Source organism: Cladophialophora bantiana (genome assembly GCF_000835475.1).
Source record: "Cladophialophora bantiana CBS 173.52 unplaced genomic scaffold supercont1.24, whole genome shotgun sequence".
NCBI classification, from domain to species: Eukaryota; Fungi; Ascomycota; class Eurotiomycetes; order Chaetothyriales; family Herpotrichiellaceae; genus Cladophialophora; species Cladophialophora bantiana.
Genome location: NW_015971598.1, coordinates 1 through 119,262, shown reverse-complemented (window position 1 = coordinate 119,262; position 119,262 = coordinate 1). Strand labels below are relative to the sequence as shown.

Sequence of the window (119,262 nt, the reverse complement as noted above, 5' to 3'; positions counted from 1 at the left end):
CGGACTCCATCGGATGTTGCTTCGGATGATACTGTTCCACGGTTCCATCTCGGGCCCTTTCAGCCTCTTGCTTGTCCTCCCTCAATTCATCGACACGAGGCTGTCCGTCTCACACCGAAGGGTGGTCACGTTGGTTATTCCTGCATTCAGCCACGAATCACCCCCAGCGTGCACTTTGCCGCAGTAAGCTATTGTCGTGATGATTGATCTATGGAGTATCTGACGATCTAATGATTTGATGGGATATGCCAACTACTGCTTAGCTGACACCTCTTCCTTCAGACCATTTCCGATTATATCTGCCGGACTTGCTACTCTGCGAACCAGTGCGGTTGGGTTTGGCGGAGTGCCCATCCTTGTCGCTCTTTCATGCGTCCGTCCTGCCCGTCTCGAACCCCCAATACTCCTCGCATCTTCGACAGCGTTCTTCTGGGTACTTGGATGTGGCCAAATATTTCCCCGATTGTTTCAAGGTCTTTGTCACCTTCCTTTCTTGCCGAGAGCAGAAGCAGATGCGTTGATGTTGAGCTTAAAGGCATCATGTTTGAATGGCGCTCATCGGTGCAATGCCCAATGTCTGCAGCCATGCGTTCATCACGTTGGCAGTAACCACGACATCGTGAACTTACTGTACCCAGATCTACATCATATCAGTTTCGGCTACGGATCGAGGTTGAAGACATCACTTACTTCGAGGAAGACCCGCACTGTCTGAGGCCGAATGTAAAGATTTTACTGCTGAACAGATGAGCATCGGATGAGGAAACAGGAAATAGGCAGGACGATCGAGATGTCGGTGAGTTTGTTGGCAATCACTGGTTTTATTTCATCTTGGTTTGATTCGAGGTGAAAACACAATGAGAGAGAGCTCTCCAATTGAGCCGATGGAGAGCAGCGATCGCGGCTTTGGATGTTTTTGTCTGTTATGTAGTCTGCGCAACTCTGCTCTCCCTGACGATGTTCGTCGCGTCTGATTCCCATACTCATCAGGATGGCCAACGGGAAGTACTATCAAGGCTCTCCCTGAGCGCACCTCCAAGGCTGTTGCCATTCTGTACCTAGCCCGTTCTGTCTTCGCTCTTGCAATTTTGAAGATTACTTGTCACGGCAAGACTTTGCACTCGCTAACCTGCTCCCTCTCAAGGCTTTTTTCGCAAGCACGAAATCATTCTTCGCGATGCCTGCTTTTGGCTCCCCTCTTGATCTATATCCAGGATTCCCTAACCCCATCGGCTCGAACGCCACGGTTAATGGCGGCTTATATTCAGCTGATCAGGGGAGCGAGCTACAGGGCGCAAATGAAACAACCCATCGCTCAGAGAAGCGTCTATCTGTGTGTTTCCTCTGCCAAGCCTACGTTAGGCTTTCTTGCCTTCGAACTAAGATTGAGATTCGCTTCGTCTGGACGGGAGGTGGTGTGCGTGTAGGATCTGTACGTAGCCTTCAGAGACCGCCCGCCTCGGAAAGCACCGTCATCGAGAACAATTCTTGACAGGTTAACGCCATGGAGCAGGCTCGTCAGCAAGCTGCTGCGACATTTGCGGAGGCTATGCATAGCGTACGTCGAGCTGCTTCATCCCGGCTCGAGTCAGCCATCATCTAGCAATAGAGATTCGAGCCCGTAGACTAGATCCTGCAAAGACCATGGAGCCCGTGCCAGGATCCATTTGTTTGCTGTAATGCTGCTCGTCTGCACTCAAACTGGGTATGGCGCTGCGCGCTGCGTACCGCCGTGGGCCGTCTCCGGACCCAGCCCTTCGATTGCTCTGTCGTCCGAAGAGACATGACGGGGGTGCTCGTATATACAAAAGCGGAGTCTTCCTAGAGCAGCGCCCTCGCGTAAGGCCATTGCTGCTTTAGCAACAGTGCGGCATGACTCGTGCATCGATAAAAGCGGCAAATTATTCTAGCCCAAAGAGTTCCTTCGAGCCGCTCATTTGTGTACTTGTTAATTGTCGCCTGGAGGAGGCACCCTTCAATCAATCATCCTTGGGGACTCTGAGCGCAAGACTCGGCTCATTTCACAGTGTACAAGTTTCCTATTATTGTCAGGAGGGACAATTCTCTATTGAGCTGTCCTCGAACCAGATATCAGCCGCACTTCCCCCGCCATGGCCAACGCACCCGACACAGTCCCGTTCCATACCCCCAGAGAATGGAGGCTTTCCTTACCACGATGTGTATTCACCCCTGAACATGCAAGACAATACAGATACACTTAATCTCCCTCGCACTTGGAGTTGACGATCACCCGGTCTGCTGCGAGGTTGTCCATGTTCATTTCCAATTCGCCACAATATGAGGCACAAGGAGCTCCCAGGCACTTCTCGGCGTCAGCTTTCACAGCGCCTCCAGGCATCAAAAACTCGCAAGGCAAAACTGTCCAAGATCCATCTATCGATATCTCTACTTTCGCAACTCTCTTCGCTCAGCTGTCTGCCATCCCTCGTGCTCGGCTCAGAATGTCTTATTGGCCTGCCTGTATCATATATATCTCGATCACCGGAAAAAGCCTACAAACTCCCTGATGAACGATTTAGCCCTGACCGAAAATCTCGACCGCTCGAGTGCTTCATTCTTCACCTGTGCAATCTCAATCTGTTTCTGCAACTCGGCCAGTCGGCGCTGGTGTTCGGCATCTGTTTTGGCCTTGGCTGCTTGCAGTTGCATCTCCAGATATTGCTTCTGCATAGTCTCCAGACGCCTCATGTGCTCCTGCCGCTCCTTCTCCCGCTCCGCCTCGCGTTGATCCCAGAGGGCATCTGCTTGCGCTTGCATCTTCTTCCTCTCTTCGAGTTCTCTCCTGATAAACTCTTCGCGCTCCTTCCTTTCGGCCTCGAGCGCCTGCCGGGCAGCCTCGTCACGGTTCTTGAGGTGTTCCTGCATCTCCTGCTTGATGTCGATAATCATCTGCTCATACTTCCGACGCATCTTGTCCATTTCGGCCTGCACTTCAGACCCGGCTGCAGTCTCTTCAAGGGTCTTTTTCTTGTTGACCATCTCATCTTGAATGGCATACACTGGTTTATCTCGACGGTCCAGGAGATACTGGATAATGGAGCTGCCCGACTGCTCCTCGAAATCATGTCGGAAAACCTGACTGCCACGGTTGACCATGTTGCCCCAGAAAGCAGGCGTTGTCTTGAGTTGATCTTCTCGTTCTCGTCCTGTTTTCTCATCTACTTTGGCCCAGAAAGTGGTGGCGAGCACGACCGAGGCCAGGTTGCCATCGCCACAGAGCTTTTTGAACATGGATAGGTTGCGCATCGCAGCGCCGCTGAACCTTACATCTATGATTCTGTGCAAGTAGATGATTCCGGAAAGTCGGATATTTTCCGAATATGTCTTGGTAAGCCAGCTTGAAAGCTCGCGAAGTATCTCTTGGTCTGGCCGATTGCTATCATCAAACCCGGGCGTGTCGACGAGGTAGAATGACTCATCGCTGTTCGGCATCTTGCATGGGAAGATGGCCACTTGAGTGGTGACTTTGGGAGGTCAGTGAGGCCGGGTATAAGTCTTGCTCTTCAAACTTGCTTACATGATTCTAGGTCATCACCGACTCCAACCGTGTCGGGTGTGAACAACTGAATGAAAGAGCTCTTTCCAACTCCAGTCATTCCCATCAGGGCGATGACTTTGTCATCGGGGCTTGCGTATACGGTCAGCCGCTGCGCATTGGAGCCACCTAGAGTGCGCACTTACGTTAGGGTCACAGCCATCTTCGCAAGTACTGGTTTACTCGACGGCGATGAGATGGTCAGGACTGAAGAAGTTGTGTCGCAAAACCCCGGGTACGGTCGAATCTTTCTTTGGAATCAGGCTTTGGAAATCAGGCTTCGACGATGGGCGGGCCATATTACCCTCCACCGCGGCTGCCGAGAGCCTCACTCACCCGACTTTCCTCGCGTGTTCTCAACAATGGCTTGACAAAGACGGGACATGCATGGCTGCGTTTGCCTTTTTCGAGGCTCTGGACTGGGGGCCGTGCATGATGTTTGTCTCGTTTATGCACTGCCACCGGCCTTCTGAGTTCGAGCGAGCCAAAACCTGGGTAGGAGACGGAGCCAAGTCGTGGAGCAGCTGGGGGTACCTCGTGAATGTGGGCCCTAAAGCGGCAATGACTGACCAGACCCTGTCCGAGCAGGCGCCAGCTTCCGATCTCGACCCTCTCCCAACCTGAGTGTCCAAGATGCCCGGAAAACGTGGGCACTGGGACACGACTTAGCACTGCGAGAATCCACCTTCGCGCCTGGCCCTGGTGTCGCTGTTGGCTCCCGCGCCGAAGTTTTCCACCACGGCGGACGAGTTCCCTCTCTTTTACTCCCAACCCCAGGATGCTGTCGGCAATCGAGTACATTGCGATCTGTGCCTTGCTCTTGGTTGCATGCTTTCGATCATCGGGTGTTGTAACGTCGACCGTTATTTTTTGTGAAGTAGCGTTGTGCGTGTTCTTTCTCTGCGCGCTATGCTTGGCACTCAAAGCGATTGCACAACATCTCGCGAGACTAATTTGGAAATCTGCAATGAAGACTCTGAGATGCAGCGATGAGTTCTCACTAGGCGACGGGATCGGCCTGCCTCCGCCACTACCTCTGCGAAAGAACAATGTTGTTATTGCAGTCATGGGACCAACGGGAGTTGGTAAGAGCTCGTTCATCAAAGCTCTTACTGGCGCCGAAGATATTGTCATTGGCCATGGATTGACATCAGGTGAATGGTTTCGCTGACTGGCCTGCGGACCCTGCCTGCTAATGATATAGCTACTTCCAAGGTCCAATGCTACAACCTCGCCCACGAAGGGACAAACTTTCTTCTCGTCGACACTCCAGGATTTGACGACAGCAGCGGACTGGACAACGATGTTGTGCAGGAGATTCTGTCATGGTTGAAGTCATCCATGGGGGAAGGCTTGCTCTTGAATGGATTGATCTATCTACACCGCATTATTGACCCAAGGATAACTGGGACAGCGCGTTCTAATATGCGTCTATTCAGAGAACTTTGCGGAAGCGACAACTTGCACAAAGTCGTCCTGGCCACAACTTTCTGGGCGGCTGTCGACGGTGAGCTGGGCCAGCGGCGTGAGGCGCAGCTTCTTGAGGACCCAAAATTCTGGAAGCCAATGGCCGAGAAAGGATCCAGGGCTTTCCGACTGAGGCAAGACCGCACGGCATACCTACAGATTTTGTCACACATCGCTCGAAAGAACGACAAGTTTTTGGTCCAGGCTCAGCAAGAAATGCGCCGTGGCCAGGAAGCACATGAGACAAGCGCCGGCAGGGCTATGAATCTTGGCCTTGAGCGTCTCAAACAAGAGTACGAAGCCAAAGTGGTCGATGAGAGGCGAAAGCAGCAGGGCATGCTTGATGAGGCCGACCGTCGACGTCGTGCAGAGCACCGGAAAGAGCAACGTCGACTTGAACAGCAGCGTCGTCGCGAAATGGAAAGACTTGAACGAGAAGCGAGAGAAAAGGACGAAGCGAGACGGGAGAGTGAAGCTAGACAAGATCTCCTTCAGAAGATGCAGCGGGAGGCGGAAGAGCGAGAAATGCGTCAAAGATTAGAGACGGCCGCTCAAGTTCTCCGACAGCGCCAGGAGGAGGCGGCCCGGCTCCGACAGCTCTCTTCCTATGTTTGCAAGAACTTTGACACAAAAAGAGTTCGCTGTAGCAACTGCAACACGCGTCTTGATCTCGTTGAAGGTGGTAAATGGTGTTATCGTGAGCACATCCCACCCGACCCCTTTGGACTGAGCTAATATCATCTAGACTGTTGCCACTGCGATAATGACAGGCGATATCACTGCATCAGGTGTGGAAATCGGTGTCCGTGGAGCCACTTACATCCCCCTATGAAAACTCGTGCTGTAACTCAAACGTTCATTGGGATTCTGCTGAGTTGATATATTAGAGACAACCATCGGAATCGCTGCTTCTTGATAGATCTATCCCATCAATATATCAAAGAGGCTAGGACCACGCCTTCTCTTTAACTGTTTGTTCTTCTTTTTCAGACGATGTAGCTCGCCCCTCAGCTCGTGACTTTCGTCTTCGTAACGGTTTATCATTTGTTGGATGGCCCGCCGGCTCTCAGCACGCTGTTGCTGATTCTGTTGTACCATGATTTCCTGCAATCTTGCCATCTCGACTTGGTGCTTTCGTTCGGCTTTGACGAGTTTCTCTTCCAAATGAGTCCGTTCAGAATGCAACAGCTGATTCTCAGATCTCAGCGCCACAGAGCTCTCGTCGCCTGAAGAAGACCTAGCGCCACCTCGGAGATTCCGCTCATGGACCTGGTCATGGAGACGTTCAAGATTGACATTGAGCTGCGATTTCGCAATGAGCATGGTTTCTTTTCGGCGCTGATATTCCATTTCCTCGGCGGCCAAGGCTTCAGCCAGTTCGTGGTCTTTGTCCAGTAAGGCTTGTTGGCGCTCTCTCTGCAACTTCTCGACCTCGTTTTCGTAGTGCTTTCGGAGTTTATCATGGTCATCAGCGATAAAGCGCCCCGCTGCAGTGTCGAGCAATGATCGCTTCTCATCCAAAATCTCCATCACGATCGCAAGCCTGGGAGGTGGGTCCTGCCTCGCGAGCAAGGACGAGATCACTTCCTGCGCCGAATCCCGACTCCCAAAATGGCGATGTGTGATCGCACCGTTGCGGATCAGCGTCGCCCAAAACTTATCCGTCGTCCGCAACTGGTCTTCGAGTCGGTAGGCCTTGTCCAAGTCTGGGCCGATCATATCGAACTCATTCCAGCGAGTCGTCACAAGACGAACAATGGGCATCGCCGAGGCGCCTGTCAAGAGCTTGAAGATCTCCAGAGTCTTCAACGCTGAACCCCCCATCCTCGGATCTGTGATACGGTGCAGATATATCATCCCCGAGACCTTACCGCCACGTTCGTAAAGCTTGGTCAAAGACACGATGAATTCTTCCAGGATCTCAATGTTCTGTCGCCCGGTGTCGTCGAATCCTGGCGTGTCGACGAGCCATGCCTTACGCCCGTCGGCGCACCGAAACCTGTGGGCCGTGACATTTTTGGTCTCTTGGTACATTGCATTAGCAAGCGGTCCGTATAATCGAAATGGAAACCGTCTTACTCGACTGAAGCCCATGTCCAACTTCAACGTCATCCTCTGACAAGAGAGAGAGAAAAGTGCTCTTCCCAGCTCCAGTAACCCCCATGATAACAAACAGCGGGTCAGCTGGGTTGAAGGCATCCTCGTCAGGGAGGCTCTCGGGCTTATCGTCATCTTCAACCACCACAAAAGATTCCGGTCGGGCATTTGTCTCTGGCTTTGACGATCTGGACGGCACCGGCGGCGGCTCAGGTTTGCGCTGGGCACTTGGTATCATCTGCCTGTCCGCCGTGGCCGTTGGTTGTCGCATCATTGCTGCATCGCTCCAGACTTCGGCGCCATACTTAGGTTGCTCCAGGCTGCTCGGCCGGTTTGCTACATATACCCTCGCAGAATCAACCCAAATACCATGACTCGAGGCTGGTCTTTGACCATCTCGGGGTCGATCTTCGCGAGGCCTGGCTTGCTGTGCAGAGCCCGAGTCCCGATATGCAGTGGTAGCTGCTTGACGTGCTATTGACTTGTTATCCATGAGCCCGTTTGAGCAGAGTCACGGTTCTGTGCAGCTGCTCGAAACTGTAAAGCTTGATTCAATCTCACTACGGATGTCCCAGATGTCCCCAGCATGGCCACGACAGTCAACTTCAGAATGAACGATTTCACTCCATAGTGCTCCCTCTGGCCCTCGCTGCTTTAGGGACACGAAAACGTGGCTGCAGTAAAGGACGCGCACTCTGCACGCCTTCCTGCAGCTCGGCACGCAACAGTGCCGCTGAGCCATGCAAGCCAGGTCAACCAGGTGCGGCTGAACGACGCAGGGCCGGGCGCAGCGGGAGCCTGAGACTTGCAGATCAGGCATCAAATAATTTCTTAGCGGGCGCCTCGGGGGGCCGCAAAGGGGCGCTCGTGGCCCGGTCGAGACCTCAGGCCTGCCCTAGGAAACCTCAGTCCCGTCCTTCTCGCATGCGCAGAGCCTCACAAAGGTGTGGGGCAAATTTTATGTGATAGGTCCCCATGATGAGAGCATAGAGGGCCGGGAAGTCAAGAACCGGTCAAGTGCAGGTTCCATCGATCAAGCCTTAGGCAGACCGGGCAGCCTCAAGCGAGCCCGTTCGACAGAAACGTGCACTAGGCTTTCCAAGCTCCTCTTACAATGAGTGGAATGGCGACCTCTCTTTACGTAAAATAATGAGGCTGGATGCAGAGCCATACAAACATCTTGGTAGGTACCTTTTGTTATCCGACAATTAGTCCGTAGAGCGCCGTAGAAAAGAGTCCAACTAATCAGGCCTCGACAAATGCCGTATCGCAGCCCACATCCAAGATCTCCGGAATTGGGGGCCAGCCTTATGCTTTGATTTCTATCTGCCACGCACTCTGCACCTTGTTTGCTTGGTGATCAAATTGGCCATCTCGTCCCAGCGAGTATTGTCACCGACCGGACTTGTTCACGCTACGCCAGATTGCAGAAGCGGACTGCACACACGAGACGTTCTCCAACAATAACTTGGCTCGAGCGAACACCAGTACAACGATTCCCAGGATGGACACAGAACCAGCATTGGTAGACTCGGCCCAAATTTTGAAGTAAGTAGAAGCAGGCTGGAGATGGCCGATTGGAATGCTCTGACAATCACACTCAGTCCCCAAGATGTTTTCATCGCGGTCATGGGCCTTACAGGTGTGGGTAAATCTACCTTCGTGACCCTGTGCACTCAAAAGGAGATCCAGATTGGCCACAAACTTGAATCTTGTGAGACGCCCTTCAATGCGTCAAACGTCCGGCTCGCTAAATGTAATGCCCAGGCACGTCCTCGGTATCGATCTTCTCATTTCGTCACAAGTCCAAGACTGTCCATCTCATCGACACACCCGGCTTCAACGACACCACGCGCTCCGAATCGGAGGTGCTTCAAGAAGTTGCGTACTGGCTGTCGACAGCATATGGCAAGGCCGACGCAAAACTGGAAGACAGGTTCCGCCTCAACGGCATCGTCTACCTCCACTCCATCGCGGACGTTCGATGGAGTGGTTCCACGCGCCGAAGCTTGAATATGCTTCGTACCATCTGCGGCCCCGAAAACTATGATGCCATTGTCCTGACCACCACATTCTGGGACCAAGTGGACCGAGAGGCAGGCAAGGTCCGCGAGGCCCAGCTCATCGGAGACATGAACAAATGGGGCCAGCTTGTCCATACATCCCCCAAAAGCTCTGTCCGAAGACACGACCAGGGGTATAAGACTGCCATCAATATCATCGACGGCATCATAGATCGAGGGGTCAAGTACGAATTGCTCATCCAGAAGGAGCTCGCGAAGCCCGGTGCCACGCTGCATGATACCACCGCCGGTCGCGAGGCCCAGCTGCTCTGGGAGAAGGACATTGATCGCTTTCAACAGGAGCTCGGCTATGCCAAGGAAGCAATGAAGGAGAGCCAGCAGCAATCCGATGCAACCCTCGTCGCTGAGATGGCGAGGCTCAAATCCTCCATCAGCCAGGGCCGGGCCGCGCTCAGCGAGCTGCACCTTCCCAAAAAAGAGCTCGAGAACCGCTGGGTGTCGAGGAACACTCGTGACGTGGAACTGCTCCAGCAACAGATCGTCAAGTGTCAGAAGACCATCGAAGACTTATTCAAGCGGTCTTCCAGCACTTTGTCCCCGTCTTCAACTGGCACTCCGCCACCGGCCTACTCGCGGCGGACGAGCGACGAGTCTACGGGGTCGTCGGCGAACAGTCTTCTCGAGCAGGAACGCCGGTGGAAGAAGGACCTCATGGCGCAGCAGATGGCGAAGCTGGCTGCCAGGAGCATGCATGTCAATGTTGCGTCGGCGTTGTTTGGCGGCGTGTCTGCCGGAGTCGCCATCCTGCCTCTTTTGCCTTACTTGGCAGCCTGTTGCGTTATGTAAACTGTTCGGAATGACGTGTGTACATAGGTAGGCTAGCCGGCGAGGATTCTAGCTCCGTGCCTGGCGGAATTTCTCCCGATTTGGACTCCTTGCACAGGTACGGCTGATTTGAGTAGAACTTGGCTGCGAGCATGACTTTTGAACTACCGGTTACCGTGTGCTTCCTACGCTGAGCGGGGGTGGCCGTGGGAGGCATCAGAGCAGAGAGCTCGGTCCACGAGCTCAACGAGAAGTCCTTCTTAGTAATTCAAGCGATTTTGATCAACCGAGCGCATGGAGGCTGTTCCCCTTTGTCACAAGGATCGTGCCGAATGGGTGGATTGAAACTAAACAAAAAATGCACGGCATTGGGATCTTTGGCCGTCATTGATGCTGTGATAACATAATTTTGCACATGGACCTGAGAGTTGTTGGGTCACTCAAGTCACGATGCGGAGGACATGCTTTGCGAGTGCCGGAAAATGTGAAGCTGGAGCTGGAGCACGTTGTCGTGAGACGTGCAGAAATGGCTCGCAGAAGCCCCTCTTCACCGACTGGTATCATATCAAACATACGGACGGGTCAAAGAGGCGGGGTGAGACGAGTAGGGTATGTTGAGCCGCGATAAAGTAGGAAAGTATTACATACTTGCAGAACGGTCATCCCGATCGACTGACATCGGAGAGAGCCTTTCCAAGGGAGAATAAATAACGATGGCGGTCTTGTTGCTCAGTATGAGAAAATTCTGCGTTGAGCTCGCACTAACCGGGATCATTCAGCCGTTCTGATTCGACGCACCGATTTACTCTGCGAACTTGTACTCCGAAACAGAGCAAAAACAGAGATATTACTATCTGTCCCTGTGCCCGTCGAGCCGTCCTGTGGCCTAACTTTAAGGTTGGCGAAGTGGAGCACAGGTTATTGTTAAGCTTAAATTGAGCCAATTAGATCGTGCTGTGAGTAGTTAAATTTACGGTTAATGAATCTGCCCACATCATCGTCAGTTTTATGAAATAATTCAGTATGCTTTACACCGATAGAATCGCCTCCGAGGAGAATTTACAAGTTTGAAGCATATTCCTAAGATCACAAGTAGATATTATCCATATACGGCTTGAGGGAGTTTGGCTGCGAATTTCCGAGTTCCTTACTTCCCCGCATGCGGAGAAGCAAAAGCTTAGTTTAGTTCAGGGCGAGAGGGCAAGGAGAGTTGGAGAGAGCCACTCGCACAGGGTCGCACTTGGGATATATTTAAATAGCGAGTATGCAATCCAGAATTACATCAAGTGCACCAGAGCCAGGTCTTGATAATGATGCGGCCTTTGACCTTTTTGGATGAGATCTATGCCACTACAAAAGGTCGAATTTTTGAAAGTGTTTGGCAATATAAGGCGGACCAAGATCGCCTAGGCAGAGTGACCAGACGACATAGATTTCGTTGTTCGTTCCATAAATGACACGGTTTTAGAGTCTCAGTGGTGGTGTTGACAGGGTCGCACGATAACCCACTTGAGACGAGAGCTGTCTCATAAACTGCGCCTTCTACCTCAACCCCGTTGTTCTCGCCGTTCTGCAATGGCATGACGACGGAATAGGAGGTTTCAGGAATGGCCTTCAAATCACAGGCCAAAGTGTATATAAACAGGCAGAGTCTCTCTGATTAGGCAGAGGGACAAGACACAATCAGTCAGATAGATCCACTCTCATTCTGTGTACAACAGGTAGATACTGCCACTGACTGTCGTATGCAGGAGGCCTCGGCGATTTCGATATAATACCCTCTCTGGAACGAGCGCTTGACTGGATGGACACTTCATCCTAGAGACACTTCTCAGGAGATTTCTTGGAGAGCCCCTTTCCCGTCGGCCGTGGTACGGACGCTGTTGGGTTGTGCAAGAAGTCGCTGTCTGACCACATCATGTCCTCAATAGCAGGACTAGATTTCTCAGTTAGAACAGCCTCTTGCTATTAAGACGATGTTTATACATTCTAGAGGCTCATGCGCGCCACCTTGGTCGAACGCCTAACGAGTCTTTGTCTGAGGTCCTTAGTTCTCTGTCTAGGCTGAATCTTCTTGAGGCGATCCGTGGTCAGAATTTCCATGCCCAGAATAACCTACACAACTTGCTCCACTTGACGATGACCTTCTCAGCTTCTGATCATCCCGGCAAGGTCTATGCCTTGCTGGGGTTATGTAATGAGCGAAAGGCAGGACAAGGCATAACTGTCGATTATGGCCAGTCTACGGTGCTAAAGCATGTCTTTATAACGGGGGTCAAAGTGATAGGTCCAGTCTATCGAAATCCGCCTTTCGATCTTCTTTGGCATTGATCAGCCTCACTGGAACATGTCTTCCTGGGTTCCAAATTTCTTTAACCTCCGCTGCACAATTTTAAGCAATGATTAGATGTCGGCGCCGGGCAAGGGAGGCGGGACGGTATTTAGCAACCCATGTTTCTCGACAATGGTACATTTATGAGACTCCCTGGCCTAAAACTGAAAACCCTGGATGGAGGTCGTGCAGCGAGATACGACTACGGAAAAGGGTAGTGCAGGGAATGAGACACTGCGAACCTGGGTCAACATAATACTAGCATATGTTTGCGAGTACTCTGAAGTCTCAAGCCATTTAAGATTTCCTAGAGGCCATCCTACTCTCCAATCCGCCCTTACAAAGGTCGCTGAAGCAACTCGATGGACAGCGGGATCTCGCCGAGGCCTTGATCGATATTGTGACAGCCATTCCGTTCAGTACTTCAGAGCATCTGCGCAAGTTCGATTCTTCCTTCTCCAAAACGGAACCATGGGCCTATTGGCGGGACATTCAGGGCCAGGAGATCTGATCTTCGTCCCGTGCAGCGCAAAATTCCCGATCATGGTTCGAGAAACCGAGACAAAGGGAGGCTTCAAGTTCATTGGCGTATGTGATGTGCAGGGCATCATGCGCGGAGAGCTCTCGAAGGAAATCCTGAGGAGAAGCGTGAGATAACGACGATCAACGTGGTCTAAGCTCTGTCAATTCGGTCGCCTTCTCGCACGACTCGGGGCGAGGCTCGCGTCGACGTCAAGCGACAAGACGGGCAAGATCTGGAATGCCGACAGCAGTGAGTGCCTGCAGTCGCTCGAGGGCTATAGTACTATGTCCGGTCGGTCGCCTTCTCGCACGACTCGGCGCGGCTTGCGTTGGCACCAGATCTCAAGAAGATCAGGATCTAGGGTGCCGGCAGCGGTAAGTGCCTCTAGACACTGAATATTCGCACGGTACCCTACAATTGATCATTCGACACCATTGGCTCGTATGTCCTTACCGACATTGGTGCTATCATTCTTGAAGCTCCTTCGGATCAAGATGTAACGCCGGACAGAAGAGAACGTCGAGATCGGCAATATGAAGGGGTGGCTGTGTGTTCGGACAGAGAGTGGATAGCATACGATTCCGAGAACCTGATGTGGTCACTACAGAGAGCAGTTCTTCAAAGAGGATGCCTGGCACCTTATTCTTGCCCTGTCAAGGAGGTTGATGGCACATTCCAAGCCACTGGTGTACTGTTGGGCCGCCGTAGGGCTGGATCAGAACCTGCATTGAGTTTGCGACATGTTTCCTGCAAACACCAATCCACAAACCCGCTCGGCACGGCCGTCCATTGTCATTGTCTTTCGTCGCGTGAGCGAAATCCACTTCTGCAAACAAAGAGTCATGAGAGCGGTTTGTTGTTGCTGTGATCAGCGCATTCTTCCAAGGTAATCAATGGATAGAGTCTGGACCTTGGGACAGGCTGAGGAGCTCGAATGCCTGGAACACCAGCGGGACGAGGACAAGGTCCAAGATCTGCGTATGCATTCTTTGTTTGGACAACACGTGAGAATAAAATGATCATCCGCAAAAGGAACATGTACCAGCGGCACCTTTAAAAGGCGATTCTAGCCTGCGACTGGACAGTGCGGGGTCCCACACGATCGTATGACTCGTGCAAATGTTCGAGGCATCCTTGGATGTGCCGCGCCACTACATTGCAGGCCAGCTCCGGTACAGCTGAAAGATGATCCTTGTGATCCTGTTGGTTGATCTTCCATGATGGTTGTTTGGGCTGTATGAACATCCGTGCGATGTTCGGCCGATCTTCGCGGTATCTTTGTCTCTGTTACCACGGGCCATCTTTGGGATCAGAAATCAGGTTTTTCCGCTCGGAATAGAGCCAGGAAACTCATCGTCAAGGCGACATACACCCGATGCCGCCGCCATCGACGATGAAATGAGACAATGTGCAGAACTGTTCCGTTGCGGAGAATGAATCCCCAACTGGGCGAAGCAAATCCTGGCCTGCCTGCTGTTGGTGAATTGTCGGGGTTGCGAGCCCGATTGGGGCCGTTGACGGCTGAAGGTCTGGAGAAGCGGGGAGTCGACATTCCTTTGCCCCCCATCGATCTCGCAGGCACCTCCGCATCTGAAGAGAATAATCCGGAGAGAAGAATAGGCGCGCAAATGGAAGTGTTTGTCTTGCTACGCACGAAGGCAAGAATGTAAGCCCCGTAAAGGCACCTTTGTCGTGCGGGCAATGACCGTCAGAGCCGATTTTCTGACCCCGAAAACCAACAAGAGAAGGGCCAATATTACTGTTGATGACTGTTCGCCTTGTCTTGCCTGTCGAGACATGTGGTTGATGCCTGAAGCGACATGTGTTCAATCCTGCTGCAAGTCAGAGTCGTATACGGTCACATGCTGATGTGCCAGCACACGGACACGACACGCCTCCAAACGAGGCTCAGCTCGTGCCAATGTCAGCTGCATTTCGCAGGGCTGTGGTGTCAAGTCACGTTGGATATGTTGTGAGATGGGCTGGAAGACCCTGCATGTCTTACAACCATGGCTGCATGCGCATCATGTGTCACCCACGCATTTGCTATCTTGGGCGCAAAGGTGTTACACGAGGCCGGGGTAATGATCAACACTGGTATGTTGGTGCCGCGCCGCCGGGCGAGCGAGCTGACTCTCAGGCAAGCGAAGGGTCTTTTGTTGACAGGACCGTCAGATTCAGGGCCGAGGTAGAGGATAGGATGCAGCAATAGGTTGTTCTCTATTGGATCGTCTTTCGTTTCGAACTGAGTTTAACTGACCCGTATTTTGTGCGCCAAGAATCGAGATGCGTCCAGCGGTCCAGTGCCGCGACAACGGCCCCAGCTTGTGGACTTGGTGGTTATGCTGCTCGAAAAGGAGGACAATAACGCGAAAGTCAAAGTCTTTGGCGTCTAAACCTAACTATTGATCGTCTGGTCAACACCGACAACGGAGCAGGCTGTTTGTTAATCATTGGGGTAAGAGCTGGGCCTGGGGCGCTCAAGAAACTATCCATCGGTACCTCGGTTTGAAGAAATTGCCCCGAAGTCGAATGTCGGAAACCTCAGCCATGAGAATTCGAAAGGCAAACCTTGTTTTGTCGGAATGAAGAAAAATCGGAACAGCCTTTCGACACGAAGTATTATGAGGACTTATCCGCTGGAAATGAGAGGTGTTGATTGGATCACAAGCGAGATTCGATACTGTGCCTACGGTACAGGGTACAAGGAATCCGTCTCTCCCAGAGAGCTGGGCTTGCTGGGGACCAGCAGCGGGTAATATCTGACGGGGGTTTGAGATGGCACAGAGGGTCTGATGGCGGGATTGAGAGGTGGCGCTCTCGGGCACTTTAGCACCTCCGGCTTATGGGTCTTTTGGCTGATTTAGTGCATGGGGACTTTACCCAGGAGGCTGAATGGAGTCCTAGTCGGTTTGAAGGAGTGGGAATATTGCCTGCGCCGCTGATCCACCATATTGTTCCCCGTCGTAGCAATGCCCTTGGGAAATGTTCCATAATCCTTCTGGAAAATTGGTACTTGCCACTGTACTCGGTACTGGGCACGGAGCCAAGTACTTGGAGAACGGCCCTTGCAATGTACCCATCATACGGGGGATCCGAAGATAGGAGAATATTACAATCCACCTTGGAGTGGACTCCGTCGAAGTCACAGTGAAGGAAAAGAACGCCCTCCAAGGGAAAAAGAGGAAGGCAAAGACGACAAGAAATTTGTATCGGTTGGTTGGAGTTCGCCGAGGTATCTCCAGATGCGGTGAAGGTATCTCCCCAGCCAAATTTTGGCGGGAAGATACTTGGGGCTAGTTTCGGGGAACCTCGAGGTTCCCCAATGGTTTGAATAACGCAAAACTCGACTTGTCGATCTGGCGGGCGCGGATGGAGGTACCCTGGACTCCGCAACTCGTCGCGTAGGTACTCTATCCTAGGTAGGCGTCCTGTAGGTAGTGCATGGAGCTTTGTGCGTGTACTCCTCCTGAATACTTCGGCAGATTGCGTGTAAACTTCGGCTCCCCTCTCCTGGTTGCTGGAGTAGGTAATTCGTCCCCATAGTTCCACAACATGGTGACGAAGCAAACGAGGCGCGGCCAGGCGACGCAAGGCGAAGAAATCACGGCAGTTGTTCGGTTCCGTGATTGACTATTGACTTTTTCCTTTTGCCTGGTGTTGAGACCCTGGGACCAGGCAGTGACAATTGCGAATGTGTTTATGAAATCGAGTTATCAAACGTGGGACGCATATATTCCTAAGGCACCCATCCGGGTGCTATCCACGATGCGTCGGGGTTGCGAATAACCGGCAGTTTTGTCGCCTTGGACTGCCCACGGGAAGAGCCCCGCGAAGGGTGGTTTTAACTATTAGTTAAAGTGAAGTTTCATTTTCTGGCGCCCGGAAACGACCGACAAGGGAGTGTTGGAGGCGCCGGTGAGTGGCCGCCTTTAAGCTTTTGTTTTGGGCAGCAACTTTTGGACGCGCCCCAGATTTGGAGAAGCAGCTCCAGCACCGGTACCGTCTTGAGTCCTGACTCACATTGCCTTGATGTGCTGTCCATGAGGAGGGCCCCCAAAGACGGTGAGGGAGGTGATGTGGCATGGTACTGGTCAAGTGAAGAAACAATGATTCCAAGGTTTCTCGTAACAGCAAAGGACAACAAACAAACGCACCAAAATCAAGGAAAACTTCTGTTTAACCGCGTGGGATGAAGCAAAAGCCCTGGGCATGACGTCTGGTGGTTGTTGATGGTGTACCCAGTACTCGGCAGGCAGTCGTATACCCAGTACCAACCAACCATCCACTGGCAGAATAATCAACCTTGGTCATACTTCCAAGGCTCGTACTATTAACGGCCGGCATACAAGGCGAGATTAGGCGACGAAGTCGGCCACCGTCTTGGCCTTTTGTTTGAGTTAGCATTATTATGTAGATGTCGAGGTCCTTCCCAATGCGGCAATCCCACAGCTTGGGGCCGCTTCTCGCCAGTCTGCCGCCAGCTGAAGTAATCGTTTCCGGCGAGTGCCAGCGAACGGTTGTACCTGGTGTGGTGGTGTCTGTGATGGCTAATGCCCTCTTACTCAGGGTCTAGAGGAGATGACAGACAGCAACAATAATGTCATGATGATGGCGAACATGGTCATGACCATGATAATACCGAGTAATAATAACAACAATGAGACATGAACTCTGTTGAGGGGGGTAATTTTGGGAGTTGGGTGGGGTGTTACAGATTTCAGGGAATAGTTATTGCGCCTTGCACATCCTTCGCTGTGAGATGAGTACGGCGTACCTTGTATGTCCCGCATCGTCCTGTCGGCAATGTCGAAGCAATAAAGATGACCCGATCCCTGCTCGCAATAGCCTGCAATAATGCCAAACGGGATGAGTATGACGAGCATTCCTCGTATTCGTCGGATCCATTAATGGTAAATGGTAAAGGGTAAATGGTAAATGATGGATGCATACCGAGTAGTGAATGCTGGAATACTACACTAATTAACTGTGTGCCTGAGTCATCGCATCGCACACTTGTTTGACTTTGGTCTTTCTTTGGCCGCGCACGGCTTTTGATTATTGTGCCTTCGTTTTGGCTAAATCGGGAACTTAGCAGCAGGGCAGTGGTAACAAAGTCCGTCTCACAACCAACACGCACTCTCCCTATGATTCCTTTCTCCGGTCGTCACCCATCACCGTCCTTCGCAAATTGACTCCTGAATTAGCAGTTCTGTGTGATGATAGGAGGGAGGGACGAGGCCCCAGCCAGGCTTTATCGCACGAATCTGGCCCTGACCCTACATCCGTCGCGTGGTACTGGCCCGAGGTCGATTTTAGCCGGGGGTAGCTGTGACCCCGAGCCCCCTTTTGACTTCTTTGTTGGCGAGTCAGACAGGCTCCAGCGGGCGTGGGGGAGCCTATAGAGCCTGGAGAGCCTAGGTAGTGGGTGTCTACTTGTCCGTAGCTAGGGAGTCCCAAGGGGCAGTCTAGGCATTTCATCGGGACAGATCTCGGCTCCTCTAGGCTTCGGAACACTGACCTGCACGGCCACCAACCAGCCAGTTCCAATGCTACCAGTGCGAGCCCAGGCTCAGACTCTCAGGCTCCATCCCTCAGCTCCGGCCTTCTCTCTCTGGTCGCATCCCTTCTCCCCATTCTCCATTCTCCCTTCTCCCCTTCTCCCTTCCTCCCACCCTGGTCACCGACTAATCCACCGCCAAATCCTTTTGCAGGAAATTCCCCCGTTTTCAGCTACTCTCATTTTCGTGCAACCCACGTTGGTGGCTTGTCTGGGATTCTCCCATTCGACCCCTTACCCTGCTTCTCGTCTAACCCCCGTGGCTTGCGCCTCGAGCCTAACTTGTCGCTCACTCGCCCTCACCCGCGCTCGGTTGCCTGGCTGAAGGGTGAAGGGGCTCGAATCAGTGTCACATTCACCCTTCACACACAATCAGAATCATCCCTTTTTCAGGCGGTCTACTGACCGACAGTCAGCGCCGCCGGACTGTGACAACAAATCATCCTGTTTGGGGGTTTGCCTTCTTCAGAGAGTCAGTGTGTGTTATAATCTGAGCTGCCTGCCCTGCTCAGCCTGCGTGCCTCGACAACTTCGACACAACTCTACCTCCTCTTCGTCCTCCTCCTCCACCTCCACTCCTCGAACCATTCTCGCATCTTCATCCAACGACTACCTACGAACCGGTAGCAGATCACACACTATCGACATCGACATCGCTATCCAACAAGCCACCCACAACCCCTGCGTCCCCATCACCTCAACGGTCCGCCAATCCCGACGTGTTCTGAAACCAGCCACTCAGACGCGGAACCGCTAGCCTCTCGCGGAACCCGTCGATACGGTGCCAAAAGCGACAAACCTTTTACCGTGGCTCTCCCACCCCCCACAACCCGAAGCGTCGACGCTACAGCGCTACAACGTACGACCCATACGACACAAGGGGGACAAGCTCCGAACCCCGTTTGTGTCTTTTCCCGTCCTAGGCCCGAGGTCGCACCGCTCCATCGGGTTTTCGCCATTCTCCATCTGCCCAAAAAGAAAAGAAAAAAGCACGGAGAAGGGGCAAAACACTGACACGACTAATTTGCTTCTACCACCCTCGCGCCTTCGACTGCATTAATAACTGGGATATCCCCCCCTTTGGGCCTTGATCTTGGTCACTCTCATACACCACCAACCCCTTTCACTGGACTCTCAGCACAGCCGCCCTGACGAGGCATATATTGACCACTGGGATTCCATTGGCACACGCTGACCGAACCCGGGCCAACCACCGAGGCGAGCAGCAGCGGCAAGTCAACCGATCACAGTCTCCATCACGCCGAGTCACCGTTCTCCGGCCTTCTCCTGAACTCCAGGTCGTTTAGCCGACCCTCATCCGTCCGCCGTGGCCGTTGACTCGACGCAAACCATAATACTCGCGCGGATTGCATCACCACCCGCAGCCAGCCCAGTCGTCTTGCCACACTCCCGCAACTGGGAATCCGAAATCCCGGATCTGGCTGCCAAACAACACCCCCATCATAATAACATCACGGGCCCCCCAAACTCTGTGCTTGTATATCAGACTCGACATCCCCGTCGCGTCGTGCACAACCATCCACCGTCCTTGCACCCTCAAACACAGCACAATAAAATGTTCTTCTCGTCGCCCACCTCCAACATTACCCCGGCCATGACATCGGTGGCTATGTCGCGTTCAGACTCTCGCGACTCCACCTCGTCCAACGCCAACTACTACACCTCTTACGCGCCGACCTCTGCCTACACGGCACTGGTGAGCGCGTCACCCACCTCGGCCTGGCCTACCTCTCAAGCTCTTGCTCGCACAGACAGCAATGCATCATCCAACTCTACCTCGACTTCATCACAGTGTCAATCCATTGCCATGCGCCGCGACAGCAGCAACTCGACGTGGATGCCTAGTCCTTACAGGTCATGCATGTCGTCCTTTGGCACAGAGCCCAACTCTTACCTGTCCGACGACGACCTTCTCTGCTCCGCCGAGGAGCTCAATCTTCCGGTGGAGAACATTCCGGCCTTGGCTCCCAAGAAGGAACTCACCACCGAAGAGCAAATCGCCTTCGTGCGTGAACTACAAGAGAAAGAGGCCGCCGCCAACTTCCCCCAGGCAGCAGCCCACTACTCGCGAGACGCGGACGCCAGACGCAGAGTCGTTCGCTTCGCCAACCAGGATGCCACCAACGGCTCTAGCAAGTCGCGTCGACCTAGTGCCGTCAAGGGACGTCAGCCTGTCCAGCGACGTGGCACGCGCTGCCTGAACGGTCCTCAATGAGGAAGTGAGTCTGGGGCTGGCCCTGGCCACATGATCTGTTTTGTGTTTTGTCTAGCAAGCGATGTCTTTTCCAGCGAGCGGCTTCCCACTTGCTCCATTTCGAGCAGTCTTTTGCATATTTTGCGAGCATTGGGACACGGTCTACGATACCCCCGCCTACATGGCTGATTGGATACGATATGAACATGGTTGAGTCCATTGTGACTCCCTCTTCACCTCACAACAGAGGATATTCAGAGCTCCAGAGCGCTGTAGCTAGTATTATTAGTTTAATAAATACCGACTGTGAAAAAAGAGACATTGCTGTCTTGTTCCTTTGGTGATTGAAATGGCTGCTGGCTTAGGATGACTCACGCTCTGGCCTTAGTGTAACGGACACTGAGCTGAACGGGGGTGAAGCTTCTGCTTGCATTTCTCAGTTTCTTGACACGTTCTCCGCCTCCTTTGTGTGAACAACCCCAGAGATCTCGATGCCACTGCCGATCTCCCATTTGGCCGGTTGATCTCTAGGGGCGCCGTAGTGGGCAAAGACGGTATGTGCGCTGGTGTCAACGCACTGTTGACACCCTCGAGCTACCGCCCTTGCACCTGGCAAACGTCCCAAACCAAGGCCTTCTACCCAGATTGCCGGTAACTCCAACCTCTCTACACAGGAACACCGACATGACGCTGTGGCCATCAATACGAGTTTCTCCCTCAAAAAGGTGCGACCCCCGGGGGAAAAGAATCCGCCGATCGTTTCCTGGGGAAAAGAAATCCGCCGACGGATGGACGAGTGGACGAGTGGGTCGAAAACCGAAGCTCGCCAATTCCGCACCACTTTCACATGATGATTCTCGAGACTCTCACGGCATCTGGCTGTCTTCGATTCTTACTTGTTAGTAATGATGATGGTGATAGTGTCGAGACAGTGAATAAGAAGTAACAAGTACTTGTTAGTGGAAGTGAATCCGTGTGTTGAAACGGGTGTGCGGTTCCCAGTAAAAGTTTGCAAGGGCGACCGTCGCCTTCCATCGGAAAAGAGCTCCTGCCATTGCTGCTACCGGCGCTACTGCTGCGGCTCCGACTTTCAGGCCGATTACATACGAGGCAGAGTTTGTCCACCATTTTTTGCCAAGATTCCAATGAGTTCCAGGGGAACACGGGAGGTAGGTAGGTTGGTCTTGACTCATCAAGAACTGTCCAGCACCATTTCCCTTTCTCCCTCTCCCCCTCCATGATGCTCCAAGGTCAAGCTCCATCTTTCGCAATCACGTCGATGGAGGATGGCTCGGGTTCCCGCTCCGGACACTTCAGTGGTTGCCTGTGTGGGCACCATTCTTTCTGCTACCCGATTAACCTTGGTCGATACGAAGTTGCAAGAATTTTCTTCCTGCACCCGACAATTTGCACACTCTGCTTTAGGGGTCATCGGGTATTCCCTCAAACAGAGTTCGCGAGGGAAGCAAGGCCGCTCATCAAGCCTCCAATCATGTGGGGTTATTGCTCGTACGGCGTTCTGCCGAACTTTCGCAGCCTGTGTTTCGCCCTTTTCCGATGCCCCCTCTCGATGTCGAAGAGGTCCAAGGTTACGGCTTCTCCCCCCTCCGCCTGGTGGTAAAACATCATGACTGCATGCCTCGGGTATTGAATTCTTCAGGCAGGATAAACACTGCCGTGCTTGGAACATCTTACCTGGAGCTATTACGTGCGCCTCCGAGAGGCAATGGCGAAATCTTTGGGGGTGGACACAGTCAGAACTCAACTTCGGTGCGGGTGCATTCGTCATTCTTCGGCGTCCTTCATCCCCGAGATCTCTACCAAGTAGGTGGTGTCGGCGACTTATATCTTTCCAGGGTTATATCCGCGAATGAAGCAGCGGGAAAAAGCACCAACCGTTTCCGAGATTGGTCCCTCCCCCACCACATGGCGTTGTCACCGTTGCTTCTGCGCATCTCCTCCCTCACGATGATCGCCGCAGATGGGCAGTCGAGGGAGAATGCATCAAGTAGTGCAAGATGCAGGGGTTCGTGCCACTACCACATGGCAAACTACATGCCTATGGTAAGCATGCTACAGCAGGTAAGTGGACTGCCGATCTAAGTAAATGGGAGACCACTGGGGAATTTTGTAGCGCTAGAAGGGGGGGAATCTTCTGTAACTGCTACGGTGGGAGAGACTACTGGGTACCAGGAGCGATGTCCACTCACATCCATCAGCTCCACGTGGATGTCACGAAGGAGTGTGGGAGGATTCAGACTTCTCGATGTCTCTCCGAAAGCCGACCACACCAGCCACACAACGGTCAGGGAGATGCCGAAATTCCTGCGAGACAACACCGCCACAGCGTTCACATGACTCGCATGTTGCGTATTACGATTTACTAATACGATGCCACTGATTTATCGGGCGAGCGGGGTTCCATCTGAGTGGCGACATTCGTTCAGGCCGATCATGGCATCATAGACATGCCATGGTGGCCTTGTCGGCCTCATTTTTCGGTACTCTTACCCGATCGGATATATTTCCCTTGGGCACTCGAGAAATCAAGTTTTATCCCTGTTTTCGTTTTGTGGTGGCGAATGCTGGCAGCATATCTCGGAGCGGTCAAAGTTCAGGCATCACTGCGTGCCCTTGCTTTTGTCCGGAGAGAACCCAGTAGCTTTCTTGCAGACCTCCGAGTGGAGGACAAAGGAGGTGGATGCCTTTGCCACCGAGGCTGCTACTGCTGCGACGGCGACCGTCGCAGCCTTGCCATTGCCATCCTCCGAGAGAAAGCCGGGTAGAGAAATTGCAGCCATGGCCGCCTGAGGTGTCGAGAGAACCGTTTCTTTCGTTGGACTGAATGTGGTGTGAATAAACAAGTGTTCCCCGCCGAAGGAGATACGAAGAAACACAACCATGATGACCCAGAGGGGCTAAGGAAGCCACTCTGACATCGAACAAGAACGCAAAAGCGCCGTGCTGGCCGACTTCCTACATACGCCTGCCACTCGCAAGGATGAAAATCGGTACGTGTTCGAACGCCCTGCTCCTTGCTGTTGTATGAATCTTTCCCTGGGACTCCCCGGACAGCATTTTGCGCTTGATTCTTTACAGTGAACCAGACCAGTCTTACCAATGCGCCTCGGCCTTGCGTGAGGAAGACCATTCGTTCCAGCCGACAGACAACGGACCGGTCATGCTCCGTGTTCGTCTTGTCTCGATTCAAAAATATGGAAGATGATCACATTGTGTAGGTTCTGTCAGATTGTGACAACGAACCGTATTATATGACCGACCCTCCCCTTTCCATCAGGCAAGTGGTTCACCGGTTTTTAACAAGGTCTATTGTCTTCCAGGGGGATTAAAACTCACAGGAGCACTCCGCCCTGAAAGGAAGACTATTTCAGAATGTGGAGGAACTGTTTCGTGAGGAAGCCAGGGCGCAAACTCCCAGACAGAGGTCATCTTATTCTCTTTGCGATTGCCTCACTCTTTTTGTTGCGTATCTACCAAAACTTTACATCTTGCAAGCTGCATCGACCACGGTGCGGGTCAGAACCCGCCTCCCCATCACCGATTCCCTCTGAGGATTCACGCAATCCTTCGCGCGTGATAGACATGAAATGCGACCCGCACAAACCATCCCAAATCCTTCTCGAAGCGCCAAATGCACACGCGCGAATTACCTTGCCCAACTATTTCACATTACCACTTCTACTAATGGAATTCTTTAGGCGATAGATACCACGCAAGGACTATGCACGAGCGTCGACCTGTCTCGGATGACAGGAGGGCTCAGCATTAGGCCCCAGGGTCTATGTGGACACTGCAGGCGACTCATTCTGATATCATGGGATAGGCCCAAGAAATTGGTCGGCTCAACGGAGGCGTCGACTCTATCTTCGAGAATGTCAACCACTCCTTCCGCCCGGACAGCCAAAACTCTGTTGGATGGTTGGGCTTGCAATTCTACAGGAGAAGAGAAATCCTATTCTGCGAGCGTTGATGAGCCTGTACAGCCCTGGTAGGTGTCCCCACTGGGCGTACACGGCGGCCCGCAGCATGAGAAGACGATGAAGGCATACCTGTGCACTATGTATGCGCCTTCCATGGATTGGCGATTCACGCAAATCATTGCGTGGAGCATGTCGAACACCTGGCGCAGCGTCGCGAAGGGTGCCTTGCATGCAGCCAACACTCCCAGCGGGCCGGTGTACAAAGAGCCGACGAAGCTGTTGCCATAATCTTGAGCCGCATGAAGATGAATGCCAACCAAGCCCGGAACGACGCTGTATTATCATTTGCAAACAAGAAGCCAACGGATTTTTGCACGAGGAAGCAGCAACCCATTATAGATCAGTTCACTCGTTTGCCCATCGCCGACAATGCGGCACTCATCAAATCACCATTGATCCAAGCAGCTTAGGGAAGTGGGACTACTGATGGTCATGGCACGCTGATGTTGCTAGTGACGCCTTGTCGTATTGTCAACATTGACGTCCTCCCGGACATCTGAGGCCACCTTGACCACATCCTCAATATTGTTTTTCCGCGGCACATGTCTAGTTCATAGATTTCTCCGATAATCGAGGAAAATGCTTGTTCCCATTGTCGTCCTCGATGCGATACCAGCAAATCGGGACAGAAATCTGGCCGCCCTTAAAAGCAATGACTCGACGCGCCTTCAGCGCACTATACTGATATAAGAAGCCAAGGGGAAGCCGAGGTCAACATGTTTCGCTTACTCGAGAAGTGCTGGCACCTCCGCATATCCCCAGGATGCTATTTTCTGTAGCGTCTTCCGGAATGCGGGAGATGGTGGGTTTCTTTCTTACGCCTAACCAGCTTCTTGAAGTTTTCAACACCTTCTTCGTACCTTGACGTTCCTCATACCAAGGCAATAAAATCAAGAACGGAGACATCGAACCATGGCCTCGTAGAAGGGTAACTGGTCAAATGGCATCACCCCAGGAGTTTCTCCCTACTGCTGCTGCGCGAAAGAAATCCAGTGCTGCGATAGAAAAGCGGTAAGTTGAATTGACATGATCGATGGAGGCATCCATGCTGCCAAATTCAATGCTGACCGCCCGATCCCGCTGGGCTACCTAGCAAGCTCCGCAACCGTCTCTCCCAGCAAGCGTTCCGCGCGCGACAGAGCCTGGAAATCAACGAGCTCAAGCAGCGGCTGGAACTCTTTTCCGGCTCCGAGAGCGACCGCAACAGCAGGCTGGTCGAAGAGAACTGCAGACTGAGACAGTTGCTGTGGCAGTCGGAGAAGAAGCTCCGGAGCCTCCAGGCGACGCTGAAGGGCATCATTGACGCCATGGTAGAGAGCAGAGAGAACAACTTTGTAAGTCAAACTTCTGTCTTGAATAACTCGCCGGTCACTATATCATGGCTCAGCCTCGTGCAATCCCGGGTCCTTTTGCAGGTCTCTAACGAGATATGTCTATCAAGGATGCTCATGCCCGGCACGCGGAACCTGGAGTCGATGCAGGTGATGATGAAGAAGGATTGGATCCGTGGGGAACCGATCTTAACATGCCTTCCTCTTGCCAGATCGACGCCGAACCACTGTCGGCACCTCTTAGCGCGATGTTGGACACTGATGCGTGTCCTGCCCTCGGCTCTGGCATCTCATCATCCAACGAGACGCCTACCGCGGAGACAACATATACGGCTGACCCGCCCGTGCCGATATCGTCTAACGAAGACTCTCTGGCAGAGAGCGTCGACTGGGCCGTTGGCCGGGGGGTGCAAGCATTATCTACGACGACATCGCTGCGACATAGTCCTCCAAACTCGGTCGCATTCCCTATCTGTCGCAATCTCCAGGTGATGGCCCGTTCCAATTACTCCGAACACATCCATGCATACGAGATGTGCGCCGTGACCGGCTATTTGGGCGCCAGACGAAATCCCGATCTGAGCAGGTACGTAGTAATATTCTGCGGCGGAGGACGCCGAGACATGCTGCGATCAAGATGCTGAGAAATGTGCCATCATCAGTCTCAATCGAATGGTCTCCAGCCTCGTCTCGGCTTTCATCAAGATCGCCTGGGGCGGCATGGAATCGTGGATCCAATGGACCAACGGGAAAGACACGCTCACCAAACTCGCGGCGTGGCGTATCTCCCCAGGCCCAGAGACGTTTGCGGCCATACCGCCGTCGATGCAGCCAACGCCGCTGCAGACGGCGGTGCCTCATCCGCCCGTCATCGACTGGTGCGTCTTCTCCTTCCTCCGGGACAAGCTGATCCAGTACCACTCTGCGGACCCGGCGCTGGACGACATCTGCGGCGACATCGGGCTGGCGTACGTCGTGCAGGCGGACTTGTCGGAATTCGTGCTCGGCGCCGAGCCGCTGACGGTCTACTTCAACATCCACGACATCATCTCCGGCATGGAGACGAATCCGACATGGCTCACCTCCAACATTGGCCCCAAGCCCGAGGTCAAGCTGCCCGCCCCGGACCTCTACACCCTCCTGCACACACGAGAGTACGCGCACGAGATGCACCGCCGGCTCAAGATCGGCCAGGGCGTCGAAGAGTACCTGCTCGACCCGGGCCTGTTCGTCAAGTACCCGCACCTGTACGAGCCGAGTCTCAAGGTCGCCCAGGGCGTGCCGCTCAGGTCGCGCAACCACCTCTCCTGGCCCGCGCCCCGGCCCCTCGACGATGTCGCCATGAGCTGGTACCGCAGGTGCGCGTCGTATCTGGACGGTCAAGTGCCGGCGCCGGTGCCGGGGGGTGCATATCATCGGCACGTTCTGGAGGAGGGCTAATTGGATTTTCCTTGTTCCTTTTTTTTGGCGCTTCTGTTTTCTCTCTCGCCCAAAACAGCGGCATATCTTTTTTTCCCTTTTCTTTTTTCCCCTTATCTTCTCTCAATCGATTGTAAAGTCAAAAGATGAGGGGCAAAAGAAACTGGACGAGCACAATCTACCGCCATTTCCTTCTGGGTTCACTCACGCAAGATCCCTCGCACACCGGGGGGGTTGGAGGGGCATCTAAGTATGGCAAAGCAGCAGCAACAACAATAGCACTGTTTTCAGATCTACTTTTACATTTCTCCTCCATCTTCTTCTCCGCATCAGGCCTGTTACGATAGATCCTCTCCCTTCCAGGGTAGAGGCAGATCCAAGCTCCACGGCACATCCTCGTTGCGAATGTATGGCGCCAGGTCGACTTTGCGGGCGCCGTCGCTTCCATTGTTCTCGTGCTCCCATTCCAAGTCCGTCCGGCCATTACCCAAAAACGCCCAGACGTTGTCGGCCTCGTAACGCAGGTCGTAGTGCTCGTAGCGCGGCACCCGCAGCGTCTTCAGGTGGTGCAGCAGGCTGCCCGGCCAGATGTAGACGCGGCCGTCGGGCTTGTTGTCCTTGTACCACGAGCGACACTCCTCAGCCCACACGCTGTACTTCTTGTGCCACGCGTCCAGGTGCTGGTTGATCTGGGTTGTCGGGTCCTGCCGTGGCTCCATCGCCCGGATCCCTTCCTCTTGCATCTTGCGGCAGCATTGCAGAGCGTATTCGAGTTGGACCTCGTGCTGTTTTTTGGCCAGGACATATGAGCGAGGAGAACACGCGGTTTTGGGGGGGGAGGGGACTTTTATTTTCTTTCCAGAGGAGAGCGGACCGGTGAGGCATTGTTAGGAAGAGAAAAGAAAGACTTGCTTACCGAAGGCAGGGCACATCCCTGGCCCCAGTTCCCCGTCGGCCCGTTCACGACAAAGTAATTGGGGAACTTTGGCGCTGTGATGCTGAGGTAGATATTGGGCGTTTCCTTCCACTCGTCCTGCATCACGGCCCCGTCCACGCCCGTGATCTTGAAGTGCGGCGTGTATGCGATGTCGAACCCAGTCGCGCACGCGATGATGTCAAAGTCCCACTCCTCGCCGGCGGCCGTCACGAGGCCCGTCTCGGTGAACCGTGCGATCTCGTCGTGGATCACCCTGACGTGGTCCAGGATCAGCGTCTCAAGATAGCCTTCTCCCGGCGTCAGCCTCCTGCACCCCGGCGACCACTGCGGGATGAATCGCTGCTTCAACTCGTCATGGCCCGGCCCGATCTTAGCCAGCATGCTCGCTCGCATCGACTCTCGGGCCTGGACGTTCAGCTTCGTGCCGCGAAGGAACATCGGGAACATCTCGGTCAGGGCCGACTCCAGCCTCTTCCGATACTGGAGGTGGAACTCGGGATCCGTTCGGAATTTCTCTTTCTCGGCTTCGATGTAGTAGTGTTTCCCGACCGCCGCTGGAGTCTGGCTGTTCTCGTCTATCTTTTGTTCGTCGGCGGCGACCTGAGGCGCGATATAGGTCATGTTCCGAGCAAAGACGGTCAAGCTGTGAGACCCTGTCACACGACAGTTCAGTCATATGTCATTTAGGTGTCGGAATTGCCTTGTAGTTTGTTACCTCTGGCCAGATGAGGCACCATTTGAATAGAGCTTGACCCTGTCCCCAACACGGCCACCTTCTTGCCTTGCCAGTCAATTGAGGTGTCCCAGTTGGCGCTGTGAGCGAGGATGCCCTTGTATAAAGAGATACCCTCGATGGAGGGCCCTGTGGGAGGCATACTGTAAGATTCCACACCAGACGCTGTCTTTCGGGGGCGTCGAGTGACTTCAGAACTCACATTTCCACTTGTTAACGACCCCTGAACCATTAATCAGGACGTTGCAGCGATCCGTAAAAGTCTCGTCTCCTTTTTTGAGTTCAACTTCCCCTACAATTTCCGTGAGTGTCAGACGCAATTCTTATCAGTGCGACCGGCCCAGTCATTTCGTTGATATACATATATATCGTAGACTCACATTCGCCGCTGTCTTCGAACCAGGTGGCGCTCAAGACTTCGGTGTTTAAACGCACATATTTCGCCAACTTGTATTCGTCGTAAAACTTCTCGAAATACTTTTGTATCTCGTCTGAACGCGAATAAAAACCCGACCACTCCGGATTGGGTCGGAAGGTGTAAGTGTACGTGTGAGCGGGAATGTCGCAGGCACATCCCGGATATCTGTTCTCCCACCATGTTCCGCCGATGCTTGGATTTCTTTTCAGACAAGGAATAAAAGAATCAGCCTCTGCATGAGACTCGGTGATACTATGGGCAGTTGGGAGCGTTTGCCCCGACATACTTTTCATAACATATGAGCGCATAGTTGCGTAACTGTCTCTCAGCCTTGTAGGCTAGCAAGAGCCCAGACGCTCCCGCCCCGACATGGATGATCTTGAGCTTTCGCGGTTGCGAGTGATATTGATCAAGGATCTCGTACTCATCGACGAGGTTTGCAATCATCTTGAAAGAATATGTAAATGTGCTCACACTCACTGTACTAACAAAGGCAGGAAATATTTACTTCCAAACACTGGAACACAATATTTCAAAATATCAACCAGAATGAAGGTGATCCCGAGATGGGTAGATACCTTCTTTCCCTCGGGATAATATGGGATGCTCCGCGCGGGCTAGATTGCCTCGGCCTTGTATCAGATTGCTGCTGACCGTGAAAGTCGCAATTGCCCAGAGCCATGTATCATTGGGCGCCAGGATCGGAAGCGCGCAATCACTGAGATAGTGCATTCAGTTGACTTTTTTTCGCCGTTGTGGTTCGAGCCTTGAGGTGTCTCAGGTTCCTCTCGCCTGTGCCAATGAGGAGGATAGTTGTTCTTTGAATGCCGCGGCAGGATGTCATCAATTCCTGACTCGTCAAGCACTGTCAGAAATCAGTTACTATCCCTGTCTGAAATATCTCTGTGTCAGGTGGGACTCTGACACCAGAAGGTCGGTAACTCTGCCCTTCATTAAGCTTGGCTCTATGCATCTGTTAGCTCGGCAGGTGTTAAGATAAACTCGGACCTGCAGCGGTATCTGTACGGATAAGTTGGGTTATAGGACCAGTGTCATGTATATCGTGCGGTTTGGCACTAGGCACTTGGCCCGGTGCGTCTCAGTTGAACATTGACTGTGTAGAAGTGAAGCACAGCTGGTTTATTGTATTTTTGAATCTATAGATTTTGTCATAGACTCCGTGTCCAGCTTCTCGGCCCAGTTGTTGACGATTAGGTCCCTCTCCACCTCGCCGCCTTCATGCGTGACCTCCAGTAACGGAGAGTACTTCCCCCGCGACATAGCTGGCTTCGTCTGAGAGGAGAAAAGCAACAGCTGAAGCGATCTCAGAAGGTTTGGCGACCCTTCCAAGAGGATTGCTAGGCAACGTATCGAGGAAGCCTTTCTCTTCTTCGGCACGTTTGACAAAGGCAGCAGTCGCCGTAGCACCTGAACAGAGTTGATCAGACCATTTACCAGGGCAAGCGAGGACAAGGGGCTCATCTACCTGGAGCAACAGAGTTCGTCCGAATCCCGTACTTTCCAAAGTCCTCCTGCCACGCGCGCGATAGTCCGATCACCGCATGCTTTGTAGCACAGTACACTGCGAGCCCGCTCACGCCCCTCAGGCCAGCGCCACTGGCAATATTGACGATGCTGCCTCGTGAACCCCATTCGCCTCTTGGTTCTTGCTTTTGCATAGCACGGAGTGCAGCTGTACCGTAATTCCACACTCCGCCGATATTGACGTAGATCATGCGATCATAGGCTTCGTCCGAAGCAATTGGCCCTTCAGCTAGGCCGATTCCAGCATTGTTCACGAGGCCGTCTAGCCTGCCAGCCGTGAAAACGACCCTGTCCATGTATGCCCTACATGTAGTTCGGTCACCAACGTCGATGCCGCCTTCGAAGTGCACTTTGCCTTTCTCGATCCATGGTTTCAGCTCCTCGGGGGGGTTTTGGGAGAGATCTACTGTCCAAACTATCGCGCCTCGCTCTGCAAGAGTCAGCGTAATGGCGAGACCAATTCCCGATGCTGATCCAGTGACAACAATATTTTTGCCTGTGAAGGTTGCCATTTCTGGCGTTTCGCGCATTCAATCTTGGTATGCCTCTCGCACCAACTCCGCCTATCCCAGCCTTTTGTAAGAGAACAAATACAGTTGGAGAATGCTATATTGCGATCCATATTGGGGTGTGGCTCGTCGGAAGGACAATGACTCGAATAGCATCCGGATTAGGAAGCAGGCTTCGTACCTCGGGCATATTGGATCTGGGGCATACGGGGCATGTGTACTAGGTGTGGAGCAAGCACGTGGCCTGTGGAGAAAGACCAGTGAGCCTTTTCATTGTCAGCGGTGGAGGCCTCGCCACGGCCTGTCAGCCTTTTCATCGTGGTCCCCCATGTGTCCGTCCAATCTCTACAGTAAAGCTGAATATCATTGCCCTTGTCAGTCACATCTGACTCGATATCAGACCCCAGCTATCACTGCTAAGATGGATCTCGGAACGGAACAACGAAACTGCTTCTCTAGTCGAATTCGTGGCTAGGGACTTCACAGAGATTATTCGGGCGAGATCCTGACAAATTTGCCTATGCAATCCAAATATTCAGGTACTTGCGCGCATCGGGATCCGCATCTGCGCGTCGATGGCTCATCCACCAACCATACCCCTGGTCGGTATCTGGGGGGCTGTCCCCATTACGTTCCAGCCTCGTGGTCCAAATCCAAGGCCTCCAAAACTATCACCGGGCTTGACCCCATGGGGAAATGCAAGGATACCATGCGTTGAAGACCCAAGCACTTTTCCCGGATGATACTTATACAAGTGGAACATCCCTGGGACATGGGGAAGATGTCCACCTCTGAACGATCCCCGGACTCTTCCACAGACCCTTCAGTAATACCCTCACGAGATTGCTAATTGTTGAGCACTCCATCCAGAACGATGAGCAGCACTCAAGACCTAGACCAAGGCCTTGTGGCCAAGTTTGAGGAAAAAGAGAGTCCAACAGTTACACGACACGAAATCGTCGACGTACAAGATGAAAGGACTCGGGTCGCCAAAGGGGACGACTCCGACGGACGCGTCAACTGGACATGGAAACAGGTCATTGCGACTATCTCGTTGTGTGGAGTATACGTGGGTGAGTCCTTCCCGTCGATATTGCATGACTTGGAAGTTGAGTTCACTATACTGACAGAGTCATTATTCAATAGGTTCACAAATCCCACTCTACTTCGTCGGAGGTGATGTCATAGCCTCAAGATTCCTTTGCGCCAGTATTGCTAACAAGCAGAAGGCTCGCTCAGCTACATCGCAGCCGATTTAGGGACCGTGTCGACTGGCTGGCTCCCGGTTTCAAACTCCCTGGCTCTTGCCGCTGTCTGCCCATTCTGTGGCTATCTCCAAGATATGTTCGGCAAAAGGAACATTTCCATACTTGGATCCGTCCTGATCATGGTCGGCGTCTTGATCACCGCAACAGCAAAGACCTTCGCTCAAGGGGTTGTCGGAATGACCATTGCTGGCGGCGGTGCTGCTATTGGAGAGCTTACGGCGCTTGCTGGGTGAGTGTTGTCTCTATCATGATCCTAGACCTGGTCACTCACTGACCTTAAAACCCTTTAGTACTGCGGAGCTAGTCCCTGTCAAAAAGCGCGGCATTTATCTAGCATGCGTCACCTTTTTCATCTGTGGGCGGAACCGTCTCAAATATGTCTTTCTGCAAGCACACTGACTTGATATCAAGGCCCGTTCTTTCCATATGTCTTATACGCTCAGTTGCTCTCTGCGAACGCGACATGGCGATGGGGATTATGGATTACATTGTAAGAACATCCGATCTTGAATTGGTCCGCCAGTGCTGACAACCCCAAGCATCTATAACGGAGTCTTCTTCGTAGGGGTGCTTCTTTTCTATTTCCCAGACTCCCACATCTTACGCAAGGGCGACCTGAGTCGGGCAGAAATAGCAAAGAAAATTGACTATGTCGGTGCTGTTCTCTCTATAACGGGAGTGATTTTATTGTAAGTCACCACCAGTGTCACCAATACCGCTAGCTAATTATGCGCAGCTTAGTGGCTCTGCAGTCTGGGGGATCGTCTCACCCCTGGACAAGTGCATACGTCCTATGCATGCTCTTCATCGGCGCGGCACTCATAGCCGGCTTCGTCATGTGGGAATGGAAGGGCGCCAAATATCCCATGGTTCCAAGGGATCTCTTTGTCGGCCAGCGTGTCGTTGCTATCGCTCTCGCAGTTGCGTTTGTGTCCGGAATGAATTTCTACTCCATGATCAACTTTGCTCCGCTGACATACAGTACTGTGTATAACCCTGAGTACGTGGCTTCCCTCAGTCTTCTCTCGACACCTCACTAACATGTTCTAGTCCAATTCAAGTTGGTGTAAAGGGTCTTGGTTATTCGATTGCTATCACTGTCGGCGCTACAGTAATGAATGCTCTGCTCACAATCTTGAAGGGGAACAATCGTGAGCTTCTTCTGATCTCTTGTGTCTTGATGAGTAAGTGAGCCGTGCAGTCTGGATATGCAATCGCTGACATCATTTCACACAGCCGCCTTTACCGGCAGTATGGCTGCTGTGAACCCAAATAACCCGGGACTTGCTGTGGGTCTGGCCACTGTTGCAGGGTTTGGAATTGGAGGAGTCATCGTCCCGTCCGCCACAATTGCGATGACTGCATGTCCTGATTCCCTGATCGCCACGGCCACGGCATTGACGCTGACTATCCGCTTCGTTGGAGGTTCAATTGGCTACTCCATCTACTACAACGTCTTTGTCGAAAAGCTCACCAACAAGCTCCCAGAGAGGGTCCTCGATTTTGCACTTCAGGCCGGTCTTCCCACGTCCTCTGCGACGGATTTCGTCCAGACGTTTCTTACCGTCCCAGCGAACGTCACCAGTGTGCCAGGCGTCACACCGATCATCATCAACGCAGCAACCATCGGCACCCGCTGGGCATATTCGGATGCCTTGGCTTACGTCTGGTATGTCAGCATTCCATTTGGTGCGCTGTCCATTGTTGGATGCCTCTTGATTGGAGATATCTCAAAGTACATGACAAACAGAATCGCAGTCCAGATAAGGCACTAGAGTGAGGACACTTCAAGGCAGCTACAGATTCGATCGATGTGGATGTTGCTCAGGTTACTTTGGAATCTGCTAATACTACCAAGATCTTCAATCCTCTCTCCAAGACAACTCTTGAAGATCTCAAGCGAGTGTGGCGCTTGTGGAGTGGTCTTAGCGGATAGGTTTCCAACCCAGCTACCTCTGCTCAAGAACATCAGGCAAAGTTTCGTTTCGAGCACGGTTCTAGGACGTCCCGCAGAGAAATCTAACTACTCAATCTGTTCAATGTATAAAAAGAGCGCGACTTGATCCCTGTGCTTTCCCCATATACCGTACCTCCAAATTTGAAGACGAGCAAGAATTCCTTAGGTATCGATCCCTTTTGCCTTTCGATTTGAGACATGCATGACCCAGGTACAACCAGCAGCAAACTGTCACCGAGCGTATGAAGAGCTTTCAGATAAATAAAGGCAGTTGTATAATTGACCTTGGCATAAATAGGCACCTTGCTGCAGTATGTACCTCGTAGTTAATTGCCAAGCAACAGAAGACGCTGTTGTTGCTCAGCCTTACCCGGAAGGTTGTCATCTTTCACCCCTATCCGGAACCACAGGACAGGTTCAGCCTTGAGAGCGTGACTTGTAGGATCTTGATATTCTAGCCTAAGAGTAACATGTAGAGATTAGTTGGAAAACACATTTTGCAGAAGTTCCATTGGGAGAGACTGCTGTACGATTTTCTTCAGCCCGGACTTGGCTCGGAATTTGTGGCCGAGGTTGTGACTAGTAATCATTCCAGAAGGACTTGAAGTTGATAATACAGCAGCCTCGTGCATGTATCACCCGGGGCGGGACTATTCCGATTCGCGGTTCCGTGCTGGTGGAAAGGCAGTGGGAGTTTACCGAACAGTCCAACTTCGAGCCCTTCATTCTAATCAATCACTGAAAAGCCCGCAATCGACCAGGAACAGATTGCAATTCCCCCATTGTCCATCCTGAGGTATCTCTCTCCATGACATACGTCTTGCGAAGCAAGCCTGCTGGTGTTTCTGTGAACATTATTAATGAGCCAACAGGCACAGGTTTCTAACTAATCTCTTCAGGCGAATCTTTCACTCTCACCGGCATAAAATTCAGGTTTACTTCGTTCTGCGCCCTTCTACGACATCACCTACAGCTATCTCGTACCTGAGGAATAAAAAGCGTTCCCGGTATGGGGAAGTTTCCGGAATCAGGGATTTTGGTGGAGGCCGAGGAGTTCGATGACTTTGGTGGTTGGGTCCTGGACTCCCAGTTCGACCTGGAGATGGGCTCGCCTTACTTGCTGGCTCATGGGAACGGCAGGCCAGTCACAGATGCCACAACTGTGATTTCCATCCCGGAGGCTGCGAAATACAACGTCTGGGTTCGCGCAAAGGATTGGGTCCCGGGCCATCATCCAGGAAGGTTCACGCTTGCAGTCAACGGAAACACTTTGAGTGCTGTGTTTGGAGCAAACGACCAGGACTGGTCTTGGCAGTTCGGAGGCAACATGGAGCTTCCATTAGGTGAAATAAAGCTTGCACTCCACGACCTGACAGGATTTTGCGGACGCTGTGATGCGATTTTCTTCAGTCGTGATGATGTTGCACCTCCACAGGCGACCGACGAGGCAGCACGGGCATGGCGGCGCAAACTCCGTGGACTCCCCCAGGACCCTGTCAGCATGGGCACCTTCGACCTTGTAGTCATTGGAGGCGGAGTACCTGGGGTGGCCGCGGCTCTAACTGCTGCCCGGCTAGGAGAGCGCGTTGCACTGGTTCACGATCGGCCTTACCTTGGGGGCAACGCCAGCGTGGAAATCGGACTTCGCCCACGTGGAGTGACGGGACCGCTGATAGACGAGCTCTCACAGCGCAAACCCGATGGCGATCTCTACGCAAGTCAGTTGCTTGATGCGGAAGCCAATGCAACTGTCTTCCTGGAGCACGCTGTTTACAACGTGGTGCAAAGGAACTCAACTATCATCTCTGTGGATGCTCGCCATGCCCGCAGCGGGCGGGAGGTTCGCTTGGCAGCGCCAATTTTCATCGACTGCTCAGGAAGAGCCATCGTTGGACTGCTTTCCGGCGCGGAGACTCTCTTCGGACAGGAGTCGCAGTCGGAGTACGGCGAGAAGCTCGCACCAGCAGATGGCAACAGCATGCACCACGGTAACACTGTGTTTTTTCGGACGCGGATGGCACGCTCACCTGTTGCCTTTCCACACGTTCCCTGGGCTACCGAGGTGGCCAAGGACTTCTCTGATCTTGGTGGTCAGCTCACAAAGCCCGGTATTGAAAACGGTCCTGGCCCTGCTGTCGCTCCGAGCTTTGTATCTGAACCAAACGTGCCCAGACGAATGACAAGGCCTCTCACTCACTTTTGGGAGTACGGCCAATGGCTCGACCCCTATACTCAAGGCGAGCATATTCGTGACTTCCTTCTTCGTGCGATATATGGCACCTTCTCAAACATCAAAACAATGGATCCTTGTACATACGCCAACCTCGAGTTCGACTGGGTCGCTTATGTCCCTGCACAAGGCGAATTCCGGAGGTACAAGGGAGACTATGTCCTTACAGAGAACGACATTCGCAATCATAAGCGATTCCATGACGCAGTGGTGCAGAACGAGGGAGCATTCTGTTTGCACTATCCAGGCGACAAGAAGTACGACTTTCGTCTCAAGTGGTGGGAATGGGATGAAAGGGATGGAAAGCCTTATGATATCCCATTCCGTTGCCTCTACTCTGTCAATGTCTCGAATTTGATGATGGCAGGAAAACACATGAGCGCAACTCATGTTGCGTCGTCTAACACCAAGTTCATGGGGAATGGCGGGCAGCACGCGATCGCAACAGCAGCTGCGGCTCATTTGTGCAAAAAGTACAGCACAACACCTCGAGGAGTCCACGAAACCCATCTTTCGGAGCTTCAAAGAATTGTTGCGACTATAACCGGTACTGATTGTTCATACCCCCGGAGCCACCTATGAGAATGAGCGTCCAGGCATCTCAAAGAATCTTCAATCCTCTATATTTTTAGCCGGTGAAAGGACAGCACCTATATGTCTTACCCACGTCTGCGAGGTGATCGGCAAGCAAAACTATCCATCCAGAGCACATAAAGATATTAGAAGAAGGCTTGGTTGTTTGAAGAGGTGGCCGAATGGCTTCTTACTGCAGAAGTGAACAAAGGAGGCCAACTCTTCGTTTTCGTTACCCCCTCCAGGATACAATAACCAGTTGTTGTCTGCCGTGGTGCTCTACGACATGAGACTTCGAAATCCGCCGACGAATTCAGAACTCTGCGAGACGAATGAACGCCAAATTGGTTGCCGTCAGCTATCTCTGGCCAGGGTACAACAGTCTGTTACCAGACGAGAACATGGCTACTAAGGACTAAATCTTGGAGCCAACCAGGGCTTACCACATGCTCACCGCATGGAGATAGCCGTGCCTTGATGTGTTAAACAGGTGGCATTGATCAACTTCGTGAGCCAATACGTCTCTGACAAGCTTTCCAACATTGCCTTGCAAAGGTACATGACTCTAATACGAAGCGCAACACAACACACCGGTATTTCCTCCAGAGCTCAAACTACACTAGGCTTGTTGCATCTGAAAAGAAACGGGCCGTAGCTAGGAAGACTTCGGCTCTTACAAGATATTGGAACTGTCCTGGAAAACGAGGAGCCCAGACTCAATTCTTTCACACCATTTCCGACTTAATCCACAGAATCTTTTGTTGAACATCAAGGGCCTAGGATGCACGCATAAACTTTGTCGTTCTCTATATTCTGATACTCTTTTCTCCGACCAAACTTCAGGCACCCCGCCGTTGTCGCCGCCATCTAACTACACATTCCATCATGGCTCATGGATCATCGTTCAACAATTGGAAAGGGGTTGATTCGACGAAGTACAGCCCCCTAGTCTGATGTGGTCAACATCTGTTGTTTGATGTTCTCTGATATCGTAAATAGCTGTGCTCAACACGACGAAAAGCGAGAATACCTTCACGTTGTGGCCAAAATCCCTGGTGAAGTCACACACAATCAGTCTCTCGTGGCTAGCGTTTCAAATTTTTCTAGCCTAGGCGGTGGATGGCTTGGACCTGACCCTTCCAACGACGACAAAATCCAAATAAGGAATTGGGCTAAGAATGCTCCTGACTGGCGAATCGCAGCGGAGGGTCTCAGTTTGGAAGGTTGGCAATGATCTTCAGACTTCAGCCTTGAGAACGTTGGCAGTTCGGTTGGCTAACCGCTGGTCTCCGAGGCCCATTGCGAGATCACCTCTTGTCGTGCTTACAGCTAAGGCTACGTCCTCGCCAGGTGGGGTTATAGTAATAGCGGGGTCTTCTTCCGAAACGACAGAGACGTGAAATGCCCCATGTGTGCAAAGAATGTCCAGGTTGAAAACTTTGGCTTCTACAACACTCAGTACAAGGTGACTGGCTCCTAGAAGGACACCCCGCGAGGACTTTTCCAAGACGTGGACACCGGCTGGAAGTTGGCTTCTGCAGACTGCTAAACTACTTTCTTGGACGACCCGAACAGCTTGGTGTACTTGGGGGAGCTCAAAGTCGAGGTTCGAAAGCCGTGAACTACATAGTGTATCCTGGTGTATCAGCACTGCCAGACTATTGTCATACAGTATCAGTCTACATTCAATGCGAACTCAATCCTACCCGTGTAAGATAGTTACTACACGAAGAGTGCTGTGCTGAGAGAATCCGCCCCCTCTGTTCAGCAATTTATTAACCTGCCCGAGACGGTGACGAATGCTCCCGTATTCGAAAAAGATCAATGCGTGGCCGTACAGTTAGACAACCTCAATGCTCGCTAGCACGAACCGCTGCGCAATAAGTGATGATTGGTTTACTCCTCCTCTGGCGAATAGAGAGCGACCACGCCCGTTCTTCCTGCAGAGGTTCAGATTTGGAATCACCAGTTGTCTTCTTAACATTGCCGATCTGCTCTGAGGGTTGAAACGTGGTGATATCAGAATCCAGTCCTCGTCACCCGTTTTGCGGCTCTTGTTGTTGCTTGCACACACCACTCATGGCATGTGGCACAGGGCCAAGACTGAAGATTGCGCTGGATTGGATTGAAAATTTGAAACGAGGGTTCAGCTATTCGGCAGACGGAGGAGGATGTGGTATGGTCCAGATATTCTGTCCGGAGATTGTGGAACGCATCGGATTCGCAGGTGAAGCGCCTTCGACATAATCTCATAAACACCAGTTCCTGCAGGGTCAAATATGCCATGTGATAATCTTTCTTCTTGAAGAGGTACGTCTCGGATGTCGTCGTCCCTAAAGTGTAGACATCTTGGCCAGTGGCTCTCTCTTGAACATGGCTTTTGCCGAAATTGCGATTCCAGGGCGCGGTACCCAAAGGTGAAGATTTCTGTATATAAGATGTGCGGACAGCCTCATCTTGTCATTTCTTTGATTATGTTCCCTTCATTGCCCAACTGGCAACCCAGGAGCCAGAGAATGATTGGACAGCGCTTTACTTGCCGGTCAACATATTAAGGATAGCAGAAGGACAGCTTTCAAACGCCAGACCGCAGAGTTGGCGGTGTTTCCTAGATGGTCGTTGTGCATAACTAACGGGTTCCCAATGGTCCCGGTTTGGGCATCGAGATCAAAGGTATATCTGGCACTTGCAAAGCTTTGTAATGTGCCAGGTATAAGAATAAATCTTACAAGCTCAATCCGGCCCTTTGTCTAGCTCCTGTATTCGATCATCTGTCTGCATTATCATCTCCCCTATATTGTGACTTGGGTAAGGTCGACCACTTGCGTCAATAATGTCAAATCAAACTCCCATTGCTCGCGAGACAATTCCATACTCGAAAGATATGGAGGACACCATCAAAATTTCGAATCCAAACGAATCCCAGTCCATGAACCTGGTGAGGATGACGATGGGCGTTATATTGCCACGGCCAACCTCATCTATCACTTCTCGAGTCCCCCCTGTGTTGTTCGGCCCAAGTGTTCGTGTGATGTGCGAGACGTTATCAGAATTTCAAAAGCCCGAAAAATCCTGATTACAATCAAGAATGGTGGTCACTCTTATGCGAGAGGATCAACGACGAATATCGGGATCTTAATGGAACTTGGTCTGATGAATGAGGTTAACCTCGACTTGAAGCCAGAAACTGTGACCGTCAAGGGTGGTGCATTGTAGTTTCATGTTTACAAGACATTAGTTAGCAAGCATCTTGATGGTTTCGTCGTCAATGGTGGGCGCAGTCCCGCTGTGGGAGTGAGCGGATTCATGCTGGGAGGCGATCTTTCCCCTTCACAAGAAGCTTCAGCATGGGCTGCGACACCGTCAGGGAGTTTACCATTGTGACTGCGGAGGGAGATGAGGTGAATGTTTACTGTTTCGGAGCGCGATGATCCGAAAAGAGACAAGGGTAAGCTGTTCTGGGCCCTCCGAGGTGCTGGCGGCGGAAACTTCGGTGTCGTCGTCGAAATGAAGTTGGCACTGAAAAAGTTAAAGAGCAATGTCGTCGTCGCCGGACAATACACCTGGTTTCCGGAACGTCAAGCCATTGACTTATTCATGACAACCATGAATAGCTTCTATACCAGGAGCTCGCCGGATGAAATGACGCTTGACAGCACCTGGCTGTGCGACCTCTCGAACGTCAGGACCGATCTCGACGTCCGGTTTCTGGTCTACTATAATGGTGGCCGGGGAGCTTTTAACAAAGTCATTGATGACTGGACGATATCGAACGACCCTAGTCAACATGCAGAGCTAAAGAAACAACTCAAACGGCGGTCATTGCAGGAGATATCATCCCGCTTCCTTCACGAGACTCTGGCGGCGCAGTGGATCGAGGAGACCAAAAAGTACTTTCCTACCAACCGCTCTTACCAGATTTATACTTCATTCGTCTTTAAGCATGCCCAAGGGAGCATTGAAAGAATTACCCGCATTATCAGAGACGAGATGAGAGCTCCGGGAGCAATTTGCAGGAGAGACAGGCACTCTGCAGGTTACCTTTATTCATTCTGGTGGTGCGGCAAACCAGAGGCAAAGGAGGGACACGGCCTTCCGCTGGCGTGGCTGCATTTATTTCACATACATCATGATCCAGGGGGATGAAAAATGGCTGGAGATGAACATGAGGGGCTTTCTGGACCGGATGAGGGCGAATCTAAGCCCATTTGGCATGGTGCGAGGGGCCACATTCGTGAATTTCCCCGACGACTCCCTCAAGGCAGACGCCCACGAAAAGTCGTACTATGGGAACAACTACCAGGAGTTGCGACGCATCAAGAAAATCTGGGACAAAGACAATTTTTTCAATCGCTCACAGGGCATTCAGCTCCCCGGCACATCCGCACCGCAGACTGTCAGCATGGACATGGAGGACAACGACGGGCTCTTGGAGGATCTGCTTGCTGCCAGGGCATTCGTCGTGAACGAGGAAGACCTGACCGATGCGTTAGCGGAACAGCAATGGGAATCCTCTCGCCCTTCTACCCCGACCGACTTTTACGGGAGTGGAGCCCTGCCGACTTTGGTCTACCGATGAAAGCGAAGTTTCAGTCACTTTTGTACCAGCTATCTTCTTTGATTCAGCTCCGTTTCTTAAGTCCACACGTAGGACGAGTTATATTCTGCTCGTGACACCTAATACTGACTCTTGTATTTCCGGTCCTCTTGATTTCATTGGTGGGGCTATGTCATTGAGAGTGGTCAACTCCTAGCAATCCTTTCGTTTCCGCTATCAGAAACCCTAGTTTGGACTACGTCTCCACCTCAGATCCACCACGCGGTGGAGGCCGTCGCATAATGTGGCTGTCCTTACGGGGTATGCCAAGTGACACGAACGTGTAGACTAAATAATTTAAAATTGATGGTTCTTCCCGCATTCTAGACATCTGGTCCATCATCTATGCACCGCTCGTCCATCGCTTTACGGAAGTCTTGTCTGGACCTCGCAGAACTGCGCCACGTGAAAGAATGGTGACGGCCACCTGTGCCTTCACCACTCTTGCGTCTTCGAGCTCTGGCAATGCGCGCTGTGATCTGACCCAAAACAATGACTTACTATATCGAAAGCGCAGGCAGACTTGTCTGCAGCAACCGGGGTCGCAGTATCTAACACTGGGGCGCCAAGTCTGCAGCCTTTGGCACGCCACGGGTAGCGGGGGAGCCTACGAAAGGCTGCGCGACACCAGCACAGGGACTGAGTTTATCTATGCATATGGCTAGTGCTCCTGCGTTGACTGAATCTGGCTATCAGAGGAGCTGCGGTATGGGGGTCAAATCTCAGTATGCTGGGCGGAGCAAGGATTCGCAGACTGCCATCAACCGGGGAACCTGACCTTGGAGGCTGAGCACTTGACAGGTCTGCCATTGATGCTGTATGGCAAATTGCAGTCCAAAGGGATACCGCACGATGAGATTATCGAAAAGGTCAGGCGGAGGAGCTCAAAACGCCTATGGCTGGCCATTCGCGAGAGTCTCAAAGATTACTCAGAAGCGCTATCGACAAGTGAATTCCCTCTAGAGCTGCGCAGAGGTAAGAATATGGCACGGCTCCTGATAGGAAGAGTCTTGCAAGTTGGCAGTACTTCGACTGCGCCCTCTGACTCGTTCTGGTTCGTCCGGGCTCGTGAAATTTTAGCTCAGACAGACAAACGACGCACCAAGCCGCACGACTACGTGTCCTCTGTCTGGGCTGACTGGCCTGGCTATCTGGTTCCTCATTCATTCTCCTGCCTGAATCGGCTCGAGCTGTTTGCTGATGCGTTCCATCAGTTCAAGTCTGGCGATCGTCAAGTCTTCGTACCGAGCTCCGGACCTGCAAGTCTCGTCAGCTTTTCTTCAGCGTCCTCGAAATTCACTTGCGATTTCAGCAAAGACCCAAAGCAAATCAAGGACACTTATGACTTGCATCATCTCTTTTTCTGGCTCAATCCAATGGTTGGGACTTGCAATTGTTGCTTCCCTTCATGTTGAGCATGGTTTCATTCGGCCATCTGAGCCACAAATTGTGAAGGATTGGATCGTTGGACTCCCTGCAGGCACGGTGCTTGATCGTGTCTTGGGGTTCAAGCAGAAAATTCGCGAGAAGAATTTCTGGCGCGAGCAACATCATATAAGACCCCGGCTTACTGCGCGGAGAATAGCACCTCGAGACTGATTACATTTTCGATTTCGTAAGCCTTTTGCTAAACCTCGACAAAACTAAATGCCAGAGCGCAAACCTCCAACCCATAGGTGTGCAATGGGAATTCAGAGATGCAGATCGTTACCTGCTTCAGACTCGCCAATTGGAAAAACTCGACGATTCTGGGCCGGGTGGCCAAAAAGTCCTGAGCGTCAACATTAAAAAGCGAGAAGTAGCTATTTTATGAGGCTGTATTGCTGTTGGAACAGAACAATCGCTTCTCAATCGCCGGAGCCTGGATTCCACTAGCCAGTGTTTACGAATGCGAGTTGGGATGCATCGTAGGCGATCAAAGCATCTATGGCGATTTGGTATAATCGAAGCCGAAAAGCTCTCACTCCAGTGGCCATGCTATTGCTAAGCCAACTTGATGGCATCGCTTTGCCTGCCCAGGACGTGGCGATTGTTGAACTCGCTGGCCGTTTATCGAAATTGGGACGAGCCAAAGGCAGCACCAACCTCATCCCAGAAGGAAGCAGAGTCCTACTGGAGCGCTCAACAAATATCAGAACAGCATTTGAATACACCATACTCCATTATAGGAATCGACATCTTGCCGTTGTCATAACCGTCGGCTTCGAAGACAGATTTCCATGTCCGGACCAACTTGCGGCTGATCATGCCGAACTTGGTTGATACCTTGAGAGCTGTGGGTGACATGGGTTCCGTTCATTGTCCAGTCACGCTACTGCAGCTGATACATGCAAGTCGAGGCTCGAAGCGCAGTTCACTGTAAATCCAGTGGCAGAGAGGTCCCCTTGTTGGATGCCTCTTTGAGAGCGATAAATCGACCCCGTCGCGGTCAAAAATCTTCTTCGACGGCCTTCCTGAGTACAAGCCGGGAATTGTGCTCACTGCCTTCTTCTTTCTAGGTTGTAAGTTCCAAAGAGCACTCCTCTTGCATACACCTTTATCATCGATGCAATTTGACATCTGAGATAGTATGCTGGCACTCGTTAGCCGACTGCTCTTCGGGCAGCCAGTCTTTTTTTTTTTTTTTTTTTCAGAGTGAGGCTGGCTGGCGTAACGAGGCAGTCCTGATCGGTACTGGGCAACCTAGAAGATGGATTTATCGACACACGGTACACATTTTGTGCTAGTACGAGCGGAGGAGCTTCGACGCGGCGGAGACATCAAGCGATTTACATATCGAAAGTGCAGGTGACTGAGAAGTACTGACTCGCCGAGTACGAGGGTAGAGAGCGGCGGACGAGGCTGGCCAATCAGCAAGCGACTCTTGTCTTCAATGGCGGGCTGATTGCGACCTCTTCCTGCTCTTCCCATATTCGTCCCTAACACACCTTCCTTTGCATCTCAATCAGTCTCGATCAGTTCGCATAGCCCACGGCCAAACCAATAAGGATAGTGAGACAGCGACGTTGGATTTCCGCTCTCTGATTGACTCCAAAACACCGTGCTACTCACCCAGTTAGCTCGGTGCTCTTCCCTCCGAATCTGACACAGCTCTCGCAATTCCTCCTGTAACCAACTCAAGCCCACGCACCTAAGACTGACTCTTCGCGGACACCAAGCAGTCCATTCATAACTATACACCCTGCCTCCTACGATTTCACCCAGTTCCGCTACATTCCCTCGACCTTGGCCTCACGTCAGCCGTTGGCATTCCACATTTTGGACTTCAGCTTCTGAAAGTCTCCAAACGCCGAGAAGGAAGAGGATCAGATAGGGAAGAGAAAAAGAAAGAAAAGAAAGGAAACAATGATAACAGACGCTCAACTGTACAGCCTCGCCATCTTCCTCGGTAGCGCAGCGATGCTGCTGATTGTACTCTACCATTTCCTCGAGGTCAACGCACAGGGCGACGAGAAGTTGGACGGGGAGCTGAGGGATGAGAAGGCGGGCGTTGGGGCTGTCAAGCCCGCAGGTCTGGGTGAGGAGACTCGGTGAGAGGGAGAGCACAGCGACCGAAGAGAGAAGCAGAGAAAAACCATTAACTCGATGCGCCGGGTCTCGAAGTTGGCGGATCTGTCTTGAAGGGCATAAACTCACGCATGCAGAAAGGAAGAAAATGACATCGACCACGGCTGGGCATAGAGCAACGAGGATGCACGGAAGACCTAAGCAGCGAAGATGGTAGGAGGAACAGAGCGAGAGGGACAATAGATCCTGCCATACAACCACACCGTGCTATGCAGAGCTACACCAGGTTCATCCAATACTTCCCTACCCATCCTGCATGGCCGACTGGAGTGTTGAGGCATTACAAAAGCAAAAGCAGAAACAAAAGCCTGGTTCGACACCTGCCTAACTGCAGCATAAAGCCGCAGCCGACACCTAGGCGTGGGCGGGACAGGGCCCATGTTAATAAACCATCATGTAACCATATCGAGAATATGTACCACTACGCGCAAGCAACTGAACGACGCTTCAAGACCTTCAAAAGGGGCTACCGAACAATTTAGGGGAGGACGCGTGAGCCTTCTCCTCGCCTTTGCCTTTGCCTTTGCCTTGTCGCGCCTCACCTGGCATGCTCTGACCTAATACCCACCTTCCCACCTGCTATTCGCAACAGGGCATCAAACTTCTGTCTCTTTTTATTTTCTTCCTTAGGAGATCTCGCGACACACACACACGGAGAGGAGGGGGGGGAGGGAGAGAAGGGGAAAAAGGGGGGGGGGATCACTTCAACAGGTGATGCCAAATGAAACCCCCTGTCGCCTGAGTACAAGACGGCAGCCGTAGAAGAAAGGGTGATGGCCGAAAATAAGACTTACCATCACTCCCCAAAATAGGTTAAAAGACACCGCAGAGTATCTCAGAAGCAAGCTGAAACTGAAGATTAAGTAAACTGTGGATTTCCCAATAGTCACCATGATGTTGTCTAGCCTTGTAATTTGATGCTTTGATTTGCTGGATCAACTAGCAGCCCCGGTGTCTGCGACTACGTAGGCAGCTATTGACACTGACATGACCGCAGTGGTGGAGAAGATGAAAAGGCTGGTGCCCTCTTGTTTTGACCAGGCATCTCACAATGGTTGGAAAGCTCATCCTCAAATCATCCATCACTCAAAGATGGAGTGTTCAAATACGTCGACCTGTGCGCTGTTGCGAGGCCCATCCGCTAATGACGATTTCCCGTCACTTGTCTCATTGAAGCAACCACTTCCCTTTGGTTAGGTTTGTCGTAAATATTTGAGCGAGTCCTTGGCTCATGCAACCCCTGACGTGTTCTCTCATCAGTAATCCTCATCAACCACCCTCTGAATCCCTGGGTTTTGAATGAGGGTAGCCCTCCTCGCCTCGTTCACCAAAACACAACCACCACGGTCAATTCCCGGTCCAATCTTGGCCTTCCTTGCCGCCATAGCCTTGAGGGTCTCTTCTGCAACAGCCCTCGGGCTGCTCTTCTCCATTCGATGTGTTTTCATGAAACTTTTTTGAGCCTGTTTCTCTACATCATCGTGGTCGGCTTTCAGTAGTGTCATTGTGTCGGCTTCCAATTCGTCTTGGACGGACTTGACCGATACGTCAGGTGTGGTCTTTCTCCCTTGTTCGTCCGAGAGGTAACGGGCTTTGTCATGGAGGAGTGTCTGAGGATCTGTGTGAGAAAGAGTTCTAGCCAAAGAATTTGACAGATGCTGTACGGAAGGATGATAAAGAAATCTTGAGAAATCAAAGGGTTTCGGTCCCGCTCTATTTTGCTTACCGATGATCTTGGTTGTTGGGCCATCCCCTAACTTAGCTGCAACTTCGTGCAAGTGTTGCTTCGCAATATGTGCGAGCCACTCTTCCGAGTTGTCAAATACTTGAGACGGACGGAGAGAGCCTTCTCCGTCATCCACGAGGTATTTGCACCTCTTCCACCAGCAGATATAACCGCCTTCTTCCTTCAGCTGCTCTGGTGTTGGCCGATGCACTTTGGAAACATGGTTTCGGAGTGTGTCAAGGTTGTGAAGGTGTCCGTGACAGCCTTTCCAGCGACATTTAAAAACAGGAAGGCTTGGCGAAGCAGGTGAAGGGATAGTGACTTCAACGTGAGAGAGCTCTTGCGCTGTCTTCTTCCTCGCTCCAGAGGTTGGGTGGACGTTTTTGGCTCCTGGAGGTCGCCCTCGTCTCTTTCCGCTCGTGTAGAATGCGCCTTCGCTCATTGTTTTCGGTTTATTTGAGGGAGTGACTTGAGTAGACGCCCATCGAGTCGGCCGTGTTCGCTCTAGGTGAGGAGATCCGTTTGAGGAAATGAGGCTTCCTCTTCGTTTCTGGGGAATCACTGGTTTCGGAGACGACTGCCGCACCTTCTTGGCCTCTGCAACTTGAGATTGTGGGAGGACACGCGGACCTCGTGAGTGTGGACTTGATTTTGAGTCTGAGCTCCCTCGCGCCGGTGGAGTGGGCGACTGGGCTGTGTGAGGTTTGGACTTGTCCCTTTGTCCTGGCGCAGGCGCAGATGCAGGTGGGTGCGAAGATGCGGGCGCAGGCGGCGGTATTCCGCGCTTTTCCGAATCCGGCAAGCGGTTCTGTGTAGTGTTCGCCTCAGATGTCGGAGGCGAGCTTTGCACCTTAGAACGGCGGTTTCCTGTTTGTCCCAGGCGATATCGAGGTGGCTCAGTCGGGACATCAGCATACGGAACTCGAGGTACCGGAGGCCCGCCAGGATCTACTGCCTCCCAGTCAAAGGTGCTCAGATCAGAATCAATATCCACGTAACTCCCAAGGAGTCCTGCCAAGTGAGCGTTAAGTGGGCGCTCAGATGGATGTCTGCCAGCCGTAATCAGAATATCTCGAGCTATTGTTTTGGCGTCATAGTACGTCTTGCCCAAAGCTTCTTCCTTGTTGACGGGTTTAGCAAGTATCCTGACCGATCGCTGTGGCAGCGGCTGGGGCACGGTCGGGGGTGGGGTTGGTGGGAATACGGTTGATGGATAATGAGGAAGCGGAATATATCTTGGTGCGTATTGGGGGTAATTGGGATCAAATCGCAGCGGCCATAGGTATCCAGGGGCCGTATATGGTAGGGGAGGCGGAGGCGGAGGCGGAGGCGGATAGGCAGGTAAGGGCTGATTGGGATACTCCTGGAATGGATTCATCGGTTCAGGTGACTGGCTCTCGGCTCGCGCTTGCTTCTTCAACATAACATAGTCCTCGTTATCACTCAATGCCGTTAGGTCGATCAACTCTGAGAAGTTGTTTTTTTGCGCCATTGCTTTTTTCGAACCGGGGACGGGCTCAGGGTTGGCTTGATAATGGTTCCTGGCAGGCTTTGGCCGTTGCATTGGTGGATTTGGAGGGGCCAAGAGGCGACTCTCGGTTCTGTAAATAGGGGGCATTGCTGCCTGAAATGCCTTGCCGGACTTCATGCCAGTTTCAGGAGCAGAAGAAGTAATTGGCAACGACGCTGGGCGCGTTACCTCTGGCTGACTGGTAGCGACAGGACCTTCGGGAACTGGTGTCGGTACCAGTGCCTGAGAAGGTGACTGTACAGCAGAAGCTGGAGGCAGTGGAGTCTTTGCTGGCCCTCTCAGCTGTGGCACGTGGTTCAAAAGTTGTCTCGCGAACTGACCTCTGTGGAATTTGAGACCTTTTTTCTCGAGCATCATACACAAGTCGGTGTAACTCGGATTCTGCTCCAGGATCCCGTGGATGTCTTTAGGGGAGATCCCTATCTCCGCATTTTCAGGGAAAGCCTTTAGGAATTTGACGGCTACTTCGGCAAGAGCATTTCGCTTGTCTTCAGGCCACATGGTCTCGCCGGTTGGCTTTCGAGGAGGGAGGCCTTGTGTAATGGGGGTTGCAGCTTTTCGCTCAGGGGCAAGGGGGACAGTCGCTTGTCCGGAACTGACGCCCGTCTCGACTGGGCTTGGATTTGCGGTGCTTTGTCCAGTAGCATCTTTCTGGGATGAAGTCCTGGCATGGTATGATGTTCTGATACGTCGTTCAGCAGGGAAGCGGCCCAAATCAGGCAGTCCTTCTGGGTTGTTCTCAACAACCACTTTGTATCCATTGAGCCTAGCTCCCGGCGGCGCGATTGAAAGAGTCTCTGGATCTGCTCCGGGGGTCAATACAGTCGGGGTTCTCTTAGATTGATGTGGAGGTGCCTGTTGCGGCGGAGGTGCCTGAAGGGGTATCGGAGTTGTTGACGGTGACGGATGGTTCTGAGTAGTTGGAGGTGCCTGCTGTGTTCTCATCTGAGGGGAGGTCGAGGGCAATGGGGCTGGTATTGACGGGGCTGATGATGTCTTTTGCATGTCGTCCCACAACTTTCGAAAGAGAGCCGGATCCCTGTTTCGAAACTCTTGCATTCTTTTCATCATTGCCTTAAGCCCAGCCGCCATGTCCGCTTCACTATCCACAGATTCCGGCTGCTTGTCAGATTGAGGTTCACTACCGCTAGGAAGGTCCTGTCGGGGTTGGGCTGCCATTCTAACCTGCTTTCTCTTTTCGTTGGCCTCTTTCATCATGGCCCAAGCTGTAGCTGCGGCAGTGGCGCCTTTTTCTCGATCCTTCGCGGAAGCCGCCGCAGATACCACTTCTTCGGCTTGCTTTTTTGCGGCGGCCTCTTCTGCTGCTTTTCGCTTTGCTTCCGCCTCTACTTGAGCTGCTGCGTCCTTGCGCCGTCTTTCGTGCTCTTTATGGAACGGATTGAACACCTGGGTAGGGTCAACGTAATTCGGCATTGACTGCAGTTCAAGAGTCTCCGAGTATTGGATTGGAGCCGGCTCCTCGGCTGAGTAGATAACAAAATTCGAGATGCTGTTCACCGGTTGAGATTGTGGCTGCGAATTTCGCTGCGGAGCGTCTTGACTCGGGCCCTGTCTATACTGGCCGTTGTTCGCGATCTGCTGGGCTTTCCGTTGATTGCTCGAGACTGCTGAATTGATACTCCCATAATTTTTCTGAGAAGTGATGGAGGACCGACGTTCCTGGGACTGCGTCTTGGTGACCTGAGGTTGAACGTACGGCGAGGCAGATCTCTGTGAAACCGGCTGACTTGTCGGGGCGAACTGGTTCATCACTGGTGAGGTTGATGGTTGTCCTCTCATTGCCGGTGATGCCTGTTGAAAGCGAGCACCGACATTCCCAACCAAAGCGGTTGCTGATCCGATCAAGGAACTTTGTGGATTTTCAGAGGAAAGATCATTCTGGTACCCGGAATTGGAAGACTGGGTGGTATCGCATGGCGATGCGCTTTGTGTTGTGACCGGGGATTGTACACGATTCACAGCAGTAGGTGGTTGGCTTAGAATTGACGCTGCAGTTGGGTGTTGCTGATGATGCCCGCGTCGCTGCAAAGCTGCGTCCTCTAGCCCTGACGCTAAATTGTTCAGACCCGAGCTATTCTGCGCCGTCATGGTTGAGGATATGGAGTTGTAATGATTGTGCCCGCGGCCGCCACCACCAACTGCCGTACCTTGCGCCGGATAATTGCCCTTCTGCGTTGGATCATCGTGGGAGCCGACCTGTGTCATCCTACTGTCCCAGGCGCCGTTGTTGTAGGTTGATCGTTGGCCCGAGCTATTCGAGTAGTTCTGCTGGGATTGATCAGACCAATCGTAGCCGGAGGAGGCATACTGCGATGGTTGACCGTTCCCCAGATAGGAAGCTTGTGTGGCATAACGATTGTTCGCGCTTGACTGTCCTGCATAATTGTAGGGGTCGTTCATGTTCATTTCTTGCGAATCGTAGGATCCTCAGTAGACTGTGAGCCGTGGATAAGACATCACAGGCCTTCAGCTGTTAGGAAATTATGGCGACCAGCCGGCCGTCTTCCGCCCATACTCTTTGTCGTCTTCTGCCTTCTAAATCCATTTATCAGTCGTGTCGGCACATCCGCGTGCGTGGAGGAGGCTGGGTTGTACCCTGTTATGAAAGAAGAGTTTGTTGACTTGAGTGCACTCAGTCCGCTGGTATCGAAACCCGTCTTAATAATGGTGAAGGTCTAACTTGCAAATGAACCAGAATTCACTCGTCGCAAAAACAAATACACGGGGCGCAGACATGGGCGCGGAGCGCAGGTGGGCACCAGAGACAAGGCTGCGGCCGCGCTGGTCGCGTCAGCCAGTCAAAGGCGAGTTGGGGGAGTATGCGGCAGCCTCGCTGAATGCTCCGCCCTAATTAATTTCTTGGCACATGCGGATTTCGCACCACTGCAAAATTCCCAAAATTCGGGAATCGCATCTAGATTGACGACCTCAGATCTCGTCCATTGTTCGACATTCCTTTTCCTCGCCAGAAATCCCCAACCATGACGAAGACGAACCATGGTGCGAGTCACCCCTCAGGGCGAAGACTGACATGATAAGAACCGACATTGACAGTTTCCTACAGGTATTGCCTCGTCGAGGCGCAAGTCTCGCAAACTCCACTTCGGTGCCCCTTCCAGCGTGCGACGAACGATCATGAGCGCTCCTCTGAGCAAGGAATTAAGAGAAAAGCATAATGTACGAATTCTCGACCCCTGCCCAAGGAATTGTCTGCATGTCTCTCCGCGAAAGTGAACTCAAGGTCTTACTTTTGCTTTGAAAAAATAAAACAGGTCCGTAGCATTCCGATCCGCAAAGACGACGAAGTCACCATCGTGCGAGGCTCCAACAAGGGGCGCGAGGGAAAAGTCATCTCTGTCTACCGATTGAAATACCTCATCCACATCGAACGTGTCTCCCGAGAGAAGTCGAACGGCCAATCCGTACCAATCGGTGTTCATCCCAGCAAGGTTGTCGTGACGAAACTCAAGCTTGACAAGGACAGGGAGAAGATTCTGGAGAGGATCGGCAAGGGAAGAGAAGCTGTCAAGTCTAAGGAGTAGGCGCAAACACACATTGGGAGAGGCTGAGAGCGTGCGCACGTTAGGGGGGCCGCTTCGCGAAGCGGATTCATGCCAATGCATGGGCTGAGGTGGGAAAAACAATTCAGACGGACTCGGAGCATTCGTCAGCGGTTTCCACGAGGATCGTTATCAACACAATGAGTTGGTAGAAACAAGGGGCGTCATACATACCCGAAAACCCGGACGTTTCATTCGTGGCTTGAATGGAAACGAAAAATCATTTCAAAGAGGAAGAGACCTCCAGGTCAAGTTCACCCGCTGGACGCAGACGTCTTCTTCTGTTCTTCCTCTTCCTCCTCCCTTTTTTATACGCAAGAGCTTTCGGCGTTCAAAAAGCCTCTCGAAACTTTTTGCCAGTATTATCTCCTTGTCTACCTCATTTCCACGTGGTTGCCCAAGGTAAACGTCTGGCGCAGATTGAAACATTTTCTTTCTCATTCTCACTTTACAAAAAGTGGGTGGAAAGGGCTCGCCGGCAGACTGTCGACAAGGACACGATTCAATGAGTCGCAGGATTTGATGGCGAGGGACAATTCCCCATAGCGCGATACACCTCGTGATTTGGATTTCTCCACTGGGTTTTGTTTTGTCGGTCTGAATTCTGTGATCAGTATTCCTTTGCTCAATTCTCTATTGCACAACCCCTCCTTCGTTCCAGAGGCTCTTAAATGAGGCAGTGGGACATTCTGTCAGACCGCCACTCTTAGTCGCTGGCGTGCCCAAGCTTTTACCGTGGCTTGCCTGGCTCGCTGGGCGGTCTTCAGACGATAATGAATAGAGCTCATTGGCCGAGTAAGGGTCTTGGCATATTTGTGGAGCCAACCCACGAATACGAGGTTTTGAGGTAGTATCCTAGTTGTACGTGAATATACTTTGAATCGGAATACATTGAGGGCCTGCTGGGCTACATAGACGACGCTCCCAGATCGCACGTTGCTGTGAGCATCCTCGCGCAACGTGTTATTACGCAGCGTCTCTCCCTTGTGATTCAGAACTGCTTCTCAATAATGCCGTTCGCAGCATTCATGGCACCGCGCTCCGTCGCGATGGGCACATCCATGCCAGTGACCTTGGAGAGATACCTGGACAGGCCCTCCTCGCCCTCCTCGTGCTCAGCATGTCCCTTGTGGATCTTCTGCAGACTGTCCCGCATCAAGAACTCGTAGTACCCCGTGGCGAAGATGGTAGCGGGGATGTTCACGAGGATGGAAATCCACGAGTAGCCGTTGTCGAAGCTGAAGGCCTCGCCGCCGAAGAAGATGGCGGCGACAATACGAGTGCCCAAATCCCTTGCCAGGTTAGTTGAGATGCTGTTTCCGGCGAAACCCCAGACCATGGCTGCGTAGACAAGACCTATCGTGAACGGTGCGGAGACGGGGCTGACGAAGGGGTTGGCGGGATCGAGACAAGCCCAGATCAAGATCCCGATATAGCTATCCACAAAGAACTCCTGGAAGAAGAGATATCCCTGATTCGACTGGTCTGGATTGGGGAACGTGCAGAATATACTGGCTACTCCGCCGTTGTAAACGGCAGTACCGTGCTCTTTGATATCGATGGCCTTGGCAGCTTGTATCTGTGGCCAGTAGCACGCCATGAGAAACAAGCCGGCGATGAACGCCCCAAAGATCTGAGAGAAAATATAGTGCGGTACTTTCTTCCAAGGGAAGCCTGGTTATTGATAAGGTGTCAGGCAAATATTCTGAATTCGAGAAGGTCGGACAAGGTCACGACGGTGGTAGAGGGAAAGCAGAAAGCTCCACTTACCTTGCCAGATAGCAAAACAAATAGTGATAGCCGGGTTAAAGTGCCCACCGCTAGTGGGTGCACAGGTGATGATCGCAAATGCGATTCCCATGGCGAACGCACAACCAATCTGGAAGAGAGACCCAAAGACCGGTATCCCGACAGCAGCCCCAACGCCATTGGTCGTAGCTAGAGTGAATGAGGCCACAGAGGCGATACCGGGAAAGACGTAGAAGAACACGCCAGTGCTAGAATCCCGGTTAGCATCGAAAATGTTATCTGGATACGGGGGCAAATCTCCAAATTAAAGCCCTTGCAGACTGGATCGAGAGCTGACGGATGAGGCTACTTACGCTTCCGCCATCATTTCCCGCAGAATTCGCGGTCTCTTGTACTCGAAATTGAGCTTTCTCTGGGAGACCGGCTTTGGGGCAACCACATGGCGAGTGATATGCCGCTGGAGAACCTCCGAAACACCGAGTTCGATGTCATGAGTATGCTGTCGTGTCATCGACTCCGGAGAGCGGTTAGCCATGGCTGAGGTGCGCCTTCGCTATGGATCGACTCTGATTAATATTCAAGAATCTGGGGATGCTGCACTCGCACAATCTGGGGGAGAGACGATCTGGGGAACCGGATTGGAACAGTAACCACAATAATTTCTCAAAACCTGGGGTGAATGGCCATAGATGTAGGCCACGACCTACAACCACGACCTTGGTCGTTGCCACGTTATTTCGTTCCACTTTGTTGATTCATAACTAGCATACTTTCCGGCCCTGCCGTTGTTGTGCATTTCGCGCTCGACAACTGCTCGGCTGGAAACCGAATCCACAAGTGGATTGGAGACAGATAGGGTCGTTCAATGACGAGGCCTGCAACGAGGGATTCGGTAGATGTGGTATCAGCAACGCATGCCTTTGGGGACAGAGCTCTCGGGTGTCATTATGAAGCAATGCAAGCGATTCGACCTGTCAGGAGAGATTTTGCGCCATGCAGGGGGTCATTGCTTGATCATAGACAAGCTTCGCAAGCACGCCACCTTTCCAGATCAGCAAGCCAATTTCCTTGATGGGGAATGGTTTTTTTTTTTTTTTTGAATGAACGAAAGAGCGCGAAGCTAGAATACGAAGAGGAAGGTAGGCTCAGGTGGCCGGAGCCGTGTTGTTTGGCATCGATGGGTATCGTTCGGCAACCCTGTCGACACCCCTGTTGAAGAGAAGCAATCACAGGCACTGCGATACCGCGAACAGCCTCGGTGGAAAAGATTGATGTGTGCGTCATCGTGTCTCCGTCAAAGCTGTGATTGAACGGAACGATCAGGGCCTGGGAGGAAGTGAGGAGCCTGGAGGGATGCATTCGGTGGAGGCGGAGATAAAGCGAACAGCGACTGTAACAATGTCATTGAACCCCATGGATCGCTGGGGTCTCCATGTGGAGAAGAACACGCTTCGATTGCGTATGATTTGAGTACGGCGTGCCACTCGACTCCACTCCAAAGGACATGGTGATGCATTGTCGTTGTGAATTACGCCGAGAACAGGTGTCGAAACGTTTCAACATGCTTTTTCTTGCGACGATACGGCACCTCTCCGGTCGAGTCCGTCCCCTTGCAGCCTCGTTTGATGGCCGAAGTTCCGAAGGCTCTGTCTTTTCTCCTGGATGTTGGTCAGTACCATTGGTAGCAATGACGGCATCGACTAATGGGAGACGCTGAGCAAAGCCTCCAAAAGGTTTAGCCTGCTCGGAGACGCTGCCAAAGCAGCCGTGCTGCCCGCGAGCGCGAGTGAATAAGCCTGCGGCGGACCGGATGCTGGGAACGCAACACACCCTTCTGCAAATTGATCCAACCTGCAGGATTTAAATGGCCAATAGTGTTATTCTCTCTGTGAGCCTAAGGCAAAATATAAATAAATTTCCCAGCGCCACCTCAGTCATTGCAGGGAGCTGGCAAGTGTCATCCGGTGGCCTCGAAAGGTTCCCACCGTGTTTTCGGAACCGAGACCTCTTGAAGACCCTCTCAGACACAAGAGAGAGCGAGTCTGTGAATTCTCTGGGGCTGTTCTTCCATAATGAAAATTCTTCGATCCGGAGAGCGGGCGTATTTCCGTTCCAGAAAGGGACCCAGAGAGGATCTGGTAGCCTCCACTCCACCGGAGGAGGCCAGTCGCCAGATGCACTCGGCCCGAGTTGTGCACAGTGCTCCTCACCATTTCTCAACCGCAGGCCTTATGTCGATTTCGTTGGTGAAGCACGTCCTGGGCTGAGTATGCAGGTACCAATACGAGTCGGCGATGGCCTCTGGCTTAATCTTTGCCTCTGGATGGTCAAACTTGTACTCCTTTGTGCGCTCAATATCAATCACACCATCAATGATGGCGTGGACCACATGGACACCCTTGGGTCCAAACTCTCTTGCCAACGATTGGGCCACGGCCCTCATTGCGAACTTCCCGGCCGCGAAGGACGCGCACAAAGCGGAGCCTTTCATAGCTGCCGTGGCAGATGTAAAAATAAGGGTAGGCGGGTATTCAGCGTTTGTGTTCTTGAGGAGGAGTGGGAGGACGGCTTGTGAGAAGTGAAACGCTCCTCGCCTGATCAGATGACAGTCACATCAGCAAGTTTTCCCTTCACCAAGCCTTGTTCACAACATACCCATTGGCTTCCCATCCACTCTCAAACTCTTCGTCCGTCAGTTCAAGAAACGGCTTCCTCACAAACCTGCCTCCCACATTGTAGATTGCGGCTGCGAGCGACGCACCCCCCATCTCTTTCTGCAGCTGCTCAAGGGCAGCCTTAACACTCTTGCCATCAGAGGTGTCAGTACTGATGCCGATCGCCTTGCCGCCAGCGGCATTAATCTCATTGACGATAGGTTCGAAGTTGGCTGGTTTCCGAGCGAGAAGGGCGACGGCATAGTTCTTTGCGAACCGACGAGCGACGGAGGCACCTCTGTCCAGGGTCAGTATTATTCTCCAAATCATTTCCTGCGTCAAGACTTACGTGCCAGGCCCAACACCGGCAACCACAGCCCAGGCTTTTGGGGATGCCATGGTAGGAGAAGTCAACCTCTGAGCCTCAATGCGAAGCCTGTTGTGGGCAGTTTGTCCGACAGCCACTGTCATGCAAATCTGCAACAAATAGAGGATGAAGGCACCGAGTGCAATTGAACCTTTGGTCCGCGGGCCGAGAAGAGCAGATCGTCGCAGACAGCGACGCGGACTCTTTTGGTCAGCCCCGTTCACTTTAAGAACTTATGGCTTTTTCTCCCAAGGTCATCCAGCCCCGCAATGATGTGCTCGCGGGTTACAAATCGATGGTATGCGTGCCCTGATAACTAATCGCAACAAGTGACAAAACAAGGCTTCCAGAACACGAGCATCAATGATCAAACTGCAAGGGCGCAGGCACTCCAGGCGTATTTACCCCGCCGCTTGCCCGCCGCCAGCCGAGCTCGCAACGGCACTAATTAGTCAGCAAACGTGTCTTTGTTCAGCCTCTCATCTTGGCACTGTTAAGGCGGCGAGGCGGCATGGCGAGATGGATCTTCCCTCCTCCAGTTTTGTTGTTGGATAATATTCGAGATCTGTCGTGCCCACAGCTCCAAGCTGCTTCCACTCCTGAAAATCATGCCTGGCACTCCTGGCACGCCTGTGTTGTTTGTTTGGGCTTCTCCCGTGGCTGTTCAACCGCTGATGGCTTGTACTGCTCCAGAGCCAGGTCCTTGGCCATTTCCCTGGTTAAGACATCGTCACTCACGCCAGGCCTGATCACGAACTTCTCAGCCTGAGTTGATGCCAGCTCTCCCCGATATCGAAAGGAGTTTTTCCATAATCCACGAACATGGATTTTCATCTGCACTTCCATGTCGAAGGGTTTCATGCCATGTTCAGCGATGGTGACGAGCCGGATTGCGTCGGGTACCGTGGATTCCCCCCCGTCGTCGCCGCCGCCATCGTCCAGAACCCATCTGTGCGACCTTCCTAAACTGCCCCTAGCATGTTGCACCGTACTACCTCGAACCCTCCAGCAAACCTTTCCATCTTGGATGAATTGCTTACCATCTTCAACTGAGCAGATTTTCATCAGTGTTTGTCCGTCGGCACCCATTTCAGGGGCAAATACGCGGCCGTCTATGACAAGACAGCCGTTTCCCAGCCCCCACAAGTCATGCGGTTCAACGACTTGGCTCGCCTCCAACTCGCTCTGCGAACCGCGGGGCTCGTCCTTGTAAGTGATTTCGATCTCTGCGTGGTCGACAGAAGTCCCTTTCGGGCCGATGAGGGAAAGGTCCAATGCAATCAAAGTCGCCGATCGGGTCTTGGTGTCATGTAATATCTTGCCGTGACGTATTGTGGAAAACGCCCCGTCGATTGGGGTTTCTCCGGCAGTGCTTGTTGACCCTGCCATACATTCTGTTATTGTGGCTATTTTAGGAGGACGGGAGAACACCAGCTCTCCGCTCTGCGTACAGGTGAGTCGAAAGCGCTCATCCTCTTTCGATGCGCGTACGAGCTCCACAAATTCTCGGAGCGTTGACAGGACTTGGTGTTCCTTGGCCACCGAAGTCGTGAGCAAATCGCGCAGGACGCCGTCCAGAATCCTCAGCTCCTCGCGGACCGCGTCAGTAGACGGACTGGTTCCGAGCTTGTCTTTGTCTGTACCCATTCTCGAAAATTTGCGAAGAGCATCGCTAAGAACCCTGAACCTTTTCCAAGCGGTATCGGCAGAGGGCGACCTTGTGTGGGTAGTTTTCGTCGTCGAGGGGGTGGCTCTAGCTCTTTCAGCCGGAGGGTGTTGTAGACCCTGATGGAGAGCTTCGATTTTGTCGACGAAATCCAGGTTTGCAATCTTGAGCGTTCGAGGCGGCACCACCGGGCAGCGCTTTGGCATTGAATCCAGGGACTGATGCGTGAGCTCGCACAAGGCTTTCAGCGCGTTCCAGACGGCCTGGTAAAAATCTATGTGCGGAACATCACCGCAATGCTTGCTCATGTAATGCTCAAAGAGGCTCATCATGGCACCCTTGACGTGGGGATCGACATGGCATTTGTCGCACTCTTTCTCTTGTCCTTGTGTGATGTAGCGGTAGCTCAACGCTGTCGAGAAGGATGAGCCTCCTTCCGCCGGGCTGGTGAAGGAGCTCGAATCCACCGACGGAGTTCCTTTGACTGTCATCGTGAGATAAGCGAATATTGCAATCTTCAATTTCTAGGGTTAGGGGTCAAGGGCATGCCTAACTTACGAGCGTCGTTGGCGGTTGCGAGGCTTATAGCTAGCTTGATACGAGGCTGATGATGATCACGCGCCAGCCTCTTCGGGGATCACACCACCGCCACTGGATGCTTGTCCCTAGTAGACCCCGACCATATGATATTTGTGCGCCCAGAGCATTGGTCATGGTGATCAAGGGATTCGACTCGACTCTGAGAGACCGACGGAGAACATCCTCGACTTGTCGTGTTTGGTCTTGACAAGTATGGCACATGCGGGACAGTCAATTACAAGTACATCTGTTGATTACAAGTACTTGGTACATCCTATCACCATCATAAACATGTGACTAGAAGAATATAACAAGTACAAGTACTTGGTAGAAGGCAAAAAAGCAAGTACCTCAAAATAACCTCCCACCTTGAGCGTCCAATCACCATGGCGTGACCCTCAGACCACATATTGGCTGGTTAACCACCTTGAACAAATTAGATGGCCGGCCTCCTAGCTTAGTTAGAAATTGTCTTTTTGTTTCTGTTGGTTCTCGAAAGCTGCTCCGCTTCTAATTGTCTCCCCTTCGACCTCGCTTACAGCTTTCAGACCCAATAACCGCCTTTTCGATCTGAATATTGAAGGTACGGAGTCAGCACTTTTGGGATATCGAGGGCCTTTTGTGCCCGCCAAGTTATCTTTCTCCAGGAGATATGCACTTTAATTTAAAGGACTCAGGGTCCTTCTTCCATCCATTATACTTCACGTAGCCCTTGCTTTTGCTTCTCGCATTGCTACAGTTCGAGGGGCTCCCAGTCCTCTTCACAATACTATATCTCAAGACGACGCCCATATTCGACGAACCCTGGTGCGCAGGCAGGATCAACGAGTGTGACTTATGGGCTTCTCTGGAGAACCGCTTCTTTAAAGTGGACATGATCGCCATCCCATCGATATTGTCTGGTGTCCTCTTCCGCTAGATGTTGCTGGAAAGGGTTCCCAGGACGAGACAACCCCGCGACGAATTGTGGTTTTAGGATGGAGTAGGGGTGCAGGCTCTTCAGCATCCAGGTCCATAGTCCAGACAATGAGACACCAACTTGGGCTTGGTCAGTGATGGTTTATCGACTGCGACCGTGGTGCGCATCATGGTGCGCCTCCCACTGGACCTTACTTCTCTGGGAGTGGATATGAGGTGTGGATTGTCAGTACTACTTCTTCCTGATATCGATGGGCGACGCCATCAACTCTCTCACTCCGAACAGCCGAGACAGGCAATTGGTAAGGGCATACAAACTTACATTCTAATATCATTTCCGGCCAAATCTTGATTACTCTTCAAGAATATTATCACATACTACTATTGGTGTCTATGCCCATTGCCTAGTTACCTTGATTGGAAGTTCGGCAAATTTGCCCCATCTTCCCCCGCGCATCGCGACTGCAACTTGTCCGCGATCATGGAGATCCCTTGCTTTGCAACATTTTCGGTTTGCATAGTCTGATCACAATTGCCAGGTCATACGTTTACCTAGTTTGACCATCGCTCGTCCTCTGTTCTACAGCAGGATGGAAAGTTCACGCAGCGGCTCTTCAAACTACGCGCCTCCGCCCGCACTTACAGCGGTCTCCTGGGTCTCGGTCGGTATCGCGGCCCTCGCCTCACTGTGGATCACATATGACATTATCTACCATAGACGATGGAAGCACATGATGGCTATTATGTGAGTTGTGTTGCTCGACTGGCTTTGTCTATAAACCGCTGCTTCCTGCTCGGGGTCGCTGTCTCATACTCCTTTCCGAAGGATTCCGGTCTACATAATCAACGCACTCTATCTATGGCCGATTACCGTTTGGACATATATTCAGTTCGGGCGACAGGGTATGGGAACACAGTCAATTGATGAAGCAGAGACCATAGAAGAAGATCCTCTCTTACACTCGCTGTCTCAACCGGACCACACTGAGGATGACGCCACTGGGGAACAATACCCAAGCGGGGGTCAGATGGCGCTTGACCATCATGACGCTGACGGCGCTGTTGCGGAGAGCAGCCATCAAAGCCATGGTGTAGGGCATGACGGAGAGGCAGACCAACACAACAAGCACCAACACCACTCGCACATGCATGCAGACCTCCCCATGTTCGCAACCGTCACCATCGCAACCTGCCATTGTGGCGCTGGCTGTGTCCTCGGCGACCTGGTAGGGGAATGGCTGATTTCCTCCCTTGAAATGACAATCGGTGGAAGGATGCTCTATGCTGCGTTTGTCGTGGGTGAGCCATACCCCTATCCCAAGTTAGAGGAGTACTAGCCTTCGGCAGAGCCAGCTGACATGTATACCTTTATTTTAGACTTTGTATTCGCTCTTGCCTTTGGGATTGTCTTCCAGTACTTCTCCATCGCACCCATGGCCGGCGATTATGGCTGGCGCACTGTTGTCCGCGCTGCCAAGGCCGACTTCTTGTCACTGACTTTCTTCGAAATCGGCCTTTTTGGCTGGATGGCCGTCTTTGATCTCTTGATCTTCGACCAGCAGCTGGGGATGGATACTGCAGCTTACTGGTTCATGATGCAAGTAAGTCATCGACTAGTCTATAACATCGACCCGCGGAAAAGACGTCGTCCTGATACGTTGTCATCTAGGTAGGAATGTTTTTCGGACACTGGACTGGATTTCCTATCAATTGGTGGTTGATCAAAGAAGGAATCAAAGAGCCCTGTGCTTGATTGAGGTCCCCTCTATCCACCAAAGGGCCAGAGGCACATTGCCCCAAGGCATGGCGTGGGGCTTATCGCTGCAGTGAACCCGAGTCAAGCGCTGCAGGGGAGGATCTTTCTATACCTAACACAATCCCCCAAGCTTCATGTCGTTTGAACCACCAAGAAGATCCGGCTTTGCCAAAAGCTCATTTGAAGCGCGCTAGCCTCCCCGGTCCCCTCACAATCGTGACACGCATCATGTTCCGCTGTGATGGTCTTCCTGTTTTTCGGCCATTGATCTATTGCCGCCTGAACCTCCAAAGCAGCCCAAGAACAGACTATTATGCGGGGCCATTCTCTGGCCAGAGAGAGCGGTCGACATATAAACAGGCATGAAGGGCAGCACTTCGGTTGGCACGGCACTCTCCTACGCCAACAAGCTTCTGGTAAGTCGTCTTGGACTCTTGGCAGATTGTTCGGCAATCCCATTTCTTGGAGGCGGTTCCGCCCTTGATTTCTTGGATGTCATGTTGGAGTCGTGGACTAGCAGACCAAGATGTTGAAAGCTCCGTCAAGCTCCCCCAAGGCCAAGAATGTGCGCCACCTTATAGCTTCTTGTCACTGCAGGGTGTTTTGGCCTCTCTGTCCAACCGCTTCCTTGCCCCGGTATATCAACCCCATATATGTATATTGACCCACGACATGCCCCATTTTGCGGGGAAGATATGCGACGTCCACTTCACAGGCAATATGGCAGTGGTCTTGTTATATCTCCTTCAAATCCATCTCGCCCACTTTTGGCGTCGGGAATTGAAAACGTCCACTCTTTTCAACTGTGACTTCAAGCACTGCACATCCGGCGTCCCGTCAAATTCAGTCTCTGGAGAACCACCATGGGTATCAGCAAGGAGAGAGTTACGCCCATCAAGGCAAACCTCAAGTGCCTCCTGATCTGCCTGGCGGTCTCTATGGCCAATTGTCAGTATGGGTTCGACACGGCCACCGTCGGGGGCTTCCAAGCCATGATTGGCGTAAGTTCCTGTGTCTTTTCCAAAGACCGATTCCCTTCGACTCGATTGACCTCGACTCGCGCTGACATGCCGTTGCTAGTTTCTTGAGATCTTTGGATACCGGGATCCAAAATCCAAAACTGGCTGGGGGATCGAGACACAAACACAGCAACTGATGACTAGTCTGATCAACGTGGGGACTATCGCGGGCGTCTTTGTCACCGCTCCTTTTGCGCGGTACTTCGGCCGCCGGCCGGGCATCTGGGTGGCTTCGATTATCAACTTTGTTGCTGCGGGAGTCCAGGTGGGGACTACTTCCATCGGCGGGCTCTATGCTGGCAGAGCTCTCATAGGAATAGCAAACGGTCTGTTCATAACTTACGCCAACGTCTACATTTCAGAGGTTGCCCCAGCCCATCTTCGTGGCCTCCTCGTCTCTTTCTTCGGAGTTTGGGTCAATATCGGAAGTGTTCTGGGGGCTGTTGCGGACAACTACTCGAAGCAGCATTTGGACAGGTTGTGCTACCAGATTCCGCTAGCGAGCATGTTTGCAGTGCCTTTACTTTTGAGCATATTCATGTTCTTCATCCCGGAGTCCCCGAGGTAAAATTGAACCCCCCTCCCCCTAAAACTCGGACTACCAATATAACTAAGACTGGCTTTCCAGATGGTTGCTAGTTCACAACAAGCCGGAACAAGCTGAACGGGCTCTTGAGAGACTTCGGGGAAACTCTCTGGCGCCCGAGTTCCTTCGCGAAGAGTATGTTGAAATGGCGCGCGGCATTGAAGAAGAGAAGGAACTCGCGTCGTCGGCGTCTTACCTCGACATCTTCAAGGGCACCAACCTAAGGAGGACAATCATCTGCTGGGGCACCATCATGTCCCATTCCGGCGCCGGGCTCTGGCTCATCATCGGGTACGGCACTTTTTTCTTCCAGATCGCCGGCGTGGAGAAGCCGTTTGAGGCCTCGATCATCTCCCCGTGCGGCAGCTTCGCTGGCGTGCTCGTGGGTCTGTATTTCACCACAAAGGTAATTGGGCGCCGCACTTCGATGCTCTTCGGCTCCGCCATGGCTTCACTCTGCATGCTAGCGATCGGCATCGCGTATGTCACAGGAGGCACCTCCAAGCCCGCGGGCTCGGCGATCGTCGCCTTCATGGTCCTCTACGGCTTCTTCTACAATGGCTTCTCTGGCACGCTCAGCTGGCCGATCGCCACGGAGGTCTGTAGCTCACGGCTCCGCGTTTTAACCATCGGATTGTGCACGGGCGTCAATTACTTCTTCAATTGTGAGTGTCTCTGTGTCCTTTGTTGCGTTGCGAGGGGGCACCACTTGCTAAATGATGGGTTTCCTTGCCAGGGCTTACATCTTATACTGCGCCTTACTTTATCAACCCGAACCAGCTTAATTGGGGTGGCAAATATGCTTTTGTATGGGCAGGCTCGAATCTCTGCGTCTTCCGTAAGTCCAGTCAAGTTCATTCCATTCCAACCGCACATCCACTTCTTATGTATCGCCACTCGATCAAAAAGAAAAGAACGTCGTGACAAAGACAAAGACTCTACCTTGAGATTTGCCCATTCTGCGCCAAAAGAAAACCGAAATATTCAAGCAACCAGCCGCTAACTACTTCTCCTTTCCATTTTAACCGACCAGTCTTCTTCTTCTTCCTCCTTCCCGAAATGAAAGACCGCTCCCTCGAGGAGCTGGACGAGCTTTTCCAGAACCGCGTCTCGGTCCGCGACTTCAAAAAGTACCAGTGCATCAGCTCCGAGAGGGCCAGGGAGGTCGCGCTCAAGGAGGTGGGCAGGGGAGAAGGGGAGATGAAGTCGAATGTCGTTGTCGAGACGGTCGAGGATACTGCTACCGCTACCACAGCGGTCGCGTCGAAAGTCTGACGTTGTGTGTCGTTGGACTAATGTGTTGCGCATCCGAGGTCTGAATGGTGAGATCCCAAATGGTCATGAGAAGTGACCAAGGTCCAAGGCTGGATGGGCCTCTCGAGTCTCGGATTTTGTGAGACCCAAGGTGTAAAGGAGGAGGCCGGGGAAGTGACAGAGAGATGTAGGAGAGTAAGCCATCACCGTGGCTAACGGTATATACCTGCTCCGCCAATGGAGCACCCACCTAGAGACAGCTGAGGGAGTACCCGCCCATCCGATTGTTCAAATCAACCTAAATCAATTCAGATACAGCACGACCTGGCATTGACGTGCCCGACTGTTCATATGATTCCTTGGAAGAAATGTCTCCATCCGAGGTCACGACAAGTTGGGCTCAAGACTGTCGCATGCCATCTTGCTATACCATCATGCGCCCCTGGTGCCGGCAAACTTTATCCCCCAACGGCAGCCTGATTTTGACCGGCTAAGAACCCGAAATTGAAAACCCATTGCCTTCCCCATAAATATACATTCGAGAAAGGAGACCTTCGCATAATTTAGACGTTCTCCCGTGGACGCAAAGCCAGGCCTTCCATCTCCAGGGCCTCCCAATCCTGGTCTCTCGACCTCCTCGCATCGACCCAGAGCTCCACTGCGGCAGGGTTGAGAACTATGTCCAACCACATGAACGACGACAGACACTCTTCCACCTGTCGCCACGTCAAGATATCGATGGACGACATGACACCCGCAAGCTGCTCGACGAACCACGATCTCTCAGCCTCCGCGTCGATGACACCGTCGTCGACTTGAATGCCACCCAGCACAAGCGCCCAGAGCAGCAGGCGCTTATACGTGTCGTCCGGGAAGAGTTGCCACGGGCTCTCGTTCTCACTCTGGATGATCACTTCTCTCAGCGCTCCTGCTAAAATCCTGCTGGTACCGCCGCTGGGATTCATTGGAAACAGGACCAGATTACTGTATATTCGCAGCGAGATGCGACTGATCTCGTAAAGATGCTCCGAGAACCTCTCAGAGCTCGAGTGCATCTCACAGTCGGCTTCGCTTATTGGCAGGAGGTTCAGCAAGAGATACTGCGCGTCGTTGCGGGCGTTGACAATGTCGGCGAATAATGTCGTGGGTCCTCTTTTACTCAGATAACAGTCGACCGCAGTGTTGACGACGAGCATTGCTTGGACGGCTTGAAGAAATTCGTACCTATCGGGCTGGCTGAATGGTAGATGACCCCAAACACTGGTTTGAAGATCCCAGTCTATCCCCTCCTTTATCATCAAATGAGCCAAGTCTCGCAAGGTTGCCAAGGTGGGGGGACTCATTGGAATGATGTAGAGCTGGGAGTTGGTCTGAGAAGCATTGACTAGATCGCATCTGTGACAAAAATTAGCACTCTTTCTGAGCGTCCCGATGAGAAAAGGCAATTTGAGGGCTGGTTTTTAACTGACAAGGAAACCACGCTGGCAACCCCTGGCGATTTGATTTCAGAACATCCGCCCTTCATGATCATCAGCCGAACCAACGCTTCCGAGTGCGCGCTGGGGAACGGATTTGCGCTATACACGTGGAGAAACTGTGCGGTTCTGAGAGGAGAGTTGAACCGCGACGGCTTCGCGGCTTTGAGAAATGTCCCCTTTGCGCGGCTGATAAAGCCGGCGGAATTGCCAGCGAGCACGATAATGGCCCCCAGCAACTCATCAGATGGCGGACCAGTCATCTGGTCAATTTCTTGATTGACGAGTTTGATCATCTCCACGCGGTAGGACAGACACAGCTTTGAGAACGCCTTCGTTTTGACGTTGGTGCCGCTCAGAAGCTCGTAGTTTTCGGCAGTTCCGACCACGTATGCGTAAAATGCAAGCGTGGAGCTCCGGATTGCCACAAGGTAGTCCTCGTTAACCGGGTTGGTCACATTTGGCCGGTTGCTTGGAGTTAAGCCCGGCCAGAAGAGTCGAACGGCTTAGACAACCAGTCAGCCTTCTCACAACATGGTTTGAAGGGTTGGTACCAGGATCGAAACGTACCATGATCAACCACTTCGTCCACCAAGCCAGGAATATCAGACACGGCGTATCTTGCAAAGGGATCTCTCCTCCCTCGACTGAGGATATCCATAGGGTAATCGTGTGGGTGCTTGGATGGTATGACGGCAACAGAAGTCGACTCGCGACCGTGCCGGTCTTGTAATAGCTTGTGTCGCAAATGTGGCTCGTCGGCTGCTTTCCAAGCCAGAAACTTGTGGATGGTCTTTCCGGGCTCAAAATCGACAACTTTACGTCTTCTCTGTCGCCTCGCCTTGGCCGTGTGAGAAGCTACAGCGAAGCGTGTTTCATCGCTAACCATATCCGCCGGTCTAGTGATTGTGATGAAGCTCTCCGGCGTTATGAGAGGTTTTGCTGCCATCTCTCAATATTTCTACTGTCGAGGGCACTGGCTGGCAGGAGCAGGAGGATGCTGGGTGCGAGCGTAGGAAAGAACTTTGATATTGGTCGGCTTGTTTACTGATGTTCCAGCAGTACACAGATGAATGAGAAGATGATGGAATGCGCCCATCTCCAACTTTGGGGGCTCTGATAGATTTTTGATTTTCATGATCCATTACAGAGCTTCTGTTGGGCGACTAGGTCGAAAGGCCACCGCAACGGACTCTCCATGAATTGGAATGGCGGATTTGCGATATGTATTGGTTTGGTGACAGGGGTCGAATGCGGATTTAGGCGGCGCGGTCCTCAAAACATGGTGGCTAGTTGTGCCTTGTAGAGGCAGCCATGATAACGTGGGACTGCGGAAGCTGAGACCGTGAGGGGGTTTCTGAGTTGCTCGTATTTTAAGAACCGAATCGAAAGTGAACCTTGGCCAGGTACGAGGTATAGGGTAGACTTGGTGGCTTTTCGCTTGCTGTGCTGATTAATTGCTCCCCTCTAGCTGCTCTCTAGCCTGGGTTCGAGACCTCTGGGGCCGCTGGTTGTCTGGAGTCGCTTCTGGGGCCCAGGCTGGGACTCCGTACCTGGGTATGTACAGACACAGGTGGTGAACTGCTGGCCCGCCTGAAACCGTTTATGGCATATGGTGAATGCTCCTCGGAGCTTCGTGTATCTCAGATCTCAACTTCGCTTGCACGGGCAGGCCTCCGTCATTGGACCACCAGACACTCGGCCTTGGAGGTTGTAGACTGTAGTCTTGGATGAACCCCGCCGCCTAATAGAGTCTCTTTCACTGCCAGTCCATCCCTTAAACTATGAGGAACAGGCGTTCCAATGAAAGCGGGCCAACAAAGACGGACGTGCTCGCCAACCGCTTAGGACACGGATCAATCGTCCTGTCAAGCTTCATTCTGCGCCGGACCCGAGCATCCTTCCTGGCGGTATAGATCTCCGATCTCTGTTCAAGCTAAATCTTCAGATACGAGATAGAAGTGTCTCAGTTCCTCGGCTAAACAGGACAGTTGCTGAAGCAGGGCAACCCCCCTTTTCCAGACGTCCGGAGCAAATTCCTTGCAAGTTGTCCGCAGCGACTGGTGCTGGATGAAAAGAGAGCTGACTGAAGTTGATGCGGATAGATGAGATGGGCATTCAATCTGAACACACTAACTACATATCCCAGTGGAGTCATATGTGTCATAGACGCCAACTCCACAGCTATACTCCTCTTTCATCGTCAGTTCCATTGGTGTTCGCCGGCCCTCAATGCGTTGGCTTGGCACCGCTTTCCGTCAGGCCTTCACGATTTCTCATCTCTGATAAAGTCTGTTTCGGCATAGCCTCATCATTGCTAGAAAGTCCGAGCTCGACAGACAAGGGAATCACAAAGATGACTGTCCTTCTGCGGTGACCTTCTTTTTCCTCGCGGATTTAAGCCGGAAAATAGTCTGCCACTTCCTGCCGCGGCCTTGGGCAATGTGAAGGTTCCCTTATGTTCTGCGATGCCTCCCCTCATATTCTGCAGTGGTTATCTAGTTCCCGGCTGGAATGACTTCTTTGGAGTGCATTAAAATGGGTTTTCTCCTTGTAACGGTGGCAGCTAACTCTTAAGTGCCGCCTTCATGCTTAAGGCGGTCCACGGCACGAGAAATCCCGTCGTATTCTGACTCAGCCAGGTGGGGTCCCTCATAGGTTCTTGAAGGAGTAGCTGTGTCGGGAGACGACTCGGAGCTCGGTAGACAGCGCCAAGCGCTGAGGGTCCTGGCTGAGGCAGATAAGGTATGGTTTAAGCAGGCTGTATCCCGTGACAGGGGATAGGGGGTAAGGGAAGTGGCTGCCAACTCCGTCGACGAGAGATCCTGAAAGAACGAAGAGGACAATCAGGCTTCCGCTGCCGACTGAATGTCGTCATGCAAGGTGTTCGACTGACACATCGAGAGCGACGGCGGCTGGGAGGGAAGGGAAGGGAAACTATGTTAGAGAGAAACCCGGATAGATCGATAAGTCACCAGACGAAGGATACTGCGTTTGTTGATGAACTGGGCATGTACACAAAGCTCATAGGGCGATCGAAGGTTCTGATCAGGCTGAAGCGAGACGGCAAATATGCGACGCTTTCTAGGTCCGAAGGAGCATCCAATGCCCATTGTTCCGCGTGGATGTTTGTGAATACACCGGACAAAGCCGCCCGCAATACCTGGACCATCAAAACCAGGACTTAGCATGATAACTCTGAACATGCTTCGTAACGACGCAATTTCGATGACGTTCGGTGTCCTTGTTAGATACATTCGAGACAGCTACGAAGATGGCCAGTCATATTTGTTGAAGAGTGGCTCGGGGATTATCCTTCATGCTAAAGAACGAAGGAATTCCAGCCCTAGAAACCTTTCGACTTTCGCCTCAAGAAATGTACGAGGCATCCGAAACCGGGTTGAGTGCATGGCAGAACCCCATCGCTGTTTGTTGGAAGCCGAGCTGGGAGCGCTGTGGTTTCAAAGGCGATTGACTTTTCTCGATGAAGGGTCTCGGCCGGTCGAGAAGAATGCGGCTGTCTCATCACCAATGTCCTACGGGATAACCATATCAGGGTACAGCGCGGTGCGGCGCAGTTAACTTTGAGATGGCGGCGGTTATGAGTCACTGGTTCGATTCAAACATCTTCCCTATTCTGTACACGAATGTTAGCTAGTCAGATTGCCAGCACATGTCAAGTCGCATCATTACCTCCAGCGCATCAACTCTCTGCTTCATCCAACGGGTCCTTTTACTCAGCCTCGACCAGAAGGGGGAACGTGCTTGGTGGTGAAAGACTGTCTGGCAACGAGTATCCAGGATATATTGTCAGTGAAGAGTCCTGCTCGAATTGCCCGAGGCAAGAAACAGGGTTTTCACACCTATTCCAGCCCGGAATGCGAAGTTGTGTGACAAATTTCGTGAGTATGTAATTGCTCTTGCAAATTTGCTTTATCCTCAGCAGCGGACATTTTGAAGATCGACAGGCCGAACCGCACGGGAGCATCTTGCGGAATGGGACTCATAATTTTGAAGGCCTCCTGCGCTCCTTGACAGCCTTTTGATCGCCAGTCGGTAGGGACATTGCGTCGTCTGCAAACATTTGCTGGTTGAGCCTCGCCGCCAGTGAAAGCACGCGTGTGGAGACAGCTGCTCCATCGCGCCTGTTTTTCCCTTCCCGTCGGAATTGCGCGATCTTCTCAATGAAATCCCATAGGCGGCCAGATGCCCTTAGTTCGCCTGTCGTGGAGTCTCTTTCGGGCGTCCACTCGAGAGCAAGCCGCACCGTAGGCTTTGCCTTCGACTCCGAACCCTTCGCTACGTCAATGATCCCTTCTTCCTGAAACCGCGTGTAGGCGTTTTTGAGGGCTTCCTTGTTGACTGCTTCAAAGTAAGACAAGTCTCCCTGGTGGTACAGGGTGCGACCAGCAAGCTGAGCCATATTCTGAGCCTTTTGCATATCGACCCAGCCCGCGGAAGTGCCCGCCGGAGGTACCAACACCAACAAGGAGACGGCTCCCAGCCAGGCAGCATCCACAAACGGCCAAACGAGGAAACAATACAAGTCGTAATTCTCTCTGCCTGATTTCCGCTCAGCATTGGATATACCGACCATTCTTTCAGTGTCTTCTGTAACCTTGAGGACATCATCTCGTACCAACCCTTGCATCGCCTGTTCCAAGTTATGTCGCAAGCCTTGGCCAGCCGGGAAGATGAATTCACCTCTGAACAGCTGGGACAAGAAAGTAACTTTATCAATCAACTCAACTTCGGTCATGCGTTGATTCGCGCTTCCTCCGCCCTGTTTGACCTTGGTGTATAGGGCAGCCGCGATCAGCGCTTCTGAGATGAAAAGATGAATCGTCATATTCCTGTAGAATGACAGTTGAAAGCGGTCAACAGCATAATAAGTTTCCTCTGCAAGGCCATCGACAGTACCGACGAGCTTCGGCCCAAGGACGTCCAGGGCTCGCTCCACGACATATGAGGTAGGCATCCCTCTAAAATCTGCCACTTTGCCCCCGTTTGCCCTTATACGTCTGCAAAGCCAATCAACTCGGCGAATTAGCTCAGACTTACCCACCCCACGCCCACGTATTGTCAAGAGCACAGTCCCAATAAGTGCCGTTGGCATGATCACTGAAGCTGAATTAATGTCAGAGAGGACTCTGTATCCAAGGGTCCGCAGCAGCCGAATTCTGCTATTCGAACTTGAGGGGCCTGCGGCGAGAGTGGTTGGAGCTTGACGGGCTTGCTGTTCCTTGATAAACTCTTTCAAGCTCCAAGGTTCGTGAAATCTGCAGTCGATTCGACCGAGGTTGAGTGACAGAACAGACGACGCCGAGATAAAGTCAGCAAGATTTTCCTTCTGTTTGGGGTTTCCCAAGAGTTCATTGACGTATGAGTCAACTTCTATCACTTTGTCGTATTGCAAGGACACCGGGCAAATATAAGCGTCTTCCGTGCGACCCGAAAGTACGGAGTCGAGAAGGAACCTGAGGAAGCCGAAGCGAGGTCCTAATAGCTTTCCCGTGCGACTTCTTCCGCCTTCGATGAAACACTCCAGATTGAGACCCTTTTGGAGCAGAGTATCCAGATAGGCCTGTACGAGTGTCGTATAGAGCTGGTCATTTCCGAAACTTCGCCTGATCCACATTGCCCCATTGCTCTGCAGAAAACTACCGACGAGCGGAAAGTTTAGGTTGTCGCCAGCCACAACGACAGGTAGAGTCAGGCCAAGGCGATAGCACACAAGGTGAAGAGTGACATAGTCCAGATGGCTCGTATGTCGCGGTAGAAATATGATGGATTGCTTCTTTTTGGCCGCCAACGTTGCGACTTCTCGGAGCCTTCTGACCTCCGCTTCCGAGACGTGGATTGCACTGTAGGCTCTGGTGAGCAACTGCGTGACTCCATAAAAAGCAGCTCGAATGTAGATCTTGCTTTCCATTTTGCAAACCATTTTATCCAGCATGTCGGCCGTGATCTCAACCAGTTGCGATGTGATTTCATGTCTTCGTTTTTCCCTCTCTGGCAGATATGTCGGTCTGGTGGTGTCCAAAAGATATTCCTTCTCTTCAACTTTCAAGCGTTCCTCGGTCAGCTCGACGATCTTTCGCCGCAAAAGCGGAGAAGCCATCACCGCAGTTTTGACATTAGATGTGTAACCCGGGTAGAAAACTGGCTGCCCGATGGGATTGTCGTAAGCTCGCCATCCAATGCCTCGGATGAAAAGTGAGATTTCATGCGCAAAGGAGAAAGGGTTGGTGCGGAAACGCTTCATGCGCGTGAGGATACTGCGATCGGTAGAGTCATCTCGCGAGGCGGGCTCGCCCTCAGCCCGGACGAGCTCGGTCATTGATGAGACAGGCAATATGAAAGACTGCACACTGTAGCCCGCATGAATATACTGCAGATCAGTTAGTTGAAGGATGATCGAAACTCCCAAACCCGAGCAGTCACCGAGGAGCAGCCAAGGTCGTTCAACCAACTGGTTTGTTGAGCCGAGACCCGGAGCCCCACAGACCCCAGACTTTCTTACATAAGCAGCATGCCACTGGTCTTCCCAAGCCTGACCCTTGCAGCCTTGCCCTGTACAGCCTTGCCCTCCCTTGCCCCCGTGTTCTCCTATTCCTACCATCTCCCAACTCTTTCGAATGCTGAATCTTTAATTTCTAGACTAAAAGTATGCTCACAGCCTTAATGATGACAGATAATCTGTCAGAAAAATATATCAGGTTTTGAGAAGGCCTTTTCAGGGTCTCAGAGTTAGGCACCGAAGGGAAAGTCATCGTAACGATCATGAAAGCCACTGAAGGGAATGGTACGAACATTCTCTCTTCCAATGCTTTAAATCAAAATGACCTGTTCCACATACTGGTTCAATACAGATTTGCGATCCGCCTGGCATCGGAGCTGAAGCCCGAAACCCTTGTCGATCCATCAAACCTCATGGGCAGTGATTGACGATAGGAGAAAGTCTGACGTAGCCTTTGGCCGTGGGCCTCGATCTCCTTAATGATCGATCCCAATCTCTAGATTTGCATTGTACACACTGTTATTCGTACTCCTTCATCGACGGTTCTGCTGACACAACAATACAATCTGACTTCATCGTTTTTTAATTCCTGATTAACGATGTCGACCCTATCTGGCCAGCAAGGCGCTGGCTCTAAAGAGAATCCGCCGGGCCAAAGTTCGTTAGGTTCAATCAGTAACATCGTCCTTAACCGATACCTGGGCAGCTCGAGCGTAGATAGAGGATATCAGGGAAGCCAAAGTCAGGTAAGTCCTCCCTCGAGACTCTTGGGTCATTAAGTCTTCGGTTTCTTCACTGGGCATTGTTGGAATAACTCGACTAGCTAGCTCTCAGGTTGGTGTAACAGACGAATCGGCCGACTTGGACTGACTCGGGTTCATAAATGGCTATTTTTTTTTTATCGGCAAACAGCTCCGCTAACGCTATGCCCATCCCTAGACCTCCAATCCTGAGAAGTCATCAAGCGAAACAGTAAGAACATCTGATGCTCTAAGTGGACTCGGCTCCTCAGACGAAGGTGAAGGTACAAGGGGTACTACTGCGGGCGAGTTTGCTGGAGAAGGTCCAAGTGTGCATACCGAGGCGCAGCGGTCACTTGCCGAAGGAGCAAGCCATAGTTGAATAGCATCCAGCATTTGAAGGTTTAAATCGTGCTCGAAAACCAGTATCAAGTGAGGGCGGAAAGTGGCAATCAATCCCATCACTGCCTAATAGATTTCTCAGCTAGTTGCCTGCGATCTTACTCATAGCTTTGACTTCAAGCAACCCTCGACATCATACCCAGCTTGCACGGACCCTCCGCGGTTGAAAAGGCAAACATTCATTAGGAGGTGCTGTCGAAATGACGGTGCTTGCTAAGGAAAGAGTGTGATGGGAGCGATTCTTGACGTCTCTCAGTCCTGGAGGTAACATCCTTCTTAAGTGAATAGCCACTTCTCGCTGTCTCTGTACGCAGATTACATCCGCAAAGTGCGAACCAGGAATCGAGACGTCTTAGTCAACCGTTAGGAGCTGCTCATAAAATCCGCCGATTTGGCGGTCGCGATCTATAAGATGGATTTCTAGGATCCAATGCAGCAGCTGTCCGTCCTTGCCTGCGCGCCTCATCGGCTTCTGGCTGCCCTTGGTTATATAGTATTCGACTTTATCTCCGGGGATTCGCTCGTGCGGGAATTGACCGACAAGGTGCCCTGCGTGCGAACCGCCGAACTCCCACCCAGCTTCCTTAGCTAAATCGCAGGCGATCTTGTAGAGTTCCTCGCCTGTCATATCCGGACTGTCCTGGAACCGCGACTTTACCTGCTGCCACAAGGGCTCTAGCGCGTCGCGCAGCTTTGTCTTGATCGGATCACCTCCAAGTACAAATGTCCGACCAAAATCTGCTTCCCATGCCTCAAATACTGGTCCTAGGTCAACGAAGACGATGTCGTCGGGTTGAATGATGCGGTCCGGGGGGTTTTCGGCATATGGGAACAAGGTGTTAGGGCCACTTCTGATAACCCGCTTGTGCCAGTGGGTTTTGACGTCGTAACGTTTAGCGCCAAGTTCATGGATCTCATCGCTTAGTTGCTTCTCACTGACGCCGGGCCGAACTATGGATTGCTCGATCTCTTCAAACAGCTTGACAGCTTTTGTCTGTGCCTCCTGGAGGTAAGCTGCTCGCTCCTGCTCCGTCGTTGGTGTGTGTTCGGAGGCCATTGTTGAAAGGCGTTTGCCGGAAGAACAGACTAGATGTTCTATTTTGCGCGACAAAATTGCAAGACAACCAAGCGATAGAGAGCCTGATAGTGTTCGAGAATACGTGCTTCTCTTCCCTTTATGCAGAGAACGGTTTCTGCGGGGTCAAGGCGTGCCAAGACAAATAAGCCCTCGGTCCCTCGCTCTGTTGACCCCTTGGCCTGCTCAGCCTTGTCGAAACCTGGTGCCAACTTTCAAAATACCAGGTACCGCCAGATATCTCCAAGTCTACATTCTTCAAGGCTAACAGGCTGTTTCAGTATATTATTGTTCGACGGCGCCATACTCTACAGTAGGGCCATCGATATTCCGCTTGATTGGTTGGTACATACCTAAGATGAGTGCGTACGAGGCCGAAGCGGGTCACCGTCCCCGTCGGAAGCAACCGGTCACTAAATTCTCTGCCGAGGCCGCTTCTCGCCTGGGCTTTCCGCCAACCTCATTTCAACTGGACTGGGAAACAGCTTCCAAATAGAGAGTTGTCCGTACCGCTTCTGGGCAGGATGCTGGTACCCTGACATCCTGATCGAGGAATTTATTTGGGCTAGCTGATGACCCCAGCCTGACTGATTGTACCACGCCTACATTAGCGTAGCAACCACAATGCAGAAACCTCGTATTGCAATTCTACAGCCCATCGCTCTCCTGTCTTGATCAGACGACACAAACTGGAGCAACGCATTCGCCAACTATCACGCGAGGCATTTCATGAATCTCACCAAACAGTTTCTCTCTCACTCTGTGGCGATTAGATCAACTCCACAGGTTTGAAAATGCCTTCCAAGCCTCGATTGATTCATGCCATCTCATCTTGGCATGCTCTTTATGCACTCATGCAGGGATGAGCCAAGGAATTCTGTATCTTCACACCGGTATCAGCTGACTAACGCAAATGACCACATCTCTCAATTGCTGCTGGTGCATCGAGAGAGGGTCGAGCTTGCAGGGAGGTCCTCAGTGATATTAACACTGCTGATGCAGAGCACCGCGTAATAGGGCACTCGGCTGCGAAAAATGAGAGCCCGAAATCTCACCACCTTTTGGTCGGCCTTTGAAGAGGACATATTTATATACACGCAGGGGCGACTAGCATGGACCGCCCTGCTGTTCTAGATAGTCTCCATTCTAGCAACACATAAGGAAGGAACCCCCGCACTTTAAACTGCCTACCTTCCAGTACGTCTCTCAGCATACAGTGGCAAGCGACATGTCATCACCAACCACTCAATGCTCTGAGCAGCCAGACACGTCAAAGCGGAATTCCAAGGTCAAAGGTGTTAATTAATTCTAGATTTCAAAAGAAGGTGGCTGATAAATGCAAGGTCGAAGAGCCTATATTGCATCAGCAACATCTCAAACATACACGCCTTCCTCTGCTCCAGGATGGCCTCAGGCACCGTTGCAGCTTAAGCTTTCCTTTGGCCACCGCTTTTCAAGAGTTATATTGGACATTTGCCTCCTGCTTGTGTCACTTTTATTCGCAGGTTAGTCCGAAGCCGTATTTGGCTCTCTTGGTCCTGCTTAGAGAAATGCAAAGCTTATTCTCCACAAGTTCTCGGTGGGTTCATCATTCATATGAGGAATAAACCACAGACGCTATGGGCAGCGGAAGTTATCCAGGCCACAAAAGTAGCACCCACAATCTGGCCCTTGGTATTTGCCGCCGTGGTAGGCAGCATGCTCAAGGCCAAGGCCCATGAGAGGGCTCAGCATGGTACCACCATAGGCGTACGTGATATGAGGCACTCCAATGCGCGAGGCTTGAACTGACATTCAGTTGCAGGTGCTTGAGCAACTGCTCGGCAGCCAGACGGTGTTTGGTGCCATGAAATCTGCTTATATATTGCGCTTATTTGGCCTTTCAACACTCTGTCTCTTTCTTCTGTGGAGCCTCAATCCGGTTGGGGGCCAAGCAGTTCTTCGTGCTATCACTTTGGAACCAACCTTCGCCGAGGAGAATGTGGACATCAAATATATGGTATCTGATCCTCGAGTAACTCCGTGGTACGAGGCATTTCAGGGTGCATCGTCATACACCATGTATCGTCCACTGGTTTCGACATTATTCGGAGCAGCGTTGTTCTCGCCCGATGCAGCCCTGCAGTACTCCAATGGCACGAGTTCCGGCTCTAGCTTTGCCAACATTGTCGCACAGCTTGGAGGCATTGATTCAGCGATTACAAGGTCAACAACAGACTCCTGGGGAAATGTTCGAATCCCAGCGCTCCACCTGCTTCCAGCCTTTAATCCAGCCGACCCCCAAAGATGGATTGAAGTGCCTACGGATGAAATTCCCCCATATGAGTCCATCATCGGAGTTCCCCTTCGGCAACTCCCTTCCAGGGGAGTGGGAAATCTGAGCTTCACGCTAGAAACCAACTATCATGTGTTACATGTATGATTCCCCCGCTAGACTATCAACTAGTCGAAGACTGACTCATTTATGTCATGATAGTGCTCTGATTGGATTATCCTCTCCGGAGCCAACGAAACGGCTTGGTTCCAGCAGTTTGGGCCCACGTATCAGTTATACAATGCATCCGAAAGTCCATTCTCTATGATATCTACGGGGTTCTTTTTCGCCACTCCGGAGATGAACTCAGATCGGTCACAGATATTTCAGGATAACGATACCGCTTCGTCCGCAGATGCCAGGCAAATCCTTTTTGGATCTCGGGGTTATGGTTCAACACCGGAACAAGATATAACTGATTCTTTGACGGTTTGCAATCTCACGATGCAATATCTCGAAGTTGAAATCAGCTGCTCCCGACACACCGACAATGGCCAATTGGCATGTGTGGCAACAGCGGTTCGGGCGTCGCAGCTGCCGCACATATCCTCCAATTTGACCGAGTTTGACTACGTTCCCTCCGAAATGTATCTCAAACTAGACGCCATTTCGCTCATCTTCGGAAGTCAACATGTTACAACATCCACTCCTCAAGAAGTCTTTATGTATGATCCCACCACGGCTTTCACCAGTGAAGCACTCCTTGAATATGCTGTTACGATGCATGAAATCCCTATTGAGGTCTTCGAAAAGAGACTAGCCTTGGTTTTCAACACCTTCTTGCGATCGACAATAGCCCCTCCAATCATCACTGGCGGAAGCATCGACAATACATACCAGGACAAATCGATCATGACCAAGACTAGTGCGAGTTGGCGATACGTGACGCCGCAGGTATACCGGCTCCACATTGGTTGGCTCGTGCCATACCTTGCTGCCGTCGTTGTGCTTTGTGCCTGCGCGATTGTCACTATCGCAGTGCGATTTTGGTTACAGGTCCCGGAAGTCCTTGGAAATGTTTCAACCCTTACCAGGGACTCTCCATTTATAAACACCGAGAGCGCTGCAAGCGTACTCGAAGGCGATGAAAGGGGAAGACTGCTTAAAGATTATTGGATTCGACTTCAAGATATTCAGCCCGAAGCCCCGTTCGGGAGAATTGCGTTCAGCTCGGACAAGTCAATTTCGATGTTCCCTCTTCAGAAGGAGAGACTTTACTTGTAGCAGAAAGCCACACCTGGGAAGAGCGTAAGATGACAGAAGTCAACCGATTCATGGAGTGAAACAGACATTAATGAGGCCATCGGTCGCGGTGCTTTCATTTCAAATGAGAGTGCACTGCGAACACACTTCCCCTTCCGCAAGCTAACTTTTCATTCCTTTTAGGGGTCCTCCTTGGAAATCATGTGGGCCCTGATCTAGTGTCCGCAGTAGTCCATATAAAATGAACACAGGTCTTCATAAAACCAATCTGGCTACCGCCATAATACCTGCGTAGTTGGTAGATTAAGGTGGTGCTGATGTTTCAGCCTTACCCACAGCCTTGTTTAGGGCCGAGGCTGGCAATTTTCAGCCTCGTGGGCATCGACGAGGCTGAGGTAGTTCCCTGGCCAATCACAAGTCAGTCGCAAAAATCTTGACATCTCACAGCACGTCCAACCTGCGGCGACTCTTGCAGTTGACAGAACCAGCCCGAAGCACTACAGCTGCCACAGCAATGAGGCTCACAGCGGACCTCATCCATAATTCCCTGTCCTACTTGAACCCTCTCAAAGAGCGTGAACTCGACCTCCGAGGTATGTCTGAGAAGAGCAGATGCTACACTTTGATTTCTCCGAACTGGCAAGAGCATAGTTGACCACACGCGCCTTTCTTTGTGCAAACCGTATAGGCCATAAAATCCCCACCATCGAGAACTTGGGCGTTGCAGGCCCGCAAGACGCAATCGACTTTACCGACAACGACATCACCACCATCTCCAATTTTCCCCTGTCTCCTAGATTGAATACCCTGCTCTGTGCGCGAAATCGAATACAAAACGTGGACAAGAGAATAGCAGAACAAATACCCAATCTGACAACCCTCGTCTTGACGTCAAATCATGTCAAGGAGCTCGCTGATCTGGAGGGTTTGACCGGCTGCGGAGCGTTAACTCACCTGAGTTTGTTGGAGAATCCGGTCACCAAGAAAGAGGTGAGGCTGGACCATGAATCCAAAGGCTTGAAACCCTCATATTGACTCGATTCTGCAGCATTACAGGCTTTACCTTATCTGGGCGATTCCCTCGCTGCGATTCCTCGACTTCCAGAAGGTGCGCCAAGCGGAACGTGAGAGGGCCAACGAGCTATTTGGCACTGCGGAAGCGCCCACCGAACTGGCTACGAAGATCAAGGGACTAAAGAGCCGGACATTTGACGTTTCGACAACCGGGGTCAACGGCAAGGTCGCAGCTACTCAAAAGGGGGTCCGCACGCGGTTGACCGAGTCCGAGAAGAAGAGAGTGGAAATGATGATTCAGAATGCCAAAAGTTTTCAGGAGATTGAAAGAATCGAGAGAGATCTCGCGGAGGGCAGGATACCTGCTGGCGCGGCGGATGCTGACAGGATGGTCCCTTGAGGCTTCCGTAGTGCATGCCTTGCATAGACGGAGGAATCGGAGACTCGCGAGAAAACACGCATGTATAGATACGGGGCTTCGTTGTGAGTGTGTTTATAGCTGGAAATAAGCACACTCACGGCCAAGGACAGTCTATTTCTATAGACCAAGGAGTGAAACCAATCCAACCCTGATACGCTCCATCTCTGCTACTCCAACAAGAACTTCAGAAATGCTTGACTAACAATCAACCCATCATGCGGCAGATCGACTTTCTTCATATGTTCCTTATATGCCTTGTCATCGAAAATACCTGTAGCATGTCGCGTGTTGATGATTTCGGTCATGATTTCCTGGTTGAACTCGGGGTGGCCCTGCACGGTCAGGAGTCGCTTTGGCGAATACATGGCTTGGACCTTGCAGACAGGAGAGGAGCCGAGCGCCTCTACGCCTTCTGGATAGTAGAAGACACAGTCGCGGTGCATTTGGTGGAGACGCTATCCAGCAATCTTGTCAGAGGGATGTGGTGATGTTGCGCAGGATTTAGCGCAGGTAGCGCAGGTTACACAACATACAATCTTGTCAACACCAAACACTTCCTTGCCCTTCTCGGACAGCTGGACATCATTCACAGCTGCCTCCCAGCCCTCGGGATTCCGCCCAACATCAGCTTTCAATGCCCGCCCCACGATCTGGTGGCCGAAGCACACGCCGATGACACGGACACTCGTTTCGGACAGGATCTTCGCTGTATAGTCGACCAGCTTGTTGATCCAGGGCGTGTCGGCGAAGGAGTCGTGTCCTGGATTGATGCTCCCACATCAGCGCCGATCGCTCCTCAACCATCAGCATGTCGACCATGCTACGGGCAAGAAAGAACATGACGTTCGATTCTTCGTCCCACTGCCTACATCCTGTCCCCTTCTCACAGGGGGCCACCGCAACAACACAAAGATGACCATGACACTTACTGGAACCCGTAATCAAAATGGCGTCAACCTCATCGGGATCGGGATACTGGTCCGGGTTCAACTCAACCTGCCAGAAGGAGAACTCGAGGCTATTGTCGGGATCCAAGTCGGCTCGACCCAAGGCTCTGGCCCCTGACCGGAGCAAGAACTCAAACACACCGCCATAACCATGAAATCTCTTCTTAGTCTCCGGGAGCGGAGTATCGCACTCAAGGATGGCGATGCGCAGGGCTCGAGGGAGTTTCAGATTCATTTTCCTCTCCTCCTCACCCGGAACACGGTGAGGGCCCAGGTCTCGAGATTATATCTCAAACGAAGAAGTCAAAGCTGGAACGTGTTTTACCGCCGCCATTGACGCCGCCGGGGCGCCACTGGAAGGGCGTAACTAGCATTTCCATTATCTAATTCGCGGACATAGCAGTCGGTGCCGTCATTTGAAGTCGACATCGCCTCCCCGCCTCCCGCTTCCTCGCATCGCTCTTCTCCATCCTCTCTATCTTTGGCGTCCTCTGATTACTGAGATGCACCCATTTTGTTATTGGCTGTATGTCAATCTCGGTTATCGCCTGGAATGCAAGGGGCAGTTGAGGCGTGCCGCAGGACGATTTTCTGCCCCAGCACTCCGTACTTTGGAAACGTTTGGTCTCCCCAGCGGATCTGCAAATCTGGTGGTCAGCCGTTACCATTCGCAACCACCGTCTTGGAACAGTCACAGGGGCTTTGTACTTCTGAGATCAGAACATCAGCAGGCTCTCTGCGAAACTACACTGTTGATTATGGTATTTCAAGACCCTGAGCCATTTGCACAGTCATCCCGGCTGGATACCAGATGGGGCATGGTCAGCATGTTATTATTTCCAGCCCTATATCCCGCCACATGGTAACCCTCATGCGGCTGGCGCGCTGTTGTTGCCCCTCAGCTGGAAGGATCAATTGTGGCCACCAGGGCCGCACCTGCTTGCTGGTGTTTGAGGCTTCTTTATGACTGTATGACGTGTGACCTGGCAGCAAAATGGTTAAATACGGTCCCCAGTCCTTGCCTGGCGTCTGCACTCACCACTGCAGAGTTGACTCTAGAAGACTTGGCTGGCAAAAATCACGCCGACCATGAAGAGGGACGACAACAGACCCTCAATCAACCCGGTGGCAACGCCGGCGCCATATATTGCAGCCGGCGTCGAAGAGCAGACTGGTCCTCAGCCGACCGAAACCACCAGTTTGCTTCCCAAGCGGAATCATAGGAACCGCTCAGATGTTCACCATCGGGACTGTATCTCGGGCCCTCGCTTTCATTTTCTGTTCTGGAGCATAATCTTTGGCTGCTCCATTGCGTTCTTTGACACCACCTTAATGGCATCTTCTCACCCCGTCATTACTTCCTACTTCGAAGCGTCGAACGCTGCTTCCTGGCTGAGTACTGTGTTTTATTTGACCTCGACAGTGTTCCAGCCTATCTACGGCCGCGTTTCCGACACTATCGGTCGACGGCCAGCGTTGCTGTTTGCGATCGTCATGTTCTTCGCTAGCACCGTATGGTGTGGCGCGGCTGGCAGCATTGGCAGTTTTATCGCCGCCAGAGCAGTAAGTGGATTGGGCGCCGGAGGTATGGTTGCTCTGGGTGGGATCTTGACGAGTGACATTGTCAAAATCGAGTACAGGGGCATCTATCAAAGTTATTTCAATTTGGTACGTTTTCTCTGCTCGGTGCGCAGCCCTCACCCGGCCGCTCTTATACCCTCCAGTCTGTGCCCTCGAAACATGATCTCCTTCTCTGCTAACATTACGGCACATTCAGGCATATGGAGCAGGCAATGGGCTGGGTGCCGCCCTAGGGGGGTTTCTTTGCGACTATTTCGGCTGGCGCGCTGCTTTCTTCCTACAGCTACCTTTCATCGTCGTTTACGGTGTTCTTGCCATTTTTTCTTGCCCAGATAACCTCGGTCCAAATTTTGCAAAGACACAAGGGAAGACCCTCCGCGAAGCCTTCAAAAGCTTCGACACTTATGGGACGATTGGACTGATTACCACGGTCACCGGTCTCATTCTTGGAGTGAACCTGGGCGGCAACGTATTCACATGGACACACCCTTTTGTCATCAGCAGCCTTGTGGTTTCTGGCATTGCAGGCACCTCCCTGATCTTTGTGGAGCGGACAGCCGAGCGACCTATTCTCCCTTTAAGGCTGTTTTCTACGACCCCCGTTGCGAATGTGATTGGGAGCAATTTCCTGGCCTCGATGCTCACCAATACCATTCTGTTCAATGTTCCTTTATATCTCCAGGCAGTCCGACAAACATCGCCCACCACTTCCGGCCTTTACCTCGTCCCTCCTTTAGTCGGTGCTAGCATCACCGGCCTCTTAGCAGGAGTCTACATCACTCTCACACGACGGATGAGGCCGCCCATGGTGCTGGGTTCAATCATGGGACTTGGTGGTGCTATGGCTGTGATGTGCTTGTCAGCGGACACGCCAACCTCGCTTGTCCCTTACCTCATTCCTTTTGTCCAGATTGGCCAAGGTTTCTTCTTCCCAGCAGGCACTATTGCAGTCCTAGCGCTAAACTCTCAAGAGGACCAAGCAGTGGCTACTACCACACTTGGTCTGATCCGCAATCTCGGCTCAATCATGGGTGTGGCCCTGAGCAGCTGGGTGTTGCAAAATGCGCTGCCTATATACTTGAACAAATACGTCACGGCACCCAACACGGCGACCAAGGAACATATCATCCGTACGGTCAGAGAATCGATCCGCTCAATCCGAGATTTGGACCCGGTGCACAAGAAACAGGTCATTGATGCGTATGCGTTGAGCCTGAGGGCGACATTTTTCACAGGGATAGTCTTTTCTATATTGTCCTGCTTGCTCATTTGGCCCGCTCGCCTGCCCCGCCTGCAAAAGCAAGAGGACCTTGACAAAGACGAGGCAGCTGTCTACGCTCCGGGTTCGAGCGACGAGGAAAATTTTGATGAAGAGGAGCAAGAGGAGGACGAGGCGCGAGCGTTGCTAGCGACGCCGACCCTATCGATTGCTCGAACTTTGACGAGAGGCACGAATCGCAGCAGGAGGTCGACGTCTCTGGACGGACACGTTAAGAGGAGAGCAAGTTTCGATATAAATTTCTAGACGCGACAACCTTGCAACAACCTTGCGTTGGCAGGTTGGTTCGTTGCGCCTGAACTGGGATTTGCGAAGGGCTAGCTTTATTAGTAGAAGTCCATGCTCTACATTGTGGCTAGAGTACCTAGGTAAATTCATTGACTTGTCGTGGATTTGCCGCTTTATGCACTCAGACATCGAGAGACCTAGCTCAACCTCGGCTCAGTCTTAGCGCGATTTGCTTACTCGGTAGATTGCTTCATATCACGCGTTTGTAGCCAGTCGCGTCTTTCCTTGTACATTAGACGACGACGGGAGTGGCCCTCTGGTCCACCCGGCGGTTTCCACTCCCCGGCATTCTGCAACTTGCTAATAGTTAGGCAAGCATCACGATACTTTTTTATTATTAATTGCCATCACTTACAGAAACCCTCCCCGCTCTCATTAACTCGGACGTGGAATGTGGACAGAGGCCCGAAGTTGTCTCTCAACTCGCGGACTGCGTTCTAAGAACGGATGCTCGTTCGAACGACGTCTGGTGGTGCAACACCTCCTGCTGCCATGGGAGGAGGCGCGAGTTACGCCTGGCGGGGGTCGAATGGCTGAAGCTTGAAGCTAGGGAAGTTTACAAAGTCGTGGTAAGCCGCCATATAGCTGCTGTTGCTGCTGCTGTTGTTGTTGTTGGTGTTGAAGTCGAGGGTTGATGGCGAGGTTGCGAAGAGAAGCGGACGGTTGGCCCATGCCAAAGGGCAGGAGATGACAGCGTCTTGCTCACACGGATTTCCGGGTTGACGGCGAGCAGCAGCAGAGCTCACCTTCTACGGTGTAATCGTCGAAGAAGGCCTGGCGCAGTGAAAGGAGTGCCAAAGTCTGTGAGTCGGTGTCGGAGTCGTTGGACTCCCTCTTGCAAAAGAACGAATCTTCCATCTTCCACATTGAGGCCAATACGCTTGAGGCCATGATCTTCCAGAGAAGGCTCAAATACCCAGAACGAGATCCAGATGGCTTGAAGCGTGGATTAAAATCTCCAATCTCCAAGGCGCAGCCTCACCAGCCCTCACCCTGTGATCAACACCCCTCCAACCTCCTAAGCTGGCAGAAGCTCTCTCTCTCTCTCTCTCTCTCACACACACACACACAAAAAAAATATTCTTTTACAATCACATTTCAGAGTCCTTCGCAGCCCTGCGGTCGGCTCTGTTCTTTTATGTACGCGTCCGACAATCCATCTGCACCGACACAACACCCTTGTCGACATCATTGCTGTACCTTCTTCTACTACATCTCCTCGAATATACCGCTGTGACGAGAGATTCGACGTCTTACTATGCTGCGCAGGAAAGGATTCCATACCGTGGGACTCACGAGGCTCACTCTGGTCAGCGGGTGACCAGCACAAGTTATTGTGTCGAAGGACGGACACCGTGATCCGAAGAGAAAGGACATACGCAAGAGCTGTTTGCAACACCTGAAGGGCAAGCAACTGTCTCCCAGGCCGGTCCCTGGAAAGAACTTTCCCCCCACTTACACACTTCTGACTCCGCCATACGCGACCGCAGATGTAACGGTTCATCATCCTCAGTATTCCATGACTTTGATTCCTCTCTGGCTTTCGCGGCCTTTGGATCTCAACAAGGGATTGATGTGGCTGACATGCTCGACGGGCCACTGGCTTATCTTAGTCGCAAGCAAGGAGAGTCCGACAATTTAATGGGAAAGTCCCAGGAGGGAAACTTCGAGAGTCGTTGTCCTAGCATGGCATCAAGTACAGACGTGCGAGAATGAGTGTATATCATGCAGTCTCTCCATCGCACATTTCTTCATTTCTTTTGTGGGAGCTGTGGTATTCGGAAGACATCGACCATCATGTTTGTCCGTTCGCAGACCAATATTACACAAATCCGTTCTTAAAAGTTGTGATCTACCTGGTGTGTTTTTGATGACCTTTGGCTAGTAGAGTTCCGTGACCGGGGCCGAGAGCTATTCGTTACTCTTACTGTCGTGTCCCATCTGTACACTTTCGCAGCTTCACGGCTTGGCTATCAGCGGCAACACATTCCCACTCAAATCTTCACTTATGCTATGAAGCAACGAACCTTCTAACTGCCAGTCCGGCTCGCAAGCCAGCTAGGCATGTCGAACGGTGATTTCCAACTACCGAGGACCAGTCGCAGCAGTAACCGCGCGTGGGATCTGGAACTGGGAAACCCAGGGGGAGGGCAAAAGATGTTGGTGTTTTGTTCCCTGCACAGGCTCACAGTCAACCCAACTCCTTTGAAAAGCGCCGTCGGCCACCGTAATGGATGAATGTCGAACAACTAGCTGCGAACTGATGATATGATCGGGCCTTGACAGTCTATCTAGGTAGCGCTACAAGTACTAGTACTCTGGAATGTAAACATGGCGTCCACACTTTTGTTGGACTAGCCCGATTAAGCAATATAGACATCTCTTGGCACCACCGCGCCTTCATCGCCTACTGAGCTACATGCTGGGTTGCTGCTCGCTGAGCAGTAATATGTCCAGGAGACAGTTTTCGGGATGCGTGCAGAGACACTATCGGCAATGAGCGGCTACGCTTCGCTGCAGAGTTGAAGCTGAAGTTGGCGCAGAAGCAGGCATGGCCACTGACTACGTAGTGAGCATTGCTTTTTTAAAGCCTCCTGTCTCCCTGTTTCTCGAATCCAGCGATCTCAGTCTCAGCAGCAGTCTTTCTTTGCCATTTACTGCTAGGCCTAGCATTGTCCCTTGTGCGATTACGGCGGCAGCAACAACAGCCTCCATTGGGCCCCCTTGCCTTCTACCTCCATGTTTGTCATCTCTGACACGGGCGTCCATCTTACACGTCGATCAGCACCCCTTCACAACAAGACCAATCTACAAGTGCCAGCGCCTTGCGCTTCGCCGCTTCTCGACTACTCCTCGTCCCATGTACATGAAGACATTCCCTCGGGGTTACCTTGATACATAATCCCTCTTGTGCACATTGAGTGGAACCAGTTATATTCTTCTTTGAGACTGTCTCTCCTGTCCTGTCTCATCCCCAAGACGAGCCTCGCGCATGATGTGAGGGATAGTTCCCATAGTGGATGCTTTTTCCAGACCCCACGGCGTCGATAATGATCTTATGGCCACCTACCCTCAAAGCCACGACTGGCGGCATGTTTCTACGGATGCAAGATCTAACCCAACGACTCCCCGGCCCTCTGAAAAACGACCTTGAATTTCTCAGGCACATCAAACTTGCCCATCCTGACGTCGACAAAGTGCAGCCCTCGACCCTCGCAAAACTGCTCGTCAGCAAGCAACCGATCGAGATGCCGCCACGTCGAGATCTCGTAGCTTCGTACGGGATAGTCGTCATCAGCGGCAATTGCTTCGGAGGACGACGATCGTTGCGGTGTGGTTGGGGAAAGCAGCTGTGCCTCGCTTGCCCCAAACGTCCGGGCCAGCTCTTGATACCGCCAGGGCGCCAGGTCGTTGTAGTCCTCGTGCATACCGTGGATCTGTCTCTCGTAGGCGTATCCGGCATTGTTGATGAGGAAGATGGTCACAGGGATCCTGTAGCGGATCATGGTCCCCAGTTCCTGGGCGGTGACTTGGAACCCGCCGTCGCCATCGAGGAGGATGGTTCTTCCAACCCCACCTTTCCATCCTGGGGGTCGTTCTTGTTGTTGTCTTTGCCGGGCTAAGCTCGCACCCATTGTGAGAGGGAGCATGTGGCCTATGGAGAACCACTGACCTGAAGCAGTGATCTGCGCTCCGTGAGGGAGGACCAGGTCGCGACCGCCGAGAATCGGGGTTGCATTGCCAAGGACCACGTTGTCGTAGGGGCGAAGGTATGCGCTGAGGCGGAGGTAGAAAGATGTCTGGTCGATAGGTGCGTCGAGGTCGACGCTGGCTTGTCTGAAAGCAGGCGCCTGGATTGTTCGAAAATTGCCCAAGGATGTCACATCGGGCGAGGTGACGCCCGAGCGATCAATCCGCCGCGTCAACCGGGCAAGAAGTCGCTTCAGATCGATATCCCTCTTCGTCCCGCCATTTGTGGGCTGGGCCGGATCGTGGATGGAGTTCTTCTCCAGCGTGATCGTCCTCGCTGCGTCCGGCACGACCTTCCACGACAGCGTCTGCGTGTCGGAGAACATTGGCCCAAAGGCTATCACCAGATCTGCTCCCTGTACATACGGCATCGTGTCGATCTGTCCCACGGGGCCGGAGTGGACGCCGTAGTAGTTCTGGAGCGAATGCTCGACCATGCCGTTTCCAGAGGGCATGCAGAGAGTAGGAATCCCAGACGCCTTGACAAAGTCGTTGATTTCGGGCCGCAGTTGCCGGACGCCGCCGCCACTGTCGACGAGCAGTAACGGCTGTTTCGCGGAATATATCCTTTGCAACAGATCATCAACGAGTGCGTCATCGCGGTTCTCGTCGCCACTACTCGATCTGTCCGTGTTAAGCGGCTGCTCCAGCCTCTCCCCGTCGACCTCCTTCCCCACCATATCCGCTGGCAGCTCAATATACACCGGCCTGCTCTCCCTCAGCGCGGTCTCGATCGTCATATCAATCTCTCTCGGCGCGGTGGCTTCATCAACAAGATTGGCTTGCGCGACCGTAACATGCCTGGCGATCTCCGCAAACACTCTCGGTCGGCCATCGCCGAGGGTATGGTGGACGTTCTTCCTCTCATGCTGCAGCCGCCGTTGCGGGGTCCCCACGATCGACACCACGGGGACATGTTCACTGAAGCTGCCCGCGACGGCATTGATGGCGCTCAGCTCGCCGACGCCATACGTGGTGAGCAGGGCGCCGAGCCCGCGCACCCGCGCATATCCATCCGCGGCGTAGCCGGCGTTCAGCTCGTTGCAGGTGCCAATCCATTTCACCCCGGCTTGGGGAAGGTAGTCAAGCGCCTTGAGAGTAAAGTCGCCCGGGACGCCATGGATGGCGTGCACACCGGACTGGCGAAGGCGGGTGAAGAGATATCTTGCTAGGGTTGTTTTGTTGCCGCCGGGACTCACCATTGGACACAGGATTCGTTGTCCACGTTTGATTTTATTATTACCTATCTTACCACTATCCAAAGAGGCGGGGAGGGCTTTTTTTTAGTCTAGCCAAAATTCTCAATTGAAAAGCAAGATGTAGGGAAAACGCGAGGCTGTGAGGGCTGGGTAAGCGGCGCGTTTAAAAAGATGCTAAACCTAGTAAGCTTGCTCCTCTGACGAGTCTCTGACGAATAGCGGCAAGGGGGGAAACCAATGCTCCGCTGGTTCCGCCGAGTAGGTGACTGCAAATCATCATCAAAAACTAATCCGTTGGTTGATTGAGGGGTGTCGTGGTCGCATGCGTAGTACCCAGTAGGTATGTAAGCTGAGAAGCGTAGCAATTGCCGAGGTCTCATGAAATTTCCAGGTTGTGCTCACGGTAGGCCTGGTAATCCCACAGCATGGTGCTGGCAGACAGGGCTGAACACCCTTTTCCCCTGGAAAGCCCAGGAGACCAGACAGACCTGTGCTACGGAACTTTCAAAGGAGAAATAAAAGAAAAAAGCAGGAGGTAAAAGCATCACAAAAAATGGACGACGTTATTTGTGACGCAAGCCGTGCCTTTCGTCATTACCCGTGTTCCAAGGATCAAAATACTAGCCCAGATTTGCACTTGTATTCTATGGTCGTAGTCCCCAGTCCTCCCCCCTGAAACGAAAATGCCCATTCGAGGCTGCTGACAGGCAAGTGGAGACTTGCGTGCCATAACGTATCCAAAGTGTCAACGTCATATCAGCTTCAATGCTTCTGTCTTCAATGGCTCTCGCAACAAGACGTGTACCCGAGTGCTCTTCACCATGGAAAATATCTTCTGAGCACAAGAGACATTGCTGGAAGTTCAAATCTTTTCAAAAATCTTCCTTGGGGACTCTCGGAGCTGAAGAATCCGCGCCTGTGTCTCTCTACGCGGTGGTGGAGATGGCCCATCAATGGCTGCCGCGTAAGTGCTTCGTTAAGAGATTGGTTGAGCTTTGTTCTGCCGAGCAGGTTCACGGATCGAGCGGTGGTGACGACGTCTCCGCTTAGTGGATGAGTGGGTTGGCGCGTTTGCTCTTGGAGAGGCTGACAGTCGCGTTTCGACGCGTCATTCACCAGGAAGCTGCGGTTCGAGGTGCTGGAGGGTTTTGAGACCGTCGCTAAAAAGTATAGCGACTTGATGTGTGGAGTTGGGACCGCTTGTTGAGCCGTCATTGTAATGTTCCAATTGGGAGGACATGGCGACGTTGATGAGTTTGATTAGAAGATGTATGAAGTGGTTTTTGAGAAAATCAAACCACCAAGTCTCGTTGACATCCCGTGCCGAACTGTTATTGGTTGGCTCGCTCCCGAAGTCAGTTTAACAAGGTGGGAATAGTGTACAAAGGAGAGCAATCATGAGCCAGCCGGGCAGTCGCTGAGGCCAGGGGCGGTAGGATAGAACCAGGCGGCGACTGCAATGATGATGTAGAGAGTCATCAGTAAGATACCCTCGAGGTAGTGTGATTTGCCGTCGCTTATCAAGTAGTTGACAAGCAAGACGGCCACAAATAATACGGCGATTTGGAAGCCGTCAAAGAATAGAGTCATGTCGTCTTTACCAATGATCCAGCCCAAAACAACAACAAATGGAAGCACAAGCAGCGCAATTTGCATGCTGGATCCCACGGCAACACCGATGGCCAAGTCCATCTTGTCCTTGACAGCCACCGTTACCGCAGTTGCGTGTTCGGCGGCGTTACCAACAATAGGGAGCAATATGAGACCGACAAAGTTTTTGGAGATGCCGCCGCCACAGGTGATGGAGTTGATTGAATCGACCAAGTACTCGGCATTGAGTGCGACAAGGACAGTGGAGATTGCCAGTGTAAGCACAGCAACCCATATAGAGAGTTGGGGCTGCTCAGTCTCGTCATCTTCCGGGTCCAACATCTCAGCTTCTGGTGCCTTCTTAGAGCGCAGCTTTTCGGGAATGACCGCATTCTTGAACTTGGTGCCCACATCTCGTGTCTCATTCTTCGCACTGGGTGCGTTGTAGATTGCCGAGTGACTCTTAAGCTGGAAAAAGAGATAGCAGGCATAGACAATAAGGAGAAGAATGGCCGTTCCTCTGCTCAGTTGTGCCACTCCAGGTTTGGCATTCTCGGTAGTCGCGGTTTCCGTGTTACCAGTATTATTTCCGGTCCGAGCCCATTGCTCAAACGCGGTGGGAATAATTAAGCTGCTGACTGCTAAAAAGAGCAAGCTGGAAGCAGTTTGAGCCACTGTAATGTTGAACGCTTGCTCAACGCGATTGACTCCACCGAAGAAAAAGCACATGCCCATGACCAACAGAAGATTGGAGAGCATACTGCCAATCAGGGAAGTTTGGACGATCAAAACCTGGTCTTTGGCCAAGGCGATGATGGAAACAATCAACTCGACTGCGTTGCCGAAGGAGGCGTTGAGTAGTCCCCCAAGAACCTCGCCGGTTCTCAGGGCAATCTCCTCGGTGGCATAGCTCAGCATGGCTGCCAGCGGGATGATAGCGATGAAGTTGATGACAAACACTGCGACAGGATCGACCTTGGCGTAGTAGACGGCAATGCCGACAGGGGATGCAATGAGAAGAACATTGATCCACGAATTGAAGAGTGTGGCCCGGATTTGGCTCCATGCGGTAAACTGAGGTTTGTCTTTACCGTTGTTGTCGTCCTTCTCTTGTTTGGACTCGCCGCTGAACAGGGCCTGGAGACCGTGCTTCTCTGGGTTTTTATCACCCGAGCTACGGTTCCGCACGGAACCTGCTTCGTCTGTTTGACCAGGCTTGCCAATTGTGTAAGTATCGCTGCTCATGCCGTCTTCGTTGGGCCCATTGGGGAACTCGTCTCTGAGACCTCTCTCCGAGTGAACTGGACTCAGAGATCGCGGCAATTCGACATCGTCACCAGGCGAACATGGCTCTCTGGCCGATGTGGCGTTTGGGGTGGTCGCTGCGTGTTTCTTTGTCGAATGTGCGCCGAAGTCTGCGCCTCTCGCTCTTGAGGAAGAAGGGCGGTAGTTGTTTGGGTCATCTGTTTTGGTAGTGGTCAAGGGTGAGCCGCTGCCTTCGCCATTCTCAATGCGACGCAGCGAATTCGACCTGGAATTGGGTTTCCATTTCGCAAAGGGATTCTTGATGGGCAAATTGGATTCATCATTGGGATCGTTGTACCACGCAGCCACTTTTGCCTGGTGCCGAAACTTGTCTGCGCCCTGGTCAGAATACGGCACGCGAAAGGGAGGCGTTGCAAGTTCACTCACGCATTGTTCAGAACCTCAACCTCGGACGCTTAACAGAAGAATATCTCAGTTGTCTGGAATTGCGACCCTGTGGCTGTCATAGGATGCCACCGAGTTGTTTATGATACAATAGTGTGGCGAGTGAATGGGTCACGGTAGACGGAATGTGGTGTCGGACCCGGCCTTTAAAATACGTGGTCGATTGCCAACGGGCTGCACAGCCTCAAATCAGCAGCGAAAACACAACAGCAACGATGGCGTGACAAGCGATGGAATTGAAGGTGAAGAAGCAGGATGATGATGGACGCAAAACAGGGAATCGGGCATTAAAGCCACGGCGTCCGACCAGTTGAAAAGGGACGGTGAGAGCATCGGCTGCTTGGCGAGACGGAGGAGAGATGAATGGATGAAAGCATTCCTGAGAAGGGTCTAGCATGAGGTACTTGTCTAAGTAGCACCTGGGACCAGCAGCAAACGCGCAGCGCGTTCCGACAATCAGACAATCAATCTTCAAACCAGGGGTTTATTTGGCCATGTTCGCGAGGTGGGAATGTATGAAATCATGACTTTGTTCTCCCCCCGGTCTCTCTGGTGTTTCTGGTCCCTCTCACACCCTGCAAGCCACACTAACTCCACCACTCTGCTCGCTCCCGGCCTATCGCAGCATCCCGTGTGGCCTCCGTTCCTGGGCGGATCATCCAGTCGCCGATCCAGCGTCATTGCTTTTTGCCCATCACCGCCATAATAGGGTTGTTGTTGTACTCGTAGGAGCAGGGATGATGGAATCCGTCCCCATCTCTCTCTTTTGGGTACAATCTGCGAGCCTACTGATCAGGCAGAGGTAACAATGAGAGAATCCCGCTGGATTTGAAGGGAAGAAGCCGTCTTGAGCCATAAGCCTTAGTTTGTCCATTGGCGGCTGGGCGTAATCCAACTGTGATTGCTTGGGCCTTCTTGGACATTCTTGGTCACGCTTGACGCCTCTTGGGTTAAGCTTGAATTGACAGCCACAAAGGTTCCTTGCTGTCAGCTGGTATAGCTACCTCGCAGAGGAAGGGGACCCGAACACCATGCGAAGTCGATGCGAAGGGCTGTGTCCTCGGTACTTGGGCGTGTTCGGACCGCTGCACTCCCGTTGTTAGCGTGTTCGAGTAGCAGTAAGTAGTAGGACTGGTAGGGAGTAAGGGATACGAGGACAAAGACGGATACAGCCACACTGCACCGCCACATCTCTCCGTCGCCAGTTCTCGTGGAGCCAGTCGCTTACAGTACAATACTGGGTACTCCGTACCGAGTACGAGATACATGGTCAAATTCCCTCCAGGCACCAGCAGAAAAAGTACCGAGCACCTCCTAATTCTCCCCCGAAGTCAAATAACTGCAGACTATTGTTCATGTGTGAATTTCTCCCACACGGCCTTTGGCCTGTCACCTGATGCCACGTGATATCACGTGTAAAGAGTTGCCACAGACCCCAGGGGAAAGCGCTATCAAATTAGTCGATTGACGAGCCCAAATTCTCACTCAACCCTCTTCGCAAACACCACATCTGCGGTAGCTTGCGCTGCTTGCCGTCGACCTCTCTGACGTCTCTGGGATGGACAGGGTGAGCAATGCGCCACACTCAGGATGATGTTTTGGAGTTTTTTTTTTTTTTTGGTTTTGCGAGGCTAGCTCTTCTGCCGGAGCTGTCGTGGCTCGATCAAATTTCACCCGGGTCACATCGATCCGTCTCTTCCTCTCATGGCTCGGGTTGTATCAAATCGAATAGCCAGTGTGGGGCAGCCTTTGACCCTTTCAAGTTTCCTCGGTTCTTTCACTGAAATCTGGGAAAAGCAAGGGCTTGAACGGGATCTGAGGAGACCAGTACCAATAGGTAAGCTCTACCATCTTTTCACCGTCTCTGTTCTGATGGATCCAGGCGTATGTGTCAGTGGAGGCCCCGACTCTATGGCATTGGCCTACTTGCTCAACCAGATTTCTGCAGTGCCTGGAAAGCACAACATTGCCGTCCAACCGTTCGCTTTCATTGTCAACCACAATGCTCGCAAAGAGAGCACTGAGGAAGCGCATTGGGTTCGGTCACAGTTATGTCGGCTTGGTATGTTTCTCCAGCCCTGGGCAAGGACGGTACTTACGATTTCAAGGCGTCGAAAGCAGGATCTTCGAGATACAATGGCCTAACACCAATGACCCGGGGAGTACCACCGATTTCGAGATGACGGCTCGGCGAGCTCGCTATCGGCTGATTGCGGATGCAGCGATTCAGAAAAATATCAACCATCTCTTTCTGGGACATCATCAAGACGACCAGGTTGAAACAATTCTGATGCGTCTGGTGCGGAATGCTGGTACCTCTTTTCTTGGCTGGCAAGGCATGTCGGAGCATAGCAAAATACCCTGTTGCGACGACATTAGGGGTGCAAACGAAGCAGAGAACTACGAGAAATTTGCGGACTGGCTCCGTCCAGGCGAAATCCGTTTAGATGAAGAGGAAATAAGCCCGGAGCCTATTAACCGAGGGAAAAATGTTACCCCTTCGCTACCAGGCGGGCTTCTGATCCACCGACCACTGTTGCCATTTAGAAAGTCTGCAATCCTCGACTTCTGCAACACGAATCGAGTTACCTATGTCCAGGATAAGACGAACTATGATCCTACGCTGACCATCCGGAATGCTGTGCGATATATGAGGAGCCATTACGTATTACCAAAGGCCCTGCAGGCACCCTCCATCCTCGAGCTTCGAAAATCCTCCCAGCGTTCAGCTGCTTCCCTTGCCAGACGAGGAGACAAGATTCTTCGAGGACTCAGGGTACTAAGCATCGATCTACGGTCTGGCCGCATGACCGTACTACTATCATCTGCTTTTGTGCCTATGTGCGAGGCTGATCCCGAAGCTGGAGCGTATGCATTGGCGAGGCTCACAAGCGTGGTGAGTCCACAGTCGAAAGATGACGAGCCGACACTCGTACCTCAGCATAATCTGAAACAGTTCATAGACAAGAATCGGTCTCGGATACGAGAACAGATGACAATACGGCAGGTCTTACTCGAGAAAGCAGATTCTAGGCCATATGCGAGTAAGAATTCGGTCGCCTCTAGCTTTGAACTCAGAGGAGAGGTGAATTTCGGCAAGGACTTGTCTGATGAACGAGAGACGGTATGGACGCTGTCGCGACCACCAATGCGTTTGGCCGAGGTTGCCCTTGCATCAAGGGGCTTCTCTCCTTTTGTAGGATCAGGCGAAGTCGAGAACAAAGATACGGATTCAGCGGCCTGGAAGGAGACGGGACTCTGGTCGGCGTGGATGCTTTGGGACCATCGGTACTGGATCCGTGTGCGGACGGAAAATGCCGAAGCGCTCTCCCAGATTCGTATTCGCCCTTATTCCGAGTCTGATGCACAACGACTGTGCGAAAGGCTCCCGAAGACAGGTTCAAAGCTTCAGTCCATTCTGGCAGAAGCGGCGCCTGGCAAGTTGAGGTATACCATTCCAGTACTAACAAAAGAGGGGCAAGTCTCGGTTTTTCCAACCTTAAACGTGACCGTGGAATGGGAGGATTCCATGGATGTCAAACCCAAGCTGACGGACCGTCCAACCCTAGAATGGGAAGTCTGTTACAAGGTCATCGACCACCCATTCATTAGTGAGCAACGGGAAACGATTGAGTGGAGGAACGCTCAGGGAAAACGGCGCACGCGAGCTGGTTCCTCCTGTAGGGAGGCGAGAAAACAAGTCAGAAAGAGCACAGCAAATGAGCCCCAAAGGATTGACAGTTGAAGGCTAATTCAGCATTCTCGCTCGACTACATTCATCCGCGCTTGCAAAGAATTTTCGGCAAAGATTCGGTCAGGAGTTGCGTCGGGTGTCTTTGTTCGACAGGGTGAACACGGGAATACCCCAAGAAGGTGACCCAAGAATTGCCGAACAGTGTCTCAGCGGCCTATGACCGTGACACCAACACAGAGTGACTTCCTAGGCAAATGCGTTGGTTGAAGTTGACGAACCTCAGGAAGTCAATACTGTCAATTTCGTGCTGGAGCCAAACAAGCTGACACGATATCCGAGAGAATGCCGAACGATGGACTGTAAGCTGGATCAAAACAAGGGACCCTTCCTAGCCCACTACACCGTAAGTGCAAAAAACTGCTCTGCTTAATTGGCCTCGTCTTTCGAGCTGCTCTGGCTATATTCGGCCTCGCCAAAAAGAGAAAATGAAAACAAAAATAATTGAGAGGAGTGGGATTCGAACCCACGCGGGATAAACCCATGAGAAGACTGGTTTTCAGTCCAAGTAGTAAACTTGAGTCACACGCCATAACCGCTCGGCCATCCTCCCATTTTAGCCCGGAGAATTTTCGAGCAACAATTCCGAACAAAATTTGATGTTCACCATATATAATCCTTCCTCATGAAAGACTAGTTAGTCTTGGCATTGTAAATTCCGCCCCTCCTACGAAGTCTAAATTGGGTTTCAATGTATGGAATCCTAACAATTGGTCAATAGTGCTTTGAAAACAGAGGATTCCTCAAAAGAAGCACACAACAGAAATTTCTTAGCCCTCATTGGAGGAATTGAGTAAATAAAGCCTTTCAAGCATTTTATGAAGTCGAGTAATCTGTCGCTTTTTCTGAGAAGGGTCTCTCATGAGGAAATATCGATTGAACCTATAGCCGACTGCTCGGGTCAGCAACTGAGTACAGGCCCAGGTTCTGCTCACGATCCTCAGGGCACGCTTAGGACTACTCAGCGCTAAACAGCCAATTGGGATGCTCAGTCCTGAACAAAAACGGAACTGTTTGTACAATCGCATTTGTCTTCCCCACAGCGGGCGTCGTCATGGCGGTCCACCAAACGCGGAGAGGAGGTGGAGATAGGCGCCTCGGCCATAAAGCGAAGTCTGTATAAGTATCGAGTACATTGCCGCTGAGCCGGGCCGAGTTATCGGTTTAATCTCACTCACGCACAAACAGACCCAAGCATCACAATGGCAACTCAAGCAGTCCCTGAAGCGCTGTCCACACCAGCCCAAACGTTTGACAATGCTCCACCATTCCCGGAGGGTGTGCCAACAGCACCTCTCCTGCGTCTCTGTCTGGCCAAGCTAGTCGAGCGAGATCCCGCAGAGGTGAACCGTTTCGTGCGGGCCTGTGAGGACCTCGGATTCTTTTATCTTGACTTGGCTGGTCCAGGGGACTCTCTGCTTGCTGATGCAGATCAACTTTTCAAAGTCGGCGAAGAGTTGTTCGAGCTCCCGCTGGAAGAGAAAAAGAAGTATGATTTCCAGAAAAAGAACTCGTACTTTGGATACAAAGGCTTTGGCGCCAATGTTGTTGACCGAGATGGTAATCTCGATCGCAATGAGTTCTACAACGTGAGTGTGACAGCAGAGTGGCAACTACTAGGAAGTGCCTGACCACATGCAGGTGTCCAAAGATGACATTTTTGGAATCATGGATCCCTTACCTGCCCCGGAAGTCCTCAGCTCACGACGCTCCCTCTTCAAATCGTTTATGTCATCAGCTCATAACATAGTTACGCTGGTCCTAGAACTCCTTAACGACCACCTGAAACTGCCGCCAAACACCTTGCAGAATATGCATCGCCTTGAAGGCCATTCGGGAGATCAAGTCCGTTTCATCAAGGCTCCACCACAGCCTATGGACGACCGACGAACAGCATTGGGTGAACACACCGATTTTGGAAGTGTGACAGTCCTCTTCAATCGTTTAGGAGGTCTGCAGGTCCTTCCACCCGGACGCAATGCACAATGGTGCTACGTAAAGCCCCTCCCAAACCATGCCATCATCAATCTTGGAGATGCAATGGTCAAATTCACAAACGGACTTCTAAGGTCTAACATCCATCGTGTGGTTTCTCCCCCGGGCGAGCAGGCAGACCACACCAGATACTCGCTGGTTTACTTCAACCGACCCGAGAATGATGTGCTGCTGAAGCGTTTGGAGGGGAGCGAGATGATTCCGCCATTGGAGAAGGACGCAGTGGAAGAAGGAATAAACAGCCAGGATTGGATTTTGAGACGAGCACTGGGACATCGCATTGAACTGTTCGGCAAGGACGCTGCTTCGGATTTTGAAAAAACTCGGGGTACGGAAGCGATCAGCCAACGTGCTTACCTGTAAGATTCGCAAGATGTAGCATGACAAACTTGGAGTCATTCTCTTCTCCATACGCGATATATTGCTCATCGAGGGTTACTATGATTGCTTCACTGGTCGACGGTGACTCAGGTGTGAAAGCCACCAGGGCTGGGGGAGTGAAAAGGACGCTATCTCCGACATGTCCGGCTCACCAGCCTCCCCGCATTCCAAAAAAGGCTAGACTCGCCACGCACAATGTGAATTTTCTACCCAGTACACATTTTTTGTGTCAAATCTCTCAATTGTTCACCAACGAATTGCGCTGGGCCAAAGGCCTAGTCACTCGAACTCCAATATTCGCCTCAGCCATATGTATCACCTATTTGCTTGGTTCAACCACCTTACGCACGCCCATGACTCGAAAGAGCATTACCATCTGCAGCCGCCTGTCCGGCCATGTTAGCCGCGCCACCCCTGGCCCGCCGGCCTATGCTACCGACCAGCATCTCGAATCCTCTTTCTTCAAAAACCATGAGACCTCAGCCCATACAACGGAGATCAACCCTGAAGCGATCAATCGATGAGACCAGTTTTATGGAGACACCATCGAGTCCCTCCAAACGCTCTCGCGTGACTTTCGATTCCGACGTCGAGATTGTGTCTGCGGACGATGACGAGGACCTCGATCCTCTGGTCGTCAAGGAGCAAGTGCGGAGAGCGATTGAAAGACACCGGTTCAGAGAAGACGAAGCATATGAACGGGTGAAAGGTTATTTCAGTACATCGCCTGACAAAACAAATGCCCCGTCCACAAAGGCGCTCAAATTCCACCTTCAGGCTGTCCTGGCCAACGTCACGTCCCTTGATAAAGACTGCAGCGGTTTGGTCGACGCAGTCCTGAACAGTGAATGGGTCGGGAGAGACGAACAATATTATGCGATTTTTGTCAGATTCCTCAACAACCTGGCAGCCGCGCAACGAGGTTATCAGCACAAGATCATGTCGGTCCTAGTCGATCTTTTGGGACCTCAAAGAACACGGCGAATTGAAAGCTCAGCGCCCGTCAGGCAGCCAAAGATCCATCGAAGAGTCCTGCAAGCCATTCAACATATTACCATCAATGTTCCTTCCTCGCCTGCCGCTCTCGCCAATCGAGTCGCTTCCCGCCTCCAATTTGATTTCCAAAAGGCGGATGAGCGCATGACATACATACGAAACTTCATGGAGATGATCAAATACGTGCCAGAGCTCACTTCGGACATCCTGTCGTGTGTATTGCGGGAGCTTATCAAGCTTGACGTCTCTGTTCAGGTTGACCTGGATGAAGACGAAGAGGATGCGGAAGACGACTTGCTCAGCCACATGTCCTCCTCGCAACCATTGGTTGCACGCTCATCTCAGGACATGCTTATCGACGGTTTTGATGATCAAAGTGACGACATTAGCACCAGCGACGAATCCGAGATGGATGAAGACGAAGAGACCGATCCCGCCACCGAACGTCGGCGCAAACTGAAGGAAGACATCAAACAGGTTGACCTGATCATGGACATTTTGTTTCAATATTATGCCAAACTCACCACATCTGCAGCGCTTCAAGCTCGCGACAACGCTATTGAGCAGCTCATTTCCCAATTCCACACTCTCATCCTTCCGACATACCGCGCCCGTCACCCACAATTCTTGGTCTTCCACTTCGCTCAAGCCGACCCCATCGTCGTCGACCGCTTCGTCACTTCTTGTGTCGCTGTTCTCGTCGACAAGAAGCAGCCGCACCTCCTCCGGCACAGCGCCGCAGCGTATTTCTCAGGCTTCGTCGGACGTGGCGCCCATGTCTCCCCACAGGTGGTGCACGATTGCTTGGACTTGCTCTGCGACCATCTGACCATCCTGCGGAAATCCTACGAGCCCACGTGTCGCGGCCCAGACCTGAAACGCTACGGCGATTTCTATGCCGCCTTCCAAGCAATCCTGTACATCTTCTGCTTCCGCTGGCGGGACATCGCTTCCGCCCATTCTGATGATGAATCAGATTTCGACGCTGACGAGGAAGAAGTTGAGTCGTACCACTTCACCGAGTTACTCCGCGAAACACTTCGGGCGGCAATCTACTCACCACTCAATCCTTTGCGCGTCTGCACGCCAGTCATAGTTGAACAATTTGCCAAGCTGACGCACGCGCTGCAATTGTTCTATGTATATCCAAAACTCGAAGAGAACAGACATGTGCGGGTAACCGGCCATTGGCGCAGCGTGTCTGATTTGACCATTAGCAACCCCGATCGGGACTTGAGCTGGGTCGGTGATAATGGCATGTTGGAAGGGTATTTTCCCTATGACCCATACCACTTGCCTATTAGCAAGCACTGGATCGAGGGGGACTATGTCGAGTGGCCAGGCATCCCCGGGGAAGAGGCCGAGGACACGGATTCTGAAGATGATGCAGGCATGGATGTTGGCGGGACGGATGAACATGACCATGATCCCCTTGGTGACGGGTCGGGTGGCGAATGAGTTGAGTGCGGATATTTCTCTCCTGCGCTCGCGATATGGATATTATGTCTGTCATGATTGTGGAATGAGACGTAGAGCTAGCTAGCTCCATGGCGTGAACGAGCTTGGATGGATATCGTCCATGGGAGGAAGGAGCATTGAGAGCGAGAAATGGCCCGGTCTGTGTCTACGGAAAATGGTATTTAGCTGCGTTGATTTACCCGAGTTGCGTTCAAGCGAGCCTCTAGAGAAAAGAAATTGTTTGCATAACACATATCACATGCCACATCACGCGAAAAGCACAAAGAAAATGGGGTGCTCACCACCACCACAATACGGCGCTGGCCCCGGTTGGTCAGACGGACGGGGTAAGGTTCTCGCAGGAAAAGAATCATTGGGCATTCTAGATGACACGTAGTAGAATTGACGACGACGCTCTGAGAACTGAATGGCACCCTTTGCATCGCTTTGCATTATCACACATCGCCTCTGCCTGCCTGCCCCGAACAATATCATAGGATGTGGTATAGTATAGTATGATATGATATGATATAGTAGGTATTGTCTCAGACGCCGCCTCGCCTAAACCAGGCCTCCAGACCGGTCTTCCAGGCGCAGAACTCACCTTCAATCTGCGCGACGATCTCCAACGTTCCCGGCTCCAGCCCAAATCTCTCTGTCGCAATCTCCGGCTCCTCCATCTGCGTATTGTAGTCCAGCTCATCATGCTGGAGCCGCAACACGTCGACGTTCCCCCACACCACAGGTCGGCTCCTCCGATGGCTCTCGGTGACTTTGATGGCGCGGACCTTGTCCATGCCCAGGGGCCGGATGTATGCGCGGACTTTGTCCAGGGCATCCACCATGGCCTCGGAGCGGCATTTAGAAAACAGCCTCTTCTTGGTCACGTCGTCGAGCGTCCATTTCAGGGACTGGACCGTTGCTGCCGGCGTCTTGGAGACTTGCGCCAAGAGGATTCCCAGGGGTTCGAAGTCTCGGAACTCGGCCTCGATCTCGACGCTCGCTTGATACTGCGGCGTCTCGCGGGAGAGCAGCGAGCCAGGTTTTTGCCACGAGTAGCTGCGGAAGGTGGTCACGGAGAGGTCGACGATGGGCGGCTGATATTGCATGTCGCTATTGGCGGTCGTGGCATTGACTGTCGTGAGCTGGGGCGGTTGCAGCTGAGCGAGAGGTCTGAGTGTGGCCAGGACATCGTCAGCGGTTTTGCGGACTTCATCGGCAACCCTGTCCTGCTTGGGCCCTTCGGCATTTATACGCAGGGAGACGATGGCCCGGTTGGCGGGCACAGTGATGCTCGACTGTCCTTCAAGGTGCACTGAGATGGGTTTAGGTGCGGAGAGGTACGAGGGGATCCCCAGCACGCAGAGGACGGTGATGATTGACTGCTTGAGCCAGGACGAGGCAATCATGGTTGTGGCAAGCTGGGCGGCGGTGAGAAGTATGGGAAAGATGTTTGAATGAAGTCAGTGGCTCCTCTCGAGGGTTTCGAGTCTTGATTTACACTCAAGCCAGGTGGTCTGTTTTCGCCCCAAGGCATATACCTAGCGGTGGGCGCTCCTCACCTCTAATTAACCAATGATACCTATGACACTTTGTCATGCATTCATCTCCGAGGAATCCGATATCTTCTAGGTGGCTTCTTTGGATGCCTGGACGATGGCGGAAAAAGCAGAAGAAGCAGAAGAAGCCAACATGTTCGAAACAAGTTGATCGCGACTCACTTCCCAGATCAGGCAGAGCATGTGACTGCGCGATACTATTATGGGAATAGTGTGTCATCATAGTCCACAAGCTACCTCAAATGACGCTAGCCCCGATATCTGTAAGACACTCACCGTCCTAATTCTTGGCTCAAGTGCAGCTCAACCTCTGGCATACCACAGACCACAGACCACAGATCACGAAGAAGCGTCCTCGTATTATGCAGTTCAGACTTGGTCACCCGCAGTACGGGTTCGTCGGTGGCTGGCTCAACCCCTACATACAACTTCAGCTGCGGGGTAGTTTGCGTAACCGGTTGCAGCGCTGCGACTTCACCCACCTACGACGGAGTTCTTTACACGGCTTCTCGACCTCGAAGTGAAATCTCAAATGCCTCAAGGCCCAGTGAGGAGATTTTGCTGCTGTGCAAAAACAACCCTGCTGTGACCCATGGATCCTCTAACCATCAGTACCAGTGCCGTAGCACTCATCACAGTTTGCATTCAAATAGTGCAAGTCATCAAAAAGACCGTCGAGACGATGAAGACGGCGATATTGGAACTGACGAATATCCTCAATGAAACCATCAAAATGCGACTGCTCCTAGAGCAACTCTGAGGGCTGCCGCATCAGTTGGGTAGCCAAAACAACACGATACTAGTCGCGTTCGATGAAACAGCCTGCAAATACGTCCTCAATGAGCTCGAAAGCCTCGTGAACAAACTCGCTCAGGCCGATAAGTTTCTGGGCTTCCAGTTTTGGGTGCGACGGAGCCAGCTTGACACACTGGTAGCTGGCCTCAGGGTGCAAGAAGACGGGATTCACACCGTGCTTCTGTGTGGAAGTTTCAGATGCTTTGCTGATATGTTTATCAAGTGAAACGGCTCTATTTACTATTGAAGACGTGAAACACCTGATCGCCGCAGCCAATGTACAAGCCATCGCAGTATCCTCTATTGCGCATAGCGGCGTTGAAACTGCCAACGAGCTTCCTCCCCCTTTCTCTGAACACGCAGAGCTACCAATTCGCCCCGCCGAACTCATCCAAGAGGCCGGAGCGACAGTGGATAGATTACCGACGGCTTACCCTGATCCAGCAAAGGTGGAGGTGGCACCAGAATCCCGAACTCAACTTCACACCCAAGATACTGATGACCTGATCTCGCTTGCCGAAACCGAGCTGCCGCCGACAGTCATGACGGGCTATCCCGCAGGAGTCGGAACCGGCGCAAAGCTGTTGTCTTGAGACGAACTGAGAGGTGCAGAACTCTCTCATATCTCTGTTTAGTCGTCGCGCCGTCGACGACCTTTATGCCATTGCGTACAGAGACTTGCAGATTCAGCCTAGTGTCTTCGTTAGTTCCTCCGACATCAACTGCGCCATTCTTACCCTATGTTATTCCGTCCCTGCTGGGTTTGCGCCCTGTGACCCTGGGGTCTCTTTTAGCTTCCCCCAGTAGGTGCAAGAACTCTGAAGACCGATGTGTCGGCTACTTCTATGGCATATCACTCGCTTGCATCAGCCGCCTTCAGCTTCCATTGCTCCCTTTAAGGTCCAACGTGTGAGGTATAAGTCTTAGCACATATGTAGTTATATACTCCGGCCTAGTAAACACCCGGCGACAATCCATTTAGTGTACCCACTAACTTGCTCAACATTAGTGAGCGGAGCATGCCCTCAGTTTCCATTCAGTAACCAGGATGCCAACCCAGTTCTAGATTAACCCAAACTCTGCCACGTCGCTCGATTTTCTTGTCCCCCTAGCTACAGCTCCATAGCAACTGTAGAACAACACCATCATTCTTGGTCGCTTGGTCAGCCTTGATCAGGTCCGGTTGCTTCTTCGGCGAAGACGTTGTGCACTCCTGGGCCGGCGAGCTTGGGGTTCGGCATTTGACGGCTGAAAACAGAGTGGGACCTAGGCCTTCCGTAGGATTTCAAACGATATTGTCCTCGTCTTCATCACTTTCAGCGAGAAGGTCAGTGGAGCTTTGATGGACGATATCGCAAACGAGAGTGCGATGGTATCCACTCTGTGTCCTCGTGGCCGTTGGCAAAGACTGCTCGCTTTGGCTAGACTGCTTGCTGGTGCGGTCTGTGACCTGCGGGACATCGGTGTTTGCCGAAGCATTGTCCTTATTCGAAGGGCGACGTCTGGGCCGGCGTGGCATAGGGACAAGGAGGTCAGAACACACGGCAAGCGTGAAAGATGAGCGAGTCGAGTGCGAACATGGGGCGAGGCTGAGTGGTTTTATCGCGGTCCGGCATAGCGAGCTCCCAGCACGTTTGACATCCTCGTCTTCATCTGCCCAAGGTCACCACCGCCTGCAACACTGGGCAGTTTCAGGAATACGGGGAATAGGGACGGTGCTGCCAGCCAGCTCATGGGTACCGTGCTTTGCTTTTGTGGCCACGATGCGTGCTATTTTGCCAGAGGTGCTTCTTAGACCTTCGCCTGCCGCCTGGCTAACTCTCTCTTCTCAAGACGTGACCTCCCTTTTCATCCGCTTCGACCCGATCGAGTCGTCGCCGAAAGCAAGAAGTGAGGCAGTGGTGATGTTCTAAGCATCGCGTAGCGATGGCATGGCACGAAGAGAAGGCCGGGCCAGACTCTGTTTCAGTGTGCAGCAAGACCAGGGCATGATCGGCTAGCTCAGGCACCTCCACCGTTCGCTGGAGGCTGGCTGTGCTCTACAGAGTAGGAGGTAGACCGTCCGGATGTCCCTCTAGGTAAAAGGGCTCCCTCGGCTGTACTGGCTCTCCTCTTCGTGGTAATACAAATCTCAAGCGCACGGCCGATGAAGATCTCCTGGAGCCTGGTGCCTAGCGGCAACACCTACTCAGATTCGTAATTGGCTGTGAATTCCTAGGTATTCACATTATTCATACTGCTTTGTTTCTCGCAATGTTGAACTCCTCCGCCAACTCTACAAATATGGAATGATTCTCTGGCTGGCAGCGTTTCGAGGCGCATATCAGAGCGGCGGCGAGGACCTTTTCTTTTTCTGCCATGTCGGAAGGTGGACTCCGAATAGTTTTGACGAATTCTTCATATCCCTGTGCTCGCCAATCGCGAACAAGACCTTCAAGGGATTCGGGCGCTGCCCTTACAACTGCCTCGAGCACCCTGTCAAGTACGACATCCCTATCGGCGCCGTATTTGAACAGGATCTGAACGAGGCGCTCATTCTTGTGGCGGAGAGCATGTCCCAAAGGCGACGAGAATGCGTTGCAGGAGAGATTCACGTCAGTATCTCGGGAGAGAAGGAGACAGATCACATCGTCCCGGTTGGCCTTGATGGCTTGACTCAGCACTAAGTCGACGTCCTTTACCTCGTCGATGTCGGCACCGCTATTCAGTAAGAGTTCTACCATTCCGACGTTCCCTGTTTGAACGGCGATGTGAAGCGGGCTTTTGACGAGAGGGCCTGTGTAGTCCGTTGTAGCTCCATTTTCAAGGAAGAGTTTGGCAATGGTGTTGTGCTTCTTGTTGACAGCCCGACTCAGAGCTGATTCTCCATCCTCATTGATAGTGCTTAGGTTCGCCCCATCTTGCACGAGTCGATCTGTCTCTGCCAGGTCACCTTGCCCTGCTGCTTTTAATAACTTCCGTTCCTTTGGACCCATGTTTGACTACGGGAGATACTGAGCTAATGGGTGGGGAACGCCGAGATAAACCCATCAGCAAATAGCTTTGTTAAACGTTTCTTGCGGAACGGACTTACTCTCTAGTTTGACGACCTCGATAGAGGTTTTCCGTTGAACTCTAATTTGGAAGTCGACGTTGGCCATCCCTTCCTCCTGGACGTTGTTCTCCCATTGGAATGCTTGATACCAAGTTGTCCATGTTGAACTGGGGCGAGGCTACTAGCCATGGGCATCAACTCGTACGGCGGTGGGTATGGTCTCTTCTCAACGCGCACACTCAACTAGGGGAAGTCCTCTCTGTTGGTAACTTAGTTGCTTATGTATTGTATATAAAAGATAGTCCCCCAGAACTATATAAGAAGAACCATAGTCTAGGGTCGGCGCCCCAGCCAATCATAACTCTGTCCATCACTTCTAACTTCTTCCATTACATCCCTCCCATTGTCGCTCGCTTCCTTGACGACCTCGCTTAAGACTTAACTATAATCTTCGCCTATCCTTCTCGGAAACATTAATTCTTCTTTATGTCCTTTAAACGCTCTGCGAAGTTATTTAATTATCTCTCATCTAACCCCTTCGGACTCGAGCCCTTTAACGCCCCTAGATCTCCACTACGCTTCGGTTTACGCATAATCATCTTATAGATCTCTAGGGCGATAGTGAAACGATTCTCGATATCGACTTAAGTATTAGATAAGGTCATTTATAAGCGAGCCGTCTCGTAAGTTTCCGCATTAATAATCGCTAGAGAATTCTTAATTACCTAGAGCCCATAACTACTAGTGTTCTACTAAAGATTAGATTTAAGGCGTATTTCCCGGGGTGAAATACTAAAAACGCTATTCTTTAATTATCGAACGAAGAAATTAAGTGTTATCTTAGTCGTATCTAATCTACCTTATATCGAATTAATGACCGAGTACGACTACGTTGTTCTATCGACTATGAAGATTAGCCAATAATACCCTTTACTTATTAAGTCGTCGTTAAAGATAATGAGCCGTCTTATATTATCGTCGACGTTTCCCTAGGCTTTAAATTTCACCGGTGCGTTTACGTTCCTATATTAGTTAATTTAGAAAAGGAACGCGGCGCCTAAGATAATGATACATCTTATATATAATTCTTTCCGGCTTACTATAATTCCCGCATCGATGAAAGACTAATTAATTTATTCGTTATATCTAGAATCTAGTAGGGCGCTCCGAAGAGCACTACTCGAGACATCGATAGTCTTATAGTCGGAATAGCTAGATAAAACCTAGTAATTTATCGTTTCGAACCTTTCTTCTTACTACTTTATTAATTATTCGAGATTCTTCATAAGATCTTTATAAGGCGCAGCGATTCTTTTTAATTCTTCTAGATATAAGGCGATTCCTTTCTTAGCTATATATAGATAGTGTAATGGGAGAAGTTGGAAGTGGTGGATAGAGTTATGATTGGCTGGGGCGCCGACCCTAGACTATGGTTCTTCTTATATAGTTCTGGGGGACTATCTTTCATAGACAACATAGGTAACTAAGTTACCAACAGAGAGGACTTCCTCTAGTTGAGCGTACGCGTTGAGAAGAGACTATACCCACCGTCGTACGAGTTAATGCCTATGGCTAGTAGTCTCGCCCTAGTTTAATGGTGCCATCAACAAGATCTTCGGCGAATACTTATAGATGGATGTCTCTCTACGAGCGGTGGGAGAAAATTACGAAAAATAACTAAACTAAACTGCTTACTGGACCAATAGAACTGAAGAACTGCCTACCTACCTGTCTAACTGAATCTAGAGAAACTGGCCATATATGCAGAACCGCTACGCAGGGTATATTATTTGGATCACTGGCTAAGTAAGTCTGTCCCGCTGTACGGAGCGGTTTACGCTGGCTGTTCATGGAGACCGCTACTCGGGGTGCCTTTTGGGATTACTGGCTGTGTATATTTGCTGCCACTATGTAGGGTGGAGACTAACGACTTAACGACTATTTGGACTGCCTAGAAGAAATGGGAGAGAAGTATCTCCTAGGAATGTGGGAATGCGTTTAACCCTGAAAACTTCTGACTTGAGAAGTTTAGGAGGAGTCGAAGAACGCGGATCTACTTAAGAAATGATAAAAATGAGCGGTTAAACTGGACTCGCTGAAATAAGCGAAGTTGGAGCGCTACTGGCCGGGAAGTAGATCTAGGATTTCAATGGAAATTGCTAGTGGAGATAAGAAAGGAGCTCGACGAGAAAGTCGGTGAAGAGACAAAGAGAAGAAGAGAAAAAACAATAATAAAAGTGCTAAAAATAATAAAATATCTAGATCTTTTAGTTTCGTCATTAAGATTTTATACTATTTCGATTATAAGAGAAGAAGTGAGAACAATTTAATAAAGGAAAATATCGTCTACGGGAGGATCGAATGGTAAAGGAAAGCTAGGACCTCCTACGATGTCGAGTATTAGCTCATAAGATCTATCGACGCCGGATTCGACGGTACAATCGTTGTACGTCCCTCCTACCGTGATATTAATAAGAGAAATGTCTTAGAGCTTAAACGGAAGTAATAATCTTCTATACTTTAATAGAAAGAACGCTATCTCTTTCTTCGAGGAGTTTAAAGAACTATGTGAATATAACTAGATTATGTTAAGCGGAGAACGTATCCGTAGGTCTATTCGCTTTATGTCTAAAGAAGAGAAAGAACGCTGTAAAGAGCTCGCTAAGTATGACGTAATGGAGTGGGAAAAGTTTAAAGAGAAGGTCTTAAATGAATATAAAGATCGGGACGAAGTGTAGCGAATGATGAGTGTTCAATATCTTTAGGCACTCGCGAAGTATCGACGGAAGAAGTCTCAAAGCCTAGAGCTATATCTCCGTTAATTCCGCAAGACTACGACTCACCTAATTAGAATCGGAGCCGAGACTAACTATACTTACTATCGCCTTCTTTTATTAGGATTACTAAAGATCTATGTAGATAAGATTCGAAAGAAATAGGATTTAATGAATCGAAAGCCGGAGAATTCGAACTTTTAGAAATACTAGAATTAGGTAAAAGAACTATAGAATATTAACAATGAAAATAAGAAATTTACGTAAGGAGTGCTCGACGAGGAGTTCTAAGAACTGGCGTACGAAAGGGAGACTCGACCCTTAGCCGTTCGAAAGGAAGAATCGTAAGAATAACGTCGTCGTGACGACCGTATAGATAGTAAAACGAAGTTCGATAAGAATACTTCGTTGCTAGTAAATCGACCTTCTATCTCTAAGAGAAATGATTAATCGGTGGAGGAATTATCCCGTTTAATGGGAGCACTAACACTACCGATCTAGACGCGAGACGCTATTACTTTAGACTTTATAACTTAATTAATTGAGGCATTGAAAGATGTTCCTTAGGAAGCGATCTAGCTCTCGCGCGAACAGTAGTCCTAGGATCGTTCGGTTCGATTCGGAGAAACGCCGTAGTACTACGGTAGATAGCTAAGTCGACGGGGTTCGAACTCGAGTAATTCTAAAGGGAATTACTTTCTTTATGATTAGCCGGGACACGTACTACGAGATGACCCTTAGTGGGTATACTGGAAAGTAATGGGAGCGTTATATCTTAATTCGGAATATAGGATCGCTCTTAGAAAGTTCCGAGGTTAAGATCGTTCTTTATCTACTCTACTAATTCCCACGAGAGAGATAAAGATAGAAAGATTAGAATGGGTTGCGCGAGAGATCGATAAGAATTCGGGAGTTGCGTCCGGATGGCCTTATAGTACACGAGACCCTGATTCTACGCCACTAGAAGCGAGATTAAGTGTCGTTTACGTAGCCGGATCGAGATCTAATTACGCTACCCTAGACGACTCTAAAGATGATTTCCGTATCTCGAATGCTATAGGTCTAAAAGGAATTCGTGTGAACTAGCCCTAGAGTGAAGCTTACGTGGATGTCCTGGGAAAGCGCCTAGCTCTCTAATAAGACGGACATACGTAAGCGAAATACTCTCGGATTGGGGCTTACGAACCTTCGGTAGAAGGACCGAGACGATATGTAACGCGACGGGCGAGATCTAATGAAGAAATCATATATGACGGGATCGTAGATGATTCGCTAGGTCCGATTAGCTCGACTAATTAGAGGTCGAGAATTTTTCTATATAATATATAGGATAAGCGGTTACGTAACCCGACCTCCTAGGATACTATAATGGGAGATTCACTAGGGCCCTCTTAGCCTCGTTAGGTGTTATTACGTTCCCGGACTATAAAAGAGGCTACGTACGGACCGCCTAGGCCTGGGTCTCTTCGAAAGGTATTATTATAGGATCTAAATAGTACCGGAAAGATCGTAAACTATCTATTGAACTAAGAGATCTTAATTCGGATGGGGGACTTACTATCGATAAAGGAGGTTCGGGACGAGTAGTTCTTCCGTAAATATTGGTATTACGACGAAGATAAGTAAGAGCCCGTCCATTAGAGCTATACTTCGCGAGGTAGCGGCGTAAGACTTACGTAAGCGAAAGGGGAATCTATTACTAAAGTCGGTACGGTGTAAATAAACTCATTAGTGGATCGCCCGATCCGCCTAAGGCTATACTATAGTGGGTGCCCCTACCTACTCGTAAAGATAAGAGGCCGATATGAAGACTCCTTGTTGAATATTGGAGCCGAGATTAACCTAATGACCCTCGCTCTAGTTGAAGAGATGGGACTATCTTAATATATGCGAAAAGCTAAGTTCATTTACGACGTCGTAGACTTTAACGGCGACCGAGAAAAGTTTGTAAGAATGATTGAAGATTTTGTGGTTAGCATCGCTAGGATTGAGGTCTTAATAAATGTCTATGTGACGAATGCCATGGACCTAACGTATCGTTTTATCTTAGGAAGACCATTTTAGAAGGTAGCTTAAGGATTAGTCTGGGAAAAGGACGAGGATACTTGCATTGTGGGTTTAACGGATAGCTACGTCGGCAAGAGAGTATAAATAGTCGCACAGACTGCTCCTAACTTCGATAAAGATCGAGATATATCCACGATATTCGAGCTTATACACTTAGCCCCTTTAAAAGGCTGGGCGAGTATAAGACGATGAAGAAGCCCGTACTCGCGTTAATAAGAGCTTAGAAGAAACCTAGAACGCTAGCCCTCGACTTTAAGGTAGACTAGGACGGTAATCTAATCTCGGTAACGAATTCTTTCGTGATGGGCGACGACGACCTCTAGGAGCTATAGTTCTTAGCTAGATCTTTCGACGTATAGGATGATGAGTAATTCGTGAGATCGTCGAGGCTAGTTAACGACGAAGCCTTAAGACAAGACCTAGAAAATAAATAGCGATATAAACGTCTTAGATTTAAGCGGCCGTTAAAAGCTCGGATTAATATTCTCTATAAGAGGAAAGCTAATAAGGTAAAGTCTATGAATATCGATCGATAGGACGGCTTAATACCCGGAGGATTACTAGACTAAAGAGTAAAGACTATTGCGGAGGAATAAGCTGCGTTTAACGAACGACCGTATCGATTCTCTAAATAAATATACTCTAGACTTACAATATTTCCTTACGGGGAACGTCTAATACCGAAGCGCCTAGAAAAGCTAATCATCGGATCTAACTTAATATCCCTTAAAAAGAAAGTCTTAGTGGAAATCCTATATAACCGAGAAGGCGCTTTAACCTAGGACATCGAAGAGATTAGAAGGATTCATTACGATGTAGCGTCGCCTTAGGTGATCCGAACTATACCGTATATCCTATGGTAGGCGAAGAGTTTCTTAGTTCCTAAGGCACTCGAGCCGATCGTAATTAAGCTAGTTAAGAATAAGATTTAGTCGCGTCTCTTCGAGTTTAGTTATGGCTCGTATAGGAACCCCTTCTTTCTAGTTAAAAAGAAAAAGTCTAGGGAATATCGACTAATGATTACTACTTAGAACATTAATTCGGTGATAATAAGGGACGTCAACTTATCTCCTTCTTCGAACGACTTTACTAAAGAATTCTTAGGGATATAGATGACTTCCCTCCTAGACTAGCTTTCCGGATACGATTAAATAGAGCTCGTAAAGGAGAGCCGAGATCTCACGGGCATTCATACACTCATTGGGTTGGTCCGATGCGTAATATTATCTTAAGGAGCGACTAATTCTGTGGCCTAGTTCGTACGTATTACGAATCGCATCTTGCACGAATAAATTCCGGAATGTGCACGACCATTCTTAAATAATATCGCGGTAAAAGGACTAAAGACCGATTACGGATAGAAAGAAGTAGTTCTAGGAATGCGCCGCTTTATATTAGAGTATTTAACGAATCTCGACGAAGTGCTGACTGACCTCGAAAGGGCCGGCGCTACGATTATAGACTAGAAGCTATAGCTCTATATGAATGAAATCGAAGTAGTCGGGTATATCTACGATCGAGATGAACGATATTCTTAAGAATCGAAAACCGATAAGATTCGAAACTGGTCTATCCCGACGAACTAACTAGAGCTCCGTGACTTTCTTAGAATCTGCGTGTATTATCGTATCTAGATCTTTCATTTCGTAATTATTACTGAATCGTTGTACGCCTTACTCCGGAAGAATATAGTTTAGATCTAGGAAAGAGTTTACGATGAAAGCATAAGCGTCTTAAAACTTATCTTATCGTCGCCTCCTACTCTGATTAGCTTAGATTATAGTGAGGATGACGAATAGATTATCTTTATAGTTAACGCGAGCGGCCGAGGATAAGGAGGCGTAATTATGTAAGTTGACCCGATCACCGGAATGCGCCGAGCTATAAGGTACGAGAGCGGAGTGTGGGTAAAAGCTAAGCTGGAATACGATGCCCTTAAGAAAGAAGCTCGGGGATTACTAAAAGCCCTTAAGAAGTTTAAAAGATGATTGTATGCCGTACGCTTTATCGTAGAAACTAACGTAATGACTCTCGCTGCTTAACTTAATCGATAATCGATAGATTTACTAGGAGTAGTGGTTAATTAATGGTTAGTTTAGATTCGTAAATTCGACTTTAATGTATAATATATACCTAGTAAGAAAAATGTAGTTGCGGATACCCTATCTCGCCGTCCTTCGATCGAGGAAGATCTTAAAGAGGCGGAGAGGGAAGAAGAGATTAACGATTAGATCGAGACTAGAATGCTAATCGTTCGCGGGAATATTCGTCCGATTAAATGGAACGCTACTCACCGGGATTTCGTAATGGTGCGATCGGTAGTAGTACGCGCGAGGGATCGATCCGCGAGCCTAGTAGCACCGCGCGTAGTCTAGCTCTTCGAAGACGAATACTCGAAAGATTCGAAGTAGCTTGCGAAGTATCTTTAAGATTAATAGCGTCCTCACGGAATGAGCAATAAGGATTTCCGACAGTTACAAAAGAATTTAATGAACTTCTTCGTCCGCGGGGGCTATCTATTTAGAAAACTAATAGCGAATAGACTAAGTAGACGGGTGATTGATAATGATGCCGAGAAGAAGAGAATTCTCGAAGTAATGCATAATGATGCTAAATACTTTGGACGTAAAGCTACACATTAGCGAGTGGCCGATCGTTATTTCTGAGAAGATTAGTATCGGGACGTTAAGAAATTCGTTAAGACCTACTCGGAATGTTAGTTCCGCGAAAGTAGGAGATTATATAACGAGATGTTCTTAACATTAGTCGATATGCGCTGGGAGTAGATTAGTGTCGATTGCACCCTAATATCGATGTCTTAAGAGAAAAGATACCTTGTGGAAGCGCGAAGTAATATGAGCGGCTGGGTTAAATTTAGAGACATTGTATCTACTAACAGTGTAATAGTGGCGAAGTTTCTATACGAAGAGGTTATCTACCGTTATGGCTTATTTAGAAGATTAGTGTATAACGGCGGACCTAAGAATAAGGGATGGGTGAAAGAACTCGCCGAAAAATATGGAATTAAACGCGTGATTACTTCGGCCTATTATCCTTAGATAAATGAATAAGTGGAGGTAGGATATAGGGGTGTTACGAATGCTCTTTTAAAAATGTACTAAACGAATAGAGGAGGCACATAGATACACCATCTTTATGCTATTCTTTAGGTAGATCGGATAACTATTAAAGCCGACATCGAAATGACATCATACGAGATCGAATTCTTAGATAGACCGATTCTATCGATCGAGCTTAAGATTACGATCTAGAATATTATAAATTAGGATGAGGTTATCGACACTATAGACTTAATTACTATAAGGGCCCGGGCCCTTGAAAGGCGAAGCAAAGATCTAGAAGAGATAGTAGCTTATCTAAATAGGATGCGAAGGCTCGGGAAGGAATATTTCGATAAGCGGTATAGTTTATATCCCGGATTATTTAAAGTGGATATACTAATTCTTAGTCATGACACCGTAGGATTAATGAATATATCTATAGAAAAGAAATTAGTCTTTCGATGGTTTGGGCCGTTTAAAATTATGGAAGCGGATTAAGAGAAGGGTACGTATACGTTGGCGGAGCTCGATGGGGCCCGGCTAAGTAGTACGTATACTGCCAGTCGTCTAAAGAGGTTCTATTCGAGATCAGCGGACTTCCTAGCCGATGTATCTTTATTACTAGGAGACTTCGTCGACGACGAAGAGTAACAACGGATAATGACTCCGGATCCGCCGTACTTAGCGGAGGCGAAAGATTTTATAGACGTAGAGTTCTCTTCCTCGGAGCGGGGAGAAACCTACTTACGCCGTAGCCGTAGACTTTAAAATAGAGCGACGAGGCCGCCACCCTCAATAGTGGTAGTCGAAATTCCCCCCATGATCGACTAAATACGGAGAGAGTATAATGATTTAAATGTTCTGGGAGAATCTTTTAAGAAATGAACTACGTAGGGTTCGTTACTACCTCTTTCGCTCTACTATTGCGAAGCGGTAGGGGAGGTAACGCTCTAAATTTAAAGGCTTACGGGAAGTTTATACGAAAGAGAACGACGGTGGGTATAGTCTTGCGCTCGGACCGAACTGCGATACGTTTAAATCTATGACTCTATTAGCTCCGGAACCTCGCTAATAAAAAGAAGGAGAAAGGGAATAAAGTATCGTAAATCGTTGGGCCGTAAAGAAAACACTACGAACGTAAGGAAGTGAGCGCGTACTCTAATTAGCTGAATTTACCTAAACACTATATAGGGAAAAATGAAGTACGCTAATTAGCTAAAATTTCACGGCTATCGGGGTAGCCGTCCCCGCCCAAAACGTTGAAAGATAAAGCGGATATCATGGCCCGAAGTATACTCCCACCGGAAAGCAATGACGCTAGAGAACGAGAGCTTTAAGAATCCTCGCTCACTAAGTAAGAATATCGTAAGACCTTCATAGATAACTAAAAGATTAGTTATAGATAAGATAAATTAGGTAGTCGTGTAGACTAAAGATAACGGAGAAGATATATATTAGTGACACTACTAATGACGATACTATCACTAGAAGGTCGAGTCTAGCACGGGATTAATCCGAAGAGATAATCTAAAACGTAAAATATCGAGGTTTTACTATAGAGACGCCGGGATATATATACTTCTACTGGAGATAGGTATAAGTATCTAGTTCTTATCTTCTTATTAATCTTTCTTTCGATTGCGATCCTACGACTTAATTCTCCGTTGATTATACTATTTCGAATTATTCTAGACTCTCTCGACTCGTTCTTTACTCTTAAAATCATCTTTCTAAGTGAGATTCTGAAAGCGTAAGCCTAGAAATCTTTATATAACTTTATCATTAAGTTTAGTATTTCGACGACGGTAGTTCGGACCGAATCATCTTTTTCTTTTCTTTCTTTCTCCTCGGGTTCCCAGCTTAATAATCCACCACGCCATTAAGATATCCGGAAATTCTAGGTCACTTTTACCGAGACTTCCAATGATTCATCTAAATTCTACTTCTATGGTCGCTATTGGTAGGGGTACTAGATATTAAGCACTTAATATCGGAACCGTCGAAAATTAGCCTATTCTTACTGTTAAACACTTAGACTATATTAGAGAAGTTGCGCTTAAAGAAGCTATAGCTACTGTGAATTGGAACAACGCGAATCGAATTAAAGACTTCTATGGCTCTCTTGAATTGAAATATCGGTAAATGGGCGAGATTCGCGACTTTATGGCCTAACGAGTCTACGACCTCACTAAAGACCTTCTAAATGCCCGTGTAGAGTTTCAAAAATACTCTAGTCTATACGCTGGAAAGAAAGAGTTTAATAATAGACGAAATCGTCGCGCAGAGGTACGTAATAAGCTGCTCTCTAAATACGGCCGAATAAATAATATGAGTCTCTTTAATTATAAGTATAGAGAGAGAGGCGTTCTCATCTCGCGCGGAGAATTCGTAAAGCTTCCTACTTAGACGTTAGTAGAATTCTTTAATGAATTAATTATTCTATACGGAGAGAATGTAACTACACTCTTAGACTAGTATTAATTCGCTCGGAAACACCTACTCTAGTACAACGTAACCTCTCTTCGGCTACTGCAAGTCGCCTCGCATGAAATGATAGCCCGTCTAGCTCGAATTCGATAAAATCGACACTATAATACTTCGTCGCATCTGGTTACGGGGGACATTTAGATCGTCCTCGACGGTAAAATACCTAACGATAATAGGCGAATCGCTAAGCGTAACCGTTCCGAGTGGTTAGAGGTACTTAGTCGGTATGAATTCATAGAAGCGGCTAGGCTATACTGGGTAGGCGTTCTTTCTGTAAACTATGATAATCTAATTATATTCGAAGAAAAACCTAGGCTAGTGACACTACTTACTACGTAAGGTTTAATTACTAGGAACGTTTTAGGCTCGGGAGTTCACCGACCCGTCACTCATTCTAGCACTGGTAATCTCCCTACATCTCGAACTACGAATTTCGTCGGCCTTACCGGTTCTTCTAACACTTCTATAAGACGTCCGAATACGTAGACTACCCGAGGCGGTCGGACTTCTATTTCTACGGTCTCTACTGCGCCTACTCTTATTACCCTAATTCCTATACGACCATAGTAAAGCGCCCTTTCGATACGGCCTAGTTTAATGAGTGTAGAACGAGGAAGTTTAATATAGCTCACGAAATCGGGAGAAGAACGCTCTATTCTTAGGAGTCGCGAATGAGTAAATTAAATGAGAAATAATTCGATTAATATCTTAGACGTTATAAAGAGACCGCGACTATAGACGGTGACCCCTAGTCTAGGCTTCGTAGCTCTAAGTCCCGGCTATAACCTAAGTGTAAAGAAGCCGAGAATTTTAGAACTCTTCTACGGAATCGAGATCGAATAGTAACTTATAAACTAGGGAATACGTGTTACTAGTCCTTCTAGAGTCGTTCCATCACTACACTCCCTCGGAAGAGATACGCTCGATAACTTACCGAATTCGATTCCGAATTCTAGGAGCCCTATCGTATTCGCGTGGTTAATGATTTAGAAGTATATAAGATAGACGAACTACGGAAGAAATGCACCCTTGGTCAGCCGTGAAGATATACAACGATACCACGAATTCGGAGCTAAAAAGATAATTAACGTATTAAGCTTACTTACTAGGTATATACCTAGACGATATACATTCGTCTATCTATATATAGCCGAGAAAGGAATCGCCTTACACCTAGAAGAATTAAAAAGAATCGCTGCGCCTCATGAAGATCCTATGAAGAATCTCGAATAATTAATAAAGCAGTGGGAAGAAAGGTTCGGAACGATAAATTACTGAGTTCTACCTAGCCATCCCGACTATAAGGCTATCGATGTCTTGAGTAGTGCTCTTCGGAGCGCCCTACTAAGTCCTGGATATGACGGATGGGTTAATTAGTCTTTCATCGATGCGGGAATTACAGTAAGCCGGAAAGAATTACATGTGAGATGTATCATCATCTTAGGCGCCGCGTTTCTTTTCTGGATCAACCAATGTAGGAACGCAAACGCACCGGTGGAATTCAAAGCCTAGGGAAACGTCGACGATGGTATAAGACGACTCATTATCTTCAACGACGACTTAATAGGTAAAGGGCACCATTAGCTGATCTTCATAGCCGATGGGACAACGCAGTCGTACTCGGTCATTAATTCGACACAAGGTAGATTAGATACGACTAAGATGGTACTCGATTTCTTCGTTCGATGGTTAAAGAATAGCGTTTTTAGTATTTCACCCCGGGAAATACGCCTTAAATCTAATCTTCAGCAGAACACTAGTAGTTGTGGGCTCTAGGTGATTAAGAATTCTCTGGCGATCATTAATGCGGAAACTTACGAGACGACTCGCTTATAAATGGCCTTATCTAATACTTAAGTCGATATCGAGGATCGTTTCACTATCGCCCTGGAGATCTATAAGATGATTATGCGTGAACCGAAGCGCAGTGGAGATCTAGGGGCGTTGAAGGGCTCGAGTCCGAAGGGGTTAGATGGGAGATAATTGGATAACTTCGCAGAGCGTTTAAAGAACATAAAGAAGAATTAATGTTTCCGAGAAGGATAGGCGAAGATTACAGTCTTAAGCGAGGTCGTTAAGGAAGCGAGCGACAATGAAAGGGATATAATGGGAGAAGTTAGAAGTGGTGGATTGTTAGACACAGCCTTGAGGAAGACCGGTCACGAGTTGCATTGGCGCGACTCACCACACTCATTGGACAGGTGGAAGGATCCATAGGAGAGCAAGGCTGAGTCACGTGATATGCCCTGTTGGCTCTGTTGGCCCTGTTGGCTCTGTTGGCACAGAGCGCACAGAGCGCACAGAGCGCACAGAGCACAGGCATTA

The 119,262-nt window shown here is 51.0% G+C and overlaps 36 protein-coding genes and 1 non-coding gene across 37 annotated transcripts; 20 read left to right on the top strand and 17 right to left on the bottom strand.

Annotated features, from left to right (window-relative positions):
- Positions 1-2,499: 2,499 nt before the first annotated feature.
- Z519_11815 (uncharacterized protein) lies at positions 2,500-3,719 on the bottom strand (the record flags this gene model as incomplete). Its single annotated transcript, XM_016769525.1, has 3 exons — positions 2,500-3,485; positions 3,539-3,648; positions 3,703-3,719. 3 exons carry the CDS (start codon positions 3,717-3,719, stop codon positions 2,500-2,502), a joined length of 1,113 nt encoding a protein of 370 aa, XP_016614161.1.
- Positions 3,720-4,523: 804 nt separating this feature from the next.
- On the top strand, positions 4,524-5,758 carry Z519_11814 (uncharacterized protein; the record flags this gene model as incomplete). Its single annotated transcript, XM_016769524.1, has 2 exons — positions 4,524-4,710; positions 4,761-5,758. The coding sequence occupies 2 exons, from the start codon at positions 4,524-4,526 to the stop codon at positions 5,756-5,758; spliced, it is 1,185 nt and encodes a 394-aa protein (XP_016614160.1).
- Positions 5,759-5,944: 186 nt separating this feature from the next.
- Positions 5,945-7,613, bottom strand: Z519_11813 (uncharacterized protein; the record flags this gene model as incomplete). The annotated part of the gene is made up of 2 exons (XM_016769523.1): positions 5,945-7,047; positions 7,103-7,613. The coding sequence occupies 2 exons, from the start codon at positions 7,611-7,613 to the stop codon at positions 5,945-5,947; spliced, it is 1,614 nt and encodes a 537-aa protein (XP_016614159.1).
- Positions 7,614-8,689: 1,076 nt separating this feature from the next.
- Positions 8,690-9,990, top strand: Z519_11812 (uncharacterized protein; the record flags this gene model as incomplete). Its single annotated transcript, XM_016769522.1, has 2 exons — positions 8,690-8,834; positions 8,888-9,990. The coding sequence occupies 2 exons, from the start codon at positions 8,690-8,692 to the stop codon at positions 9,988-9,990; spliced, it is 1,248 nt and encodes a 415-aa protein (XP_016614158.1).
- Positions 9,991-19,960: 9,970 nt separating this feature from the next.
- Positions 19,961-20,620, top strand: Z519_11811 (uncharacterized protein; the record flags this gene model as incomplete). The annotated part of the gene is made up of 1 exon (XM_016769521.1): positions 19,961-20,620. One exon carries the CDS (start codon positions 19,961-19,963, stop codon positions 20,618-20,620), a length of 660 nt encoding a protein of 219 aa, XP_016614157.1.
- A 4,920-nt stretch (positions 20,621-25,540) lies between these two features.
- Z519_11810 (uncharacterized protein) lies at positions 25,541-27,371 on the top strand (the record flags this gene model as incomplete). The annotated part of the gene is made up of 4 exons (XM_016769520.1): positions 25,541-25,611; positions 25,694-25,934; positions 26,042-26,517; positions 26,594-27,371. 4 exons carry the CDS (start codon positions 25,541-25,543, stop codon positions 27,369-27,371), a joined length of 1,566 nt encoding a protein of 521 aa, XP_016614156.1.
- A 317-nt stretch (positions 27,372-27,688) lies between these two features.
- On the bottom strand, positions 27,689-29,885 carry Z519_11809 (uncharacterized protein; the record flags this gene model as incomplete). The annotated part of the gene is made up of 6 exons (XM_016769519.1): positions 27,689-28,135; positions 28,267-28,940; positions 29,003-29,149; positions 29,223-29,312; positions 29,401-29,639; positions 29,725-29,885. The coding sequence occupies 6 exons, from the start codon at positions 29,883-29,885 to the stop codon at positions 27,689-27,691; spliced, it is 1,758 nt and encodes a 585-aa protein (XP_016614155.1).
- Positions 29,886-30,675: 790 nt separating this feature from the next.
- On the bottom strand, positions 30,676-31,495 carry Z519_11808 (uncharacterized protein; the record flags this gene model as incomplete). Its single annotated transcript, XM_016769518.1, has 2 exons — positions 30,676-30,866; positions 30,925-31,495. The coding sequence occupies 2 exons, from the start codon at positions 31,493-31,495 to the stop codon at positions 30,676-30,678; spliced, it is 762 nt and encodes a 253-aa protein (XP_016614154.1).
- An 871-nt stretch (positions 31,496-32,366) lies between these two features.
- Z519_11807 (uncharacterized protein) lies at positions 32,367-34,535 on the top strand (the record flags this gene model as incomplete). Its single annotated transcript, XM_016769517.1, has 9 exons — positions 32,367-32,565; positions 32,639-32,668; positions 32,719-32,989; positions 33,051-33,115; positions 33,172-33,250; positions 33,300-33,449; positions 33,497-33,760; positions 33,811-33,944; positions 33,997-34,535. 9 exons carry the CDS (start codon positions 32,367-32,369, stop codon positions 34,533-34,535), a joined length of 1,731 nt encoding a protein of 576 aa, XP_016614153.1.
- A 1,191-nt stretch (positions 34,536-35,726) lies between these two features.
- Z519_11806 (uncharacterized protein) lies at positions 35,727-37,529 on the top strand (the record flags this gene model as incomplete). Its single annotated transcript, XM_016769516.1, has 1 exon — positions 35,727-37,529. The coding sequence occupies one exon, from the start codon at positions 35,727-35,729 to the stop codon at positions 37,527-37,529; it is 1,803 nt and encodes a 600-aa protein (XP_016614152.1).
- A 3,338-nt stretch (positions 37,530-40,867) lies between these two features.
- Z519_11805 (uncharacterized protein) lies at positions 40,868-41,666 on the top strand (the record flags this gene model as incomplete). The annotated part of the gene is made up of 2 exons (XM_016769515.1): positions 40,868-40,921; positions 40,944-41,666. 2 exons carry the CDS (start codon positions 40,868-40,870, stop codon positions 41,664-41,666), a joined length of 777 nt encoding a protein of 258 aa, XP_016614151.1.
- A 19-nt stretch (positions 41,667-41,685) lies between these two features.
- Z519_11804 (uncharacterized protein) lies at positions 41,686-42,099 on the top strand (the record flags this gene model as incomplete). The annotated part of the gene is made up of 1 exon (XM_016769514.1): positions 41,686-42,099. One exon carries the CDS (start codon positions 41,686-41,688, stop codon positions 42,097-42,099), a length of 414 nt encoding a protein of 137 aa, XP_016614150.1.
- A 3,363-nt stretch (positions 42,100-45,462) lies between these two features.
- Z519_11803 (uncharacterized protein) lies at positions 45,463-45,651 on the top strand (the record flags this gene model as incomplete). Its single annotated transcript, XM_016769513.1, has 1 exon — positions 45,463-45,651. One exon carries the CDS (start codon positions 45,463-45,465, stop codon positions 45,649-45,651), a length of 189 nt encoding a protein of 62 aa, XP_016614149.1.
- A 1,289-nt stretch (positions 45,652-46,940) lies between these two features.
- Z519_11802 (uncharacterized protein) lies at positions 46,941-51,362 on the bottom strand (the record flags this gene model as incomplete). Its single annotated transcript, XM_016769512.1, has 2 exons — positions 46,941-47,302; positions 47,411-51,362. 2 exons carry the CDS (start codon positions 51,360-51,362, stop codon positions 46,941-46,943), a joined length of 4,314 nt encoding a protein of 1,437 aa, XP_016614148.1.
- Positions 51,363-51,943: 581 nt separating this feature from the next.
- On the top strand, positions 51,944-52,504 carry Z519_11801 (ribosomal protein L24; the record flags this gene model as incomplete). Its single annotated transcript, XM_016769511.1, has 3 exons — positions 51,944-51,962; positions 52,027-52,139; positions 52,235-52,504. 3 exons carry the CDS (start codon positions 51,944-51,946, stop codon positions 52,502-52,504), a joined length of 402 nt encoding a protein of 133 aa, XP_016614147.1.
- Positions 52,505-53,513: 1,009 nt separating this feature from the next.
- Positions 53,514-54,806, bottom strand: Z519_11800 (uncharacterized protein; the record flags this gene model as incomplete). Its single annotated transcript, XM_016769510.1, has 3 exons — positions 53,514-54,196; positions 54,293-54,519; positions 54,625-54,806. The coding sequence occupies 3 exons, from the start codon at positions 54,804-54,806 to the stop codon at positions 53,514-53,516; spliced, it is 1,092 nt and encodes a 363-aa protein (XP_016614146.1).
- Positions 54,807-56,477: 1,671 nt separating this feature from the next.
- Positions 56,478-57,324, bottom strand: Z519_11799 (uncharacterized protein; the record flags this gene model as incomplete). Its single annotated transcript, XM_016769509.1, has 3 exons — positions 56,478-56,865; positions 56,927-57,223; positions 57,275-57,324. 3 exons carry the CDS (start codon positions 57,322-57,324, stop codon positions 56,478-56,480), a joined length of 735 nt encoding a protein of 244 aa, XP_016614145.1.
- Positions 57,325-57,898: 574 nt separating this feature from the next.
- Z519_11798 (uncharacterized protein) lies at positions 57,899-59,449 on the bottom strand (the record flags this gene model as incomplete). Its single annotated transcript, XM_016769508.1, has 1 exon — positions 57,899-59,449. The coding sequence occupies one exon, from the start codon at positions 59,447-59,449 to the stop codon at positions 57,899-57,901; it is 1,551 nt and encodes a 516-aa protein (XP_016614144.1).
- A 1,596-nt stretch (positions 59,450-61,045) lies between these two features.
- Z519_11797 (uncharacterized protein) lies at positions 61,046-62,208 on the top strand (the record flags this gene model as incomplete). Its single annotated transcript, XM_016769507.1, has 4 exons — positions 61,046-61,200; positions 61,282-61,754; positions 61,833-62,056; positions 62,125-62,208. 4 exons carry the CDS (start codon positions 61,046-61,048, stop codon positions 62,206-62,208), a joined length of 936 nt encoding a protein of 311 aa, XP_016614143.1.
- An 866-nt stretch (positions 62,209-63,074) lies between these two features.
- Positions 63,075-65,091, top strand: Z519_11796 (uncharacterized protein; the record flags this gene model as incomplete). Its single annotated transcript, XM_016769506.1, has 5 exons — positions 63,075-63,212; positions 63,292-63,794; positions 63,859-64,481; positions 64,553-64,654; positions 64,850-65,091. 5 exons carry the CDS (start codon positions 63,075-63,077, stop codon positions 65,089-65,091), a joined length of 1,608 nt encoding a protein of 535 aa, XP_016614142.1.
- Positions 65,092-65,633: 542 nt separating this feature from the next.
- On the bottom strand, positions 65,634-67,494 carry Z519_11795 (uncharacterized protein; the record flags this gene model as incomplete). The annotated part of the gene is made up of 3 exons (XM_016769505.1): positions 65,634-66,465; positions 66,540-67,050; positions 67,116-67,494. 3 exons carry the CDS (start codon positions 67,492-67,494, stop codon positions 65,634-65,636), a joined length of 1,722 nt encoding a protein of 573 aa, XP_016614141.1.
- Positions 67,495-70,548: 3,054 nt separating this feature from the next.
- Z519_11794 (uncharacterized protein) lies at positions 70,549-72,885 on the bottom strand (the record flags this gene model as incomplete). Its single annotated transcript, XM_016769504.1, has 1 exon — positions 70,549-72,885. One exon carries the CDS (start codon positions 72,883-72,885, stop codon positions 70,549-70,551), a length of 2,337 nt encoding a protein of 778 aa, XP_016614140.1.
- Positions 72,886-73,664: 779 nt separating this feature from the next.
- On the top strand, positions 73,665-74,187 carry Z519_11793 (uncharacterized protein; the record flags this gene model as incomplete). The annotated part of the gene is made up of 2 exons (XM_016769503.1): positions 73,665-73,811; positions 74,005-74,187. 2 exons carry the CDS (start codon positions 73,665-73,667, stop codon positions 74,185-74,187), a joined length of 330 nt encoding a protein of 109 aa, XP_016614139.1.
- A 372-nt stretch (positions 74,188-74,559) lies between these two features.
- Positions 74,560-75,264, bottom strand: Z519_11792 (uncharacterized protein; the record flags this gene model as incomplete). Its single annotated transcript, XM_016769502.1, has 1 exon — positions 74,560-75,264. One exon carries the CDS (start codon positions 75,262-75,264, stop codon positions 74,560-74,562), a length of 705 nt encoding a protein of 234 aa, XP_016614138.1.
- Positions 75,265-76,878: 1,614 nt separating this feature from the next.
- Positions 76,879-78,820, top strand: Z519_11791 (uncharacterized protein; the record flags this gene model as incomplete). Its single annotated transcript, XM_016769501.1, has 3 exons — positions 76,879-77,031; positions 77,087-77,698; positions 77,759-78,820. 3 exons carry the CDS (start codon positions 76,879-76,881, stop codon positions 78,818-78,820), a joined length of 1,827 nt encoding a protein of 608 aa, XP_016614137.1.
- Positions 78,821-79,313: 493 nt separating this feature from the next.
- On the top strand, positions 79,314-80,213 carry Z519_11790 (uncharacterized protein; the record flags this gene model as incomplete). The annotated part of the gene is made up of 3 exons (XM_016769500.1): positions 79,314-79,392; positions 79,488-79,789; positions 79,848-80,213. The coding sequence occupies 3 exons, from the start codon at positions 79,314-79,316 to the stop codon at positions 80,211-80,213; spliced, it is 747 nt and encodes a 248-aa protein (XP_016614136.1).
- Positions 80,214-80,401: 188 nt separating this feature from the next.
- Positions 80,402-81,416, bottom strand: Z519_11789 (uncharacterized protein; the record flags this gene model as incomplete). The annotated part of the gene is made up of 3 exons (XM_016769499.1): positions 80,402-80,689; positions 80,768-80,994; positions 81,164-81,416. The coding sequence occupies 3 exons, from the start codon at positions 81,414-81,416 to the stop codon at positions 80,402-80,404; spliced, it is 768 nt and encodes a 255-aa protein (XP_016614135.1).
- An 854-nt stretch (positions 81,417-82,270) lies between these two features.
- Z519_11788 (uncharacterized protein) lies at positions 82,271-84,287 on the top strand (the record flags this gene model as incomplete). The annotated part of the gene is made up of 2 exons (XM_016769498.1): positions 82,271-82,849; positions 82,959-84,287. The coding sequence occupies 2 exons, from the start codon at positions 82,271-82,273 to the stop codon at positions 84,285-84,287; spliced, it is 1,908 nt and encodes a 635-aa protein (XP_016614134.1).
- Positions 84,288-87,442: 3,155 nt separating this feature from the next.
- Positions 87,443-89,281, bottom strand: Z519_11787 (uncharacterized protein; the record flags this gene model as incomplete). Its single annotated transcript, XM_016769497.1, has 1 exon — positions 87,443-89,281. One exon carries the CDS (start codon positions 89,279-89,281, stop codon positions 87,443-87,445), a length of 1,839 nt encoding a protein of 612 aa, XP_016614133.1.
- Positions 89,282-90,673: 1,392 nt separating this feature from the next.
- Z519_11786 (calcium/proton exchanger) lies at positions 90,674-92,564 on the bottom strand (the record flags this gene model as incomplete). The annotated part of the gene is made up of 2 exons (XM_016769496.1): positions 90,674-92,505; positions 92,561-92,564. 2 exons carry the CDS (start codon positions 92,562-92,564, stop codon positions 90,674-90,676), a joined length of 1,836 nt encoding a protein of 611 aa, XP_016614132.1.
- A 1,718-nt stretch (positions 92,565-94,282) lies between these two features.
- On the top strand, positions 94,283-96,323 carry Z519_11785 (tRNA(Ile)-lysidine synthetase; the record flags this gene model as incomplete). The annotated part of the gene is made up of 2 exons (XM_016769495.1): positions 94,283-94,640; positions 94,687-96,323. 2 exons carry the CDS (start codon positions 94,283-94,285, stop codon positions 96,321-96,323), a joined length of 1,995 nt encoding a protein of 664 aa, XP_016614131.1.
- Positions 96,324-96,774: 451 nt separating this feature from the next.
- Positions 96,775-96,882, bottom strand: Z519_11784. The gene has a single exon. It is a non-coding gene; the product is annotated as a tRNA-Leu (tRNA).
- Positions 96,883-97,531: 649 nt separating this feature from the next.
- Z519_11783 (uncharacterized protein) lies at positions 97,532-98,687 on the top strand (the record flags this gene model as incomplete). The annotated part of the gene is made up of 2 exons (XM_016769494.1): positions 97,532-97,918; positions 97,971-98,687. The coding sequence occupies 2 exons, from the start codon at positions 97,532-97,534 to the stop codon at positions 98,685-98,687; spliced, it is 1,104 nt and encodes a 367-aa protein (XP_016614130.1).
- Positions 98,688-99,101: 414 nt separating this feature from the next.
- Positions 99,102-101,159, top strand: Z519_11782 (uncharacterized protein; the record flags this gene model as incomplete). The annotated part of the gene is made up of 1 exon (XM_016769493.1): positions 99,102-101,159. The coding sequence occupies one exon, from the start codon at positions 99,102-99,104 to the stop codon at positions 101,157-101,159; it is 2,058 nt and encodes a 685-aa protein (XP_016614129.1).
- A 545-nt stretch (positions 101,160-101,704) lies between these two features.
- On the bottom strand, positions 101,705-102,568 carry Z519_11781 (uncharacterized protein; the record flags this gene model as incomplete). The annotated part of the gene is made up of 1 exon (XM_016769492.1): positions 101,705-102,568. One exon carries the CDS (start codon positions 102,566-102,568, stop codon positions 101,705-101,707), a length of 864 nt encoding a protein of 287 aa, XP_016614128.1.
- Positions 102,569-102,815: 247 nt separating this feature from the next.
- On the top strand, positions 102,816-104,106 carry Z519_11780 (uncharacterized protein; the record flags this gene model as incomplete). Its single annotated transcript, XM_016769491.1, has 2 exons — positions 102,816-102,853; positions 103,737-104,106. The coding sequence occupies 2 exons, from the start codon at positions 102,816-102,818 to the stop codon at positions 104,104-104,106; spliced, it is 408 nt and encodes a 135-aa protein (XP_016614127.1).
- A 1,638-nt stretch (positions 104,107-105,744) lies between these two features.
- Positions 105,745-106,488, bottom strand: Z519_11779 (uncharacterized protein; the record flags this gene model as incomplete). The annotated part of the gene is made up of 1 exon (XM_016769490.1): positions 105,745-106,488. One exon carries the CDS (start codon positions 106,486-106,488, stop codon positions 105,745-105,747), a length of 744 nt encoding a protein of 247 aa, XP_016614126.1.
- Positions 106,489-119,262: the final 12,774 nt, after the last annotated feature.